This window comes from Lissotriton vulgaris, chromosome 12 (assembly GCF_964263255.1).
Source record: "Lissotriton vulgaris chromosome 12, aLisVul1.2, whole genome shotgun sequence".
NCBI classification, from domain to species: Eukaryota; Metazoa; Chordata; class Amphibia; order Caudata; family Salamandridae; genus Lissotriton; species Lissotriton vulgaris.
The window spans coordinates 126,433,645-126,555,540 of record NC_141700.1 but is presented as its reverse complement, the minus strand read 5'-3'; the positions used below and the strand labels follow the sequence as shown (position 1 = coordinate 126,555,540).

Sequence of the window (121,896 nt, the reverse complement as noted above, 5' to 3'; positions counted from 1 at the left end):
CAGAAATCCTTTATTTGAGCGGTAAGGGAGACTGGGACTTGGTGGAGGGAAAATGCCTTAAAGGTCTTCTTTCTCTCCCTCAATCATCTATGATACAAGCTATAAGAAGAGAAATAGGCACAAAGTCCTGGGAGATACAAATACAAATGGCAATAATCAGACTTTGGAAACGTTTTGAAGATCCAGATGGGCAAAAAGTTGCACAATGGTGTAGGAATGAAATCCAAAAGAGTGACCTAAAATGGGCAAAAGCATGTAGGGAAAGATTGACAGAAATTTGTAAAAGTTTAAAGATAGAGGTGTCCCAGGAAACCCAACAATTACTTTCTACTAGGAGCGAGCTGAAACTAAAGGGGAAGGAAACATCTGGAATGCGTGATATGAGTTACTTAGCAAAAAAGAATTCAGTAACACACATGATGAGCTCCTGGGCAAACGAAAATTGGTTTCCTTACCTAGACATCCTGCCCAACCGTGGTTTTAGGCAGGAGATTTTAAGGTTGCGGATTGGTCTCAACCCATGGCTAATAAATAAAGATCTGAAATCGAAAATGTTAGATCAGAAAGGGTGCTGCAGGTGTAACCTGGGATGTAAAGGAGACCTGTTACATATCCTTCTCGACTGCTTGACACTATTGGAACAACGGAAACGGTGGCTGCGCCCCGTGTTCCTAAAATATGATATAAGAACGAGGGCACAGGCAGCCGACCTATTAACTGAAATTCCCACCGTGGATATCGCCATTGCCCTTGGAAAATACATAAAAGTAGTACTGAGTGACTTAAGAAACCAGGAATAACTGTAGGACTGTATAAATCTTAATCTAATGAACTATTTTTAAACAAGGGAAAGTACCGGGTTTTAACTGTAAATGCAAAGTGTTATTTTAAAGGCAATTTTACTAGCGTGGGTAACAGTATAAAGGTATGTAAGTGCCTAAACTAAATCGGATCAATTTATAATGTTTTATCGTTTTATGGGAATATTTTAAATTTGCGATACTGTTCCTTGTACATGTTTAAAGACCATGGTCATAATAAACTTATACTTGACTTGACTGTGGATATGATTTAAGGTAATGTACAGTTCCCCCGGTGTTTTTAACATACAAGACCAGAAACCATTTGCCTTCATGCTCCAAGCCCAGTTTATTCTCCAGGCTCCCTCTTGCATGATCAAGTTTTTCTTTGGACATTGTCACTGCCGTTTAGCTTTTTCTGTTTGTTGAGGATGCATTTTGCCTCTTCGAATCCAGGTAGTTTTTTTTTTGGAGTGATTTATCAAAGACAAAATATATCACTTATCCTACCATTACAGCAGCCAAGAATCACTCTCCATACTCACAAATTGGCAAGTAAATCATTTTATGAATAGCAGCTTTATTTGTATATTTGTTTAAGTAAATCAAAGCCCAATGGAATGTTTTAAAAACAGCCTGGAGTAAACAGTCCTTTATTTCAGAGGTAAATAAAAAAAATAAAGACAAAATGTTCATATTCCAGTTTAGTATCAAAAATACCTAATTAGATTTCGATTCAAATCACATTGTTTCAGATCTTGCCACAAAAATACCTCCAGGCAAGAAGAACCTAGCTGATGGGCATGGAACCCCAATTGTTTATCAACTCTTTCACCTCGCTCAAAAAGGGGATTTTTTTTTTTAAATGGCCCAACCCATAAACCTTGGCAGCGATGTGCATTTCTGAGAAGGATCAGCCATAGGGTGTTTCAGACTGATCCTTAAACAAAAACAAAAAAAAAATTAATGTAAAACACTGCTCCAAATGCAAAATCTGGAAAATCATGAAACACCGGCCAGTTGGCATGGATGCTAATGTGGCTTGTGAATGGCAATAGAGGAGCAAAAGAGAGGGATGGGTAGTAAAGCAGCACTTGCCACTTAATATGCCAATATGCTGCAATGCAAAAAACGAAAAAAAAAAAAACAAAAAACAGACCAGTGTCCTAAGAGAAAACTGGCATTTATGTAATCAATAACAATCTCAACCAAAAAAGTGCGAAATTAGAGCAGAGGGGAGAATTTGTGCTTCTTGGACTTAGCTAGCTACATCATGGTAGCCGAGAAGTACTGCATGATTCACTTTATTTTCATAGGAGAATGTCCCCCCCCCCTGTACTTGCAAACGAGTAAGCCACACAAGATGCATACAATGGAAATACGTGCTCAATAAAAAGTGAAGCATTTTGGCAGGTTTTGGTAGCCTAGTAGGTGTTATTGTCATTTAACCACCCCCACCCCCTAACTAAATTAACAAATAAAGGTTTATATATTTTAATTATTGGCAAATACACCCATGAAAGATATGTCACCCGGATATAGCTGTAATAGCGCAAAGAGGGGGCAATGTTTTCTAGTGACCCAGGTTTCCCAAAGGGCAGTGTGAACAGGGTTTGTGTCAAATACGCAGCTCCTAGGCTGGCAGCCGGCGCTTGCAAGGTTTACATTATTTTTCCACAAATAATGACAGAATGTCAACGACATACATGCTTTTAAAACATTGTGTTTCATTCACGTCTGTTCTTCTTATTTCATTAGAGATGACCCATAAGATATCCCATGCCCAACTCTGCATCCTCCGACCTTGTGGCGGGGAAAAAGAATTGACAGGCAGAGAGTTTTGGCAACGTAAAAAGGCAACTTTGTAACCATTGGGTGGAAGGAGAGTTGGGCTGGGCGGCTCCCAAGGGCGTGGCGACGGGTGGGCTGTTTCTTTATAAGCTGTGCAGCTCGTGCAGGGTGTCGTCCAGCATCCGCTGCATCTTGCCGTTCTCCTCTTTGGTGGCTCTCAGCTTATCTAAGGGAGGCAATGACACAAGGGTTAGCAAGTAGCGTCATCAAGCAGGGACAAGATTCTACAGGCACATGCGTAGAGCATTCCCACTTCATCCTCCCGGACAGGCCTCGTGCACTTCTCACGCCTGTTTGGATGACGGGTGACATTCAGCCACAGTCACAACAAAAGTAACCCTGGGCGTAGTTTGCATAGTAGCGCTACGCATAGCTACGCGAAGTGCTCTTCGCGCTACGCGTAGCTACACGGACTGCATAGTGCGGTAGGGAAATGTTTTTCGCACTGATTGCACAGTGCCGGATGCTTGTCCGCACTGTGCAATCATTGCAAACGGCATCTTGCTCAGTGCAAGCGGTCATTTTCTGCCACTCAAGTAGGATTTGTACTAGAACGGCAGCTTTCTCAACGTGGACTGGTAGTTTTTCATCACGAGCACACGCGACCACTGGCAATGAGAAACCTGACCCCCCCCCCCCCGCATTGAGAATCTCCCCGGGAGGTTTATTTTCCACGCTCTCGATCAGCAACATCAAGTTGCCGATCACGAACGAGGGAAAAGTCTCGCCGGGATGTTGATTTTGCACGCTCGGTCACAAACTTCACATTGAGGACCGCGAGCAAGCAAAAAATGTCCGATACGCGTTTTTGCACTGTGCTACGTGCAATCCCCGTAGTAGCGCAAGCTCCATGCGCTCCGCGAGCTTAGCACTACGCCCAGGGTTAAACAAAAGCCAACTGTTCTAATGATTGCAGAGTAGAGGGTTTGGTGTGGCTCAAGAGTGGAAAACGATTCCCAGACGACTATTCTGGGAACTATTAAATCGGAACAGAACAGTCAACCAGCACATTTTGCCACATTCAAGTCTTTACCTCACAGAATGCATGGAATACAAAAAGCAGTCCTTGGTTAGTCTTCACTGCTTGACACACAGGTTCACATTTACGACAAAACATTCAAATTGCTATGGGAGCCAAAGGGTGGTTCCACATTAGTGGGAGGACCCTTTGGCATCCCTAGCCACGTCAGCCAGCAGGCAGGTGATCAGACTCAGCAGGTCCTGTCACCTGTGTGCTGCTGAAATACAATTAGGTGCCCCAATTTAACAGTCTTATTAGGTCTCGCGCTGGAGGCTACATGTGCGCTCCATTGCATGCATTAAATATTCATGGAGCCTAGTCTTTACTAGACTGCTGGCCTGACCACCTTTGTTGTCTATGATGCACTATTTTATCACAGGCCCACACTCTATACTGGTAGTAAGGCAATGCATTCACATAGCCCTTTGGTGCAGGGAAGGAAGCATCTTATTCAATCACCATGCATAAGATACAGGCTTGACAGGACAGTAGCCCTTCTCTCATCAACAGAAGTCGAGAAAAAGAGGGTATGTGTTGGTGCTTACCGAAACTCTGCAGGGTAGGAACACGTTTAATCAGTTGTTCTTAAGCTTTTTACTTATGTGAAACCCCCACTTAATCATTACTGGAATCCGGTGACCCCCAACTGTCATTTTACTGGAAGCTGGGGACCCTGGCGTAAGCAATTTAGATGTTTTGAATTGCAAAACATTACAAAAAAAATACAGAAATAAGCATTCATCGAACAAAAACGCAAATGATGAAATGTTTCAACAAAATTAATAATAAAAACTTTAAAAAACAAAATTAATTTTAATGGGACGTTTGGAGTGTTCTGAATTCAACTTCGGCCACCCATCACTCATAATATATTCTGTTTCATGCACTTTCAGTGCTCCTACAAAATCTAAGGATATCAACTTACTTTTAGCCTCCAATTTCAAATCTCTTCACATTCACTGAATGTTTAAAAATGTTACATTTTGCTTCTTCATTTATAAACACTTTAAAAATCTGGTAATACCAAATTTTCAAAGCTATCTCCCCCCCCCCCCCCCCCCCCCCCCCCCCCCGGGGTCCATGGACCACAGGTTAAGAAACTGTGCCTTATACACTGATTGATACACCTCACACACACAAGAGAACCTCCTATTCCCTACATGTTTTTGACATTTTAGCAAATAGTACAAGTGAAAAGGCGTTAAAGCAGTGATATGAAAAAGGGAGGAGCAGGAGCATTACCCTTCTCCATCACTAACTCACCTTCTCCTGAAGTTCAGAAGCTCAATGATGCTGCAAGGACTATTCTAACACTTGGTGGGCCAGAGAGTGGCTTTTAAGGCAAATAAGTCATGTAACTGGGTTTAAGAAACTCATTTAAACAAATAATGCTTCCGCAGAATGGGAGGAAGCCACGTGCTGCTGGAGAAACAGCTGTCCCACAATAGTCCTTTAGTTTTAAAGAACATCAATGGTGTGAATAATGCTACAGCTACTAACTGCTGTTGAAAAGGTTTCCTAGGTCACATGCAGCATCTAGCTCCCTTGGCCATAAAAAAGCGATCACACCCAAGACAGATATTAAATCATTCCACAACTCCCTTGTCCATGTCGCTCCATGCAAGGATTTCATCCCATGAGCATTACTGCCCCAAACCCCGAGGCTGATTCTTGTTTGGACACCACTATGGTCTTTGTCCTGTATTCTAACCTTCTGCTAAGATCATCAAGTGGAGGCGATGCCTTAATGTTTCAAGACCTTTCCCACCCTTATCTTCCAACAAAGGCTAGAACCAATACATAAGGTGCTCAGAGCAGCTTTGTGTGTCATAAACTACAGCATGTGTTAATCACAATACAAAGTATACAATCTTAACAAATTAAAAGGGGAATCCTCAGTAAATGAGAGTCTTAAACAGATTGAAATAAACCACTCGCAATGTAAGTTGTCAGGATTCACTTTGAGATTCAAAAGAACGTTGAAGATACTGAAAAGGTCCCCTACATGTCCTGATGAAGGGTCTGCAACATCCCAGACCAGATCAGAAACCTCATTATCCCCTGCTGAATTGTTTTTTAAAGTAATCTTTGAAATTAGAATTGGTTTCTGTTAGAACCTGTAAATTGCTACCGAATTAGTTTTATTATTGGGAAACGCAATCTTTAGCATTACATTTCACTGTATTTTCAAATATTAAAAACTACGTTTCTGAAACTTCCCATTGTAAAGGACATGAAATAGCGGGGGATCTGCAGAAACGTTGGTTGTGGCTAGGATTGTTAGACTAAACATTACTCCTCATTTAAGCAGAATCAAACTCTTAGCTTACGTGGCTTGCAAAGCAGGTGAAAGATGCTGATCACACACTATTGTGTAACAGCTGCAGATCATTCCTATCTTATGCCGAACATAAATAATAATCTCACAATCAGTTTCAGAAAATCCTTTATTGTTGGAGAAGCTGCCAGACATGTAGCACACAGTAACAGTGATCAGGAGCGAAAGAACAAATGACAGAGCGAGCATGCAATCAGAATCTGAACAGACTAAAGAGGGCGACATGCATTCACAACCCGTGTTCAAAAACTGCAGACCACCCAACAACCCAAGGGCGCAGTGCCCAACAACCTAACCTAGCAGTGTACTTCTTAAAGCCTAAGTGAATGCTCCACCGAAACCACCCTCGTCAAGCAACTACTAAAAGCTAAGGAAACAAATGCCATTGAGACTCCCAAAGTAGTACAGAAAAATTACCCTTAATCAGGCTTGAAACTTGTGCAAATTCCCTAAACCAAACTAGCCACAGGACAGCCTTGCAAGAGGTCAACCACAGCCAAGACAAGATCAATAACCTTGATTTCTACATTTTGCAAAGATCATTCCATTTGCACGGTTTCACCTAGATTCTCTTATGTCTCCTCTCTTCCATCCCTCTACATATTTTCCAACCACCACATCTAACACAGACATTGTAGCATTGCAAAAAGTTAACAAAGTTTAGTTAACATGCAACGATTTGGAAAATTTAAAAGCAAAAGCTGTAACTGAACCAAAGTAGCAACTCCACCAATTAAACCATGCAACCGCTAGAGACATTCAAGAAAAACTACAATTGTGAGATGCAAAGATCCAGTTGCAAACAAAACCATATCAGTCAAATCATACAACTACCATGGCCATGCAGAAACAAGACACCCATCACCAAGGGACGAAATCTACTCCAGCCCGAGATCGCACCATGGACAAAATTCCTCATCACTGACTGAGGCCTTTCAAAAGTATTCCACTGAGCTGCAACATTGACTGACATAGCTCTAAACAAAGCAAATCAGTCTCTGCTACTACCAGCAATGTACTAGAAGAAACAAAGCACTACTCTACAAAAGCAAAGTCGATGTCTCTACAGCCATCTATGGAAGAATTATAACTACTCAACTACCACTGCGCCTCCACTAGACATGCAGCGCTTTTTATCTGAACTCCAAGCTCGAATAAACAGTAACTGTGTTCATAAAGCTATGGACCTACACACACTGTCAAAATAAGCACTCACCAGTTCAATAGTGTCACAGAAAACATTTAAACAGCCAGGAACTCAACATATATTAACCATTCACTCATAGAACTGCAAAAAAACATGCGCTACAACATTGGTGAGAAGGGAAAGAAGACATGGAGCCTGAATACACAAGCATTCACTTGAGCATCGGGTTGAGACAGAGCACTTCGATCGTACATCGCCTAAAAACAGAAGTTCCACTTGGGCTGATCTGCACAACCAATTAGGACAGCCTGCACTACAAGAGAAGATGTAGACGCCAATCCAACAGTAACCATTCTACTTGTGCTGCAGCTCCTTCTGGAGAACATACATTCACACCACCGCAAGCCTTCCAGCCTCAACCTGTGCTGGAATCTCACAAGCAGTTACAAAGGACAAGCACTCCAACTTAGCCGTTGAACAACCACATTGTAAACTTTCAAAATAAAATAAATAAAATTGTGCTGCAACATACAAGACGAGTGCATCACAAAGCTGCTACTCAAAAGCTCAACTTAAACCCTCCATTCCATCTCAGTGGTTCACTGCCACACCTTGTGCACCACAATCAGAAATATCCATTTGCCCCCCCCATTTTTTTTCTTCACAGAACTGTATCTTGGGTTACAGACCTAAACAGAACTAAATATCACACCATTACAAACGCTCGGAGGACATCTACTGATACGCCAGCACTGCTTTGGAGGCAATGCCATTATTTGCCTGCACACATTGTAGAGTGGATAAGATTGGTTATGGATGATTTAAGATGCAGATATAGAAAGGGGGTCCAGGCTACCTTTAGACAGTCCTCCTGGTCAGTCTTAAATCTGAGAGAAGCCAAGCAGTCTTAAGTGTCAAAATGCCTTGTGTAGGCTACAAACATTACATGTAAAAGGAGTAAACCTGCTACAAAGGAAGAGCGGAATCATTAGGTACTTCCGATAAAACATTTTGATGAGATTGAGAGTAAACGAAAAAAAAGTAGAGGGAGATAAAAAGCAACTAAAAGGGTGAGCAAAAAAAGAATAATGCAGGACAGTTCAAAGGCATGATCAACGCACAGAGGGCATGTTTGCCAAGTACGGTCCTGGGATTTGCATATAATTTGCATGTCTGTATATCACACCACGCCTTTTTTTTTTTGAGCCAGTGCAAAAACAAAGTGTCAAATGTTGCAGGTATAGGACTAGTTAGGCCGAACTACATTGTCCTTCCTTGTTCCCCTTTACTGGGAGCAGAATTTAACCTTTGAGAAGCCTTATTTTAAGGATTAGGATTCAAAGAAGGAAAAATTTAAAATTATAGTGATCTCAGTACTCCTAATCCCTGCTCACCACTCTTTCACAACTTTTAGGACAGGCCGTAGAGAAGGAGTACACTCCATGCTTGAACATTTCCCTTCCCTGTGCATCTCTTATAGAGGTCTCCCCAAATGCCATCTCCATGGATACCTTCACAGCCCTTAATATCAGCCAGAGGATGATGAAAGTCTGGGAGGGTATCATACTGCTGATTCCTGGACTACCCTGCAACCTTCAATAGGGTTAACTAAGCCATCATACGGCTACATTTAACCAAGTTCGGAATTGCTAATAAAAGATCCTAGCCTTTTAACTTTTACTCTGTGATACCGTGTGTGTGTGTGTGTGTGTGTGTGTGTGTGTGTGTGTGTGCGTGTGCGGTGTGCGTGTGCGTGTGCGTGTGCGGGGGGGGGGGGGGAGGGTGTTTGTGTGTGTGTATAAAGCTGGGATTTGGCACGACAATATTGTAACAAAAAAAAATGCGGACGTATTAGGATGCATGCTTGCCATTTTGATGTTCAGTCTTTGCACAGAAGATGTGACTATAGATGTAGTCAGCTTCCAGCTGACACTGCCAGTGGTAGGCGATCATAATCGTCTAAATGACTTTATAACTAATCTGCATAAAACGGCTCTAAAAACCCTTTTAGTTGGAAATGCCCTAGTTAAGATTCTGGAGAATTGGATACATGCAATTATCTAAAAAAGCGAGAAAGGCTGGTTTTGAAGCGTGATTAAATGAACTTAAGTCAAAATCAGTCAACTTGCTACTATGATAGAGGTAAAATACCTGGGAGTCTTTTTGACTGACTCGGCGGGGGCTTCCTGGGACAGAAATATTGTGCCGGTGTGGACAAGTGTCCGTGATGAACTGTTCCGGGTCGATCGGCAATCTTTAAAATGGCATGGTTACCACGATTGCTATATCAACTACAAAACCACCCCAACCCAGGCTCTTCAGCGTGTTTCGTCAGGTCAATTCGGCCCTAAGCCAGTTCTTATGGATAGATAAGGCATCCAGAGTGGCGCTGAAGACTTGTTTCCAGTCAACATACAAAGGGGGGGGGGGGGGGCAGGAGGGGGGGATCTGGGGGTTAGCCGCCTCAGATATACAATCATATTACATGGCCTTGCATTTCCTGATATTGAACGACTGGTGGTATGGTGACTGAAGCAATCCCGCATATGCGGTGGAAAGACAATACATGGGAGAGGCGACCCTTCACACTATTCTGTATTCTGCCTCCCGTCGTAAAGCTTTACCGTCGGCTACGAGGGTAGTCTTTCAGGTGTGCAGGCAGGCTGGGAAAGTTGGGTTGGTGGGGCAGATTGACAAAGGAAAAAAAACATGTGGTCGAATGGGGGGTCTGCCTCAGTTGGCGGCCTTGCCTGGATTCTGAGGGTGGGACAACATGGGGATTTCCACCATGGGAGATGTGATGCGGGGTACAGTCCTGAAGTCTTTCTAAGATCTTCAACAAGAATACCAGATGTCAAAGACCCAGTTCTTTAGATACCCCCAATTTCAGCATGCCCTACTTCCTAGTGTTACAGGACTGGAATCCCTCCCTGAATTCAGCCCCATTGAAACAAAACTGTTCATGGGGGACTTACAAGACCGTAAAATTACCAAAATGTATCATTAGTAACAAATAGCCCCCACCATGCTCGATAAACTCAGGGTGGTGTGGGAGGGAGACCATGGCCCATTAGAAGGAGATGATAAATGATGCACTAGCATCCCCCTGGGGGGCTTAGATTGCAATGCTGCTCAGATTAATCTATTTTTACTATTTACATAGGGTGTACTTTACCAGAGTCTGGTTGTGGAGGGCAGGTCCAGTGGCATCTCTAACGTGTTTGCAATGCGGTCGGGAGGATGGCACCTTACTCCATACAGTGTGGCAGTGTACAGCGCTTGCTAGGTTTTGGCGGGGGGTATTGGCCTGTTTGACGGAGGTGCTGGAGTGGGGGCTCCCTTCCTCGCCTAGGTTCGTGCTTCTACAAATCATGGAAGGGATTGTTGAGAACATATATAAAAGTCATCTACTGGTATTGGGCCTAGTGCTAGCAAAAAGATATTGCGCCTACCTGGAAAGTTGAAGACCGCCTTCCTTATCGGCAAGGAAAAATGGCTTGGATTTTAAAATGGGGTTGGAGATACCCATCTGTAAAGCACAGGGCTGCCCACAAAAACACTCAACGATTTGGAAGCGGTGGGCAGAGTATAGAGGCATATATTTAGAGCCCACTTCCTCCCAGGGATGATGCGGTGTAGCAAAGATAGCATGGGACTAAGATGCATTAGGCACGTGGCTCAAAAGGAACTGCTTTACAGTGAATTAGAACGCAAGTGGTGCTGGAGACGCGGAATTATGACAGTGCAAGGGGATGGGGGGGGGGGGGGGGGGGAGTTAACTGGGGGACATGTAATTGTTATGCAATTGTTTTTTTTCTTATCTATGTTATAATAGGGAAAGCGTGCATATAAAATGTCAATGCCAATGTGGTGCTTAAATTGTAGCAGAAGACCTCTGGTTGGAGGGGCTCTGCATTGTATCTGCTCATTGACGCAATAAAACATGTTTATTAAAAAAAAAACAGTCAACTTGCAATAACTGATAATACTTTGGTTCAAAGTCGAACAGCAAGCCAGCTGAAATTTTAAACAAGTTCCTTTATTGACTGTAAGGTGCTATTACTTTGAGGCGTGTTACATGTCTGGTTAAGCTTTCAGGCAAATCCTTAATATGTGTTTTCAACTTACTAAAAGCTTGTACAGCGTAAAACTCGGGTTGAAACTACGTCTGACAGACAGGAGTCTTTTCTAGACCAATTTCACAGTAATTTATTTTTGTCTACTCCTTGCTGTGCGTGTTACTATTACATCTTTCATTTGTTCGTTAATAATACTCTTAACCATCTCCCTGACTTGTTTATCAGATGACGATTCCAAGACGGATCCAGACAGTATTCGTTCATGGATGCTTTTAAGAGTACCGTATAAATGAATATTTTTAGAGTTTCCCTATTTCAGTGACATGGTACAACCAGACACATGTCCTATATCGCACCACTTCAGTGGTATTCAATAGAGCCAATTAAATAAACAGTCTAAATCTTGATAGTTGAAAGCTAGTTTCATAAGCAGAATGGAGTTGTAGGGAGGTAAATATAACTTAATCCATCTGCCGCTGCTGTGACTCGCGTGGAACTAAGAAAGATTCACTTTACATTTGCTATGCAGTTGCCCAAGTTTGATTAATGAGCAAAAACAAGCACTGAAATATTGGTCTAAATCTCTAAAATCATAGGGATACTGCAGATGATTGACTACTGGTTTGAAGTTTACACAGAATACATCTGTTCTTTATAGTTTCAAACGTAAATATTAGAGCAACAGTACACACTACCCAGTATGAAGGCCCAGTACGAAGCTCGGTATGTATTTACACAACTTTCCACTTTATCTTCCCTTTGAAGATAGAAAGTAGTTTCCAGACACAGAGAATCGCCTGGCTCCAGAGGATAGCAAAGAACACAATTTCTGCATTTATTCCAATAGGTGGGAAAAAGTGACCAATTGTGGACACAGGTGATCCACAGGTGAAAGGTGGAGCAAAACTTCTGCCTCTATGGTTCTATCAGAAAGGTTTTTAAAACTTTTTCCGATTATGCATACTAGTGGATTTTGGCAGAGGGAAGAACAGAGTACCCATGTTTCAGCGAAACGTATATGAAAGTTACTGGGTGGAGGCAAAGGGGTGCATAGACAGAAGGGACACGAAGCACAGGGACTAACCTTTGTTTTAGTGGACAAAAGATACTGAAGACTCGCACAGGATGAGAACTGGTGGGAGACTGACGAATCAGATAGTCAGATGTGGTTTTCTAGATGAAACCAAGTGTTTTCAGCAAAATTAATTAACTAATAACTTAATTTTTGCAGAAAAGTACATTTCCTTTACTGGCCTTGCCTACGTTTTCCAGTGTTACTGTTCTGGTCGGTTTGTTAAAGCAGGGTTTGGGGGAGTGGCGGGATTAATACCAATAATAAGAATAGGAAAAGCAATCTTTTCTGTGATGGAGCAAACCAGTCTCACATTCAGAAACAAGCTGCACCATGGAGTACGCTTAATTCAACTAGTGATGCTATTTCTTGTGTAGTCTGTCTTCACAATTAAGCCTTCTGAGAAAAAACACTATATGCGGTCATAGAATGATGCACCATCATACAAAGGGGAAGAAAACAACTATTCGGATAGAGTTCCATACATGGGTCACATGAGCAGAGGGCAGCGGAGCTACTGAGCACTCAACCTGGATGGTAGGAGTCCATGTGAGACTGGAGTAGAAGAGCTCTGATTAAGAGTTTGGGTCACAAGACCTTTTGTGGAACTACGGACGTTCACATGAGCCTAGGTATCTATTGCCTTCACTTGGATACCTGCCATCAGCATTTCAATGGCACTAAACAAGTGTCCACGCCACACTTTTAGCAAATCATAAAAGCCTCGTTCAATATAAAGTGTGGTTATGGAGAACAGATTAAAATAACGCAGCCAAGAAAAAAAATAATCAAATGGAGCATTCGAAAACGAGAGGAAAGAAATAAAGCGAAAGAACTGGTTATGAAGGTGGAAATGGGAAGCGTGAGGAAACTAAATTGTTTATAGGTGATCTGATCAACAAGCATTGGAGCAGCAGGCCGCCTTCTCTGGCTGGGGAGGGGCAAGTCCAACGAGGTTTCACCGGTTCAAGGTGACAGTGGAGAGGATCTGTCTGGCTTGTTGAAGCCTGGAAGAGGACAGAGCAAATAACTGCCCGTGCCTTAACTGTGCAAAACATGCTGTCGAGGAGGAGGGCACATGCACGCATAAATGGCGGCCATTCCTAGTAGAGTTAACAGTCACTGAGATCCTGCAGCGTTAGCTTCAGCTTGCCAGAGAGGAGGTGCTTTCTCTCACGCTGGCTGTAGAGTTTCTCTGCAGCAGCCGGAGGGTGAGGAGCAGAAAGGGGAAGACAAGGGAAAAGGAGAGAGAGAGAGAGAGAAGAGAGAAAGGAGTTAGTAAAGTAGCAAGAGTTCGCCCAACCAGTCAAGTCTCCAATGAAGGGGAAAGGACAAGAGGAAACCCGCTCTATGCCGGACCCAACCACTAGATGGCGGAATTGTGCAACGCGTGTGCATCTAGAAGCGATTACATGCTGCAAAACCCTCTATCACGGGCCCTCATTCTGGTCCTCTTAAGTCCTTACAAAGAAATAGTCCAGCATCCACCACACTGAAGGAGCAAGAAGGGAGGACACCCGCCCAGGATCTTTTTGGGAGAGAAGAGGAGACGGAGACTCCTGCATTGCAACCAGCACACCTGCAGCACCACTTGTGTGGTAGGCAGGCTGCAAAGCTCCCCTCGCACATCTCAAGTAGCATACCTGCTGAACTAACCGGACCAGCAAAGGGACAACTGGGGTTCACACAGGCTTCTTTTCACAACGAATGTGCATGCTTACAGTAGCATGAAGTGTACACCTGGAGTGCACACACCTACACAGCACTATTAACCATGATCTCAAGGGGTGGGGGCGGAAAGGTACAGACAAGCCGGTCCAACAATGAACCAACGTACATGAATAGCACCCAAGGCGACTCTCTGCTGAGGGTGTTCAGGCACTGGCCCTCTAGAGTGTGTGCTTCGCCAAAGAAGGCCACATAGGCAGCTCAGCTTCTGTATTTAGAGCCCTGGTGGCTAGTGTAGCATCTGAGAGGACGCTGGCCTGCAATTGAGACCCAGAGCTCTCCATTTGACTTCTGTCCAGAAAAACTGAAAGGCTAAAGTCACACTTAACTGCATTTCGACAGTGCATGTCTCAATCACACTATGCACTTTAATGAGCCATGTGGCGCACTGGAGCCGGCGAGAGCCCGGTGACGGAGGAGCTGGACAGGACCTGCGCAGGCAGCAGTAGGAAATAGACTTGAGTGTGTGGGCAAACACAAGTGTGCTGGTGTCTGGCCCTAGAATACTGGGGGCAGACCTTTGCTTTTTTAGCCATGGCTTCATAGTGCACACACCTGGCAAACCTCTGACCTCTGCATGTTAGTGCCAATACCCGTTATGAGCAGCGCAGTGATCTCCCCTGCAGACGGGATCTGTGCTGGGTGTTTGTGTGTCGTGTGGGGAGGGGCGTGTCTGAGGATGGATGTCTTCCGACCCTTTGCTAAGTCAGAGTCGGCTGTGGAAGGAAGTGTACACCTTTCGCAGAGGTCACTTCTGCCTCTTCTGTGGGTTGGTGGAGGTTTGTGATGGTGGAGAGGGACAGTGGAAGTTGCTACTAGCCCTTGTGTATGCTCTATTATATGTAGGGTGAGCAGTAATGTGTAACTTGGTTATGATTGCCTAATCCTTCTGGGCAGTACCCTACTGGAACCCTTGCTTTCCTGTGCCCGTGCTCCTCTAGGCTCCTAAAGGCCCCTTTCCCCTCCCCCACCTCTGCTGCAGTAGGTCTAGTACATTTGTTTTGATGGTTCGCCCTATCGCCTTTTCTTATTCTTCTTCTAGACACCTCACCACACATGTTACTTTGTGATGGACCAGCAAGTGAGGTCTTACGTTGTGTTATATTTGTGTAGTGCTTACAACCATTCTTACAGCATCAAATCACATTTTCTGTTTGGGCCCTTCTTTAAGTCACCTGCAAATGTCAATCAATTGTGTATCTGTTGATAGCTTTTCGTGAGATCTTAATAGTTGGTTTAGAGGTGGTTTGTGTAGGCTATGGTGAAGATGAAATGGATTACATCTTTTTATACTGCCCTTTTGCGTTTTGATTCATGTCGAAAGATTTTACAAGTTTCCTTTGGAGTGGGTGTTTACTGTTCACAGCCCAGCCAGATTGAAGTACACCCTACATATACAGATCTATCAATTCGAATAGGTCATTAGGATGTCACCTTATGCAGGTGAGGGTATGGTACATTTATACTGCTTTTATTGCAGTGGCTTTCGAGTGACATGTGGTGAAAGATCCTATTAGTTAATTGGTTTGTATCTCATAACTTCTGCATGACGGCATAAGGTTGATCTAAGGAGCGGGTGACTAGCTGAAGGTGTGTCACGAACTATGGTGTGCGTTATGGGAGAGGTCAGTAGTATAGTTGATTAAACACAAATTTATTACGTGCAAGTGCAAATTATTATCTTTAAAGTAACGATTAGGAGAATATCTGGTGCTTCTTGGGTTTATGCACAATCTGCAGCTAAGATTAGCCGTTTGAGCAACCACGCCCTCCCAATGAGCAAATTGCTGTCCTTGGTATATATATATGGCAATACTGGCTCATTCATATCATAAAAGCACCCGCTATTAACAAAATGATGGCCCTGGCAGAGAAATGGCAATTTTTGGCGTACTGGCACACCCACGGTACGATTGGTTCGACTTCTGGCCAAAGGCTACCTTTGGCTCATTGTAGGATTTATAAGTCTTGGTCTTGACAGCACAGCAGTCAAAGAGACCCATTGCTAACAAAATAGAGTGGGCGCTGGGTCCGATCCTTACAACCACTGACTTTCTCCAACCCGCCTTTTTCAGTCACTGGCTTTAGACTATGTCAATCCAGTCTTGGCTCAGACCAGTGGAGTAATAACCTCTCACCTAATGTTAACTATACAAGCGTGTCCTTCCACAATCCACACCAGTGGATGCGTTGAACTGCATGCGGGACTATTTTAACTAAATACCCTGCTATTTTCCCTCTATGGGCCTCAATCAATGTGCTAATTCAGCCTGCATAAGAACATTTAACCTAGATCTATTAGCTTTGCCAAAGCTGGTCGTTCTACTGTGGGTACCCAAGGCATGAGATGGGGATACATGGGCAGTAGTACATGCAAGTACTTGGTAAGAAGAAGCATATTTACTATTTATTAAAATACCAAAAGGTGGCATTTCAGGACAGATGTATTTTTTTTAATGAAAAAATACGTTGGGGTTGGGGTGGGGGAAGGCACTGGTTTTCCAAAATTAAAACCTTTTATTTATGAGAAAACTAGGAGTATTTTCATAAATTGACAGGCTGTTAAGGGACAAATTAACTATTTCCAAAAGTATATTTAAAGCATATAACCGACGATTAGTACTGGTGTCTGAAACCCTAATCTTACAGATTAATGTAATCTGTGAGCTGTCTGAACCTGCAAGGTCTCTGTAACATGAGAGACTGAACAGTTGCATTAGCCTGTTAAATAGGTCTTCAATGGCTGTACAGCAGAAACTGCAAGATGTGTTTTTTTAAACTGGTCTCTGTGTGATTCTTTGTCATATTGTTTGAGAATATACTCGGAAAGGACACGCTGGAACAGTGAAGAAAAAAAACCTGAAAGAGCAAATAGACACTGCTACATATTTGGCAATTTGAAATTGTATTTTTTGATTGCATGCACCAGCAATTTTTCGATTTTTTTTCCTGGAAACTGCGTGGGAAAATGTATGACGTTGGTCATAAAAAAAATAGCTCAGGGTGGGCCCTTCTGCAACACTGCAGAGGAGGGTCAGGTTTAATATGCACGCCATGAAAGAGCTACGATATTTAATGAGTGCTCTTTCTGGGATGATGGCTTCTAAGCAAATCTGGGGACAAATGCAATATCTCACCCTGTTTTTTCAAACTATTGAGGACTTGATTTTATCTTCCACCCCAATGACCAATTCATGATAGGGGAGCTTACTTAAAGCAGTACACCAGGTTTTATGCCCCACCAATTTCAATTGTCACAGTTCATTTCTGTGTAGTAGGCCTCTAAAGGCAAGAGTCCAGAACATACCACTCCGTGCCTGCCACTACCATCAGCATGGCTGCGAAGGAAGGTAAAAGCATGGACATAGTGCGGAAGCACTCTAAGTCTTCAACAGTAAGTGCGAAGGAATACAAACTAATTTATCACCATTCCAAAAAGGCCACCGCATGCCTTAGTCTAGGTAGTGATGTACCACTTGCACGTTTGTAATTTACCATTTCAACAAGGACAGCCATTTATAGAACAATAAACTATATAAATCTATATTACATTACCTATTTATATGTTGGCAAGTGAGCAACAATACAAAAGAAGCCTGGGAGGCGGTAGCACTGTGCAGCTGTCGAACCCTCAGGAACAAAACTATGTTTAAAACGCCCTGGTAAAAGCAACAAGGCGAGCAGTCCGGGAGGTGTGCAGTTGCCAGGCCCACACGGAGTCAACACTGGGGTCGAGGGAATATATCAAGAAAAAGAAGGTCAGAAGAAGCAAGTGCAGCAATGCAAGAGCAGGGGTGGGAGAGGCAAGTGGTAGTGAGTGGATGACAGAGGAAAGAAATGAATTTCCTCAGAGTGCAGAAACTAACCAAAAAAAGCATTGGCAATGCCAGTAGGTCTCGCCTTTGGGACCTCCTGGCTTTGCCAAAGGTTATCATGCTGTGCAGCATGGCTAAAGAGAAACAAAAAAGCTTTCAAAAAAAGACGCTATGAGGTGGCTGTCTATTAGTTTCACAAGCATACAACATCCATGTGCATTGCTACAAAATGAGGCAAAATGTTTTTTATTGCAGTACAATGGGGTGAGGAATAGAGTTGTGCAGAATACGGGTGGGAAGCAGCACAGCAGGGTTGGGGAAGAAATGCAACAAGCAAGAGAAAAAGGGCGCAGATGGGGAAGCAACACAGATGGCAGGAAAAAGATTTTTCTGTCCTCTAGTCTTTAATAGAGAGTCGAAGTTCCAGGATTCAGTTTCAGAGTTTTGTCCAGGTGTAATCTAAAGCCCTGTTGCCAGGAGTCCCTTACTTATACTAAGAAAGGGGATTGGACATACTCTGGGGACCCACCTATGGGAGGGTCTAGAAAGAGGGGTGGCTACACCCATTTCCTTTGTCCAGTTTCGTGCCAGAGCAGGGGCTGGTAGCCCTGCAACCGGTTTGAACTGGACTATGCATAGGGACACCAAATGTGCCCCCAGTGCTGACTTCAAAGCACTCTCAGAGTGCACCCACCCAGCCCCAATACACTAAAGCCTGTCTGGGAGGTGGTTACACCGCCCTGTGACAGGAAACCTATTGTCCAGGCCTCCCCTGCCAGAGTTTCGGTCAGCAGCAGGAGGCCAGACTCGTGTCTGTGGCTGCAGCATCCAATTTTGTGATGCCAGAGCTCTTTTAAACTAATACCGGTTAGACCAGTGTGTACATGTGTCTCCCTCCAGAAGAGTGGAATTCTACCACTGCCACTAGGACAGGTGGGAGGGGGAGATGTAGGATTCCAAAGTATTTGACACCAAACACGACAGGTTTCCTTGCTGCCATTCTAAAGTTAGCATTTACCGCAAGGTTATAATGCACTAAAGAGTATATGGTCTTGCTGCATCACAGAACAGCCACAGAGAATAGGCTCTGAAAGCTGCAGAGGGGCATGGCTCATGCATGGGCACCCTTTCAAACAAAACCAAGCGCTCTGCCCTCAGGATTGATAAGGCCTGCCATAGGAGTGACTGATAGGTTTATATGTGTCAGTGATTAAAGGTAGATATAGGTAACCTATATCTTAGTAAGTGGTGCATGCACCTTACGCAGGCTGCAGTAGCGGTCCTGTAGTGTCATTTTGGGAGGCTTCCCAGAGGTAGCATAATACATGCTGCAGCCCCTGGTAGGCCTCTGGGGTACCTATGCCTTTAGTACCAAGTACTAGGGACTCACAAGGGCACCCCAGTAACCAAACTGGAGTGTACCTAAAGTACATGCAATTAATTTAGAGAGGAAGCAGCTAGGCTGGGGTCCTGGATAGCGGGGCCCCAGCCAGACTAAAGTCGAAAAACAGTGAAACACCAGCAAAAAGTGGGGGAACCATAGTAAGCAGATCCTACTCTCCTACAGCTTACATAAAAAGAAAGAAAGTAGATCCACCAGCATAAAGTGACAATGCCCCAAGGGAGGAACAAACACAAGACTGGCAAAAAATCCATTAAATAAGCAGGAAAATGAGTGACCGTAAACCAACCCAAGTAATCAATGGGGATGCTTTAAGTCAATTCAAGTAGGTTTAATTTATCTGTAAGCCTACAAAATGTATTAAAACAGGCACCGCCTGTACGGTCTAGTAGGCGTGACCTAAAACAGAGCGCCCTCATGTAAGCGGAGAAAAATATATACCAGTCTTTTCAATCAGAACTGAAGTAAAGAAACTGTGCTCCACTGATGGGACAGAGAGAAAACCTATTGAATAAGGAGCAGGGAAGGAGATGGACAAAATAGCCACCCAATCATGAGCAAGGGTTCGCCTTAAACCTCTCTCCATATAATATATTGTAGACCATATATGTGACACAGAACAGGTTTAGCGGTCTGTTGCAGAGATCAAAATACAGTGCAAACTAGATGGCATAAGAGTGCAGAGAATGTTCATTTAGAGCAGGGGTCTCTAAACCGGTCCTGGAGGGCCGGATCCATGCCAGATTTTTTGGATATCCCCATTGAGATGCATGTAATTTTAAAAATCTGGCATGGATCCGGCCCTCCAGGACCGTTTTGGAGACCCCTGATTTAGAGCATGCATGGCGCGCACATGCGGTTACGGTTACTTTTCCTATTTTAGCCCCACGTTCATCATTATCTGAATGAACTGCTGTGCCCCTGCACTTCCTGCGCCTAGAAATCCATCTTTTTTTTTTACACAGCTCTTGAAAACCTTTTAGCTTGTGCCTATTCACGGCCACCTTAGATGAAAGTTTAACTCTTTACTGCATTGTAAGAATAAATTGTGTCTTAATTGCACCCTTTTTTCCACTGGACCTCTTTCAACCCGTACACCACACTGGTTCTACTGGCAGTAAAATGTAAGCATAAAAAGATTAAAGCCATCCACCGAATCCAGTTTTCGGTCCTCCCTGCACATTCTATGGGGGGTGGGGACCTGCTTAGTGTTTCAGCAGGTTGTCATATCTTTAATTTCCTGGGCACCGAGGCAGGACAGCTAGAAATCGGTGTTGAAATGCATATATAGATTCACATATGGCTGCACAGCTTGGGAAAAGAACGAAGTGTCCCTACACGCCAGTCTGCTATGCTGCTGTTTGCAATCCACACATACCTCCAGGCCCCGGTCCTTACTCCAATCAACCTTTATCAGCAGTGCCAGTCTCAACAGCTCTTCAGGCCCTTCATTCTTGCCAGATGCATATTTTAGCAACCTTGGGGCCAGAAGACGTCATCAGCTGAACATTTCCCACAGCCATGCTGGAGGGGAATTCTAAATTCCAACCATCCAGGTGTCCAGAGAAATTCCAAGATGCAACGGATCTGCTCAGGAAGCAATATTTTCAAAACCAGATGGTCCTTAACTTAGAATCGGTGAGGATTTCGATCCAAGTAAAGCCTTTGTAGGCAGGGTCAATCTGCCACTAATATGGCTCTACAGACAACTGCTGACTTTCCCATCTCAGACGTGCCCTCGATGCAGCTTGTGAAGAGCTATCCATAATGCGCCAGAGACCGGTTCTGCTTGTGAAGAGCTATCCATAGTATAAATGCCCAAGCTCCTCTACTCGGGGAACGTGACAACTTTGAGTTGTGAAGGAATGTTTTATGTACATATGGGGAGATTGGCACCAAATCATTAACGCATCTTCAGGGGTGCTACGCATGCAGTTAGCCCAGCACAAGTGTAAGACAACTGATGGCAGACAGTGCTGTGGAGTGGCTTAATAACCAAATTATACAGCTACCAGAGAAGCTTAGTAACTAGGGCCCTATGTCGGAATTTTAAACAGGACGCCACAAGTGAGAAACTTCAGAAATACTTCAAACATTCAAGCGGCCGGAGGTTCAGCTGCATTGAAAAGGAAACGTGCTGTAAAGGTACTTGGACTGGCAAAAATTAACGTGCCCCTCGAAAAAAGAAAATGTCAACCACCACAACATAGATAAATATAGAATTCTGAATGTTTCAATTTGACAAACTTGCACAAGTAATTAATTCCATCCACTTCAGAGTATTTCCACTGCAAACCAGCGTGTAAGTCAGCTTGTGAAGATTCACTGGCAGAAGTGTGAATGGGTATGTTCACCTGGTCTGGAAAGGTCTCTACTTCAATGAATTGCGAATTAAGGTTTTTGACATTTACTGGGTGAGACGAGAGGGCTATACCAAATCCCTGCACTTCTAGGATGTACACACATGCCCGTCATACCTTCTTTCTGTATGTTTAAGAAACCACGTGGATGGGTCTGCTGCTGGGTGCTGTGATGGAAGTATATTTAGGAGATCTATCTGTCCTAATGTGCTAATTAGGTCAAGCCTGGACAGCACATACGCTGCTCTGCGAGGCATGCTGTATTCAGGTAGGGACTTGAAACTCCGCCCATATTTTTCACTGGTGTGTCATAGTCCACTGTAAACTGTGGCGGTTCATTTGTCAATAGGCTTAGTAGTCCCTCCTTAGTACCGCCTGGTCTCATTTTGTAGCCTCCCATTGCAACAACCTGTTATGTGTGTTACTCAATAGGCTTTAATTACAGCCTCTGAGCACTATTTTCTCAAATCGCTTTGTCCTGCCTGCTGTTGCAGGCAGGACACACACCAACTTCTTATTTTCTATTTTTAGAGAACAAAAGCATTTGCAATCCAATAGGTCTCGCATTTGCGAGAGTTTACGCTATCGGCATTGTAAATGACAATGATTTTTATATATCGGTTTAAAAAACACAAATTATAGGCATTGTCATTTACAACGCCAATAGCTCAAAATCTCTAAATTCGAGACCTATTGCATTGCAAATGCTTGTTTATAAGATAGTGTTTGGCGTGCGCTGGTGGCTAGTGCTGTTGTGAGCATAAAGTTCACTCTGAAGTGTACTAGGAGATGTGGCTTATAATCGGAGATCTGGGCTGGATGGTAGGGCAGTGCATCTTTCCAACATGTCCTCTGAAATCATACAAATGCCATGGTCTGGTCCACAACGCATGTGCAAGGCTCAGATTACCCAGAATATACCCCCAAGAAACAAGAGGAAACTGTGAGAGGGTCTCTTTCGACTCCAAGAAACCTGAAATTGTGTTATTTCTCCATCACAGCTCACGTGTTACATAAACATCCATTGGCTCGGCCTGCAATGGTTGTCTCCAAATTGTGTACATTACTGCATGCATCGAGCCTGGACAAGCACAAATCCTGTTGCGGAGTCAGGCAGGGCGTGCTGCATTCCACTCAAGAGGACTGGAAAGGCTCCACTGTACTGCACAGCGTCAAGTATGGACTTTTTCAGGAAATCACCTTGCATAGAGATGTACATTGCCATATTGCAAACGACAAAGATGTCAATGTTATCTATTTATTGTTTTACTACTAACATGTCACCGTTTATACCCAGTCTGAGGGAAGATTAAAGGCGGATCACTTTAGCCTGGTTGTAAATTTGACCACCACCCAGGTCTTTAAATCTCCTTGGCAGTTAGGAAGACTTCATTATCTTGTCATTCCATGCAGAGGAGTAGCTGTACCTTCAATTACAAGCATGTTATTAAACATCCTTTTTTACAAAGTGTCTGCTTTAGAGCACGAAAATCCCCATCAGTTGAGGTTGCAATTTCTATTATCCGAGTCAATGAGTTGCACTGCTTGGAAACACAAGGGCTTTTTAATGCAGGCAGGGTCCTGCATTTTGTGAACATTAACAGCACATGTGCATTACCAGTGACCGAGTAACATTTCCAAGTTACATCATACAAAACTGACTGCCATTTAATAGCGCTGTGGATTCTCAGTACTCGCTCCACATAACATTTAGAGTACCCTTCCTTCCTAATCTTTGAAGTACAATAAGATTCCACTTTGCACTCTGGAACATCCTGCGGTGCACACTATCTGCCCTGAATGAGTCTGTGCGCAGCACGCTGTTGTAGGATTGTAGGTCCTTTAGGCAGTAGTGGAGGCAGGGTGCAGAAAAGCAGCATCTGTTGCACTGCAATCCAGAGGGATTTTTCCATGTAGTACAAATCACCATAACCAAGCATTGAAAAAACGAACCTAGTTGAATGTGTACAAGATACGCCTTCCAACCTGATCTGGGGCACAATTTGCGAGCCACCACTACTAAGCAAGACAAGAAATCAGCATGGATACGTTTGTGCAATATTTCAGGGGGGTGGGGTTGTCATAAGGGTAACAATGCTGCAGTCAAGTCTAAGGGAAGCCAAAGAATAGGAGCATCTCAATCTGGTTATGGGCTTCCTCCTTAGGCTGAGACATGGTAGACACGAAACATCGAGGGCCTGACCGGGTGGCAAATTATAGGACTCCAAGGTGTTCTAATGAGCTAGTCTCACTACATGGTTTCAAAAGCTTCCTTCGACAACATCGGTGTCACCCCCAGCCAGCAAACACTAAGAACATTAGTAGACCTAAGTCATACTTTGTAAAGAATCATTACAAGCTGACCAGCCCCAGTTTCTTCTCCCTCCACATCCACCTGAACCGGTTTTCTTCTCCCACCCAGTTTCAGCTCCCCCTACCACCCCACTTTCTTCTTCTACCACACACCTGCTCCATCAGTCCCCCCCCCGCCCAACAGAAAAAAGGGGCGTGGTTTGATGCGGCCAGCATGACCGGTTTCTTGGTGCCTGCGTTTTTTTAACCTAGCTGCTCTCCACCCCACTTGCCCTCCCATTTACAATCCTACCTGGCCACCAATTCACTACCCCAACCAACTGAGAGCCAATAGACACATTGGCTTTACAAATACTTTGTAAACTGAGTTTTGGCAGAGAACAGGTCTTGTCTTCAGTGTGACATACACACACACACACACACACACACAGGCATGTGCAGTTGCTGTCAGCATGCCTTAGCACATTAACATGGCACATTTGTCAATATTAGTTTTTAAAGGAACAGTGTCCAACCCTTTACTGTAAACCAAATTATGAATCTGTCTTATTCGGATCCCAAACAGTGAAAGTGAGTGATCACCTCGTATTTCCAGTAATGGCCATAGATTCTAGATATTGCATTTATATCCTCAGAGATCATGCTGCTGATCTAAAGTTATCGAACTACACTCGTGTAGTGAAGCTTTGTCTTTAAATTATTTTTTAACCACAGAACCCGAACAGTTATACATCATGTTAAAGGTACAAGCTCCAATACGGATCTAGAGTCATCGCATGGAGTATAAGCAATGGAGTCTGGGGCTAAAGGGGCTCTCAGAGATGAACAAATACATTCATGTGAATCTAAACCTCGTACAGTTCAAAGACTGGAATCAGTTTCTCAAAATCTGCAACATTTATTTCTTATGTGGAATAATTGTATTCACCTTTTAAAAGAGGCTGACGTCTCTTCCAACTTAACTGGCTGCCCTCTGGTGCTTTGAGTGCGGTCTACAGACTGCAGGAAGAGGAGTCACTCTGGGCACCTGCACGAAACCAGTGGCTACAGCAAACGACTGGCCTCAATCAAGGGCCGAAAAAAACAGAACATTCACACTTGCCTTGCGCTTTCACCAAGCTCGCTTAAGGAAAGACCCACTTCCCCCACGAAGTGCAACATCTTGAAGACTTGGAGATCAAGAAAATGGTTTACATTTAGTCTACAGAGTGGAGGAGGTACTTTGAGGTATTCTTGTAATTCTGATTTTCTCACACTTAACATTTATTAATTCGCTCGGCTACAACTAGAGATCACCAGAGCAAATAAAAGGTTCCATCATTGAAAAATCCAAATCCCGTAGAACCACCAGCATACAGAGCAGGAAGACTGAAGACAAGGAATGCCCACAGCGAGATTTATAGGGCAAATAATTTGTAGGGCGGAACTAAAGGGTGAGATCAACAGTGATAGCTATCTTTTCACCCCGGAAGCAGTGAGTAATTCTGGGACAAGTATTTTATCTTTAAAAAGGACTGATTTGATAAGTGATAGGACCCGTTCAACCCTTTAAAGAAAGCTTCTCACTACTCTGTGAACTAACCCGGTAGGCAACATCCCTGGCTAGGGCATGGTGGTGGCATCCCTTCCACAGTACTGAAAGCCCGCTTGTATATTACGGGTTTATCACCAAGGCAAGACTAGGACAGGATAGTGCCTTGTCATGACAAAATCAATTGTTATATTAGCGGTCTTCATATAGCTTGCAATGGTTATTAGTACTGCATGACGATCGTCTAGCGCAATTACAAGTTAAACCCGGTATGTATGGCTTCAGAGGTGCCTGGTTGTAATGCACCAGTGATGTTCATTTGTTCTGAGACCTTTGATGACCATTTGGCTAATTCTTTCACTGTCCACGAAGTTCAACGCCTTAGGTGTTGTAAATGTAGAGGTACATGTATAGCGCACAACTACCCAGAGGCCTCTCGGCACTTGTACGAGTACCGGTGAGGAACCCTTCCTGGCCCCTGTGAAGTGCCCACTCCTGGGCACCCCCAAGGTGAAGCCAGGCATCCTAGCTTTGTTGGGGCCGTTGTGGAGATTAAGCAAGCTATTGCCCAGAGTTGCAGAGTGGGACTCCATGGTTGGAGTAGGCACCGAGGCGAGAATGATCATATCCGAGTAAATTGAGGCCAAGACCCACCGAGGCGGGAATTGAACCCTGGTCCCGGGCCAGACTTCTGCATCAGGGTCTGCCGCTCTAACCATTGAGCCACACTCCTCCACATGGTCATGAAGCATATAAAATCAACAGGCTATGAAATTATTAAACACTGTCAATATGTGTTTTTCTATTTTGACTCCCTGTAAGATTGAGTTTTTAATAATGCTAGTCAGAAAGCTCATACAGAGGGTGCATCCCAGAAACCATTCAGGAACCTTGCATCACTTGGGTCATTATTTTGAATCTGCCCCATCTGTGCTTTTCTTAAATGAACAGAAACTGTTTGAGGAGTCGATCATTTCTGCTTGGAGTATCTTCTAATGTCACAAGAAATGGGCAAATTAGTGCTGCAAGAAGTCAAAAACAATAAAAAACAAAATATAACCACAAGCAGATATCCTCAAAGTTTATAGGATGGTTTCAAACAGTCATGCCGAAACAAATCCCAGGACTTACACCGGTGCAGCCGATCTTTCGCCATGACTTACAATGATGTCACCATCGGCTGAGCCCTGCAGGCGCATTGCTGTTTAACTTGTATAGACAGTGTACCTTCATGACTCATCTCCGAGTTTGCTCAACTCACATTCGACTAATTAGAGAAGATCAAAGATAAAATATGTGCAGTTGGGAAATCATTCTAATGACCACTTAGTGTAGTTACGATTTCTGTTTTTATAAGCTGGATAATCAATACAGCTCTAACTGCCAACTCCGAAGGAGCAATGGGATAGCAAGAACCAAACTACATTGTACAGGGGTGTGATAGGGCTTCATATTTTAAATGTAGATACACAACTTAAATGTATCTACCTCTCTCCAGAGAGAAGTGAGCCAGATTGTACTGAAAATAGTACACATTTTACTGAAAGTGAAAATAAAGAGAAGTGCAGTGTTTTAGTTACTTGGATAAATCAATGCGATAGGATTACAATTTAATTATATAGGCTGACAAAAATGTGTACTCCACCAACGGAGAGTCAGTTTCTTTGTTGCCGACAGAAGGCGGCCCTGATGTGTGACAATTCCAGAGCCATCCCTCGCAAGCCTGCTCTGCCTGTAGGGCATTCAAGAGAACTGGAGCACTTCTCAAGATGGTCTAAAAGTAGTCGATCCTATTTTAACTGGTTTCAGATTCGAAAAAAGCAATACCGACAGACCAGTCTGGCAAAGAAACAGTACAGCACACAAACACAAAACCAAGGTTTTATACGGTTTTCCTACACCCACCCTTACTCAGGGGGCACAGAGGCAAGTTCCTACCTAGGTAACAGCGCTGCTGTTAATCGCGCCCGCATTCTCCTGCACTCCCCCGCCGCCGCACTTGCCACCGCGGGCGTTGAGAGGGGGGAGCGGCTACACTGGACTACACTTCCCAGCGTACCTTGCTGGACGCTGGAACGCCGCCTGCAGCGTCACCTTACCGCGCTTGGAGGCGCATAAAGAACAGACACTCCTCCCGCGTCGCGGGACGCGCGCGGGCGACGCCGGGCGGAGCCCGGGCAGAGGGCGGGCCGTCTGTGGCAGTCAGGGGCTGAAGGAGGCTGGGCTGGGCCCCCCCCCCTCTAACCTCCTGCAGTAAACATGGGCAAAAGGAAAAAAAGTATGTACCAAAGATGATGCTGGGTCAAAAGCTAAACACCCTAGACATTCCGAATCAATTATTTCATACTTAACCTCAGCAGTGGGGGCTTTGACTAAAGAAAATCGCACACGCTGAGAAAGAACTGGGCCTGAATGCAGAGGAAACTCACCCAGTCCGGAGATCTGACCACATTAGGGAGATACCTTTGGTCCCAACTGTTGTAATCACCAACCGGGATTCGAATCCACCTCCTATTGCACAACCAACTCCCCCAGATGCTTCGACTGTCCACTTACCTACATCCCCCACGCCCACCGCAACCCCACATAGGGCATATAAGAGGAGAAAACCATTAAGCTCTTTGGGAAGGCCTAAAAAAGACTTGTCAAATACCAATAGACTGGACTCTCGCCTGAAGAGCCAAATTGGGAAACTTATTGAGGACCTTTTCATCGAGCGCTTGGAACCTGTATTGGTATCTGTAGCTAAGGACATTGTGGAAACCCTAAATACCTGCGTAGCAGGGCTTCTCTCTAAATGCGAAAAGATTGATCAGCTGCTGAGACAACATAGTGGGGACAAGGGAGGCCCGACCCAGCCAGATGTTACAGCTAACAACTTGTCTACAGTTGATAATTCTAATCCCATACCCTGTCGGGTCCCTAGTGGGGTAGGGGCAACTAATATAGTAGGGAAGCCAAGCGCAAGGGGCTGGTCACCTAACCGAATAATTGAGGAAAATGCATCCCATACCCGGGATAAGGCCAATAGTAGACATCCCCGTCAGCCTGGTTACACCCTGGAGTTGCCACCGGATGCTGCACCTTTGGTGGCTATCTTCACAGGAGTTCCCCTGGTAAGGGGGGGTGTCTGGGAGACTACCGCTGACTTGATGAACCTAGCTAGTCAGTGGTGCGACCAGTTTAGCTCAGGCGAAGCTAATATAGCTAGTGCAATTACAATGGTAAGGAGGGTACGATGGGTGGGGCATCGACCAAAGAACATCCCCGGGGATTGTGTGGTGGTGAATTTCAAGAACAGGAATTGTGCAGAAAGATTTTGGGATGGCTCAGAGCTTGTAAATAAAGGCATTAGACCCCTCCCCCTGGGGTTTTTTTTTACCCACCACCCGGCGTCCATAGACCCGCAGCTCCACATTCCCGACAATACACAAGACCGAGCAATACAAGTATTTTAACATACCAGGCTAGGATGACTGCCCAGCGGTCCATAGCTCAGAGGCCAACCAGGGGTGGGGACATTGAATCGGTGAACATACTTCCAGCCTCCCCGATAAATGTGCAACCCAGGGGAGAGATACAGCTTAGTAACAGGTTCTCACCCCTATCTCAGATGGAATGCAATGATTGACTGGGCCATGTAACCGCAAGTAAGGGGAAGGAGAGAGACTGTCTTACTACCCCCACAGATTCACACTTAGTCCCATGCAAATTTTTAAGTTGGAACGTGGAGGGCATCAGATCTAAAAGCTCTGATCCCATCTGGCTGCAATTTATAAAACACTTCGATATTCTGGCGTTGCAGGAAACTTGGGATGCAGACTCTAGCTTTAATCTTGAAGGTTTTCAAAGCTTTGCCACTCCCGCGATTAGAGGGACTATGGGGAGATCTAAGGGCGGCTTACTTTTCCTTGTCTCCTTAGATCTTACTGGATCATTTAGAAAATGTCATGTCGAGTCAGATAACTTCCTCATTTTGGAATGGTCCTTGTCTAACAAGAAATGCCTTTTGATAAACTTGTATAATGCCATGGATGGTCTTGAACATTTCAATATATTAGAACAATTTTTGTCAGTATACAAAGTCAATCACTCTTTTTCAATAGAGATTTTCCTCATGGGGGATTTTAATACACACCCTTGCAAATGGGATTGTTATGGGGACGATTTAGATGGGCAGCTAAATAGTAAGGTACCCCATTTTGAACATGGTAAACTGGGAGGATTTGGAAGCATTGCTTTCCAATCTGAACCTATTAGAACCAGTTAGGGAAAGTGGTAATGAGAATGCACCTACCTTTACAGGGAGGGGGGGTTAACTCTGTTATCGATTACATTTTTGTGTCCCCCCCTTTGCTGACTATAACATTAGCCTAGAGCGTAGTGATATCACCATTTAGTGACCACAACCCTCTTGTATTAGAACTTGACATGGGTGCCAAGACTACCACTAGGGCCCCGGGAAGGGAAGCACCACGAGCCATTTCTACAAAAGATCAAGGCAGACGGATAAAGTGGGACAAAATAGTCCCAGAGGCCTTCTTCGAAGAACTGGTGGCCATGACTGAGTCCAATATGGGCATTTGCCTAGATGGCAACGCTGTGGGTGAGGGAACGATAACCTCCTTCTCAGCCATTTGCAAACAAATAGCTGATAATCTAAACAAGGGGAGAGGGTCACATTACAAGAAAGACCAAAGATGGTTTGATCGCTCTTGCTCTAAAGCCCATGAGGCCCTCCTGGAGGCCCTTAAAAGGAGCCCAAGAGATAGAATTTTGGTTTTCTCTCTCCGCAGGGAGTACAAACTGGCAATATCCCTGCGGAAACAGAAAATCAAAGAGGAAGCATGGGATAGCTTACAGGCTGCCGATGTATTAAGGGATAGCAGGAAGTTCTGGGCCATAATAAATCAGCCATTCTTCTCGGAAAGCGACAATCTAGACACGGACTGCGTAATTCCGGACGATGTTTGGCTCCGGCACTTTAAGAACATTTATGGGGACAAGGACACGCCTGACTTAACATCCGTACTCCCTACTATTAGCTGTCCCAGGACCCCCATCAAATTCGAACTAGAAGAAGTAGAAAGGGCTATTCGTGCTACTTCTAAAAATAAGGCCCCTGACCCTTATGGGGTGCCTGCAGACCTTTTCATTATGTATCCTAACTTCTGGGCAAAAATCCCAACAAATGTATTTAATGCCGCAGCACTGGTGGGTTTTCCCTCATCCTGGGGTTCTTCAATTATCGTGCCCATTTTCAAAAAGGGGAGCCGTGGGGACCCCGCCTGCTACAGGCCAACCTCCCAGTTAGACTCTTCCGTCAAGATCATGGGAAGAGTTATTCTTCAGAAACTGGGTGATTGGCTGAATGGCGGGGGAGTTCTCTCGAATCTCCAGTACGGTTTCAGGGAGCACAGGGGCACCATGGACCAATGCATTAATCTTTACCTCTTGATCAACAAGTACACGGTGGCAAAAGAAGGCTTCCTATATCTTGGGTTCATGGATTTATCATCAGCCTTCGATATGGTGAATCGTTCCAAATTATGGTGTATCTTGTTAGATATGGGCATAGATGCTTCCCTAGTTTATTTTCTTGCCTCGCTCCATCAGGACCTAGCAGCAGCTGTTAGGGTTACACAGGACGGTAGGTGCACGGACCAATTTAGTTCTAGACGGGGAGTCAGACAAGGCTGCATCCTGGCTCCCCTTCTTTTCAAGATCTACATAAATGGCCTGGAAAAATCTCTGGCCGGGGTCGGTGCGGACATCCCTAGTGCAGGAGGAACGGGTATCCCGGTCCTCCTGTTCGCGGATGACGCCGTACTCATTGCCTGTACAGGTCTGGGTTTACAGAGGCTGCTGGACAGCTTTGGAAAATGTATGGATGCCCTAGACCTTAAAATTAACAGTAAAAAATCTCATGTTATGATTGCAGGGGCTCGTAGGAAGCTCAGGAACGTTAAAACTTTTAGTTGCCTGGGTGCGGAAGTTTCAAGGGTCCCAGTTTTCACGTATTTGGGGGTCTTATTCGACGAGAAAGGCAACTGCGGTCCCCAGCAGAAGCACAAAAGCAACATAGTGGCTAGATCCACTACAGCGCTTCTTAATTTTGCCAAAAGATTGGGAGCCAAACCCTTGGAACCCATGCTTAAAATTTACACGGCTAAGTGCTGTGCGATTGCCTCTTATGGGGCATCGATATGGGGATATGGCCACGTGGGCAAAATTCAACTGGTCGAAAACAAGTTTTTTAGATCGCTGCTGGCGGTACCTCAGTCATCGTCGACCATGGCGGTACATTGTGAACTAGGTATGGGATATATCTCAGACTATCTTAAAGTAGCCCCGTTGATTTGTTGGGCAAAGACATGGCTCAATGAGGACATTACTCTTAATCATCTCATCCTCAAAGTTTGTCTGGCTCTCGACAAGGCACACAGCATCCCATGAATGGCATACGTTAGAGCGGCGTGTGTCAGGCTGGGACGCCCGGAACGGTTTACCACCCCAGAGGGAATTAAGAAAGGATCTGGGATGGATTAAACATAATTTCCGAATCATGGCAGAGGCAGATAGGGAGGAGGTAGAACTTAAACAAGCATTTGCAATGCAATGGTCTCGGCATCATTAAAGGTAGAGCTATTGGCATTGCTCATGACATTTTTTTTCTTTAAATCCAAAATAAAACTCTGCCCTCACCCACCACTCTGCCCTCACCCACCACTCTGCACCACTCACCCACCACTCTGCACCACTCACCACTCTGCACCACTCACCACTCTGCACCACTCACCACTCTGCACCACTCACCACTCTGCACCACTCACCACTCTGCACCACTCACCACTCTGCACCACTCACCACTCTGCACCACTCACCACTCTGCACCACTCACCACTCTGCACCACTCACCACTCTGCACCACTCACCACTCTGCACGGTCTCTGTGGAAGTTTGTACTCCCTCTCAGACAGCACACAGCGTAAACTTATAGACACTGTTGGCTGATAAATCGGCATGGTGTGTATCACTTTCACCTACCGAATTAAGTGATTTCTATGGTCTTTTCTCTTTCTGTTGCACGAACCGGTGATACTAAGTGTCATCTTTCAACCTTCCGTGAAGTGAGGGGCGCTAGTGATGGCCGCACTGTAGTGAGGCTCCCGCTGTACTCCGAGAAACACGCATCATAAACCCCATCCCGGCAGCAAAACTTGGACCCCCGACATCACCGATCGAAGCAGGATACTGGGCTGCATCTGTCCCCCGACATTGACGCCGATCAAAGATAGCGGAGGGAAGCGACGAGCAGCGGAGTCTGGTGGCGAGGGGAGGATTGACTGGAGCGCCCGCCTGGGAACATCACGCGAGCCCAAGGCGGTGTAGGCCGTGCCACGAGGCAACCTGCGGCCTGGTGTGCCCATCGGGTGAAGTCGGAGCTGCTTGCTGAGGTTGGTGTTTCTCCCCCCCACCCCCCCGTGGGGCACAGAGACCTACCCGCAAGCCCTGAAAGAACTGCCCAGGGTGCAGATTGCAAATTCGGCCCGAACTGGTAGATGGAGCACGAAGCTAACTGAGGCCTACTCTGCAAAGGAGGTGAGAAGTGGCGGCCGCTAGGCGTGTGGAGAGAGCCATAAAGCGAGGCAAGCTACCGCGAGTGGGTTGGGCATGGCGAGTGGTGGCACGAAATAAGGACCTGCTACAGGCCCCTGGGACCGGACATCAGCAGCGCAGCTTTGAACTCGCGGCCGCCCCGGAAGTCAGGCACGGTCGCCAGTGACGGGGCGGGGCCACGTACACACCGGAAGAGGAGGCAGGCGGAGTCGTAGCGTCTCGCGGCCCGGGGCTCCTGTGAGCGGTGTAGAGCCCCGGGGCCGCGCCAGCAGGAGGTTGGGCGCCGCGTGCTGAGGTAAGGTAAGTTCTGGAGCGCGATTGGTGCACTTTGTGTGTGTGTGTGTATGCTCGTGTGTATGCTCGTGTGTGTGTGTGTGTGTATGTGTGTGTATGTATGTATGTGTGCGACGGTGACGGAGGGGGGGGCCTCGGTGCACTTGTGTGTGTGTGTGTGTGTGTGTGCGCGCGTGTGTGTGTAGGAGTCAGGGGTGGTGTCTCTGTATGTATGTGCGTGCATGGGCGCGTGTGTGTATGCGCACGCGTGTGTGGTGCTTGCGCTTCCCAGGAGACAGCGCCTGGCCACAGCGCGCGTTCCAGTTACAAATCGCCTGGAAGGATGCGCGTGGCCAGGACTGTCTCCTGGGAATGATAGTCGCTGACAAAAGATCTCGGCGGAGACGCGCTTCCGCGCGTTGACGCCGAGACCTAAAAACTAGGAGTAAGAAGCATTTATGCTCTTCAGTCCTCGCCCCACATATAACCCTACCTTAAGATTGTCACAAAGCCATACCATCGCTTCTTGCTGATAAGGTTCAGATTTAACCTCATTCACCTTGTTCTGGGTGACTACCAACATTGGGGTAAGCCATCTGATTCTCCACCATGTTCTTGTGACACTTCGACACAAGACACTCTTCACCTAATTATGTTTTGTGATAAATTTTCGGAGGCATGAAATAAATTCTTGTTGCCCATATTACGAGAAGCGGGTTTCCTACAGGTGAGGCCTGCACTACTATATTTGCAATTACAGAACAGTGTGCGGGTCATCTTTAGCGTAGCAAGTTTTCTGGTGGCTGCAGCAAGAGTAAAGAATAAAAGAACACTACATATGAATTGAATCCCTTCCCCACAACCTTGGAACAGAAACGATCATACATTTTAACTGTTTTTAATAGTAGTTTTAAGCACATCTGGAGATATTTTGTATTAATTGTTTTCCCATGAACGATGTAATATATATTGTGTATATAAATGAATGCTTGTACATATATGCTTGTTTTTAATTATATATATATATATATATATATATATATATATATATATATATATATATATATTCTGTATGTATGTATTGTTGCTTTTTATGATTTTAATTAATCGAATAAAGAGTTTTGACTGACTGACCAGTCTGGCAAAGAAACAGTACAGCACACAAACACAAAACCAAGGTTTTATACGGTTTTCCTACGCCCACCCTTAAAAAATTCCCTACAGACCACTGCCAAAGAATCAATTTCTTTATTATGTGCACCCATAAGGCCTGCTATATATAAAGGCTCGCTTGGTACAGCAAAGCGGCCGGTGGGAATAATAGAGTTTGGAGGGGGATACAGAGCAGGGACCCTATACTGGTGCAGCATTATGCGGAGGAGAGAAATAAAATACTAAAATGAACTTCAAAAGAAAGACGAGACCAAGAAGCACTCCACGTAGCAGAGGGATACAGAGAAAGTTCAGAGAACCACTTAATGAACCAATAGACAGGAATCATGTCTGAAGCAAACAAGGAGACAAAATGCAAAATAGAAATAAAATACAAGAAACAGGTAGTTTCCAGTTGGTTGGAGTATTAATAAGATAGTTTGCTTTATTCTTTCTAAAAAATAAAAAATAAAGTTTCCAGGTATAAAGAAGACTCCAGGGAGCGAGCGAGAGAGAGAGAGAGAGAGAGAGTGAGACCGAGGCAGAGGACAATGGTAGCGTAACTTCAAATGTTTCAGATCAGGCTTGAAATCCCAGCGTTTATCTGCATAAAAAAGTAGAGAGCAAGAAAAACTAACTTGGAGAGCCAAAAATAGTCTGGCAGGTTAGCGAGAGGTTCACATCAAGAGGGTTAATGTGCATGCACATTCACCAATTCAGGCTGTATCAAATGCCAAGTCTCAGACCTCTGAAGCCCACCGTGCACCCAAATGTTGTTCCTCACAAACTAGAGAAGATGTAGAAGCAAAGGTTTGAAAGAGACTTGTACAGAAAAAAAAAATTTTAAAAACCTCAGGTATATTTCTTCAAACACTAAGCCATGCAGAAGGTTATCCAACTATTATGCAGGCCAGCACATTTCCATTAAAAAAAAATCTTTAGCAACCTAATGTCGCATATGACAAGAAGCAAACAGCTGGAGCAAGAGTTCCGCTGTATGGGGCAAACTAGGGCCAAGACTACACTGCACTACTCACAGCTCCCCGGGATTAAAGAATGAGTTATTATTAAGGCCCGTGGACGCCAACAAACCACAGCAGCAGGGCTACCATTTCTAAGCACACACCACAGCAAGTTTACACCAAACCTCTCCCCTACCCAGATTATCAGTCTAAAAGAAACACACGCCATGCATGTTTACATGGAAGTCATGTCATTCAGGGCATGGTCCAGCTCCTCGCTTATCGCTTTGTATTTCAATTTCTGGGCATAAAGTTCATCTGAAAGAAGAAAAAAAGGCAATGCAAGGAGCCCAGGTAGGAATTAGGTGGGAAGAGCAGACAGCAGGATCCAATAACCACAATAAAAGGGGCAAAGCAAAGCACAGTCGCAGCACAGGCAGAATCCATCGTTGGGTGGAGGCGCAGAGCAAGCAACATGCGAAAGGATTAAGTGGGATCAGGTCAGGAGGAACAGTAAAGAAGAGAGAAAGTAGCATGTTCGGATGTTTTAGGTGGCACAGAGATCATAGGCAGCATAAGAGATCAGAGATGGAAGGAAGCGCAGAACGACAAGAAGCATGGTCCAAAAGGATTAGCATGGGGCACCATAGTGTAGGTGTAGAAAGGCAGAGGGGGACGGGTGGCAACCGGTAATGGAGATCAGATTGTAGATAACAGGGTGGATTGCAGGGAAGTGAACAGAAGAAACACATGGTCCCAGCGTGGGAAGCAGCGTGCAGGACAGAAGGAAGGCAGCACGGTGAGAGGCGATAAGGAAGCAAGCACGGATAATGGTCATCAGTAAACCGATACTGCAGAGGCACATCTTACAGAGTATCCCCATGCCAATTGTCCTCCACTACTCAAATGGTAAGGCAACCTTGTGCAGCACCATAAATCCGGCTGCAGCCAGGGGCCCACACACCCGGGCCGTGCTCCACGACAATGAGGCAGAATCTGGAGCAAACACAGGTGGCGATTTGTGCCTCCCTCACTTGGGTGGGGACGGCTCGCACACAGGTAGTGTTTGGAAACGCCATAAGAAGCTTTGCCAAGACAGGGAGGCTGCCCTAGACACACAAGCTCCACCTTTCTTAACAAACCTGCACACACTTTGACCCTTGATATCGTAGGGCGCAGTGCCTGGCTGGCACCGCAGCTAAGGTGACCACAGATGCATGCACAGAAATCTGCAGCAGTCAATCTGAAGCTTCCTGTACACACACAGTTCTAGGACCTCAGACTGTCTTCCGAAAGGGATTCCCCAATGGAGGGCCTGAATCCCTGACTCTTGGTGCACTTAGGCAGACTTACAACAAGTTGGCAAATAATGGCAGCAGAGTTCCCCACTGTCAGCCTGACTACAGCTGATCCACTTTTTTTAGGGAAAGAAAAATGTGTACTATTTTTATATACTGCTGCATTCCCACGCTATACAGAAAGAATCCCAGATAATCATTGTTCTGAACCGTGTGTCTGCAAAACACACGAGTATGGTATCATGAACCTCCTACAGGATCGCCATCTTGAACAAGATACTTCAGAAATAAGCTCTCTGATCCCTTATTGCACATTGTGGTATTCTCATCACACCTACAAGATCTCAGATCAGCAACACACACATGTGAACATACATCTGTCCTCCACCTGTCACCTCAGAGTGTATAGTTGTGAGATTACTTATGGGTTCCATGACCAAACTACCCTTCCCCCTATCATGGTTACTGGTGGGTGCTGCTGCCAATTTGCACTTAGTAAACGGCAGCTTCTTAGCTGCCAACCAGGTCACAATCTGCACAATCCACAGGGACTATTTACAAAGTGTTTTCCCAGATCACATTCTTCAAGAAACAAAATCAACAAGGCCTGCTCGTCATGGGATTCCACCTGCTTGAAGATAGTAACATTTTCTAGGAGCCTCGGTTTAAATTCCCCACACAGTCTGTTCTCTGCTGTTTGCTACTTCTGCGTGGTAACAATTCCAGGAAGAGGTTTCCCCAGTTAGAAGCTGCACCCTGTGGCCAGACAGCCTGTCTGGCGTAAACTACGCCCATCATTTAGTTTAGAAGCGATTCAATGTAATATACTCAGTACTTTACCTTCTAAGTCATCAATGCTCTTCTCTAGTTTTGCCACTGATCTTTCAGCAAATTCAGCTCGGGTCTCAGCCTTTGGGAGAAGAAAAAGAAAAAGATACGAGGCAAGACAAGTCAGTGGCGAGACAGGAAAAAAATACAAACTCAAAGCCATAAGGCAAAATTTGTCAGCGGCCCATAAAGCAGAAACAAGCAATACCAGAATCACATATTTTAACATTGGTGAAGCACTTTGTTTCCGTATGTGTGTGTATAGAAAAATTCAGAAACAAGGAGAGAACATCTTTTGCCCAGGACCAGACCGTTTGTTCAAGTAGGAAATATTGGATTAGAACGTTGCAGCCCTACACATGGCAACTTTGCTACTAGACAGAATTTCCTCCCTCATTAGTCTAGCTCTTATTCTATTTCTTGGGTTCTATTTATAGTTGTGTTTTTTCCCCTCTTCTATTCCTCAGATTGCAGACTTCTGGTCAAGAGAATATTGGTCTTACTACTTACCACCACGAGTGTGGTTATGCGAAGATGAGACTTCTATTGGCTTGTTGGTGCTTCCGTCAATGTTTTTGGGTTCCTGGTTAGAATTCAGACCACACTGCGCTGCGTTTACTTTAGATTTTAGAATCCTTCATTTAATTAATATAAAAGGCGGTGTACATTCAGCCAGATGAACTTGGCAAGTGCATTTGGCCTCCCACATGATTTCACCACCATACTAATCCTCCATCTCCAGGTGGTGAGCCTTGGCTGGCTGTCCGACACAAGAAGTGGCAATCACAGTATTGCCTTGTGTCGAAGGAAAGCCTTACTAAAATGTTTATGCCCTCAGGCAATAGCTAAACTTCATATGCACCTAATCAATTGCCGCTTCATAGAAGTACAGGCCACAGTTTTACTTTACTGTCCTTTCTACATAGAGAAAACCGCATCTCTGTATTTGGTCTGGATTAAGGATAACAGCACTGGTGCTACACACTTTGTGTAGTGTGCAAAGATGTGGATGGTTAAAAGATTATATTTCAATGTGTCATGTGACTTTTTACGTGGAGCAGCCGGAGTGTGTCTTGAATGCTTTCATGATCTATGGTGTGCTCTGTGCAGAATCCTGGGGTATTTGGAAGAGCTGGTGGATGGTAAAGGGTATGGTATTTCTTTGTGTTGGACAGGTATGGTAGATTGTGGGAGTGTCAAGTAGTCTGACCAAATGAGTGTGTTTTTGGTGTTGTAGGTCTTGTTACAGAATGGAAAATTATGGAACATTGGAGAATATGTTCTACTGAGCTATGTGATGCAACGAAACGTAATAAGAATGAACTAACATGGTGTGGTTAGTTTGTTGAAGTTTGCATGCGACGTACTGTCTAGTCAGATAGGTTGAAAGATGTTGGCGGCGGTGTGTCTTGTAGGAAATGTATCATTTTTGCATAGTTTTAGAAGGTGTGAGGCTTTGGGGGTAATTATATGGTATAGTGTGGTGATGGGGCCTTTTCTGTTTTGTAGCTTAGTCAGCTCTATAACATGGTGTACTTTTTTATGCTTCATGGGGTACTGTTTGTTTTCGTGGGTGATGGTATATATTACTATGCGGGATAATAGACCGTGCTATGGGCAGTGCTAGTAGGATTATGTTGATTTGGTACTGTGCGATAGTTTATAGTGGGGCCTTGTAATAAAAAACCTGAAGGAGACCCACAGACTGGGAGTACATTTGGGCAGAGAATAGAAACTATTGCAAAACATCAGACTTACCTCCTTCAGCTTATCTGTCAGGATCTTGATTTCTTCCTCATATTTATCCTCCTTCTGGGAGTACTGAGGGCCAAAAAAAATTAGAAGTAAGAAATGAAGTTAGAAAAAAACATTCCCTTCCAAAGCATAACTAACCTATTATCAGTACCTAAAGCCGTTTGAAATCGTTAAGAGCACCCACCCAACAATGAATAGATGGAAAATGAAACAAATGCAAACCAGTATCACAAAATTATAACTTACAAACAAGCATGCATAAAGAATAAAGTCAGAGACCACACACCGATCTCAAAAACAAAAGCCATTGCGGAAAATAAAACAAAAAACAACCACCCTCAACAATGGGCAAAATAACCATCCTGATAGCAATCACTGAAAAATCCCACACAAAAGAAACTACCACACCACACAGTAGCAAACATGTCACAAAGAAACAAACATGCAATGCAAACCAAATAAGAAACCAAAAGTCACCAATAATTCCACACAAAAACATATGCACAAACAATACCCAAAGAAACTCAACGAGCAAAAAGCCAGTTAGAATCACCAAAAAGTACAAATCCCTATAGGCAACTACTCATTCCACCTCACAATTCTCGATTTCATGTGATCTAGATCTACAGGTTCAAGAACCGCCCCCACACAACCCAATAACATCCAAACAAATACCAACCACCACTGTTCTATCAAACAAGTATCAGAGGGAATTTAAGTAATGGATGAAACCTGCTCAAATTATCTAATTCGTCAACATATCCAAGGGGAAAATGATCATTTCATGCTTTACAAGTTCTACAACCCCATCAGATATAGTAATTAAGCCTCAAATGCACATCCAAAAATCAATTCAGATTTAGAAAAAATCCCTCACCACCCGCCCAAAAGGACAGACTGGAGTTAAGGCCTTCCAACTACTCAATAAAAGGTGATGGTTATTAATTAGCCTGGGAACAATGTACGTTGACCACAATTACCTACTCGAGGATTTAACAGATTTAGAAGACACATCCCCGGAGAAAAAAAAACAAAAGCTAACAGTCCAACTATTGCCCACCTAATGAACTGTCAAAAGTAACGAACTGAAGAACCACACAGATTATAAATTTAACTACCGGCAATAACCAAAGATATTTACAACAAAAAACAGCCAAAAAAATTAAATCGATGCATCAACAAAACCTCATCAAGGATGCACATAATACACAAGCATCTCTTTGCAGCATCAGCAGAAATTACAGAAAATCATGACTTCATTGCAACCCTTCGCTCTCGCACCATTTCCATAGTTTCTTTCCCTCCTTTTCTAGGTTGTTCCTTCTACAGTGCTGTGGTGCAGCCGCAAGGTGGAAGTAAGCATCAGACAGGTGGCTAATTGAAAAAGTAAGAGTTCTTACTCTGAAAGACATAACCTCTATGGTGCAAAACCTTTCAAGCAGCTGCCCCGAAGGCATCCCATTCCCCTTACAATGAAAATGTCCGGCAGCTGGCCCAGAGAGGAAAAAGGCTTAAATCATTTCCGTCATGGGAGTGAGAAAGTCCACTATAGCAGGAAATCTGTCAAATATTTGCCTTTAAACAAATCAGACATAACGATAATTCACCACGGACATTGGCTTCCGACAAAAATAGGTCAGTATAAACTAAGAAAAACACTTTCAAAGACAGATCTGGATATGTCACTAGGAACAAAAAGATCTTATCCTGCATACATTTAGAAAGCATATCTGGATCCCATTATAGATTCGCATCCCCTTTAATCTCCACTGCCATGTCAATCAGGATCTCTGGCACCTATAAGAACGGATTCCTCATCACCAAATTCTCAGCATTCTTTTACTGGGCTTGAAACAAGAATATACATAACTGCCAAAGAGAGGGCAAAATGATAGCTTCTGAAGGGGACTCCTCCCTGTATGGACCACCTGCTCCCCCAAACAATAACATTGTTCATGCAACGTGAAAAAACTACTTTAAGAGGAGATCAATCATTCACATCCTTGGGCGAGCAGCTTTAGTTTCAACTTTCAAAGATGGTCCCGAGCTGCTCGATTAGTGAGACACAGCACACTCTGTACTCCTATTAACACAATATTTCAATTTTAGAACCAAGCAAAAAAACATAAAACACAAACACCCATGTCCAACTAGTAGCCAACAAACTGAATGGAGCCGTTCTTCACAAGTCCTTCCCCGGCGTTAAAAAGTTCCAAAAGGGGTGATTCCCACGTTATGACTCAAATTGTCTGGGGCACACAGTGACTTTAGTAAGCTTCAGCCAGCACTTCACTAATGTAAATACTGCACTGCGGCAAAAATAATGAACATGCCAACCAGGTGAATCACAGGAAATTCCGCTCATGCTCAAGGGGACAAAACCATTCCCACTGCATTCAATGGTATTATTGGTGTCAAATCAACCCAGGATATTGTAAGAACTGCCTCCCTCCGCCCGGGTCCAACTGAAAACAGTTTCCCAACACCAAAAATACATGAACTAAACTGCAGCAATTCCGACAGGCAGCATCACATCCTTACAGATGACCGACGTTGGTGCAGTTTGTGTGCACAACATGCCAGATGGAGGAAAGGAAGTGCACTGGCAGGTTCTTGGACCTACCTTTTCCGCCTGGGCCTCCAGAGATTTGAGGTTGTTGGTAACATTCTTCAGCTCTTCCTCCAGCTCAGCGCATTTACTGGAGGGCGAAGCCATGTAGGCAGGGGAGAGATGGGTAGGAAGGGAAGGACATTAAGAAAGGGAGCAGAGGGAGGTAAGAAGATAGAAAGAAAAAAGGGGAGCAGAAAAGTCCAGACAGTAGGTCAATCATCAATAAATAGAAATGTATGTAGTTAAAAAGAAAGCCCTTCCTATCAAATGTAATTAAGCACCCAGTTGGAAGTGTGCAGCAGGGAGTGTGTGATCTTCAGATTAAATTCTTGATTAGATTGATGAGGTCTCAGCCCCAGAATCACACATTATACCATCCAGACCCTAATAGTGTGGCAAGGCAAAAGCATCAAACATCTCACCAGGGCATTGGTGATTGATCCAAGAATCCTATGCTCAAAAACCAGGAACATAATAGGGGTCTTGTTCTGCGTGTGCGATTCTGCAGCAGATCCTCTGGAAATTACAGGGTCCAATAAATATAGTGTTTGGTACGCACAACACCCCCCGCTTTGGCGACACTTTTGTGGGAGTGGGACCAGCACCTTGGCCTAGGGGATTCTAACTTCATAAAGGAATCAACAGCCAAGCAGTCTATAATCAAAAATGAAATGAGAAGGAAAGTAGGATTAATGAGCGAAAGGAGGACAGGTAGAGAAGGAGCAAGGGTGGGAAGGAGCTGAGAGAGGGCAGCCAATCCTCATTTTTGCACCCCACCACACGGGCAGTGGGCAAATGGTTAGTACCTTTTCATCGGAAGCATTGAGGCACTTCACGCTCTGGTCCAACAGCCTCATCTGCTCCTCCATCTGACGGGCACGGCTGTTAGTGATGATCGGCAGGGTGGCACCAGGGCAGGAAAGGAGAGGAGAGGCACATGGGAGGGAGGGAAGGCGGGTGGACAACAAGCAGCGCAGACAGGGAGAAGGAAAACAAAAGAAGAATTGTGGTCATGACATGCATGTCTGGGCAGGAAGCAATACCAAACGCATGCACGGATACTGGCTGTGCAAGGCCTGGAATCCATATGGAAGAGTGTGCTAAAGAGTGGCAGGAATCCATACATCCTAAGTTGTAGTTAATGGTATTGATCATCTCGATGGAGGAAGAAAAGCAAACCAACTGCTAAATCTTCCACCTGATTCTATATTGGGTGTAACAATGACAAACAAGGATACCCGGGCAAACAGGTGAATGTATACTAACTAGTTTATAGCTGTAACAAGTATACTATTGATATGGACTACAACCTTCCCAAACCAATGTCTAACATATTCAAGGAAAAAAATTGAATAAAAAGAATAAGTCGATGGTTAACTTTGTTAGTTCTCATTAGGTTAGTGTTCAGCCCCATGCAGACGAAACCTCATTCAGAGCTTCATGTCACCAGCATGCAATACAATAGTTTTAAAGAGGATGCCAAGACTTCGAGCGAAAGTATCAGGCTAGCAATATATTACAGTTCCTCTTCCGTCACGTTTGAACAAGGCTTATGATGAGCACTCTATGGACCACACAAAGGGGAACACCAGTACTCCTGACCACAAAGGAAATAAGCAAAGAACTAAACGAGACTGCTCTTCTTTCTTGGTGTGGTGCTAGAACTGACCACGGTTACACTGGTCAAACTGAAGTAGTGGACATTATCAGCCAGTCTTTCCAGTGTGAGACTCGTGTAGGCACTCCACCGAATCGGGTTCTATGGAGGAGATCCATTTTTCCAAAAACATTTAAGAATAGACATGGAAAGGAGAATGAATGGCCATGACCAGTCAAGCACAAGCCTGAAGAATGGAGCAGGTGAGAACGGCCATTATACCCATCCAGAAATAGAAAGTTATTTCTCAGCCGTAAAAAACTCGTGCCTTCATCAATGGCACAGCTTAGGAGAATTCCTGGACGACAGTCACAACACATTGAGAGTGCATTGCCAGATGCACTATCGCCAAAACACTGGTTTCAGGCCATTAAACGAGATCTATTTCTGATATCACCAGGCCCAGCGGGGATATACTTTGTGGACACAAAGAGAAAAGTCATGGTGCTCACGTATGGTTAAGGGGAAACTCAATCCTCACACTCAAGCAGCTGGAAAGAAGCCTAAATGAAGTAGTCTAGGTACCGGAGAGACGCTGGACTTGGCTTGGACTAAAACAACAAACATTTTCAAAGGACCTCAATATAGGCATGCTGGAACAAGTTCACATTTTTTTCGACTACTTTTTCCTAATGTCTGCACTACAATATTTATCACCAACCAGGGAGCCACATTTTAGTTTGAAGTTTTCTTTTTGCAGCGTTAGACTTTGGTTTTAGCTTTGCTAGCAAACAGTCCATTTTGTAGATATAGGATTTCTCACAGAGATTAGGGTACCAATAATCTTCTGGTGATACACATTACTTATCAGTACAGTGAAAATGTAGGATGATGTGAGATATTATGGTAAAGAATTTTAGAGAGCAATACAAACTCATGCTTTAACTAAAAGGTTCCCGACTCTCCTTTACGATCAAACAGAAGAAGCAAGGCGCACACGAAGTGGAGGTGCACTTTCGTCAAGCTTCTCAGCAAGGGAGATCACAGCCTTTTCACACTGTAAACCATGCCATGCGCACTGAAAAAGTCTATCTGCATAGACCAACAGAATTATCTTGCTACATTCTGGAACATTTCCCAAATGGGGAACAAAACAGTTCCGTCTCTTGGTGAGCACCGCCAACCTAACACAGGAGGCAATAAACAGGTCTAATTGTGGATATGAATGAAACCCAAGTTACACTAAAAATTCCCTCCCACTAAGATTCCAGGCCCTGCACCCCATAGTGGAGGTATGATTTTTATAAGATTCTATGCAGAACGGGTGTCGTGCAATAGAGGAAAAGGGAATGCAATACTCACGACTCGGAGATCTCAGCTCGCTCCTCTGTGCGTTCAAGATCCCCTTCAATTATGACCAATTTACGAGCAACCTACCAAAAATAAGACAGTAAGAGTGTGTTCTAGGAGACAGCAGTAAAAGAGTGGTCTGAAAGTGAGTGCACAAAAAAAAGCCACAAAAACAGACGAGAAAGGAGGAGTGTACAAAAAAAGCCACAAAAACAGACGAGAAAGGAGGGCAAGATCAAAACGTAAATGAACCAGATAGTGGGAGAAGGGAGACCCTACCTAGTCAGGAAGGTGTTAGAAATGAATACTAAGACATTAACAGGCATGTGAGCGAACAGCACAAGCTGGAGACTTGCACAGAGAAGTCGAGCGAGCTGTGTGAAACTGCTAATAATCTAAAGGACAGACAATGATGTGTAATAAGAGGTAAAGAGGAATAGCACACGCTGCATTCTCTCTCACTGCATGTGGTGCTGGAAAGGAAGTTACCTTTTTAAAGATTAATCGGATTAAAAGATAATTTTGTTAGCTCGGTAAGGAGCTCCTTAAATTATCCAAGCATTCAGTGTGGCCTTCATACATATAATGGGTTTTGTTGGTCATACTCATAAATTAAAAAAAGTGGACGTTTCTCAAAGTGTTTACATGGGAAAAGGCGAGAGATATAAATAAAATTATCCATTTTTTATAAGAGATTTAAAAAATGTGGAACTGGAAGAGCCAGGCACCAAATACAGTGCGCACAAACCTAACCAGAGTAACAGTTTCAAGGAGAATAAACGCAGTCAATTCCCCAGAAGCAGGTCGAGAGGGGAAGTCTGTGGAGATTGTGGAGTGTAGCATCAGACTGCACATAACCCGACAGAACAACAGTCATAGCTCCTAAACACATCTTCACGAGTGTAAAGCAGACACAGGCATCAAGGTAAATCAAACACTGGCAAGTCTGGAGAGCACGACTGATGGTTAGCAATGGCATGAATGGAAGCCTTTCCTGGCCTCAGTGACTCACTTCCTCGTACTTCCGGTCTGCCTCTTCAGCAATGTGCTTAGCTTCCTTTAATTGGATCTCCTGCAGTTCCATCTTCTCTTCATCCTTCAGAGCGCGATTCTCAATGACTTTCATCCCTCTGTATGGGAAAGAACACAAGTGAACAAAGATGTTACTTTGAAAAAAAATCGTGGAATAACGGAGTTATTTGGTAGGTATTTGAGCCCCGCAAACTGAACCAAACGAATTCCCGGATACTGATTTACAGCAGACGACAAACCGCAAGCTGCAGAATAGAAAAATACAGCGTAGAATCCCAAGAACTGCCCACTCTTGCAAGTTCTCCACCAAGTGAAGGAATGAAGCTGCAATATAGCTAAAATCGATCAAACGCAGTGGGGATTACACTCCGCCCTAAAATCCTAACACTAAAGAGCTTCCACAGTCTGATCCATCAAAAGTTCTCCGGATCACTCCATCTGCACAGCCTACAATAGAAACCATTTGTAGATGGGTCAAACTGTAGCCAATCACACAAAGCCTAGCACTTCTGATTACCGCCTCATGAGCGATGTTTAAAATGTAAAGAAGCGGGAAGACTGCAGCTTACCACCATATAACCCCAAGGGACAGGGCCTGAATACTAATCTGTGGCACACCCCGAGTTGCTGTGCCAGATTTCAGACAACAAAAGTGTTGGTTCGTCTTGAAAGTAATAAACTGCACAAAGAGAGAGCCGGACAAAGCCCCAATTCATGGAGGAACTCATAAAAACACTAGATGAAAACAGGACAGGCATCAATCCCAGAGGTGTCAGGAGGCGAATGCCTGGGAAGGGACTGAGCTTCCATATGAAAGTGCACTGGGTGTGCCCAAGATTTATTCACCACTTTCACCTATACCTAAATCTCACGCATCGTCAAAACTAGACTAAGAGGCGTTTTAGTGGTTGAACGTTTGTCACAGCAGTGCTTTGTTTCTGCATGTGGTTTAATCTCATAGCAAAATACAAACAATGGCCTTGTTTCTACTGGATTGCAATTTATGAGCTGCTCTAAAGCTTCAGAGAACAAGAAAATCTAAACACACTGGTTAATGGAAATAGCATAAACCATTTTGAAAACCCGAAATCTAAATTGCTCATTGGATTATTGCGTGAAATAAGCCAACATCTGAATTACGTAATAGTTCAGTGTTAATGAATGCTCGATCATACCTATTCTCAGTGAATATGATTTTAACTGTATAGTTCAAGTTCAAGCATTTGTAAAGCGCACTGCTCACCCAGAGGGTCTCAAGGCGCTTGGGGAAGGGGTTCATTATTTGACGAACAGCCAGGTTAAAAACTTTTCTGAAGGAGCTGTGGTTTTGGGTAAGGCGGAGGTGAGTGGGTAGTGAGTTCCAGGTCTTGGCGGCAAGGAAGGAGAAGGATCTGCCGCCCATGGTGGATTTACGGATGCGCGGGACAGCAGCAAGGGCTTGATTGGACGATCTTAGTTGGCGGGTGGGTTTGTAGAAGGACAGGCGAGTGTTGAGGCATTCGGGTCCTAGATTGTAGAGGGCCTTGTGTGCGTGGGTGAGAAGGCGGAATGTAATTCTTTTGTTGACGGGAAGCCAGTGGAGGTCTCTTAGGTGTTCGGTGATGTGATCCTGGCGAGGGAGGTCTAATATGAGTCTCGCTGATGCGTTCTGGATGCGTTGGGAGTTTTTTCTGTAATTTTGCTGTGGTTCCGGCGCATAGTGTGTTACCATAGTCCAGTCGACTCGTGACCAGTGCGTGTGTGACAGTCTTTCTGGTCTCGAGGGGGATCCAACGGAAGATCTTTTTGAGAATGCGAAGTACGTCGAAGCAATAGGATGAGACTGCGTTGACTTGTCTGGACATTGAGAGAGGAGTCTAGGATGAAGCCGAGGTTACGTGCATGGTCTGTGAGTGTGGGTGCTGTGCCCAGAGCGGAGGGCCACCAAGAGTCCTCCCAAGCAGAGGGGGAAGATCCTAGGATGAGCACTTCTGTTTTGTCCGAGTTGAGTTTTAGGCGGCTAGGTTTCATCCATTCGGCTACTTCTTTCATGCCTTCGTGAAGATTGGTTTTGGCGGTGTTAGGGTCTTTGGTGAGGGAGAGGATTAACTGGGTGTCGTCGACGTAAGAGATGATGTTAAGGTTGTGTTGACGCGCGATGGAGGCAAGTGGACTCATGTAAACGTCGAAGAGGGTGGGACTAAGTGAAGATCCTTGTGGTACGCCGCAGATTACTTCAGTGGCCTCAGAGTTGAATGGGGGAAGTCGGACTTTTTGAGTTCTCCCAGCGAGGAATGAGGTGATCCAGTTCAAGGCTTTTCCTTGTATTCCGATGTTGCTGAGGCGTTGTATAAGGGTACTGTGGCAGACTGTCGAAAGCGGCGGAGAGGTTGAGTAGAATGAGGGCTACTGTTTCACCGTTGTCCAGTAGTGTTCGGATGTCGTCAGTGGCTGCAATGAGGGCAGTTTCGGTGCTGTGTTTGGCCCCGAAACCCGGATTGAGATGGATCAAGGGAGTTGTTGGATTCGGTGAGCTGGCTGTTGACGGCTTTCTCAATGACTTTGGCCGGAAATGGGAGGAGGGATATGGGTCGGTAGTTTTTCAGTTCGGAGGGGTCTGCTGTGGGTTTCTTCAAAAGGGCGCCGAGTTCGGCGTGTTCCAGCTTTCTGGAAAGATGGCAGAGTTGAACGAGCAGTTGATGATATCACGGAGATGGGGTGCGATGATGGAGTCCGCTTTGTTGAAGATGTGGTGGGGGCAGGGGTCGGTTGGCGATCCAGAGTGGATTGAGTTCATTAGGCGGATGGTGTCTTCAGTGGTAATTGGCTTCCAGGCGTTAAGGATGTTAGTAGGCGGGGTAGGATCTGAGGGGGGTGGGGAGGGTTGAGCGCTGGGAGTGTTCAAGAAGCTGTTGTGGATGTCGGCAATTTTGTTGTAGAAGAAGGAGGATAACGCATCGCAGAGGTCTTGGGAGGGAGTGATGTCGTTGGATGCTGCGGTGGGGTTGGTGAATTCTTTGACGATGTTGAAAAGTTCCTTGCTGTTGTGAGTGTTGTTGTCGAGACGATCCTTGAATGCTGATTTCTTGGCGGATCGAATCAGTTGATGGTGTTTGCGGGTGGCTGCCTTGAGGGTGGACATGTCTGTGGTCGGGTTTTTTCTCCATGTTTTCTCCAGGGTGCGGCATAACTTTTTGGATTTTTTAAGGTCATCATTGAACCAGGGAGCCTTTTTGCTGCCTGATTTGATCTGGTGTTTTTTCAGGGGTGCTAATTCGTCAGCACTGTGGGTGATCCAATGCTTGAGATTGGTGGCCGCTTGGTTTGGGTCCAATGAGAGGGAGGGAGGGTTTTGGTCGAGTGATGTGATGAGTTGATCGGAAGTGATTTTGTTCCAGTTTCTCTGAGGGAGAGGTAGTGGGCGGTTGTGGGTCAAGGTTGTTTTGTAGCTGAAGTGAACACAGCTGTGGTCCGTCCAGTGGAGGGCTGTGGTGCGATCGAAGAAGATGTGCTTGCTGGAGATGAAGATAGGGTCGAGCATGTGTCCGGCTACATGGGTGGGGGTGTCAACAAGTTGTTTGAGACCGAGATAGGCCAGGTTGTCCAGAAGGGTGGTGATGTTGCTGTCGTGTATGAAGTGTTTTGCCAAATTTATGTTACTTTTATATATGAAAATCTCTTCTGAATAAAGTATTTGAAAGCGAAACCTGAATTAAAGGTCACTTCCTTCTAGATTTCATGATGTCCATAACAAGGATGAATGCAGGGAAGTGGTTAGTCGTGGGCTATTGCAACGGACATCTTGTAAAATGTACCAGTTCGAAAGTTATACTGGTCTTGGATTACTGGGATGGTCACTCAACCAAGATTGGTCGCCCACAACATTTTTGAAGGCTGCAACGTTGGAAACTGTTGTCGGCAGGTTAATATTTCCAACAGTTCAGCACAAATGGGAAACCTAGTGCCAAAAAACACTACCACCCAGTCAACTTCATTTAGGGGACACTTTCTTGGTACCCCGGAAAAAAGCGAATGGCAGAACAAGCACAGGAATGCAGTTGTGATTTGAACACCCTTGCTGGGTGCCATAGGTAAGTGGATAGAGAATCGCCCACATAAAAGTGTGCTGTGATTTAAATCTGGAAGAATGAAATTAAACCTGAACGACAACTACTCACTTGACTTGCACAAATATATGACGTAGGAAGAAGGATATAGGTTTCTAGTTTTTGAACTAAAAACAAGATTCATGCTCCTCACAGATTCAAGATCAGGCCAACTGTTTGAACTGAACTAATTTAAAAAGTTTCCACATGACACCTTTTAGAACTTTCGCCACCCTAGCCACTGCCATTCCGGTTTTTCAAAATATCTACAACTAGATGAATCCGTGAAGAGTTCTATACAAAGAATTATGCATCTTGGGAAAGATGAGAAAAAAAAAAGGAAGCATGCACTTTTAATAAAGTTCTATTGCTGCTCACAAACTTTGGAACAAATATAAACGATTTGGTTTCATTTCAAACGTGCTTAATCGCGTTTCACTTGTCCAAGCTACACGGTTTGAGAAATGTTGTCTTTTATATTCACCAAAAAACGTTACTGTAATGACAGAGAACACAACTCACCTTACAATTAGCTAACCATCCCAAAGAAGCCTCGGTCACTGATCGTACCCAAAAATAAATACATACATTTAAAAAATAAAAAAAAATAAAAAAGAGCATGCAAACCTTTCACTCTCGTCAGCAACTTTCTCTGCTTCCTCGAGCTTCTGAAGAGCAGTCGCTAGGCGTTCCTGAGCTCGGTCCAATTCCTCCTCCACCAACTGGATGCGACGGTTCAAGGAAGCAACCTCTGCCTCAGCCTGTGGAGAAGAAGAGTTAAAAATCAATTAAAGAACAAAAAGCAGGATGGATTTTTCAATCAAAGTACATGTGACGCCCTAACAGACTGAAAAGTAGAGACAAGCCATGACAGAACCCCTAAAAGCGAACACCACCAGCTTGAACATATGCTGTGTTAAAAAAAGTATCTCAAATAGAGGGGAAAAAAATGCATGGCCTGGTCTAATGGGTCCTTCTACCCAAGGTCCAAACTTTAAGATTTGGAACTCATTGGGCTATAAATCTAAAAACACAGCTTGTATGCTCACACATGCAATGGTTTCAAAAGCATAAGACCAACAAAACTGCAATATGTCCCTTTTATGATCAGGTTTGACAGCACAGCTGTCGCCAGACAATTATGTGAGCATCACTAGAGTGGGGCTTTGGCTCCACCCACATGTTGGGAGCCAGGAGCACATGTTTTGACTGGGCAGAAGCGGTGTGCTTCCACAGAAAGTGATTGCCCTTCAAACAGCGGTGATCATTTCATCAGCTGCATGAGTGCGTACGTTATGGGGCACAGCCATGACATTGTAATGCTTTAACAGTGCTTTCGATAACTAAATGATCTATGATATTTTTCTCTGGCATTAGCACACATTTGAGGAGGGCAGTCGTTGACCCACATGGATGCTTAGGCCTGGCTACTGAGCGCAGATTTCACCTGGCTTTTTAACATACCTCAATATTCTTCGGCAGATCTTTGGGTCCATGCAAACACAGATCCATTCCGATGCCGTCTACTTGTAATGCTTCACATTACCATATAACATTCCTTTAAAGCAATGCCAATGCTTTCTAACTGTTGCATATTCATACATGTAATGGTGTCAATTAGTTATGCATGAAGTAAACTTTAAAAAACTGAAGACTGGCTGTGTGCAGGCAAACACTCGACAGGATGCCTAATCACCAGAGAAAATAAGCAATGCAAGTATGCCAACATGATTTACAGCACAAATAGCCCGAGGAAGGCAATCATCTCCATAGACAACAAATACATAAACAGTATTAACATGTAAGAAACCGCCACATTAATATCCAGAGCCCGCTCCAAAAATAACCAAAAAATAAAAATGAAAAAAATAAAAAACGTATAAGTAAGATACAAACCACTCACAAAAACGGACTAATTGTGAAAGTATGCCACATGTAATCAACTTGAAGTGTTCTATAATCTGAATTATTGCTGGCATTCTGAGAGTTGGGTGTCTGTACCATGAAAATACCGCAGACACATTAGGAAGAAATCAAACGGACCCAAAATTCTTCAAATTAAATCAAACTACCTTGGGAAGAGCGACAATTTCCGCTGCACACCACCCCTCCTAAGACAGAGATGAGACAGCAGCAAGGCACACAGGTTCTTCCTAAACTGAATTGCTGTTGTATGCTGGATACTTTGTCATGAGACCTACTCTTCTCAGGTGGGGATGGAGTGATTTCTCCAGTCACTCACTTTGAGCTCTCCATACAAGGATGTGAACTCAAGTGCTGAACACTGTTATTCTTTAAGCTTTAACACTAAACCAAATTACAAATATACCATTTAAGTGCCGGGCAAGTTTTAGAATGCTGCTTGAACGAGAAAAATGACTTATTGTCAATATGACCTTAAATTTTTGTTCCGCAGGACACAAGGGACATCGTGGGATACCAAACAACAACACCCGTATGAAGACACCCCCATGATTTCGCTTACATTACTCCAACTAAGGACAGATGCATTTGTACAAGAATACATGTCTTGGTAGATTGCCTTTATTTTCAGACAAGGCGCAGCAATTTTTAGAACTGATCTTTTTTAGGTATTACAGAAGGCTGCTACGGTTTTCAATTGCATATGAAATTCCAGGATGTACCTTGTGCACGGGCGAGACTCGTAAATATGTTAAACAAGTTTGTAACCTGAACATGTACATTTATGGTTAAGTTTTAGGGTTTTAAACTATTATGCATTATCAGTTTCTTGACTGTCTTGTATGATGCCATTATAAAATGTTGTATTGCCTATGGTCTGGGGGTGGTTTGCTACTGTATAACGTCTATTTATTGTCTCACCGCTGTGTTAGTACACATGGTTTGTTTTACCAGCTAGTTTGGCTGACTGAGATGAATACTGCATTAGAGGTATCAATGGTTCTTAATCTGAAAAAACAAAAAAACACATCAGCCACATTTAAATCGTGACGGGAAACAGACCAGTGACCTCAGAGTGGGCGGCCGGGGAGTAGTTGAAACCACTAATGTATTTCGCCAAGAGAATAACGCTGACTAGCTATGCTGACAGACCAGGAGGATACACACAACCTAAATGTACCTGTTAAGAACAAACTCTTTAGCTTGCCAGTACAAAAGGAGGTGGTGATGGATGGAGCATCTGAATCAAACACTCACACCCAGTCAAAAGATCTGGGTTTAATCCATCACCGTTCTTCAGCCCACTCTGCCACCCCAGTTCAGACATGGCTATACGCAAATCAGTCTGACCCTGTGCCTCATGGGAACAGTCCAGCCCGAACTGCCAAGCCATGTCTTCCCTGGACCGGAAACAAGCTTCCGAGGACCGTTTTCTGGCATTCCAGCCGTCTTCAGCCCAGCTTGCTTGAATCCAGTGGCTAAGTGAGCAAGGGACTCACGTCTGAGCATACCCTGCCGCACTTATGGCGGCCAAAAGCGCTACAAAAGGGGGTGGTGATGGACGGAAGACATGGCTTGGCAGTTCGGGCTGGACTGTTCCCATGAGGCACAGGGTCAGACTGATTTGCATATAGCCATGTCTGAACTGGGGTGGCAGAGTGGGCTGAAGAACGGTGATGGATTAAACCCAGATCTTTTGACTGGGTGCGAGTGTTTGTTTCAGATGCTCCGTCCATCACCACCCCCTTTTGTACCGCTTTTAGCTTGCCGGCTGGTATTCCAACATGTACCATGGATCTGCCCTCCGCTGCCATTCCTGTTGAGGCAGTTGACAAGTACACAAGCTGGTAAAACTATTAGTATGTTCTTTAGCTAAATGAGGGGTCTGCTTGCCAATAACTAATTTTACAGGGACCTTTTTCCCCCTCTTCTCTATCAAAATGCTCTGGCTGGGCACTTCACGGGCAAAAGCTAAATTCCACAGATAGAGCTGCAGCAGACAAAAGAATGTTATGTTATCTCTGTTGAAAGTGAAAAACAAACTATGACGGCAGCCCGAGTTAGGAAACTCTCAGACAGGCCTGCACATGAATGTACGCAGGATGAGGGCAATTAGGGCAAAGGAATGAACTTCGCCCAGCCCACGACTGCTCCAAAGTCTGTTCAAGGCGGGTGCATTTAGGTGCGGCTCTTACAATCCTCCCGTTTTTCAAAAATCACAATGTAATATTATATACATACACACTACACAGATACATTTCAGCCTGGTATTTTCCTTCATTGATCTGCGGAGTTCATTCACATTTTACTTCCGCTCACTACATCATGAAACCGAGGGCCACGGGCCAGCAGCCTTCCTCAGCTAATAGCAGTATCCACGCGAGTGACTTGCTTGTTTTAATCCACCTAACAGTAGCCCACTTTAGCACCAGTGATGGTGGCTCGATTTATGGTTTTATATCAGGTTTTTGATTTCTGCATTTTGTTTATAAGGATTTTCTTTCGGGGGGCATATACGACACTGTTAGATTGCGGCATATTTTACTTTGCTTTACTGTTAATGTGTATTGTATGTTCACAAAATAAATAACTAAATTAAAAAAACACTGCAGGTGTGCCAATGCTTGTTTAGAGCGGGCTTTCAATGGAAAAAAAGCGATCCTTCCGAGATGCCCAAGGGGTGAAATTCAATGCTTCATTAAAAAGAAAACTACCAATATTTGCGAATAGAGACAAATTACGTCGGCAAAACTCCTTTTCCATAGCTTACTTTGAGGTACTTTATAAAAATACTGACAAGATTAGTTGGCGGAACTTTTCCTGTCGCTATCGCCCCGCTCGGTGTGCTGTGACACCACTGCAGCGACTTTCCCGCATACTTGTAGCGCCATCCAGAACACTGCCCATTACAAAACGCAGAACGTCAACACACCCTGGACACGTCAAATCTGGGTGAGATTCTTGAGAACCATAAAGGGGTGCGAAAGTGCACCCCAAACATTCTGTCAGTCAGTCAATCATTATTGACAACCCAGAAGCACGTGCGTCTCTAGACTAACCTTTAATTGTGGCCCAGCAAGGCAACGGACCAATCACTGCTCCTGGGGAGTAAACGAGATTGCGCTGCTTGAGAGTATCCACAGGTGAGCCCAAGGAAATAACATGCGTCGGCTCTCTCTAGTGCCTCCAAGGCAGTCGTCCTCAAACTTCTTAATGCTGCTGCACCCCGGAGAAAAAAATCCCCAGCCCTCTCAATTTGTTCAGTTATTCTGCTAAATGTGCAATGTTCAAATATGTCTAAACATATATAAACATTGCAGTTCTGATCGGTTACCTATTTTTACACATACTCCCAAGTCAGGAAATAAATGTCAAAAGTGGTTAGCGACGTGGGCCGTCTGCCGCTCATGCTTTTAACACGTGAAGCAAAACATGATGCTTCTCTTGGCCAGAGACTGGCGCCCACTCTGATATCACTCAAGCCACCCCAGGGGGTCCCGCCCCCCAGTTTGAAGACCTCTGCCCTACGGAGATGGCTCTACGGTAGTAACATCCTCTGGGCATCCTTAAGGAAACTACCACAGGAAGTAATGGGGCGTCAACAATGGTATCTAACGGGCCACAACATGTACGTTGGGATTAGGACCCCCTCTGGGATTCTACGTGAATTACAGTGACGTGTTACAAATCTCATCCACTTTGGACCAGGCCTAGCCATACTGCCACATTGGCTGCAGGCTGTGAGGCGGCCTTCAGAGCAGGACCCCGCTACCACTTAATGCTCGCACGCTAGTGGGCTGGTAGCAACACATTTTGCTGGGCTTATTCTGGCTTGCAGTTCAGCCCGGGTGGTCCCGTTAACGCTAATACCCCCTGTGCAGAACATCTTGACCACAATGGCTGCCTTGGCGCCAAAATTCCTTCAACAACCCACTGTGGCCGTGACAACGAAGGCCACAGGACAGGCGACAGTCGGTGACATGGTGTAACCATCCCCATGGCAACCGCCTCCAAGTTTGGACTGCTGCGGTACAATGATGTAATCACGAGGGAATGCCGCGGGCAAACTGGAAGGGTGAGGCGTGCCCGCTTGCAAAACTGCACCTAAAAGCTCTTATCTACTCTGCCAACATTTTCTCCGGACGCGGTTACTATAATTGCACTTTCACATTTCAAGTAGTTGCACCTAAATCCGCGGCCCTCGCACCACAGACGTCTCCTGGATGCCTTCTAGTTCTTTGCCCCTATAGGAAGCAAGGGGCAGCCTCCCTCCCCAGTAAGACACAGGCCTGTTTGTTTTAGGACGCGCAGCGGGGGTGGAATCCTCCGTGCTTCCCGTGCCAGAAACAGCATGTCGACCACTTCAGTTACACATCCATGCCGGGAGCCAGTATCCGCTGGAAAGTTCTGAACGTGTAGCCTCCTCCCCGTGAGCGCCAACGGGGTGCTCCAGAATCATTTGGCCACCGATCACAGAAGAACAATCGGGACAAAGTAGTGAACAGCAGCACTGTGTGGAGGGGAGATGCATGCCAAAGGCTCGATGTATTTATCCTGGGCATGTCAGGCCTCTCTACATCCATAGTCGGGCCGCCTTTAAGCAGAGGCCCACACATACATGCCCCACTACAGGTAAACACAGAAGGCTTGTGTAAGACAGCAGCCTTGCGCTACGGTTCAATTTTCAGCATGTGTGGTCCTTTTGCTATTTGTAAGGCATTGTAGCGCTTTATTAATCGGGTGCCCTTTTCGACAAGTTCGGCGATGTAATTGTCTGTGTGTTTTTTTTGTTAGCCTTGTGGAGTTCGAGTATAGTTAAAGGTCCGTTTTGTTTCGTTGTGTAGGTTAACGTTAAAGTAAAACGAGGTTCAGCCTACTCAAGATTTTTGCTCTAATACATTTTTTCATCCATATAGGGCTTCCCAACCTCTGCAAGACATGAGGCGCTTTAGGATGCTTGTGATTAGTTGGCGGGTGAGCGTATGTATGAGTTGTATGAGGGAACAGATCTGTTGGGTGCAACGCCAGGTTTGGCGATGGTGCGCCCCCCTCTGCTTGAAGTGTGTAGCTTTGGTAAAGAACAATTGTGGGAGGAATTGAAGCTATCTTTAATACTACCACACCAAGTATGGGGTCAGGATGGTCCACCGAGGCAAGCTGGAGGTGCAGCCCCGGGATTAACCACGACGAAGGTGATGTACCAGAGGCAAAGGCACCACACTGACACCGCTGTGGGATCTATGAGGATCCCCATGAAGCTGTGGGTGTCCGAGCCAAGAACAGTCACAGATACCGCAGGTCAGGGGTCACCACGCAGAAGCAATGAAGACAATCCAGACACCAGAGGGACGTCTCGAGGCCCACAGGGGAGCGGCCAAGGCACAAGTCGAGGATATTCAGACACGCGAGGGGCGGGGGTTGATGCACCAACCAGCGGGGAGGCCGCAACTCACCAAGGTAGGTGAGATTCCTGAAACAAACTGCACAGTACCCACCACAAGCCACCGACAGGCTTTAGTGACTTGCTTACGGTGGGCATAGAAGGGCTGCCCTTTCGACACTCCCACCCGAGGCATCATACCAAACTATTGCGTTATTCTTTGCCTACAGAGGGCTCATCTCCAGCGGGGACAGGCGGCAGCTCGTCGGAGGTCAGGCGTTTCCAGTGCTTCGAGAGTGACCACGAACGAGTCCTTCCGGTCTGCGTGCACGCGCGCATTCCGTCACCGTACACCAGGGGCGCCTGCGCAGAAGGGGCTCTGGAATGCAATTGCCTCTCACTGCCCAGGAACAGCTTCTACGTGTTTATAGGCACTCACTCTCGGGCAGTTCAACTAAGGAAAGGGGAACGAGACTGATTCTTCCCCCCCCCCCCCCCGTGTAAAAATGAAGACACCAAACTTCTTGGCCCCTCCTTGAAATTTGTGGAATCCCATATGCAAGGGAAATTCACCCAATGGCAAGTGAAGAGGAAATTCAAGAATAACCAGATGTTCAGGAAAGAGGAGCCTGCAAATTACCGGGCCCGTGGGAATAAGGAACAACATGTCCAGTAATAAGCTGGGCAAACACTAACTATGTACAGAGCTTGGTGTCAATCTCTCGGCTCGCAATGCTTCAAATAAAAGGAAACTGAAATTCAATGCTTCCTCGCAATAGTGCCAACATAAGTATACACAAGCACTGGCAATGTTAAAAGGTCTAATCATTTGCTGCCTACCTTTCAACTTTGCTTGGCATGGTTTTTGCACATCTTTGTTAGCAGAGGTGGGGAGAGGAGGATTGGTCTTAAAAGGCACAAATTGACATAGGAGTCACTGTCACTTAAGGGTCCTACTATATTGTTTCTTGTCAACAGGCTTAGCCAGTGGCCAAAGTGGGTGCTATAATGCAGTGGGAAGGAGAAAATTTAACAGACTAATGAATGAAAAGAATTGGCTGAAAGCCCCATAGCGTATTGTTCGTAAAATTCTAAAGGTCTCATGTCACACTCAAACGCCGCCCCCCACCAACAAAAAAACCTTCCTAGTTTTCTACTACCCAAAAATCCAACCGTGAGCGGATCTTTAAGTTTTTGCCACTAGTAACCTCGGAGCTGCTCTACTTCTTGGCGCTTTTGGTTGACGGTACATCACTAAAAAACACGTATTAAGAGACACTGCCTTTAGACTGAAACCCTTCCCCAAGATTAGGCTCGGTTAGCTACCTCTTTAAGACTAGACTTAATACATACACTATTACAAGTTACACCCCAACCCAGAACTTGTGAATTTTCCATGGGACGAAAAAATAAAATATTGGACTGCAAACAGGGCCAGGGCTCAACACCGTGGAACCTCACACAGCTCCCAAGACTTAAAGCAGAAGTCCTAGATTTGTGTATACATAAAGACATTCTTGGTTGTGCACAAGGTTCGTGGAAGATTACAAAATCTATGTTAATAGTGCCCAGACACCATTTTTTTCTTCTAAATATAGGACTTATTTCCGCTATCAGATCTAAAATCTGTTTTTTTTTTAGTTTATAGGAATATGTGTGCAGCTGCCTTCCTTATAACCGTTTCTCTTTTTAACTTGCACTAACACAACCCATTGATTCCTATTCTTACATAACGCTATGCCCCTTTTTGCTATGGCAAAGTCAACCCTTTGTGTTAAAAACACAATGAATGGACTTTAGGTCAGCCCCCTGTAGACCGCTGGCCTACACCAGTGATTTCCCATACCCACTGGTTTGAGGCATTTTAAATTACATCTCAGATGTACCTTGAGAAGAAGTTTATTAATCTCACCTTCATGTTATTGGCTGTATCTTATGCCTCTTAGGTAGTGCTTCCACTGGATTGCAAAAGGTACTATTTTATCTCTGAAAAGCACATTCAATCATCACACTTTTCACATTTATGTATCTAATGCACGCATTATTCAGGAAAAGCAAATCAGTTATTTTCTTCACTGCACAGTAGTTCGCTTTACAGCAAAACAGATGAATTGCTTGTTTGGATCTTGAATAAAGGAGTTCAAGTAAAATATCAGCAAAGACAGTAATGTCCATAAGCCACACAAGAAAAACCTGCCCTGTCTGGCAGAATAAGTAATTTTCCTAGGACTACAAGTACCTATAACATGCACTCTCAACAAGTTATTCCACAAACGATTGACACAGGAAATAACTGAAATCCCTGAACGGGCCTGGGCCAAGAAGCAACTGTAAGGCAATTTCAAATATACTATGCCTAAAGTCAATTACTGAAACGGAAGATAAAGGACAACAGGAAAAACGTATATTTATCTCAACCACCTAAGCGTCACTCTGTCAGGACAAAGCAAGACCCCCAACACCGTCTGAAACCCCAAAGTTGAGGACAGGATTTAACACCCCATGTGATCAACAGATATTTTTTCACCTCCGTTTTAAGTAATGCCATACACAACTCAAGTTGTGCACTAGTTATCTACTAGATGTCACTTAGATCCACAGGGTGAAAAACATTGCTTTCACAGTTACCCATCTCTACTGTATTGTAATTGCATTTATAAATCGGTTACTACCCCATGCAAGGCGTCAAATAGCTTTTTATGCTAGCACCACACTCCTCCAGAAGCCAAAAGGATTAGTGGTGAATATGCCATGGTACTGGATATTTATATTGCACACAATACTCATTTGACCTGTTGGTATTTGAACTGACAAGTTTGTGGTTGTGAATCACCCAACACAGATTCTCTACTAAAAGATTCTGTTCCCTCAACCAAATGGTATGATTACACTCACCACTGTGTCTATTATAGAGGGGTTGGATGGGATGTCTTGTAGAGCTCTAGGCCAGTGGTTCTTAACCTTTTGACTTCTGTGGACCCCCTTAATCATTACTTGTATACAGGGACCCCCGCTGAATCATTATTAGAATCCAGGGACCTCAGGCCAAGCAATCTTGATGATTTGAACCACAGAATAATACACAAAAATACATACACGATAGTCAAACAAACACAAATGGTTAAATATTTTATTGGATTCACAAGCATAAAGAACCCAAAAAGTCAATTTTAGCGGGAAGGTTGGAGCTTTTTTCTAAATTCTGTTGAGGCAGCCCATCGTGCAAACTACATTCTGTTTGATGCGTTTGCACTTCTTTCCCACGAACCAATCTTATGATACCAACTTCAATTTAGCTTCAAAATTAAACAGCAGCCCGAAAGTACCTCCAACTAACATCACGACAAAAAGCTACTTTTGCATCAAAATGGACCAACTTGTGTCTGACGATCTGTGTTCACACAACTATTATATTGTAATTTATTAAAATGTTTCCAAAAAAAGAAATCGCAGAGGATAAATACATGTCAGAACTAGGCAACAATGCTTTCCTTCGCTTTGAGAGAAAAAAATGACATCACAAGACTTGTACAACACTACAACAGATTACAGGAGAAGACAAATTACTGAGCACAATAAGGCTTGCTGAATCAGTGGCCCAGCACATATGAAAAGCTAACCTGATGGAACATAACGACTAGGAATATCCAACCAGCCAACTCAAATCATCTGCTAATAGTACAAACGACAAGACATGGAGCCAATACTCTGTAATGCGGAGCCCCATCAGGGCTCTCAAACCACCCACAAGAGTACAGCTACACTCTTCTGGAAATGTCCTAAGATTTAACAGTGCAAACAACTGAACAGCGGCCCTGTGGAGCAAGGACCCAGTAAACCCTGGAACAGCTGACTGCAGCATAAAACGAACCGTGTCCCAACTCGCCTGAAAGGACCCTTCACCATCAAAACAGACTTCACTAACTTTCATATTCTTAATCTACACATTAATGATAATAATGGCCCTTCGATAGGCTATCCAGAACCATAGATGTATCCCTCAGTGGCATCCATCCGCCACTGTCACTCATGCATCCAGCATAACATGGAAACCCCAAGAAAACGCCCAAGATGGAGAAAACTGAAACGGGTTTTACTACCATTCAATCAACTACAATATATCGGTGTTTTGACTACGTCCAATTTCAATAAATGAACAATTCACCATATGACATAGATTAATGGCGGTTGCATTAACACAGGAAATCACAGGGAATGAAAACTACCCATCCTAACGTGATGCCTGCCCCGCTCCACACGAGTCTATTCAAAGGTTGGCCCCATGCTTACTTGCTCAGAACATGTCTAAAGTCTTACTTCATGACGCCAGGGAGACAGAAAGGGGTGGGGGGGGGGGGGCAAATGCTCCTTTGTTATATCAAGGCCTCCACAATTAGTTTACAGGAGCCCCTAAAGCCTTGTACAAATTCAGAAAGCGCACTTCAAAAGCTCTAACCTTCTCAGTTTACCTTACTATTGATTCAATTAGGCATGCATTGCCGCATTCACACCCTGTGCTGATGCGGCCAGCTACGCCACTGCGATGGGTCACCACCCACCGGATGCTGGCCCAGAGGCCACTGATAAACCCCGGGCTGTCCTCTCTCTGTACTGTGTAGCTCTCAGCGACTAAGTGGAAGGCTCTTAAACGACACAACGCCCTGCTACTTTGTCTCGTAGAAAACAAGCAACAGTGTCCTAGTAAAGTAAGCAGAGTCGAACTGACGGGGAAGGCGGCCTATGCGGGTTGGAAGGGAACCCTGGGATTTATTTCTTTTTAGTCGTGCAGAAGCCTCGTAAAACTCAATTAAAAGCAGATTAGCTGTAATAAGTCGACAAAGGACTGATGGGGCGAAAGGGTTATTATGTGCATGGCATGCACGTCTCAAAGCAGTTAGATTAACCGTACAGGAATATAGTGGCTTACTAGAGCCACTAAAATACACAGACTCAGAAGGGCGCACACAAAAACATGTACAGCTTCTGTCAGGGGTACTACGGTAATGTATATTGTGCCCATGAATGCCATGACATCAGCCTGGCCCCGTTTCATTAAACTCTGTCGGAGGGGCATGGAGACAGTTATCCCCATATGCTCGCCTATTCCGTGGTTAAAAAGAAAGAACATGGGCGAGGCATTGTTTTCATAGGGCGCTGTCAAATACCAAATATGTGAAATCTTCAGTGCAACCCGTGCATCTCGTCCAATATCTTACACTTCCGTAGCTTAGATCACCCTTGCAGCTTATTTTTCCGCCCACACTTTCTCTGACGCCACAATCCTTTCCCTTGCACCCCCCCTCCATTTTCAGTCTCTTGCTCTCTGCGCGAAAGTCTGATCAAATATATATACGCCCCGGTTCCCCAACCCAGCTACTTTAATAAAGCTGTGCGCCATTCCCCAATCGCGTCCACCATAATGTAAGTGCATTCTTTCATTAATTCTGACCACACCATGGTATGTGCGTTTTTTTCCTCTACAATTGGTTTAATAGACAGGACTCGCAAGTTACTCTTAAGACACCCCCTGCTTATATGTAACATTTGGCGAGACATTAAATCACCTTTCTGTGCCACTGTTGATAACCAGCCAAAAGGGCTTACATGTCGGTAATGATCAGGCAGGTCACCTTTATGAGCGAATGGTAAACAGAAGGTGCTGCAATAAACAATGTAATACACACCACGTCCTAGTTTCAAGGCGTGTATTTTAGTGCATGCTTACCAGCACCGCGGCTCACAGGGGTCAGCCTAGTCTCTAGTTAATCCGAAGTCTATCAGTGGCAAGTTGCCTACTTGCCCACAGAAGAGACTTCCGGCTAAACTACAATCACATTGGCGAGTCTAGGTAGAAAGAGGCCTAAAGGGCCTTACTTGTGCCTCTAAATGCAGCTTATGTGGCCGGGGGCTGGACTCAACGTTCCTTTCAGAGCCCACGAATCGTTACTCCTTCCAACCATTGAATCCTCTGACGATTACCAAGACATGCTTAATTTTTCCAGAGCACGACCTTTGCAATATAGACCAGTGAATCAATATAAAATCACACAGTGGACTTATTTCAGAAGTAGATGTGCAGTGGCTGGCAATATCTGCACAGGCTGGAAGTTCAGCAAGTTTAATGAGGGCCCTTATAGCGACACCAGCAATACCCCTAGAGGATGCCGAGACATGCATCACGTCAAACATTTGAGAAAAGTTTCAGTTCCTTTTCTTAAATGTTATATGGCTGATCTTTGACCACAGGATTCGAAATCAAGGTGTTTCCGTTCTGGCTCCACCCAAAATACGATGAAACAAAAACAATATAAGCTTACAACAGACGTCCACGGGCGACTGACGCCCCCTTGACCATCAGTGGAAGAAGTGTCTTTCTATGCAATTATCCATTCATAAAACACAACTTTACTCTCCAGCTGTTCTAGCAGATTCCAATGCTATCCCTTAATTGCCGCCACACAAAAAAACTTTAATAAACGTTCATATAAATCCCAGCAGGTTCGAAGGAACGCACAATGAACCACACAACCTAAGCACCTTTTGAGTCTGGTACCCTACTGTGAGGGGTAATAGCCCTCTCTTTAGCTGCTTCTCGATCTACAAGGCTATACACCGGAACTCGTTCCACGTCTGCTGCACGCCAGTCTCGTTTGTCTGGCTGACGTACAAGGAAACAGTCACTTCTCACAGAGTCGTGCTGTACCGTCTATTACACCAGTCTTAAGATCACCCCATGCTTTGTGCAGCCTTCTTCCACCTACACACATCTTCCTGCCTTACACCAGTATAATATACATCAGCTGCTTACTGCTGTACTAGACTGCAACAACAGACATGCCATGGGGGGGGGGATGTCGGACCGGTTACCCAGCATCGTTTTCCGCAGGACATATGTTTGTAACACGTAATCGCAATTATGCTGCTGAAGCTTGGGGAGCGACTAAAGCCGTTCACTTTGTGCTTGCAGCAATGAATGGTAACCGTTACCGTAACACCCACCCTAATGGACTGGACACCACCTACCACGGAGGCTGGTATCCTGCAACCCATCGCCACCCTTAACGTGGCTCATTGTGCAGTTCTGATGCCACCCACAGAGGTTACGAGGTAAAACCATGCTTCCTTCCTCCCTCCCTCTAAGCCCCGTTAGAGCTCAGGGCTCTGCAGTAGCAAGGGAGGCAGCGGAAGCGTAGACAGGAAGGGCAGAGACCTCATGTCCCGCCAGCCTGGCCGCGCCCTTGCGCTGCCGGGTTTTAGGGGGGGGGGGGGGGGGGATCTACTCGGCGTCCTCACCTAGATGCCAGATCCTCACGTGCCACCCCTCTCCATAGCCCGTGGGGGCATGACCCCTCCCTCTCTTTAACCATGACGTGTTAACATTGCACAGATAAAATCACACTTCTTCGTGATTCCATCTGTTATCACATGCAGTTCTTCATGATTGTAAAATCTTTTATGCCACGGTCCGGTGTTCACCTAATTTCCGGTTCGTCGGGCAAACCCCACCGAATGCCTGACGTTCCCTGTTGAGTGTCAAGGGCACTGCACATCGCTCGCCTGCCTGGACCGTGACAGCCCGCCTTCGACTCCTTACCATTCATTCATTCACTCACTTACTTAAAGGAATCCACTGACTCGCATGCAATCCTGGCCACCAAAATGTATAAATCTCTTCACCATTCCCCAGTGTCATCTCCATGCAGCCACACCCCTGACTCGCTGGCCCGGTACCCCCGGCTCCAACCTCCATCAGCCCCAAAATCAGTTCATACTGTGTTCCCTCTCGGGCCGCCCTACTCATTCCCACCGACTTTTACCTGGCAGCGCTTTGACAACTCTTGCCCGCTTCCCCTGCAGTGCCATGTTCAGCCCCCCGGTTCTCACCTGCTCGCGGGCCCGTCGCTCCTCCTCGGTCTCCCGCTGAAGTCGTTCAGCCCGCTCCTCTGCCTCATCCGCCTGCTGTTGCAGCACTTGGATTTTGCGCTTTACCGCCTCGATACTGGTTACTCCCGCCATGGCCAAGTCCTCGAGCTCTGTCCCGCTTTTTCTCCGCCCGGCCTCACCCTCTCTCTCTCTCTAGAGCACCGCTTCCCTCTCCCGCTCCCTGCTTCCGACTGCACCGCCCTGTTACTCCGGAAGTGAGATCAGACCCAACAACGCCCTAACACGCCTGAAGGAAAGACTACAATGTCCTCCGTTGTGAACCAGACACACTTTAGTCGTTATGACCTAGGCTAAGAAGTCTTTCTTCTGCGAGTATGACATTCCAGTATGCGTTTCAAGCCTCGTGTTAAATACGGCCCACGCTTCCTACCAATCAATAGTCTCAAAATGGTGTCTAACTTGTTAGACGTCGGCTTTGAAAATGGACCGAAAAGGAGGACTACAAAAGCACGCGCCACCTACTGGCCAAATACCCTGTGCAGTTTGCTTTGAGGTTCGCAGCTCTCAGGGCACTTTGTGATAAAGTGACACTTAAGGTTTGAAGTAGAAGTATCCGTTTGATATACTTCACCCTTTATCCTTTCGAGAAATTATGCTCCGTTGTGCATGACACGTATTAGTCCTACCATTTCATGCATACAAGCCAACACTTCAGATTAAGGCAGCGGGCTCATTATTTTACAATATATAGCTTAATTTAATTTTGCCCGCTGAAAACTTTCCTGCTGTGCAGCTTAATGAGGAAATTCCATTCATTGTATTTGTAAATTACATTTCTCTTCTCAAATGTTGACAGTTCTTAAATACCCGCGTAGTCATTTCTGCTTCTAGTTGCAGTTTTATGTGTTAAAAGGGTAAACAATAGTTTAGCAGATTTTTCTAGAGATTGTACTGGCCATAGTTTACAATATCAGAAATGCCGGTAAAATGCAGGTCAGGTTGCAACCCTAGTAACTTTGTATCATCACCCAAACACCATCAATAGGATTTACAGGTCATCTCCATAAATTCTGTGCAGATTGTTACAAATATTACGTTGTCTCAACAAAATCTAACTCTGATATAAAGGGAGCGAAATTTGGTGAGGAGCCCTTTAGTGATCCTGCCCTTCATGACATTCATGCATATTTTGCATTTGAGGACATTTAACAGACCTGTTTCTCTGTCCCGCTCCGTGATCCTCAAATTAATTCCTATTCATCTCCTGTTTCACGTGTGAGGCCTTTTTTGGAGGTACTGGAGCAGTCAATGGTTTCTAGACAGTATCCTGTAAATGTAGTCTCATTTATCACTGGTGTTCTAGTGCCATAATTATTATTGCACTCCAAATGACAGCAAGGTATATTTATTTATCTACTTTTCCTACAGCATGGACTGTAACCTACTGGTTTCAGAGTGCTGTAGGACGTACAAGAAGCACTGATTGCAACTCTTGGAATTGTAACATGAACATACTGAGTAAATACTTTCAGAGTAGGGCTTAACATGTCAACAAATATGTACATGGAGCTAGAAAAATAACATCAAGGAGAATTGTATAACTATTAGTTAAGCATAGATTAACACCTATAAACGTCATATGTAAATAAGTATAGGTCTTCAGAGAAAGTGGTTTCTCTCCAACCTATGAAAAATCCTTATTTATAAAATCTATTTAGAGTTAAACATTAACAATGGCAAGGTGGGCTAGAGTAGGGCATCAATGTATTGACTAAATACACTTTTTATTTATTTTATTTATTTATTTGATACGATTTTATATAGCGCGAACATTACCCAAAGATGTCAGAACGCTTTACAAAAGAACCAGTTGCGTTACATAAGGACTTTGGATTACACGAGTTATTGGACAATTAAATATTACATATTTACAGAGTGAATGGAGAAATAAAACATCAAAAGGGGTAGAGAGAGGTGGGGGGGGAGAGTCGGAGGCTGAGATTGGCGAGAGGGGGACCTGAGGGGGAGAAAGAGATAAGGCAGCCCAGCAAAAGAGAAGCAGGTCAGTTAAGGCATGCAATCAAAATTTAATAGAGAGCTCGAAGTGAGCATTTAATATGTCACAAAGTCATACAGAGCGAGAAGATCAGGGCGTGATAAACATAGAAAGTTGTCATGGCAAGTCAGTCCATTGTTATGTGAAGAACAAGAAACCAGAATTGAATCAACAGGACATAGCCAAGAGCACACGAGGGGTATTCAACAAGACAAATTCAGGATAGAGTTTGAGAGTAACATTATTAGAACATTAAGCTAAGCATCACATATGAGCAGTAAGCTATACAGAAGTTTTTTTAGCCACATTTGTTTGGAAGTTATAGAAATAGCCCTCTATGGGAAGAATAGCTAATTTGTACCCTTTGCTTTTGATTTCTTAGTTGAATTAGGGAAAACTGTTTTTTGTGAGTTACCAGGTTCTTTCAGGTGTACAGACAAAGGCTCTTTTGAGGCAGAGAGTTGTGGAGAACAATTTCTTTTTACAAATGTATCAATCTATTTATATAATGGGGCTTTAGCTGCACCTAGGAACATTTTACAAGAACAGAAATAGTTTTCAATGGTGTTAGCCACAACAGAACACTTGGCACGAACAATCGTTTGCCATGAGTACAATAACTTGTTGAACTGGGATCTCACGAGGGGGATGACTGTTCTTGTGTGGGCTAGACCTCCTGAAGCGCAAAGTGCTTTTAGAAACTCAGAAGCCTCCTACCCTCTGAATACCAGCGAGTTCTAGGACACACAAGCACACTCTTTGCCTCGTTTCCTACTAATGGAACATTTCATACAGATCTTAGAACTGCCACCCTGTAAATAAAATGTCACTGTGTGAAGAGGGAGGGGGGGGGGCAAAGCTTCATGGCGAGATCTCCTTAAGAGACAATTTGCCCTGCACCAACCCCACCACCTCTAACCACACACAAAAAAGAAGAAAAAAAAGCAGCCAGGACTGCCATAGGTATTAAAGTAAAGCAGGGTCAAATGCTGCCAGCCACAGGAGTCTGACTTCTAAACGGCTGATCATAACCCATGCCCTCTCCTCAGTCCTGGGTATGCTTACAGAGCCGCAGAATAACAGACACTGTTAGTCTCTGTGCAAAGTGCATTACCAGCACACTAATTCAAGCAAGTACTGGCGCTGTGAATTGCATGACAAAATATTTTGAGGGAATGGGATAACAATACCAAATGTGCATTAGTTTAAGCCCTGAGCGACCCTTGACAGGGCTGCAGTTTTACCGCGTGCACTTACCTCCATATCCTGCTCCACTCACGGACCCTTGACATGCTGAACTAGCTTATTGCACAAAGCAGCCATGTGTCTCCCCCGCAGCGCCAGTGAGGAAAGAAGACAATGATCTAAAGAGCAGCGTCCATGAAGCGGGCACCGTGTTCTTAAGTGGGCGCCATGTTAAAATAAAATCCCTGCGGTGTCCATAAGTATATAAACTATCAGGTCCCCCCACTCCGGTATCGACAATTTTCCCCCCAGCCCTGCAACGTTCCAGGACCCAATCAAAGAAGAGCTGTGGGATCCCTGGTCAACGGGAGATTCCGGGAGTGAGTTGGGGGGAAAAAATAGACTCCCTCGACAAACACATTTTGTACAATTTAAACAGCAACCCGAGCGGAAACTCAGGAAGCTGTAAAAATGTATTAGGAGAAGAGGGCATGGCCAACCAAGATTGCCGTGTAGACATGATCCACAAGGTCTCTGTGGCATTTGTTTGAATAAAGCTGGAAATACACTATTGGTGGGAGTGCAGAAGTCGGAACAGAAGGGTGAAGACTCCGTACTGGTGCAGAGTGGAGAATGAGCGGAGGAGGACTCCCCTTTGGGCAGCGCTGAGACCAAAGGACACGAGTGGCGGGGCCTGTAGAGCCGCCTATGCGAAGTCCGATGAGCCTGGCCTAGCTTCTGCCGAGAGGTGTAGCAGACGTGGGAGACTTACTGAGTGCCAAGTTAAAGCAGCAGACCCGGAGTGGAGGCGGCCCTGGACCCCGCTGCCACGCCTTGAGCTAATGGTGAGTGCGGGGCTGAACGCGTGTACCGGAGGCCGTTTAGCACGGATAGATTGAAGGCGTATAGACCACAGCCGCCCCTCGACTCCATGATGGCAGCCACCAAGGACATTGGACGCGCTGGGGGCTACAAGAAGGTCTGAGAGAGGACTACCCTTCGTAATATAAACAAGCATGAGGGGGTTGTGTGCGGGCGCGAGTAAAATGCATTTGGTGCTGTAATAGCGGAAAGAAGAACTTCGGTGCGCGTTACGGGCCGTGGAGCCCACGGCGGAGGGGGGAGGGAAAGCGAAAGTAACTGCATGAGGCTTGCAAGGGAGACAGGAGATGGGCACAGCGCGTAACTGTACGTTGTGAACGCATGCGTGCCCCAGTCCGGCCTGCAGCCTGCGCGTGCCCATCTCCTGTCTCCCTTGCAAGGCCTTGAAAGCTTAGCTGACGACTATAGGTCTCGCTGCCGACAGCGCTTCGCGCTGTATCGCAAGGTGCGAGACCTAAAAATGAAAACGTAAGACTGTGTACCTATTAAGAAAAACGATTAAAAAAGGGGGTGGTGATGAACAGAGTGTCTGAATTAAGCAGACCACTCTTACCCAGTCCAAAGATCAGGGCTTGATCCATCACCGTTATTTAGCTCACTGCACCATCCCAGCTCAGAACTTAAGAAAAAGACACAGTCATTGAGGCACCGAGCCTCGGGATTGATGGTTCCTAAAAAAAAGTGACAGAAGGTCGAGACCTAATGAATTTGGCTTGGTGTAATGTAATCGGTGCCCACGTAAAGTGCTCCAATACCTTCAGGTCATGTTTCCGCTATATAAAAACTGCAGAAAATGCACAAAGAAGGGAAAACAAAGTGTTTACATAAAAAAATACAAATAGATACCTATTAAGTGGCTGATTTGTACAAAGCGACACCAGACAACCAGGATAAATCACAGCATACCACTTAAATTGTGTGATTTTAGGCAAATGTTTTCTTTCAGCAAAACTCCTTTTGCTTCATTATTGCATAATAAAGCATTTTTAAGTATGTGAGTTCTGAATAGCAGTTGTTCAGATCCAATTGTGTTTGATTTACTAGACTGTAATTGTGATCTTTAATAATCAAGGCCATGTACAGGGTTTACATGACAAATGTCTTGCCTCTTAGTTCACTAATGGTTCAAGATAAAGGCGTATCATATTTTACGTGATGTATCTTATATGGTTTACATTGAAAAAAGGTTCAGGTCTCGGCTTGTGAACAGGCTCGGCTGTCCCCATTAATTTGTTAGCTCAGCTACCTCTAGGTTATTTCACCAAATGTAAGTGCAAGTAGAAAAATTCGTTCTTCATGGGAGGAGTTAATTATTTTCAGGTTTATTAGGACAATCGCTTCAGTGCAGTGTTTTATTAGAATACTGGAATTGGGTTATCTGCATTGAAAAATAGTATTTGTTCTAAGTAAAAAAATGCAGTATGTTTTGGGTGTCAGATTTTTTGAGAGAGGATCACTTCGTAATGCTTCTTTTTGGAATTTCCAGCAAAAGGGCTGGGTTGTGTTCTAAGTTGATTTCTCTGTGAATGTATGTAATGTGGTAGAATCGATTACCTATACTTAATTTGCTATCAATAATCAATAAGAATAACTCAGAAAAATAAGAGGCAAAATCCGGGATATTGAGGTTAACTCAAAAGGGTTTTATTCCTGTAAAAGGAATTGGGTTATTGGCTCGAGCCAAGGTGGCATAACCATTCCATCACCACACAGGGTTCAGGAAGGGAAGACAGACAACATATTGTTTACAGAAATACAGATATATAGTCAATGCATTACAATGTATGAGCATGTAGTAGGCGTAACAGTAGGCGTAACAGCTGGAAAAGAAGAGATAAAACATGGAAACGTCACAAAACGTCATTAAAAAGGCGGTATAATAGGCGTGCATAAAGGCGTACACTAGAAACGTCATTGATCATGAGGTCACAAAATGGGTGGATACATAAGAGAATCTTGCAATGTCAGCAGAAATATATGGCAGAGATGCGCGCGCAGCTGCTTGACGTGTGTCTGACGTATAACCAGAAGGTGAAAGGACTTGACATTTCGCACTACAAGTGTAGACATAAGTGTAGACATAAGTCTGGGATGTCAGATCAACCTAATCCCAAATCGTATCTGGTATCATATGTTTAAGGAACAGTAGTGTCTGGAAGGGAAAAGGTCTCTCGGGCAGGGACTACTCTATACTGTCTGCATGTATGCGTCTACGTGTTGGCATGCGGGGTGAGGGGGCATGGTCCTACCATGGCAACGGAGTCTATGAATTACTTGCACGGAGACAGAAGAACCGGGCCCTCTGCTCCTGCAGCTGGGAGGATGTTTACTTGAACTACGAGACAGGAATGTGTTTTCGAGGAGTGGAACAGATAATTCGAAGGTTGAAGACGGTCTTGGCAGGCAGAGGTTAGGCTATGCGCCGGAGCCGCGCAGGGAAGTAAGGTGGGGGCCACTGGCACAGAGGTAGCCTGGGCTGAGGCCCTTGGAGTCAGGAAGCAGGAGAGAACTCGAAAAAGGCTCAATGGCATATTCTGGGCCTACTTCGCCAGAGCTGAAAAACGTGTAAAGTGTACCACAAAAAGACGGTGGCACGACATATATAGGAACTGAATATTCAAACCGTTCATGGCGGATCTGAAAGAGGACAAGCTAAAGATGGACGCAAATGTATTTGCGTCTTCATGGCTGGCACAGGAGGGAAATAACATGCACTGCAAGCTAGTACATGGAGACGGTGGGGTACTCGCTGGGGAACACTACTTGATCAAAAATTATATTTCCACATTCCCTCCTTGTTCCCCACGGACCCTTCATGAAACATCGATTCTCATTAATTGATCGACTTGTTCACTTAACATCATTTGCTCTTCTTTCTTTAGGCGCTTTGAATGAGACCTGGAACGTGGAACACATGAAGTGGCACACAGGCCGCAAATTGCCGGTCCACATTGGATACACAGGCAACAACTGAATACTACAAGAAAACCAATACCTAGGAGGGATAGGATCTTCCACCCCCAGGCAGACAACGTTGTCCAGAACCAACCGGACCAAGTCCAGGTGCCTGGAGTCTGATGAATTAAACTTGCGATCTTATGGAGACGTGTAATAGCTTTGTACACGGATGGTGCGTTATTAGGGATGAAAATACAGCAGCTTGACCCGATGACCTTACAAGCTCCACCCCTATCTGCCAAGATGACGTCAATAACAAGACGATTTTGAAGAACAACAACCCGCATAGCGGACTGCTCCTCCGTTAAGTTACCTAGAGCTGAAGCGGTCTCAAGTACCACTGCTTCGAGGGTTCTGGTCAATCTACGGATTAGTTTACTATTTGAAACAGTACCTAGGTAGGGGAAGAAACCTTTATTGAAATCTGTATATTGTTCCCATGTAGTTTCTTTATAATTGACAAGCGGGAGATCTCTCTTGTATCTATGCTTAACCAGATTGGTGTTTCTATGATAGTCGGGAGGGGCTAGAAAAACAGGTGGCAGAAGGAATGCAATATAACAAGTGCCATCCCAGTCTAAAGGCAAACGGACATATGCGGTGCGACCACAAACAAAATAGGAATGACGTAGAGCCCTAAACGTGGATCTACCATGATCAGTAAATTCAACTACAGTGGTACATTTACTATGACCTACGTGTACAGAACCATTCTTGCGAACACATAGTTCACCAGTAACAGGCAAGACTGCCATAGCAGGTAGAACAGGAGCAGCTTCGGATTCGACAGATAAAATCATGAAAGTGACTGTGTAATTTCCTAACCCATATACTTCGTTTTCTAGATCAGTTCCAGTATCAACGGGGAGTCCCTCCTTGTCAGGGTAGCATACCTTAAGCAGGACTAAGTTCAGGTCACCCCAAACCCAGTTACCGTCATAAATAGCAGCAGTAGAAACTAGGGAATTGAGCATTTTAAACCACGCGGCACATGTGCCATTGTGAGTGAACGGGTACGGGAAAAGGGGCAAAACACCCTTGTTTTCTTGGTAAGGAGGGAGACGACCACATATCCAGCAATTAGTAGCATTAGTAGCCTGATGGGAGTGATGTAACATACTGATGAAAGTGTTGTTGCGCAGCGCAAGTCTATATGATAATTCATGAGGCGGTAATTCACTAAAAGAATGTTCAGTAGTAGCATTATAAGTAGCACGCTTGAATATAGGGTAGTATATATGCAGAAGAATACCAGCAGTGATAACCAGCAAACATAGGAAAAACATAACAAGTAATGTCACTATACAGCGACTACGAAGTGATTTGCAATACGCCTTTTTCTTATGTTGTCTTTGTCTATCTGTCTCTCTATCTTGATCTAGGGGATACATGTCAGAAACTAATTTAACCGATTCACCTAGGGGAGGACTTAAACAATTAAACTGTCTGACTTGCTAGATCGTAACTTTTGTCTGTAAATTTCTGAAGCAGTTTTCTCAACCAAAGGGAGTTTCGTGTCAGTTTGTGGAGGAGGGCAGGGCTTAGTGTCCAAGTCCGAAGGAAGTCCAAAGTATTTCTTTACGTGGCTGGAATGCAGCCACCCTTTCCTGCCCTCGATTTTTACAGCGGTCCTCGTCGTAAGCAGAACCAACTTCGGCGACTGCCAGCGGGGCTCCAGCGGGCTCTTCCGATCGAAATTTCGGACATATACAAAGTCACCAGGTACCACTTCATGGGGCTTCGTCTCAGTGTTGTCGGGAAAGGCTGCAGCTACCTGTGAACGACAAGATTGTAGTGCAGACATCAAGGAGGCAAGGTAATCTGTCAGCATAAGACAATCAACATCAGTTATTTTACGCGGGATGGGCGTCCCCCACATATTCGGTGGCCTACCGAAGACCACTTCATACGGGGATAGTCCAGAACGGGAATGGGCCACCATCCTCATATAGAAGAGGGCGACCGGCAAGGCAACTATCCAGTCTATACCTTTATCTCTACAGATCTTGGAAAGTCGGATTTTCAATGTTTGATTATGACGCTCCACGAGACCTGCTGCCTCGGGATGCCGGACACAATGGAACTTCCACTTGTAACCTAACAGAAGTGTAACGTGTTCCATTAGCTTGGATGAGAATGGCTGGCCATTATCTGAGTACACGATACGGGGCAAACCATACCGCGGGAAGTATTCACGAACCAACTGCTTGGCAGTGGTCGGAGCAGTGTAGTCGGGAACTGGGTATGCCTCTATCCATCGGGAAAGAACACACACGACTACGAGAACATACTTGAATCCTCGACACCGTTCCATCTGGATATAATCCATCTGGAGGACTTCAAAAGGGTGATCGGGAGGCTGAAATCCACCTTGTTCTACGGGGATGCTTTTACCTGGATTGAACTGACCACAAATCATGCAAGTACGTACTTTCTGTTTGGCTGCTGCCCGTAAGTTTTTATTGGACCATATGTGTTGAATACTGTCTAGCATTGCTTTCTCACCAAGGTGTGCAGGACTATGTATTGTATTAATGATGACTTGTACCATAGAGTCGGGGAGAAACCATGTAGATTTTCCCTTCGTCATCCATCCCTGGTCTGTTTGGACCCCTCCTAGTCTAGTCCATTCCTTAATTTCATCTGGTGTTGCATGTGACTGTATGTCGATCACATCATGTGCGGGATCCCTAACTGTCATGCAGTGTGCTGGTACCCCTATTTGTGTCTGATCAGTTACATGAGTTCGATTCTGAGCGGTCTGCTTTGCTGTTCGGTCTGCCAGGTCGTTACCCTGGGAAATGACATCAGTAATCTTAGTGTGTGCCTTGCATTTCATGATAGAGATTGCAGTAGGTAGATGTATTGCATCTAACAGAGCTTGAATGAGGGGACCATGCTGGATGTTGGCACCGTGAGAAGTTAAATAACCTCTCTCTCGCCAGAGGACTCCAAAGTCGTGAACGACTCCGAATGCATAACGTGAATCAGTATATATGTTAACTCTCTTATTTCGGGCTTGAATACATGCTTGTGTCAGAGCAATAAGCTCTGCTGCTTGGGCTGACAAAGTGTCAATACAATTGGTTTCAATGACTTCCGTGTCTGTCGTGACGGCGTAAGCTGCCACTAATTCACCTGTCTTTGTTCTCATACATGAACCATCCACATAAAGTGTCAGGTCTGGATCTGGTAACGGGACATCTGTCAAGTCTTGTCTGGGTTTTGTTGTGATAGTAATAACTTCAATGCAATCATGTGCCAATGGATCTACCCCATTTACTGGCAATAACGTGGCAGGATTCAATGTGCTGCAGCGTCGGATTTCGATGTGTGGCTGAAACAATGTCAATTCATAACCTGTCAGTCTTGCTATGGTTAGGTGTTGGGTCTGAGTTCGATTCAAGAGGACTTCTACAGAATGTGGAACCTGTACTGTCAATGGATGTCCTAACACAATAGAATCACTCTGTCTGATTGCTAAAGCTGTAGCTGCAACTGATTTCAAACATGCTGGAAGGGCTTGTGCGACTGGGTCTAATGTACTGGAAAAATAAGCACAAGGCTTATGTGAACCTGCTTGTTCCTGGGTGAGGACTGACAATGCAGTACCTTCACGTTCTGTAACAAAAAGTGTAAAAGGCTTACTGTAACATGGTGTCGCTAAAACAGGTGCTTGACATAAGGCTTTCTTTAAGTCCTCAAAAGCTTGTGTATGTTCCTGAGTCCAAGGGAGGACAGACGAAGTCGCTGCCTCCTGCGTTGTTAACTGAATGAGTGGCTTTGCTAGAAATGCATATTGGGGAATCCATTGTCTACAGTATGAGGTGAGGCCTATAAAGGCCCGTACCTCCTTTTGTGTTCTGGGTGGTGACATGTTTACAATTAACTGAATGCGATCAGGTGTGAGCTGTCTCCCCACTTTGGACAGCAAGTGACCCAGGTACACAACTTGCTGAACACAGAATTGTAGCTTCGAAGGAGACACCTTGTGTCCCTTGTCAGCCAGGAAATTCAAAACAATCAGAGATGCATTTTCACATTCGGGTTCGCTTCGAGCGGTGATCAGCAGATCATCGACATACTGAAGCAGAGCAGTGTGAACTGGCATGTGGATACTGTCTAGTTGTTTTTTCAATGCTTGGCTATAGATGCTGGGGCTTTCTGTGAACCCTTGAGGTGCACGGGCAAATTTAAAAGATCGTCCATTTAAACTGAATCCGAACAAATATTGGCTTTCCGGATCAATGGGAACACTGAAGAAAGCATTCTTGAGATCGATTACAGTAAAGAACGCTGCTTCGGAATCAATGGCTGTCAGCAACGAAGAGATATCTGGGACCACAGGGTACTGCGGTACAATGCATTTGTTCAATTCGCGCAGATCAATAACCAATCGATAAACAGGTGGGGAATTCTGGTCAGTACGTTTGAGAACAGGAATGATAGGGGAATTACACACATTAGAGTCGGTTTCCACAACCACACCTTGTGCGATTAGCTCGTCAATGATTCTCAGTAAAGCCACTACAGCATCTGGAGGTAACTTGTATTGTCGAATTCGTGGTAATACCACTCCTGCTTTAAGTGTGACACGATACGGAGTAATGTGCATGCAACCTACATCAGTGGGGCCCTGCGCCCACAGGTGGGCAGGGACGTTCTGTAATCGGGGATCCATGTCTCTCAATACATAATGGCCTTTGAAATCTCGCAAAAATAATCGTACTCCCTCGGGAGAACAACAAATAATAGCCCCTAGAGCTTTCAGTGTTTTAATGCCCAATAGATTTTCTGGACAGGATTTCGTGAGCAATAAGTCTGTAGTCCGTGTCAGAGGACCTACTGCAAGAGGGAGGGGTTGTGATACTTCGTTGATAATCGGTTTTCCTGAAAATCCGAGGGACACGTTCTGTGAGCCTGAGAGGGGTGCCCCTGGTACTTCACTGTGACTTATCGTGGTTCTGCTTGCCCCTGTATCAATGAGAAACTTTCTGTCTTTCCCTAAAACTTGACTATGTACATAAGGACCATTCTGATCTACAGGAACTTCAATAAGGGGCAAGCGGAATTCACTCTCTAGGCTGTTTCATGTGTATCGTTGGTAGTCAGGGTAATCGTTCTGTGCATACTGATACATTTGCTGTGTCGTGGTTTGCGTTGCAGTAATGGGCTGTTGCTGAGGTATCGCTACTGTCTGTGAAGGAGCTGGCATGGGTGCGATCTGCTGTGTATTCTGGGGTACTTGTTGTGAAGTCTGATCTTGTCTAGGAGGACGCGGTCTTTCTTTAGTCTTGCCCGTGGCAATATTATGCTTCAAAACGGCACATTCATTTATATAATGACCTGGCTGCTTGCAATAATTACATACACCTTTTACGGGAGCTGACGAATTACTAGATTGGTTCGCACCCTTTTTCTGACCATCAGCAGGAACTGACTGAGCAACTAACATTTTCATTTTCGTATCTTTCATACGTCTCTGTTCATGTTCTTGTTCTTCTCTAAGCCTATTCTGGTGATACTGTAGCATTTGTAACATTTGCGAAGGAGTATTAGCTTGCCAAGTGCTTTCTACTTTCAGTACTCTATTCTTAACCTGGGGTAGGGAATTCTCGACTAATTTCGTTACAAAAAGATGTGGATATGACTCGCTACTTGCTTTCAGACCGCTGTTAATACCAAAACATTTCTCAAATCGTGTATAAAAATCACTAGTGTCTTCATCAGGTTTCTGTTTGCATGCTGAAATTGCACCCCAATCCTCCTTTTTCGTACTCAATAAACGTGGCAACACTTGTACTAATAAACCTGGTAACGCTTTAACTTTATCCCCAAGCCCTAGGCCTGGCACTCGGGTATTCTCTTCATCTTGTAATGCAGCCCAATCAATCTTCGCATCACCCACCTCCCACTCTTTTTCTCTGAGTTTCTCGTATATGCCTGGAGGTAGTAACACTTTCAGTATTTTCATAAGGTCGGGATATGTGTAATCGCCCATCAATAACATATCCTTTATTTCACGGTGAAAACCTGCAGGGTCTTTATCGTGACTGGGTACTAATTTCTTCATTTCCAATAATTCCATTTTAGTTACAGGAGTATACACAAATACGCGTCTAAGCGTGTGGTCTGCATTCTGTACGGGGTGCACTTCTCGCAACGGATTCTGTCTATCCATGTAATACATGGTCTTTCGTTCCATAGCGGGTGCTGCGTTAATCTGTGGACATAAGAATGTACTATACTTGTGGCGGTGTTCTAGAATTACTTTAATTAGATCAGTACTTAAACCTGTCCATCTATTCGTGACCAGTTCTATTAGTATATCACGCAGGGGACCTGGATCAGAATGCTGGCTTTTATATAACAAGAGCAGATGCTGTATCATGTACATGCCAGCTAAACGCTGCTCACTCGGTGTCAAGTTCAGGAACGTATGCGCTAGCACATCATCACCATATTTCTCGGAGTTGTCAGCCCATTGCACGGCTGACCTGGCTAATTCTTGTTCATCCATAGAGTCAAGTGCATGATACCCCATGCGCTCTTGAAGTACTCGGTCGGTGGCTTGGAATAAGTGTTCGGGTGTTTTAGGATTACACATGGCTTCCTGATATATTCTTTTACATTCCGGGCGCACTAGACGCACTGGATCTTTAAACGGTCTTCCTTTACCTACATACGCGACCATCTCTCTGACTGGCGCCTGTGCTTGTGCTAGTGTCTCTGGTTCTTCCTCTGGCTCCTCCTCTGTGGATTCATGTTTATCTGCATCTGCTTCTAGAGCAGCCTTTCTTTTCTCGTGCATCTTAGTTATTGAAGTTCTGATTCTTCGGTACATGTTATCTATACTGGCTTCTTTGTCATGCTGACCATCGGATATATGTCGGCCCCACTTGTGGAGTGCTTTCAAATCATCCGGGTTCGCACCCGGCCTATCTGCTTCTCGAATAAAACAGTTTATAAGAAACCGTAATAGCTTGGCTTTAGTATCCACTTTCTGATGCTCCATGGCCTCTTTAATGCTTTCAGGCCCTACTCCTGTCTGCACAAACTTATATATTCGATCCATATGTTCTGTCATTTCAGGTAGTGACATTAGGAAGTTCGTGACTCGCCGTAAACGTACTGATGCAAGTAACATGTCTACATCATTCTTTTTACCAGGTACCGGATCATATCTACAATCTGCAAGGCGATCTCCATAAAATGTAATATCTGTTCTAGGTGTACGCTGTTGCGCTATTTCTCTAAGACTCAGGCGATGATTTGGTGGCGGAGTCTGGTAACCAGCCCCTCCGGACGCGCCTCCTGAGGCACCGTCACCGAAAGGGTTAGTCGGATCTGTATCAAGAGAAGTAGGAGGATTCTGGGGAGGAGTAGCTTGCGGGGGAGGAAGAGCATAAGGGTTCAGACCGTTAGGCACAGGCCCTGGCGCAGGCAAGGGCGCAGGCAATGGGGTATTAACATAGGTGGGAGCAACATCATCTAAGTAGGAAGAAAGGAAAACGTCCTTTGCTGTCCTCGGGTGTGTCTTAGTCGGGAGCAATGGGGGTGGTAGGTCCTTCGGTATTTCTGGAGAGGCCTTAGGCAGGCCTTTTGACAGGATGGGGAACATGCCATTCATAAGCGTATTTCGCTGTCTGTCTACTTGCTCTAATTTTACTCTGATACCTTCCTCTACTAATGCGTCTTCTCGGACCTTGTCGGGTTCTTCCTTACTCTTTTCTTCTAGTCTGTGAGCTTTTTCTGTGCGTCTATGCGACTCTTTACGCCATAACTCGATGGCATCTTTCTGTGACTGTCTGGCTTTCTTTTTCCATAATGCTTCTTCTACTCTCATGATGCAATCTGCATCCCATGTCCCAGCAGCGGGCCATCTCTGATTCTCGGACAGTTCTTTAGTGTAGTCTACCCACAAGTCGAGAAATAAAACAGCATCTAAGCCATGTTTATGGTACATAAAGTACCCTGGAGTGTCCCTAGGTGGAATGGGAACAGCTTCCTCTAAAACCCCCTTACGGGTTTTTATTTGTCTTAATTTAGAGAACAACGGCATTCTGAAATCTGGCTACTTGATTCTTACTCAGATATGAACACACTATACGTAAGACACGTCGAAGCACAACAATGAAAATCGAACATTCACTCATACCACGACATTTGAATGACACATTAAAACATTTCAAGAACGAACCACATTAATTGAGTACAATAACAAGTGCAACAGGATGTACCGCTAAACGGCACGGATACACCTTATACAGGTGCAGACTAGATGTACTGCTATACAGTACAGATACACTGCTAAACAGTGCAGACCAGGCTCGTGCACCCGAACCTGTCTTGACCGGCACAAACTAATGCGCACGTCAGGATGCGTCCCTAGCAACGGTACTCACCAGGAAGCACGGAAACGGAAGGCCTCGGAAACTCTGGACTGGACTCAACACGGACTGGATTCGGACTCGACTCGCGACGTGGATACTTCGGAACTTCGGAACCTGGCGGGCCTCGGTATACCACGGATCTTGCTCTCTCAGCTAGGCTCGGGTTGGGATCCTCCGCACTCCTCACCGCCTCGTCTGGGTGTCGATCGCAGCCTCAGTCACCTCCGTTGGCCTGAGGGAGATACAGGAAATCCTGCGGATACGCGTAGTTGTCCGTCCGGCTGTGGCAGGGGGCTAGGCCTGCAACGCACCGCCGGCGCGTGGGGTGGGGGAGGGGTCCCTATTCGGGCGCCAGAACTGTGGTAAAATCGATTACCTATACTTAATTTGCTATCAATAATCAATAAGAATAACTCAGAAAAATAAGAGGCAAAATCCGGGATATTGAGGTTAACTCAAAAGGGTTTTATTCCTGTAAAAGGAATTGGGTTATTGGCTCGAGCCAAGGTGGCATAACCATTCCATCACCACACAGGGTTCAGGAAGGGAAGACAGACAACATATTGTTTACAGAAATACAGATATATAGTCAATGCATTACAATGTATGAGCATGTAGTAGGCGTAACAGTAGGCGTAACAGCTGGAAAAGAAGAGATAAAACATGGAAACGTCACAAAACGTCATTAAAAAGGCGGTATAATAGGCGTGCATAAAGGCGTACACTAGAAACGTCATTGATCATGAGGTCACAAAATGGGTGGATACATAAGAGAATCTTGCAATGTCAGCAGAAATATATGGCAGAGATGCGCGCGCAGCTGCTTGACGTGTGTCTGACGTATAACCAGAAGGTGAAAGGACTTGACATTTCGCACTACAAGTGTAGACATAAGTGTAGACATAAGTCTGGGATGTCAGATCAACCTAATCCCAAATCGTATCTGGTATCATATGTTTAAGGAACAGTAGTGTCTGGAAGGGAAAAGGTCTCTCGGGCAGGGACTACTCTATACTGTCTGCATGTATGCGTCTACGTGTTGGCATGCGGGGTGAGGGGGCATGGTCCTACCATGGCAACGGAGTCTATGAATTACTTGCACGGAGACAGAAGAACCGGGCCCTCTGCTCCTGCAGCTGGGAGGATGTTTACTTGAACTACGAGACAGGAATGTGTTTTCGAGGAGTGGAACAGATAATTCGAAGGTTGAAGACGGTCTTGGCAGGCAGAGGTTAGGCTATGCGCCGGAGCCGCGCAGGGAAGTAAGGTGGGGGCCACTGGCACAGAGGTAGCCTGGGCTGAGGCCCTTGGAGTCAGGAAGCAGGAGAGAACTCGAAAAAGGCTCAATGGCATATTCTGGGCCTACTTCGCCAGAGCTGAAAAACGTGTAAAGTGTACCACAAAAAGACGGTGGCACGACATATATAGGAACTGAATATTCAAACCGTTCATGGCGGATCTGAAAGAGGACAAGCTAAAGATGGACGCAAATGTATTTGCGTCTTCATGGCTGGCACAGGAGGGAAATAACATGCACTGCAAGCTAGTACATGGAGACGGTGGGGTACTCGCTGGGGAACACTACTTGATCAAAAATTATATTTCCACAGTAATCTTGTGGTAGAATAAGTTGGCAATATTAGATGCAGTGGTGCTGAGCTAGGAGTGCATGGTTTCTCAATGGTAACAGTGCAGCATTTGATCATTCGGAGCCCTTTGGCTCAATTCTCAACTTTATTGATCTGTTTTCTAAATTACTTGGCATTAGTGGGGAGAATGTCTTTCTTTGTGAATTTGTCTTTGCAATTTCAGAGCCATTACTGTCGCTGGAGTTTTACGTTTTCACCTGATCTTTATACCTTTCCGGGGAAGGGCGTGAAATCACCATTCCACAACCTCTGTGCTCAGAGAGGTATCAATGGTTAGTGACCACAACTGTGTTCTCGTGCTATTGATCAGATGTCAACACCTCTCCATTGCTCACCTTCCCCTTTGGCAATATTGAGAGTGGCCTCAAAGGGAAACGTTTTATTTTTAAAGCAGTAAGGCAGCACCAGTTCCTCTAATGAACAAGGGTTGCTTAAAAAAAAATCTGGTTTGGGAATGCGGAGAAAAGATGGAGGTCTGCTGTCCTTCGCAGCCCGCATCCCTGCATTTACACCCAATCGCAGACAATCGCGAATTGTTACCTGCCCAATTAATATAAATTTGGTAAGTCTTTTTGCAACCCCCGTGAATGTATCGTTTGTGATATGACATATTAGTGCATTCCCACTCTCAAACAAAGGTGCCAATTGTGCATCCTTAGTTTGCAAATGGGAGCAGTACACCATGCCCATTATTCGCTGGAGAGCGCTCTTCCCAGTTCTATTTGTAAGTAGCTCATCCTTGCCATGTTGTTGCCTTGCACCCTGAGATTTATAGTCCTGTAATAAAATCATGATTGCCCAATCCAGAGGTCAAAGGAAAAAACTTGATGTATGGGCTTCTCAAACACAGAAGGGAACTTGAGCGCGCTGTCGCTGGGAAGTAGTGCTGGTGGCTTTATCTACATATATCCAATGCCATAGTACTTTTTACCATTTACCCAGGACATCACATGTCCATTGTGAAAGAAAGGTACTTTTCTGTCAGCCAGTTAGAATCAAATATGATTAAACATACTTGTGGGCTATTGTGAAATCTGCACACCCCACAAACAGATGACTCTGTCCCCTAGACAAATTGTTTCCAGTGCTTGGCTTGAATTTAACAAGTCATTGCATTATGGTAAATGTAGTCTTTTTTCAGATTAATGAAACCAATTGAGCACAAACACCTGAAAATAAGAATTTGTTGACAGATGATCCATGAATGACAAAGTTGAATCCCGGTGACATGGAGCCGCCTGATTTATCTAATTGAGGAGAGTGGTGTGGTGAGGGTGCAAAGGGCCCTCATGCAAACAAGGGAAATGAGCCTCCCTTGCCACAGTCCAGCAGTGAAATACACCCGTAATTCTCTCCCAGAAGGCTCCCCACACATCTGGGTTCTGGTGTCACTGCACCTGCTGCACTAGCAATAGCTGCGCCCCTAACTGGGGAGACGTGACCAGTCGCAGTAAGCGTCAAAGTAGGCAGGGTCTCCAAGATCACGTTCACTGGAGAGGCTCCCTCCTTCCCCTGGTATTTACAGACCAATTCGGCAGCAGTGTGCTTGCTACGTGGTGTGTTTCGAGAGGGGAAGTGGTTTTGTGGTGAGATACAGAATAGCATATGTGACTCATGCCTGACTGTAGAAAGAGGGAGGCCTGCTCCGCCACGCTGGAGAGAGGGCGTGTGCACAAGCCTCCGACTACAGGGGCAGCATTAAAAGGCACCTTGTTGTCAGTCCTGGACATTCGCCTTGTAAGCCAGTCCGCGTCTCTGCTTTGTTTCCCTGTGGTGCCCAGGGCCAGACTAGCCCTGGTAATTCTATCGACCCTGCCTGCTGCAGGGTGCTGGTGAGGAGCACTGCTGCTGCTATTGTGACAGGGGCCAATATTGCAGCACTGCCGAAAAACCGACCCCCAGAAACAAAAACAGCGCCCACCGCTCCAAAACCGGGCCCCACCCTCCCAGCCCACCGGGAAAATGCCTGGTGCCCACTATGGCCAGTCCAGCCCTGGTGGTGCCCATGTATCATGGTAAAGTCTCCCCTCCCACAGGAGAGGATCCAAACGGTGTACTATACATTCATCCTTTAGACAGACCGACCGAATCTTTTGGAGAGCTGATTTCACATGATGTCCTGGGTGAATGGTAAGAATTGCAGCATAAGAAATATAAAGGATAAAGTACCCCCTGCCATACATTATAAGGATTTTGAAAGTCATGACTAGTTCCATAACCTTACTGAGGAACAAGGTCGAAGGCTGAGTTCCTTTATAAGGGTATGGAACTCCGAGGTGACTTGCAGTATCCTTATCATGTACGCCAGGGGGTACTTTATCGCATATAATACAAGGTTACACCATCACCTTACCCACAAACCACTTAAACCTTGGTGCGTAGCTCTTTCACATGAAAGAGAGAGCATGTTTGCAAGCATGAAGATTGAAAATAAAACCTCTAGTGCAAAATTAAACACATCAAAAATCGTTCAGATATTTGCTGCAAACAGATATTAGAATCAGACCAATACAAGTCAGATGTTTAAAAAACAAAAAACTACAGTATCTCGAAATGTGTACAAACATGCAGAAAGATTCTAGCTTTTCCCTATCCAAGGAGTGCAAAAAAAGAAACCAATTCTCTCTCCTTGTCATTGTAAGCTATTTAAATAAAGCAGAAGAAGGAAAAGCAACATTTTGTTTCCGTTGCTTTTTACAGCTGCTTCAGTTATGCTCCGTGACTTGACCTGCCAGCTGAGCCGGCCGCTGGCTCTGACATCACGCATTGTGACATCAGAATTCAACCGCAATAACTTATAATAGTCGAGTTCTGATGTCATTTCTTTATAATTGGCGACTAGATGTGTTGCAAGCCGCCAACTTATAAAGGAATTAGAGACTGACATTTATACAGGGATTTCATAATTGTACATAAAGCTTGCTATCCCCAGTGGGAATGCAATTTGTGATATGACCTATATAACAATGGATCACATCACAAATTGTACATTCATGTGGGTGGTAGGTCGCAAAATGAACTGCCTAATGAATATATGAAGGAGAGAGGCTGTGGCACAGCGGCTAACGCTGCTGACTCAGGAGCTGGGGATCCGGGTTTGAGTCTCGATGTTTGCTCAATATCCTGCGATTCTGGGCAAGTCACTCATTCTCCCTGTACCCATGGACAGCGCCTGAATACCCTCACGGATGATAAGCTCGGCTATGTAAATCTACACATTTATTTATTGATAATATATGAATGAATAATTAGGCAGATCACAATTTGCAAAGCTCTTTGATTGGCTGTAAATGCAGTGATACAGGCTGCAATGGACAGCATACCTCCATCCCTGTCTTGTGGTCCCAAATGAGAGATCCACAGGCCAGATAACTTTTCTCTTACCTACAAGGGAGTGATCCGTCACTGCAGACTCCTTGACTTATCCATGGGCTTGGTAGACTCTGTGGGGTCGATTCACAAAGGGCCTTCACACTTGCGGCGCAGGCCCCGCAGTCGTGGCGGAGGGCCTGCAATCATGGCAGGAGCTCCGCAAAGGGTAACTGCAGTACGGAGGACCTGCCATGAGTGCGGGACGCCTGCCACGTCCACGAAGCTCCACCTTGAGTGTGGAGGTCCTTTGTGAATTGGACCCTTTGTGCGGCAACCATCTTAGCAACTTTCATTTAAATTTGCATTAAAAATATACAGCACAGAAACATCATAACTAGGCAGGTAAGTATGTAAGTAGGAAGGCCCCTCAGCGTATTTTTAAATAAAAATATAAATAAAATTTGCTAAGATGGTTGCTGCACACAAGGTCCAATTCACTAAGGGCTTTGGGACTCGAGGCAGAGGCTCCGTAGTCGTTGCGGGCGGGGGGCGCACTCATGACCGGTGCTCCGCAATGGGTAACTACAGTACGGTGGACCTGCCATAAGTGCGGGTCCACCGCCACGTCTACAAGGCTACTGCCTCGAGTGCGGAGGTCCTCTATGAATTGGACCCTTTGTGCGACAACCATTTTAGCAACTTTTATTTATAATTTTATGAATAAATAAGGCAGAGAAACATCATAACCAAGTAGGTAAGTATGTAAGAAGGAACCCCACTCAACCTTTTATTTAATAAAAATATAAATAAAAGTTGCTAAGATGGTTGCTGCACAAAGGGTCCAATTCACAAAGGACCTCCGCACTCGAGGCGGAGGCCCCGTAGTTGTGGCGGAGGGGGGGGGGGGGGGCGCACTCATGGCGGAAGCTCCGCAATGGGTAACTGCAGTACGGAGGACCTGTCATGAGTGCAGGACCCCTGCCATGACCCTTAGTGCGACAACCATCTTAGCAACTTTTATTTATATTTTTATTAAAAAAATACAGCAGAGCAGAGAAACATCATAACCAAGTAGGTAAGTATGTAAGTAGGAACCCTACTCAGCGGGTCCGTGCGACAGGCAGCAGCAGGCATCTTTTAATGACCATCATTGTAGTGGGATATGCAGTTTGCCAGGAAATTTCCTGTCTCCAGGGTAGATGGGTCTTAATAACAGAGTGTTTTTTGTTTTTTGAGTGACAGATCTCCGCGGGCTGCAGAAACATAGCAACATTGGTCTTCTTGCCCAGGACCAACAAAGTAAGGCAAAAAACAGTCTGCATCTCTGCTTGCTCAAGTGGCTGCTCCGGACTGCAAAAGCTGGATGTAGTTGGGTAAGACTGTCCTAGGTAACAGTCCCTGATAGATTTCACCAAGAATCTTGCCTGCCCACCTGGTCCGAACCTCTCCTAACCCCCAAAGAGGTACTGCAGCAAACTTTGAAATCCACGGTCCTGAAGTTAGGCCCTCCCCAGTGTGCAAACAAGCACGCAGCAGAAAAAGAACAACTCTGATTTAGATTGCAGTGGTAATGGAAAATCCTGTAGTTGTGGATGACGTGCTCAGAGATGTGGTATTTGTATAGCGTAAAACTAGCCAATAGGCAGCAGAAGTAATAAATCTTTTGATGGGAGATTCTCTACTAGCTAACAATTCTCTGGCAGAATTACTTCTGCCACTACATCTCTATTGTGCAGGTATTTCAGCTGGTGGATTGCTCAGAGGAAGGTCTGTGCAGCTCCACCACAACAGTCTGTGATGAGCAGAGAAGGCGTGTTTTTCTTTTTTGCAGTTTTATATAGCACAAACTCCACCCGCATACACCACCAACTGATCCGGACTGCCAAGAAAGCCGCTTTCAAAGACCGTCTAGATAACAACGCCCACAACAGCAAGGAATTATTCAACATCGTCAAGGAATTTACCAACCCCTCAGCCAACTCCAACGACATCACCCCCTCTCAAGCCCTCTGCGACTCCCTAGCCTCATTCTTCCACAGCAAAATTGCGGACATCCACAACAGCTTCGACAACCAACCCGGAGACCAACCCACCCAATCCCCTGCTGGACCCCCACGCCCCCTGAACATCCTCAATGACTGGAAGCCAATCTCCACTGAGGACACCATCCGTCTGATGAACTCTATCCACTCAGGTTCCCCCACAGACCCTTGCCCTCACCACATCTTTAACAAAGCAGACTCCATTATTGCACCGCACCTCCGAGACGTCATCAACTGCTCCCTCAACTCCGCCACCTTCCCGGAAAGCTGGAAACACGCAGAACTCAGCGCCCTCCTGAAGAAACCCACAGCTGACCCCACCGAACTCAAAAACTACCGCCCCATCTCGCTCCTTCCCTTCCCGGCCAAAGTCATTGAGAAAGAGATCAACAACCAGCTCGCCGCTTTCCTCGAAACCAACAAATCACTTGACTCCTCACAATCCGGCTTCCGAGCCAAACACAGCACTGAAACCGCCCTCATCGCAGCAACAGACGACATTCGAACTCTACTGGACAATGGAGACACAGTCGCCATCATCCTCCTCGACCTCTCCGCAGCCTTCAACACAGTCTGTCATAGCACCCTTCTACAACGCCTCAGAAACGTTGGAATCCAAGGAAAAGCACTGGAATGGATCACCTCGTTCCTCTCAGGAAGAACCCAGAGAGTCCGCCTTCCACCATTCAAGTCAGAGGCCACTGAAGTCATCTGCGGCGTACCACAAGGATCATCACTCAGCCCCACCCTCTTCAACGTATACATGAGCCCCCTTGCGGCCATCGCTCGCCAACACAATCTCAACATCATCTCCTACGCGGATGACACTCAACTGATCCTATCACTCACCAGAGACCCTAACACGGCCAAAACCAACCTGCACGAAGGAATGAAAGAAGTAGCCGATTGGATGAAGCACAGCCGTCTGAAACTGAACTCAGACAAAACAGAAGTCCTCATCCTAGGCACCTCCCCCTACGCCTGGGATGACTCTTGGTGGCCAGAGGCCCTTGGAAAAGCACCCATCCCGACGGACCACGCACGGAACCTGGGCGTCATCCTGGATTCTTCACTCTCGATGAACAGACAAGTCAACGCCGTTTCTTCATCTTGCTTCAACATTCTTCGCATGCTCAAAAAAACATTTCGTTGGATCCCCACCAAAACTAGAAAAACGGTCACCCACGCTCTGGTCACGAGCCGACTGGACTACGGAAACACCCTCTACGCCGGTACCACCGCAAAACTCCAGAAAAAACTCCAACGCATCCAGAACGCTTCAGCCAGACTCATACTAGACATCCCGCGTAAAGAACACATCTCTGGTCACCTGAAAAACCTCCACTGGCTCCCCGTCAATAAGAGGATTACTTTCCGGCTCCTAACCCACGCACACAAAGCACTATACGAAATCGGACCCGAATGCCTCAACACACGACTATCCTTCTACACCCCCTCCCGCCAGCTACGATCCTCCAACCAAGCCCTGGCCACTGTACCTCGCATCAACAAAACCACCATGGGAGGTAGATCCTTCTCCTACCTAGCAGCTAAAACTTGGAACTCACTTCCCACTCACCTTCGCCTTACTCAGAACCACCCAGCATTCAGAAAGCAACTCAAAACGTGGATATTTGACAAGTAATTCCCCCACCCTTCTTCAAGCGCCTTGAGACCCTCTGGGTATGTAGCGCGCTATATAAATCTATTGACTTGACTTGACTTGAGCACTTTACATGAGCACCAGTTACATTACACAAAGACACATTCATTTCTTGGTAGGCACGGGGAGATTACGTGTTTGCCCAGAATCACAGGAAGCTGAGCCAACGCCGAGGCTCAAACCTGGTTCTCCTGCTCCAATGTCGGCTACTCTGGCCATATGGCCAAAACCTCTCAACCTCTGGTTGAGGCGCTCACCTGAACCATGGGCACAGGATGAAGAAATGTTGTCTTTCAGCGCATGTTCTTATAAGTGAACTATGGAAGGAGTGTTTGATGGTAGAAATGATGGCACCTGAAGTGGATAAGGAATTTAATTCCATATATGGTGCATCTGAAGGTGGCAGCTGGTTTGTTGTGTTGCATTATCCCTGCGCTGCCTGCATTATTAAAGGAAAGTCCGGATAGCACAGTTACAGCTTTCAAGGAGTAGTCCTGGAAAACGTAGGAAAAGATGTGGCCTAGTGGCTGAGCTGCCATCGTTTCTACCGGATACCTGGTCTCCAATCCTGGCTCCAGCCCTTCACTGACATCGTGTTAATCTCTGCAATTCACATAATCTCACAGAGCCTCAAAAGTGTAAATATGCGAAGTGTTGTGCAATTGAAAAAGTGTGAAATGTAAAAGATTTGTAATTCCAGTATGAAAAATCCACAATCGATGTACACAATTTGGAACAATTGTTTCATAAGCCACACAGTTCATTTTCAGCACTCCCCTACTTCCCAGCTATTCTGCGGAATATCAGAACTAATACATTCGAATCAGAAGGATGGCCCAGCTGTATGAGGCAGGGAAGCGTTAAAAAGTCACCCTAATGCTAGGTTCGAACCCGGGCTAGGATTCAGTCAGCCTTTCATCTTTCCGAGGTCGATAAATGATGTCCCAACTTTAGTGGGTAATGACAACTGTGGATACCTGAAATACGTAGAAACCTGCATTAAGGTACAACGCGCTATATAAATAAATGGCAATGTTTTATATTTAGGGTGAGGCTAACCCAATTTCAGGTATTAGAAGAGCTGGTGTGCAGAACTGTGTTCTTTTGACACCTAAAACGAACAATTTTGGGTGATACGAGGGAGTGTGTAAGATGCGATTTTGAAATGCAGCGTGGTCCCCTGACAACTTTCCTTCTGCTAAGTGTATGGTAGTTTGTGTTAAAATGGGGCTGGTGAAGGAAAAGTTTCCCCCCCATATCTGGTGAGAGTCTAAGGACCATATTACATTGAAAGGATTAAGCCCTTTGATTTACATCTGAATTGATATTATTTGACCAAGATTTATGGAGCGCGACAAATTCCTGAAGGCCTCAAGATGCTGTAGTTACGCTAGAGGCGGGTGGGCGCACACTGCCTCACATCCCAGCACTCAGTTTGCCCCGATGCATCATAGTAATTGCAGTGCATGATAACACTTAATTCGGTGTCAAGCTTTAGTTTTTCACCCTTGTTAGTGCAGCCAGTGCTGTGTATCTTTAGACACGTGTTTCAGGATAGTTGTCCTTCTTCAGTAGAGAGCAACACATTCTTTTTGGGGGTGCTGGAAATGCTGCCCAAAGTCTTCTCAGGTTTCTGTACCACTCGCTGGGATGTGAGGCAGTGTGCACCCACCCTCCTCCTGGCTGCACCAAAAAGGGTGAAAAACTAAAGCCTGACACCGAATTAAGTGTTATCTTGCAATGCATTTACCAGATGATTGGGGCAAACTGAGTGCTGGAGTGTGAGGCAGTGTGCGCCCACCCTCCCCCTGTTTGAAAAGGCTCCCTTGAGCTAACGAGCTGACGAGCTCTGGTTGATGCATCTGCGCCCTGTGAGAGGTTCAGAGACCTGAGAAGACTTTGGGCAGAATCTCCAGCACCCCCAAAAAGAATGTGTTGCTCTCTACTGAAGAAGGACAACTATTCTGAAACACGTGTCTAGAGATACACAGCACTAGCTGCAATAACAAGGGTGAAAAACTGAAGCCTGACACCGAATTAAGTGTTATCATGCACTGCATTTATTATGATGCATCGGGGAAAACTGAGTGCTGGGATGTGAGGCAGTGTATTAAAAACACGGCACGTCTGGGCACACATGCCCCTTACATAGCTTCTCTTTTGAACAACTACAGCGCTAACTTCACAATGTCTAGCCTCTTTCAAACAGGAATTGGGCAGCGTCTACCTTCCTTCTGCATTTTGTAGGATTAAAGGAGTTTTTGAAAAAAATATTGATTTGAATGATGCTGATGTGGCAGGTGACTATTTAAATGAGCTTGGGGTGTGCCTGAAAAAGTTAAATATTATTGGCTCGAGTCACAAATTCCTCGCTGGGCCTTGACATCTTGGAAACAGTCAGAGATTTACTCCTAGCAAGGTCTGGAATTAATCCCCTTTTTGGGCTTGTAGGGAACTAGACACCTCCAAAATCCGATCCCGGAATACGCTAAATATTTTCCCAGTGAAGAAGTAAAAAGAAGTTAGCAAGTGCATTTTCACATCAGACTTTTCCCCCTCAAGTAAAAATTAATGGATGGATGGAATTTTCAGAACTTTTCCAAAATTACTCCAGGAAAGCTGCACCTAGGAAAGGTTTGCCAGTGTGCTGTGCAAAACTTTAGAGAATACAAAAAAAGTAATAAATCTGCACCTATGGGAGGTAGTGTATCCATGGGTTCTGATTAACAGTTTTGTGAACTAGCCTCTCTCTGCTGACATTGACCAAGGAGAGAAAAAGAAAGGAGATTAAGTAATAGCCATAATAAGTCTCACCAACCGCTTGGGCATTTGGTCTCCAGTCTACCGAATACACTCAAGATCTTGTTATGGTGATGTGAAAAACCTGGAAATTGTAACCCTCATTGTGAGCGGTCCAGAAAATGGGCTGGTATTTCCCCATCTTTGGAGGTACCAATACTGGGACTACGGGTAACTCCGGTGGCAGGATAAATCCAGCCTATTACAAGTCTGACCCTGAGAGCCAACTAAGAGATGGGGAATTGGGTATCAGCAAGCACAGTGTGCATTTCACTATTCAAACCCTCCCCTTCAATAAACCCACCCTATCAGTTTGGCCCATCTGTCAAATGTATTAGTTTGGGCTTCACTGGAGAGTCTTTGGAATACTGGAAGTGTTACAACCATCCCATCTTCTAACCCCTGTATGGAAGTCCCTTCACTCGTCGGTCATGAAAGACGGTGGGAACCGCGTTTGGCTGCTTGTCATAACCCCCATCACATGGCAAAATGGTCATAATGCCACTGGGGAAGTTGTATAGCTGACAGGGTAGATTGCTGAGAGGAACACTCGCTGCTGACCCATGTGGTGATCTGAGGGTCACAAGTGTGAATCCCGGCAAAGGCAGAATCGGCGTCCATCTTTTCAAGGTAGTATATTGAGAACCATAAATTGGGTAAAAGTAACATCTGTTATTCAAGTAACTTTGAAGTCCAGTATGAAGTGTTCCATAAAAACAAGCAGTTATTGATATTACATTATATCATATTATATTATAATATATTATATTATACTATATTATATTATACTATATTATTTTATATTATACTATACTATACAATAATATACTATACTATACAATATTATACTATACTATACAATATTATATTATATTATATATCATATTATATTTCACCCAAAAGTCCCAATTGACGAATATTTGGTATTATTTTAAGAAAAAAAGACTCATCATTTTTTGCCATGTAGTGGACTTTTGGCTAACTTCCCTACAGACATAGGCAAAGAGTGTCACAGCCAATAATATTTGCTTGATCAATAAATAGTGGTAGACAATAGATAGTAAAAGACTGAGTTTGAGCAAACATTGTCCTCATAGGTTTAAGGTGCTCAGTTCTTACTATTTGTCTCGACTCCACTACACTTAAATATTGTGTCCTAAATGTCATTCACAAAAATATTGTCCCATAATGATTCATAATAATAGAAAATCTACACTCAATAGGAGAATAACTTTTAAAAAGATGTTTAGGACAAAATGTTTGTCACATAATGTTTTTGTGTATGATATTTTGATATACAACCACTGGCAGTATTGTCTTCCAGTCCCACTAGCAAAGGAATAACTAGCACTCAGTGCTTCTTCTTGACTCACAGGTTGGCCACACTGTCCGTTCTAACTATGGAACATATAAAGCTTGTGATGTAAAAGACTCCCCAATAGAGCAGATTTGCATAGACCATGCTGGTCACCACTCAAATATTTGATTTTTTTAAATAGCTGGCTGGGTCCTGTTTGATTAGAGCCATATTTTTTGTTCATGTATATGAATTTACATCCTAGATAAGGTATGCCCCCACCACTAAAAGGCTTCAGATTCCTTTTCTAGGCAGAAAGAACAGAGAGATAAAGAAAATAATTTTTTCTTTTTATATAACCATCATCCACTTTATAGTGGCATGCTTCATCAATGGGTCTACCCCAGCCCCTAAAAGCCAGGGCGGGCTCAACCGTATCTCAAGGAGCACTTGAACATAACCTGCTAGGGGACTTTAAAGATAAAAATACCTCACTCTGATGAAAAGTATCCCTTTATTCGCAATCACGGTGGGTACAGGTTAAAAAACTATTAGAGGGGATCATTAGGATATTATGGTCCTAAGACCCTTACTTAGCCGTTGACATGTTTCAGTCTCTATTTATGGCCTACAAGGGTCCGGGCTTTCATCAGGACATGTATGGGATGTTGGCTCTGATGCCAACGCACATTCACTTTCAGTAAACACATGCAAACACAGTCAATCGCATGCGAAGCGCATCTAAATTTGAATTACTCCTTGGTTGGGTAGGGCCGTGGTACCCATTTTTGGGTTACCACTCTGCCTCTCAAGAGGGCGGGGAAGCGTGCCCCTGTAGTCGCACAGTCGTCAAGGGTAGCATGCCTCTAAGCCACATCAGATTTGTGATTGTTATGGATGCAGGCTCATAAAATGATTAGCCAATCAAATCCTGAGATTTTGCAAGGGTGTTGTGAAGGACGTCCAATCTGGTGTTGTGTTAAACAATATCTGCGGGCGCTGAGCTCGGAACGTGAAATATGCACTTTAAGTCCCGCGACCACCTGTCCTGTTGCCAGGAAGCCTTTCAGAGTAACCTCATCCATCCAGCTGCTGAGAAACACAGTCTACACAATGGCTGATGGATGCATGGTTTCCATTCTTTTCTGTCAAATAATAATAGAAACGCTGTCACTATTCCCAGTTGCCACCTCGAATGGGCACATCCGATGGCTTGGTAGTAGGGGAGTCAGGTTCCAGGCCAGGTACCCAGATCACGGTTGCCTCTCAGCCAGGAGGCTGGACTGGGATCGCAAAATGTCTCTGGCAATTGATTTGGACTGGCCGCGGTCAGAGGGGGGTGCGTGTGGAAAACACTGCAACACTGCAGCTGCTTTTGTTACAAGGGGCCGATATTGCCGATATTGCAGCTATGCTGCAAAACTGGCCCCCGGTAACAAAAAAACGGCCCCCAGGGGTCCAAAACCAGTCCCCACCCTGACTGCCAACCGGGGAAAAAACGGTCCCCGCTTTCAAGTACAGCCCTGCCTTCAGAGCAAGAAAGAACTGGCTTTCCTTGACATGAGAATTTTATGCAGCCTTTAAGAAGAAGAAATGGAGGAGGTAACAGGGCTTTATAGTTGCACAGAGGAATAAAAGAAAAGACACAAAAAAAGAAGGAACGTGGAAAGAAAGAAAGTTAGGGAAAGAGAAACCGAAACAATGAAAAACACAGAAAGATAAAGCAGATTTAGAAAGAAAGATGAAAACAAGTGAAGCAAAATGAATAGAAGAGACAGTATAAACCAAGATGACAATAAAGAGAATGAAAACAAAAATGAAATAAATCAGTATAAACCAATAAAAAAAAAACTGAAAAAAGACACATACAAGAAGGAAAGAATAGATAATAAAGCAGGGAATAACATGGCAGAAAAAGAACACGAGAACTAGAGAGAACAGAGGAAGAAGGGTAAGACAGACACAACTAAAAAGAGGGGTCGGGGTATAGTGGGTAAGGAGAGTGATATTACAAAAATAGATAAAAATAAGAAGCAAACTGGTTTGAATATGTTAGAAAAATGGCACAAGCATAATAAATTAAATGCAACAATGGTTCAGAAAAAAATAGAAAGAAAGAAGAAAACATAAAGCAAAACTGTAACATATGGGCATAGTATAAACAGGAGAAATGTGTTTAAATAAACTGAAATAGGCAGAAACAGATCAAGGACCATTATACCAAAGAGTGGGGAGGAACAATTTGGCTGCAGGCCAAAGATAAGTTTTGTTCTCTCTGTATAGTATTTCTTCCCCACTAGAGCACCTGCTAAACGGTCCATTTAATCAGAATGTGTCAAAAGTGTACCTCCTTCCAACTGTGTGCCTGCAAGCCCTCTGCTAGCCAGCCTGCGAAATCCATGTGGAGTAGACAGTAATCACCTCCCTGCCCCTTGTATCTCTTCATTACTCAATCTCTGGATCACAGTGTGAGCATCCCTTTTTTGACTGGGGTGCAGAGAGCTTCCTGAACCCTGCCAGAAGAAGCTGGAACATCTTATGCCAAGGTCTTCACATTCAAACTGGGCGAGTCAGTGGGGTGACAACACACTCGTCAAAGTGTTTGCCCTCCCCTGCTCTGATTTTACCTCCTGCATCACCACCTCTTGGGTGGTCCCTCTCCACCCAACCTGACCCACCTCAAGCCCTGTCTTAGCCACACGTCCCTTCGCATTCTCCCCAGAACTCCTCCCTTGTTGCCAGGGCCGGCGTTAGCGCCGGTGGCACCTGGTGCGACAATACATTTTGGTGCCCCTTCAGCCAAGGACCGCCTCATTGGATTCTCTCACTACCACCAGGCAAAAGTGCCCCTCATCTCTCCAATCATACATTATTGCTAAACACAGCTCCCCCCCCTGAGGTCAGCGCCCAGTGTGGCTGCACCGGTCGCACTGCCCCAAAGGCGGCTCTGCTTGTTGCTACTGTTTCTCGGTCTGTTTGATGGAGGTCAGTAGCATGGCCATCATAATGGTCTCCACCCGAATCAAGTCATCATCACGTAAAGAGGGGCCTGCCAGAAGAAGAACTCTTGTTAGTTTCCTTGTTTCAACCAATTTGGAAGACACTGTGCACCGTAGAGAGGAAGATGCATATATCCTCTCAGACACTAGTGTGCACCAGCTCGGACCAGCAGTGCAGACGGTTGTATGTCAGTACAATGCATGCTTTTACCCGCATGCCATTACAACGTGGGGATTACAACGCAAGTCGTTACAACGACTTGCGTTGGGGGGGGCGCTGGATAGTGGAATAGTTTAATTTTCTATTCCAACTCCAGTCCCCGTGGATAGCAGGGAAGGTGTTGGATAGAAAATTAAACTATTCCCTATCCAACAGCGCCCTCCAGCGAAAGTCGTTGTAACGACTTTTGTTGTAATCCCCGCGTTGTAATGGTAGTGCGGGGTAATAGTTGCGTCGTAAAGGATGTTCCCCGTGCAGACAGCTGACACCCTCTGATCGGGTACTCAGTGCAAAGACTATGATCCCGTTCCTGGTGGGGGAGGGAGCTATGTCACCAGCCTCGTACTACTGCTGCTGCTCCTAATCTGTTCTCCTTCACCCGGAATCACCCCATGCAAGGCAGTTGCTTGGATAGCACTCTCTGGTGCCGGTTTCGACGATTAGTTACTTCATTTTGACTCTCCCTATGTGCTGTTGTAATGTTCTGCGCTGCCTTGGGTTCAAGTGAGGCAGTTACGAAGATCAAACGCACACAGCATCAGGCCTCTCCTGCCACCATCTTGAAAGCAGGGCCGGACTGGGAACGCAAACTGGCCCAGGCAATTGAGTCGAACCTACCGCGGGTGGGGGTTGGGGGGTTGGCGGGGGGCATGTGAAAAACACTGCAGCTGCTTTTGTTACAGGGGGCCGGTAAAAATGCCCCCCAGGTGACAAAAAATGGCCCCCACCCTGGCGGCCCACCGGGGAAACACCCGGTGCCCGCTAAGGCCAGTCCGGCCCTGCTTGAAAGCCCAATGAACACAAAGGAGATAATGAGGCAACGTCACTGCGTTTTGGGGTCAGTGCTGGAGGGGCGGGGTCAATCCTCAGAGGGCTCAGCTAGAACTCATACTGTGTCCTAAAACTTTTGTGTATCCCAGAAACTGAAGGTGCTGCACAGCAAACAGCACTGATGACTGTCCTGGTGTGTTGATGACCTTATCTCTGCTCAAAATATATCTATGCATTGTTTATCAGCCTCTTTCCTTCATTATATCCCCATTCTCTGTCTGAAATGGAGGACACAAATTCAGATTATGAAAAGGCAGCCTGACCAGGTGTTAGATATACTATTTACTACTTGCAAAATGCCGGTCACAATTTGCAACAAGTATTTTTTGCAACCAGTAAAGAATTTTAAGAGTCAGCCTTTTGTAATCATAGGTTGGTTTTTTAAATTCCAAATTGTAGTTGGTTCACAAAAATCTGAATTGTTTGTAGTGGATTGCAGTTCGATCTATCTCATGAATATTAGTGAGGTAGCTCAAAAATTGTGACTCACTGTGATTGGAGGCCTTCACAGGGATGGTGGCTGGCTGCGGCCAGCAGACCATCATATATGTGATTACTTTTCAACGAAACACGTTTTTTAAAAGAAGCCCATTGTCCTTATTGGAAACTGGTCTATATTAAAAATATATATATATTTTTTTTTTATGTTGTTTATAAACAATTGCAGTGATCCCTTGGTCAACTGCCTGCTAGAGGTGTCAGTAAAATGTCAATGTTTTTGCTACTGGATTTTGATTGAAAAACATTGATACATATAATACCTATTTAGTATTTGGAAGGAACGCACGCATACAACTCTCCCCTTCTAGATACCGGATCTTTATCCATTCGTAATACCATTTTAAGTGCGTTTAAAGGGTCGCAGACGCTAAAGTGGAGCATTTGCGACTGTTAAAATGCTTAGTACCGTATTTTCCGGCGTATAGGACGACCCGGCGTATAAGACGACCCCCTACTTTTCATGATGAAATGTAGGTTTCGTCCTATACTTGCCGTATAAGACGACCCCCACTTCCAACACTTCCAAACATTATGTTCCGGTACTGTATTGCCGGCTGGAACCTTCTGCAGTCCCCTTTCCATGTCCATGAACTGAGTAGATGACGTGTTCTAGTGACGCTCCTCTACTTCCGATGAACGTGAGGATTATGGCGCCAGATCAGCGCATATACCGCTGTGTCTCTAGGCTGAAGACGCAGTAAGAAAATACCGAAATGCCCCGTGGACCCTCTCCCATCGGCACTACAGCACTACGGGACTGTACCGGTAAGTAACTGTGCACTAAATCATGTGCAATTTTAGATTAATGTACCGGTAAACGTGGGAGTGTGAACGCGCGAGTAGAGCCCAGGTCATATTGGAGGGTTCCAAGTCGGTGGAGCGTTGCTTCCACTCATAAAAATTTGGTGTCCGGCGTATAAGACGACCCCCGACTTTTGAAAACATTTTAAGGGGTTAAAAAGTCGTCTTATACGCCGGAAAATACGGTACATCTGGTCCTGAATTACGAGGACAGTGAAGATGGTGGCTCTTGAGAGAAATGTGTGGAAGGACAGCTGTTTATGGTCAAGAGAATGCATGCTGCCTGCAAGTTTGCGAGCATTTATATACAATAGGATGTGGGTAGGGTGTATGAAGTATTTATTTTATTTATTTATTTATGACATTTTTATTGCGCATACAAATACCCGAAGGTGTCTCGGCGCATGTGGGGGCCAGAGGGACCGAACAGCAAGCTCACTGGTTGAACAACCATGTCTTTAGGAGCCTACGGAAGCTCATCACATTGGGGGCATTTTTGATAGTAAGTGGCAGAAGGTTCCAAAGCTTGGGCGTAGCAACCAGAAAACGTCTGTCTCCCCAAGTTGCTGTTCTTGTGCGAGGTACCGGTAGGTTTCAGGTGTTGGCAGATCTCAGCTGCCTTTTAGGGGTGTACAACTGAAATGCTTCAGTCAGAAACTTGGGTCCGACGCCATGCACTGCCTTATAGGCGATGCAGAGGGCCTTGAATTTAATTCGGCCCTCTACTCTTAGCCAATGAAGCTGACGAATGGCGGGAGTAGTAGGCTGGCGGCGGGGGATGTCTAAAAGAATTCTAGCAGCCGCGTTCTGTATGGACTGCAGCTTAGACAAAATGAGTTTCTGAGAGTTAAGAAAGAGGGCATTTCCGTAGTCAATTTTGGAAAACACTAGAGTAGTAACTAGGGTCTTCCCAGCTGAGATAGGGAGGTAAGGCAGCAATTTCTTGATTTTCTTTAAGATAAAGAAGGCAGATGACACAACCTTGTTGACATGAAGGTTAAATGACAGCTTGCTGTCAAAAATAACTCCCAGGTTTCTTGCATTTTCAACTGGGACAGGTGGAGAGCCCAGCTGGTAGTACAGGTGTTTCCTTTACAGATTACAGAGCAAAGTGGAGAAGCAGAAGCATAACAAGGGAAGATGCTCATGGCCGATTTTGCTCATGTGCAAATTGCCTTTTTACAAGTGTAAAACCTCTTTTTCAATTCGCAAAAGCTGTTTTTTTTACTCCTAAAAGATTGACTCACTCAAAGATTTCCTGTGAGTTATTTACTTAGGAGTGTGAGTGAGGGGTTGAAGGATGGAAATGCTCTGGATGTTTATGGATGGCGATGACAAAAATGTGAGTGTTCTCAAGGATTTTTCTTTTTACGTATTCCGCCTCTTCGAAAGAATCAGAAATTTAGTTCTCTCTACAACAAATGTAAATTTTCTTGCCTGTGGGAATGGAACACCTCCCAAATTAGTTGGTGTTTAGGGAAAGGCATTTTGCATTGGGTAACAATATTGTCTGTGCTGAAAAAAAATACAAAAAAATGGTTTACAAGGGCATTTGCACTTCCTCAGTCACCTTCGCATATGTATATATAAATATTTATATTTACGCATTCTAAAAAAGAATTCTCCAACAGATTTTAGAACTATTTGGAGTGTCTAGGTGCTCTTTTGGGAACCTTTGTGAATTCCTAAAATCGGAAATGCCTACCCATGTGAAGTAGTAAATCTGTGAGTGCAGATTTCTCAATTATTTTAAGAACCCAATCGACACTGAGATCCTGTGTGTTGTATGTGTTGCCATGCACAAAAGGATTTTGTGCAAACACTCTGCAATCCCCAGTATGCAGGAAGTAGCAGGCCTTTTTAGGGGTGCTTGAAAGGAACCAGAGGTATGATAACCTCTGATTAAGGCACTGGTACTGAAAATACAGTGGTTGAAGAGGATACGGGTAAGAGGTCTACTCTATAAAATTGCACCTCTGTTATCAATGGATGTGGTGTAGCCAAAAGGGGCACATATGTAAATATGTTGGCGTGTCAATGTGGGTTCCAAAAGATATACTCTCTTTTTAAGTTCCTGTCACTATCTGTTCCAGTCTGGATCTAGCTATTGCAGCATCTACTTGATCCGCAGAACTACAAACTCCTTTTATGCGTAGTAATATCAGGACGTCGCACCTCTGAGCATGGCGGTACCCACTCCAGTACAGTTTCTAACTAGGTTGGGCAGTGTCTTCTGCCCCCACTGGGCTAAAATCTCTTTCTAGTGTATCTGGCTGTTCCACAGGTCTGGGTGCTCGCTACCCAAAGCTTTATATACTATTGTATGGTTCCTTGGTGCTGTGGTCTTTATTTATTTATTTCTTGATATTTATTTATTTATTTAAGCACAAGAATGTATGTGGGCTACGTAAAGCAAAAATATTGGTCTGGTCATAGCAGCTTTATCTAGGTCTAATGGGGCTCTAAGATCCATCCACCAGTAACAGGGCTCCAGAAAATACAGCTTGAATCACCCTACTATTTAAAGATGGGTGTCCCTGGTCATAGCGGTTTTCACGAGGTCCCATGAGGTTATCATCGCTACAGCTGTAGCGGTATCGCGGTTCCACAATGGTATAATCTTAATTTAGGCATGAAAATATTTTATTTTATTTATTTATTTGTTAGATTTATATTGCGCATGGCTGCCCCAGCGACGGGGCGTCCCAGCGCAGACCAACAACTCCCAGACAAGAAACCGAGGCAAATAGCATTACCAAATACCAAATTGTCCCCAGGACTTTAGGTTGTAGGCAGACTATATCTGTCTGTTCCCTGAGGAGATCTTTAGCCAATCCTGCCAGGTTGTTATTTTTAGGTATGGGTATTAGATTTTAATTAAATATATATAATATACATACTTACAACGGATTTCAGTCAGCTCTCATCATCCAGTTTTAGATCAGTCTGTTGTTCACATTTTGTGTTCCGCCCAGCACAGCATACAGCAGGGGTCACGGGGTCAACTCACCTCAGCCTTTGGCCTAGCTCGCTTTGAGTGACGCGATCTGTTCTTGCTCGTGCGCACTCATACACATAAAGTTGTCCACTTGAGCAGTTTTACGACACATAAATATTGGCAAAGCTAAATGTTGGCAGCCAATTCCAGACCTATTGGCTTTGCCAATGATTGTTATTAATAGGTGCGAAGGTGGTCAAACATAGGAAGGGCAGATACATTGGTTGCATAGCGCTGATCTTTAGAAATGCTTACGCGCCACTATAGAAAGGTTCATCTATAGTCGTCAATTGATTCTTAGATGTACTTGGCAACGTGATGAAAATGAACAGGAAGAGGCGAGAGAAGCAAAGGAGTGAAGCCAGGTGCAAGGGAAGTGGCATCTGTAAGGGGTGCTCGTCTGCTGACGCAAGCGGTTTTGAGTGGGAGGAATCTGGCCATGTCCAGTGGGCGCGATGACAGTGGACTGCGGTCAGTGGAGTGGAGAGAGCGAACGCCCACTTGTTTGAGGAGGGTGATGGACTCTGCGGGGAGCAGGGTGCCAGCACTGCTGACTCCTCTGAGAAGGAGGGAGGTGGGTGCACTGCTGGCTTGAAGGAATGCTCACACCTGAGCGTAGGACGACCACAGACCTCTGTAGGAGGACTGTACATTGCTTTGAGTAGGAGTGGTATGTTGACAGTGCAGTTAGCAGGATGGAGGGACCATGTTGTGAGGAGGAACTGTAGTACACTGCTGTGGGGAGGAGGAGGGTGCAGGGCTGTGAGTAAGAGCAGGAGCAATGGTTGTACTCAAAAGCAGAACGAATCTATAAAGCTTTGAGTAGAAGGAATGTGTGCACACTGCGGTGAGTGAGATGAATGCACACTGTTGTTGGGGGGAGTCGGGTCTGTTAACTGCTCTGAGTAGGCTGAATGTACACCCATTTGAGTGGAAAGTGTGTGTGTGCACAGTCCTTTGAGTAGGACTAGTTAACACGTGTGAACATTGTAAATGTTTGTACATGACTGTGAGTAAGATGCATACACCCTGATGGGCGGATAATGAATGTGGCATGCTGCAGTCAGGAGGGTGAATGTAGGTGGCATTCAGAGGGAGAAATGTGTGCACACTGAATGTGTGCACACTCTGGTGAGTGAGATGAAAGTACATGGCTTTCAGAGGGAGAAGTGTGTGCACACTGAATGTGTGCACACTCTGGTGAGTGAGATAAAAGTACATGGCTTTTAGAGGGAGAAGTGTGTGCACACTGGTGAGTGAGATGAATGTACACGGCTTTCAGAGGGAGACGTGTGTGCACACTGGTGAGTGAGATCAATGTACACGGCTTTCAGAGGGAGACGTGTGTGCACACTGGTGAGTGAGATGAATGTACACGGCTTTCAGAGGGAGAAGTGTGTGCACACTGGTGAGTGCGATGAATGGACACGGCTTTCAGAGGGAGAAGTGTGTGCACACTGGTGAGTGAGATGAATGTACACAGCTTTCAGAGGGAGACGTGTGTGCACACTGGTGAGTGAGATGAATGTACACGGCTTTCAGAGGGAGACGTGTGTGCACACTGGTGAGTGAGATGAATGTACACGGCTTTCAGAGGGAGAAGTGTGTGCACACTGGTGAGTGCGATGAATGGACACGGCTTTCAGAGGGAGAAGTGTGTGCACACTGGTGAGTGAGATGAATGTACATGGCAGACGTGTGTGCACACTGGTGAGTGAGATGAATGTACATGGCTTTCAAAGGGAGAATTGTGTGTACACTGGTGAGTGAGATGAATGTACACAGCTTTCAGAGGGAGAAGTGTGTGCACACTAGTGAGTGAGATGAATGTACACGGCTTTCAGAGGGAGACGTGTGTGCACACTGGTGAGTGAGATGAATGTACATGGCTTTCAGAGGGAGACGTGTGTGCACACTGGTGAGTGAGATGAATGTACACGGCTTTCAGAGGGAGACGTGTGTGCACACTGGTGAGTGAGATGAATGTACATGGCTTTCAGAGGGAGAAGTGTGTGCACACTGGTGAGTGAGATGAATGTACATGGCTTTTAGAGGGAGAGGCGTGTGCACACTGGTGAGTGAGATGAATGTACACGGCTTTCAGAGGGAGACGTGTGTGCACACTGGTGAGTGAGATGAATGTACACAGCTTTCAGAGGGAGACGTGTGTGCACACTGGTGAGTGAGATGAATGTACACAGCTTTCAGAGGGAGACGTGTGTGCACACTGGTGAGTGAGATGAATGTACATGGCTTTCAGAGGGAGACGTGTGTGCCCACTGGTGAGTGAGATGAATGTACACAGCTTTCAGAGGGAGACGTGTGTGCACACTGGTGAGTGAGATGAATGTACACGGCTTTCAGAGGGAGACGTGTGTGCACACTGGTGAGTGAGATGAATGTACACAGCTTTCAGAGGGAGACGTGTGTGCACACTGGTGAGTGAGATGAATGTACACGGCTTTCAGAGGGAGACGTGTGTGCACACTGGTGAGTGAGATGAATGTACATGGCTTTCAGAGGGAGACGTGTGTGCACACTGGTGAGTGAGATGAATGTACACGGCTTTCAGAGGGAGACGTGTGTGCACACTGGTGAGTGAGATGAATGTACACGGCTTTCAGAGGGAGACGTGTGTGCACACTGGTGAGTGAGATGAATGTACATGGCTTTCAGAGGGAGAAGTGTGTGCACACTGGTGAGTGAGATGAATGTACACAGCTTTCAGAGGGAGAAGTGTGTGCACACTGGTGAGTGAGATGAATGTACACAGCTTTCAGAGGGAGACGTGTGTGCACACTGGTGAGTGAGATGAATGTACACAGCTTTCAGAGGGAGACGTGTGTGCACACTGGTGAGTGAGATGAATGTACATGGCTTTCAGAGGGAGACGTGTGTGCACACTGGTGAGTGAGATGAATGTACACGGCTTTCAGAGGGAGACGTGTGTGCACACACTTGTGAGTGAGATGAATGTACATGGCTTTCAGAGGGAGACGTGTGTGCACACTGGTGAGTGAGATGAATGTACATGGCTTTCAGAGGGAGACGTGTGTGCACACTGGTGAGTGAGATGAATGTACACAGCTTTCAGAGGGAGACGTGTGTGCACACTGGTGAGTGAGATGAATGTACATGGCTTTCAGAGGGAGACGTGTGTGCACACTGGTGAGTGAGATGAATGTACAGGGCTTTAAGATGGAGAACTGTGTGCACACTGGTGAGTGAGATGAATGTGCACGGCTTTCAGAGGGAGACGTGTGTGCACACTGGTGAGTGAGATGAATGTACGTTGCTTTCAGAGGGAGACGTGTGTGCACACTGGTGAGTGAGATGAATGTACACAGCTTTCAGAGGGAGACGTGTGTGCACACTGGTGAGTGAGATGAATGTACACAGCTTTCAGAGGGAGACGTGTGTGCACACTGGTGAGTGAGATGAATGTACATGGCTTTCAGAGGGAGACGTGTGTGCACACTGGTGAGTGAGATGAATGTACACGGCTTTCAGAGGGAGACGTGTGTGCACACTGGTGAGTGAGATGAATGTACATGGCTTTCAGAGGGAGAAGTGTGTGCACACTGGTGAGTGAGATGAATGTACACAGCTTTCAGAGGGAGACGTGTGTGCACACTGGTGAGTGAGATGAATGTACATGGCTTTCAGAGGGAGACGTGTGTGCACACTGGTGAGTGAGATGAATGTACACAGCTTTCAGAGGGAGACGTGTGTGCACACTGGTGAGTGAGATGAATGTACATGGCTTTCAGAGGGAGACGTGTGTGCACACTGGTGAGTGAGATGAATGTACACGGCTTTCAGAGGGAGACGTGTGTGCACACTGGTGAGTGAGATGAATGTACATGGCTTTCAGAGGGAGAAGTGTGTGCACACTGGTGAGTGAGATGAATGTACATGGCTTTTAGAGGGAGAGGCGTGTGCACACTGGTGAGTGAGATGAATGTACACGGCTTTCAGAGGGAGACGTGTGTGCACACTGGTGAGTGAGATGAATGTACACAGCTTTCAGAGGGAGACGTGTGTGCACACTGGTGAGTGAGATGAATGTACACAGCTTTCAGAGGGAGACGTGTGTGCACACTGGTGAGTGAGATGAATGTACATGGCTTTCAGAGGGAGAAGTGTGTGCACACTGGTGAGTGAGATGAATGTACACAGCTTTCAGAGGGAGACGTGTGTGCACACTGGTGAGTGAGATGAATGTACATGGCTTTCAGAGGGAGACGTGTGTGCACACTGGTGAGTGAGATGAATGTACATGGCTTTCAGAGGGAGAAGTGTGTGCACACTGGTGAGTGAGATGAATGTACACAGCTTTCAGAGGGAGACGTGTGTGCACACTGGTGAGTGAGATGAATGTACACAGCTTTCAGAGGGAGACGTGTGTGCACACTGGTGAGTGAGATGAATGTACACAGCTTTCAGAGGGAGACGTGTGTGCACACTGGTGAGTGAGATGAATGTACACGGCTTTCAGAGGGAGACGTGTGTGCACACTGGTGAGTGAGATGAATGTACACAGCTTTCAGAGGGAGACGTGTGTGCACACTGGTGAGTGAGATGAATGTACATGGCTTTCAGAGGGAGACGTGTGTGCACACTGGTGAGTGAGATGAATGGACACGGCTTTCAGAGGGAGACGTGTGTGCACACTGGTGAGTGAGATGAATGGACACGGCTTTCAGAGGGAGACGTGTGTGCACACTGGTGAGTGAGATGAATGTACATGGCAGACGTGTGTGCACACTGGTGAGTGAGATGAATGTACGTTGCTTTCAGAGGGAGACGTGTGTGCACACCGTGGTGGACATGATGAATCTGCCCTGCCAATGGTGAAATGGGAGGAGGCTGCTACTGCTAGGAGGAATGTTTGCACATGATTGCGGCTCGGCTCAAGGTAGACAGGTTGGAGTGAGTGGAATGACTGATACAGATGCAGCATCAAAGCACACGGCTATGAGCAGGGTCCGCCCGTCGATGGACACGGACACCGTCCCAGTGAGCATGCACGGCGGTGTTTCTTGGCGAGTGAAGTCTGGATGTGAGCTTACGCAGAGTACGTACATCAGCTGCCTTCTTCTCCGCCACCTCCAGCTTCTCCTGGGCATCCTTCAGGGCCTCCGAATACTTGTCCAGCTCATCCTCCGTCCCCTTCAGCTTCTTCTGCATGGACGCCAACTCATCCTCCAGCTGCAAACACAAGGGACAGAGAAGAGGGTGAAGATGGGGCAGCAAATGACATGGAAAGATGAGCAGCAACAAAATACAAAAGGCAGGAAGAGATTCCACCAGGAACACAGAGGATGAAATAAGGAAACCTCTCAATCAAAGTGCCCAGAAGGGAATGAGGAGATTGTATGAGCAAAGTAACAGATGATAGGGGTGACTTCTAACCACTAAAGTAGCCCTAGGAAAGATAGGGGTGACTTCTAACCACTAAAGTAGCCCTAGGAAAGATAGGGGTGACTTCTAACCACTAAAGTAGCCCTAGGAAAGATAAGGGTGACTTCTAACCACTAAAGTAGCCCTAGGAAAGATAGGGGTGACTTCTAACCACTAAAGTAGTCATAGGAAAGATAGGGGTGACTTCTAACCACTAAAGTAGCCCTATGAAAGATAGGGGTGACTTCTAACCACTAAAGTAGCCCTAGGAAAGATAAGGGTGACTTCTAACCACTAAAGTAGCCCTAGGAAAGATAAGGGTGACTTCTAACCACTAAAGTAGCCCTAGGAAAGATAGGGGTGACTTCTAACCACTAAAGTAGTCATAGGAAAGATAGGGGTGACTTCTAACCACTAAAGTAGCCCTATGAAAGATAGGGGTGACTTCTAACCACTAAAGTAGCCCTAGGAAAGATAAGGGTGACTTCTAACCACTAAAGTAGCCCTAGGAAAGATAAGGGTGACTTCTAACCACTAAAGTAGTCATAGGAAAGATAGGGGTGACTTCTAACCACTAAAGTAGCCCTATGAAAGATAGGGGTGACTTCTAACCACTAAAGTAGCCCTAGGAAAGATAAGGGTGACTTCTAACCACTAAAGTAGTCATAGGAAAGATAGGGGTGACTTCTAACCACTAAAGTAGCCCTAGGAAAGATAGGGGTGACTTCTAACCACTAAAGTAGCCCTAGGAAAGATAAGGGTGACGTCTAACCACTAAAGTAGCCCTAGGAAAGATAAGGGTGACTTCTAACCACTAAAGTAGCCCTAGGAAAGATAAGGGTGACTTCTAACCACTAAAGTAGTCATAGGAAAGATAGGGGTGACTTCTAACCACTAAAGTAGCCCTAGGAAAGATAGGGGTGACTTCTAACCACTAAAGTAGCCCTAGGAAAGATAGGGGTGACTTCTAACCACTAAAGTAACCCTAGGAAAGATAAGGGTGACTTCTAACCACTAAAGTAGCCCTAGGAAAGATAGGGGTGACTTCTAACCACTAAAGTAGTCATAGGAAAGATAGGGGTGACTTCTAACCACTAAAGTAGCCCTATGAAAGATAGGGGTGACTTCTAACCACTAAAGTAGCCCTAGGAAAGATAAGGGTGACTTCTAACCACTAAAGTAGCCCTAGGAAAGATAAGGGTGACTTCTAACCACTAAAGTAGTCATAGGAAAGATAGGGGTGACTTCTAACCACTAAAGTAGCCCTATGAAAGATAGGGGTGACTTCTAACCACTAAAGTAGCCCTAGGAAAGATAAGGGTGACTTCTAACCACTAAAGTAGTCATAGGAAAGATAGGGGTGACTTCTAACCACTAAAGTAGCCCTAGGAAAGATAGGGGTGACTTCTAACCACTAAAGTAGCCCTAGGAAAGATAAGGGTGACTTCTAACCACTAAAGTAGCCCTAGGAAAGATAGGGGTGACTTCTAACCACTAAAGTAGCCCTAGGAAAGATAAGGGTGACTTCTAACCACTAAAGTAGTCATAGGAAAGATAGGGGTGACTTCTAACCACTAAAGTAGCCCTATGAAAGATAGGGGTGACTTCTAACCACTAAAGTAGCCCTAGGAAAGATAAGGGTGACTTCTAACCACTAAAGTAGCCCTAGGAAAGATAGGGGTGACTTCTAACCACTAAAGTAGTCATAGGAAAGATAGGGGTGACTTCTAACCACTAAAGTAGCCCTATGAAAGATAGGGGTGACTTCTAACCACTAAAGTAGCCCTAGGAAAGATAAGGGTGACTTCTAACCACTAAAGTAGCCCTAGGAAAGATAGGGGTGACTTCTTACCACTAAAGTAGCCCTAGGAAAGATAAGGGTGACTTCTAACCACTAAAGTAGCCCTGGGAAAGATAGGGGTGACTTCTAACCACTAAAGTAGTCATAGGAAAGATAGGGGTGACTTCTAACCACTAAAGTAGTCATAGGAAAGATAGGGGTGACTTCTAACCACTAAAGTAATCCTGTGAAAGATAGAGGTGACTTCTAACCACTAAAGTACTCCCAGGAAAGAGGATGGCACCTTAAAAAATCAGTAGGAAGGATTACAGCGTACACACAAATGCTCAAAGGAAAGTAAGACTTTTCTCCAGCAAATACAGAGTGTACAGAAAAACTTCTTACCAGAAAAAAAACTGCAAATAGAAAGAATACATCTCAACTAGAGGAAAAATACAGTTGAAACTGGGTATATGCTATAAGCAAAAGGGCAGACGAAAGACAGGCAGTGAGTCAGTGGAAGGGCGACATACCACTGCAGAACAATCCGAGGGTAAAAAGACATCTCCCCAGCAGTTTGCCAGATGAATTAAAGGCTTACAACAACAAAATAGAGACAGTAGAAGAGCCACACCAAACAAAATGCAAAGATATGGAGAGGTCCTCTCACCTGAAAAACACTAGTATCAGAGGGCGTATCCAAAGAGCAAAATACCAATGAAAGGAAGAAACACCAATATCAAAATTCAAAAAGAAAAGGGACACGTTCCACCAACGATATACCAGAGGATGGAAGGACATACCACCTGAAAAGTACTTTGTGCAAATGTCACCAACATAATACAGTAGGAAATGAGAACATCCCAGCAGCAAAATACCAGGTAAACAAATCACATGGTACTAGCAAACTAGTATAGGTGGAGTCTAAATGACATCTTATCAAGAAAACGTGGGGCAGTGAGAACATCCAACCAGTAAAATACATGAGGAAAAAGATAACAACAAGAGTTAACCATCAAAAAACAGAGAAACAACAGAGTGGTTTGTTGTGGAATGACTCAGCAAAATACCAGAGTGCTGGAGGACATCTCCCCAGTAAATTCCACAGGTAAGGAAGACCCTTCACCATGAAAAGACAAAAGAGAACAGAGAACTCCTAACAAGCAATACCCAACGAGGAAACAAAGACAAAGTACCCTATTAATAAAATCACCCTACTAACAATATACCAATGGGAAGGGAGGCCAGTCCGCTAGTAAAAGACAGAGTAAAAAGGAGACCATCTCACTAATAAAACCCCAAAGAGAAAGAGACATAGCACTACCAAGGTATATGGAATGAATAGGACATCTGACAAAACAGAAAGTGGTAAGAAGATAATTATTACAACAAAATATACATAGCAACAGGATGTGCGTCAGGATATCAACAACAAAAATATTGTCCACAGAAAAAATAGGAGGTATTTATTCCACCTGTAAAATATCGGAAAATTTAGAACAAGCTACCACCAAATATCTAAAAGGAAATCAAAATATGAATCAATCATGAAATGTGTAAAGCACCTTCTGCTGCAGGTCTATCAGAAACAAAACAGAGCAATTGAAGGAGAAAACCTCACTGACCAAATACCTAAGCAAATGAAGTTATACTATCAGCAAATTATCAGAAGGCCAAATACTTTCAAATAGCAAAATACCAGGACAAAGAAACACACCCCTTCTACAAAATACCAGAAGAAAGGGAGAAACCCACCAGTTTAATAGAACAAGCATTTGCAATGGAATAGGTCTCGCATTAGGAAAGTTTGAGCTATTAGTAATGTAAATGACAATTTTTTTTATTTATGTGTTGGTTTTGAAAATAGCGAAATTAATAGCTTTGTCATTTACAATGCCAATAGTTATAACTTTCGCAAATGTGACACCTATAGCATTTGTAATGCAATATGTGTTGTATTTACGTAACTTAGATGTATTGATATTACAAATAACAATGGCTTTTAATTTTTTTTATATAGATATAGGGAGGGCGATAGAGTGAGGGAGAGCGATAGAGAGTGAGGGAGGGCGATAGTGAGTGAGTGAGGGCTATAGTGAGGGAGGGCTATAGTGAGTGAGGAAGGGCGATAGTGAGGGAGGGCGATTGAGTGCGGGAGGGAGGGCGATTGATTGAGTGAGGGTGTTGTGGGGGGTGTGTGTGTTGTGGGGGGTGTGTGTGTTGTGGGTGGGGGGGGTGTTGTGGGTGGGGGTGTGTGTGTTGTGGGTGGGGGTGTGTGTGTTGTGGGGGGGTGTGTTGTGGGTGGGGGGTGTGTGTGGAGTGTTGTGTATGTGTTTGGTTGTGTGTGCGACACGGCTCAGCAAGATCTAACCAGTGCTTGTTGTATTTATGTTGAACCTTGGGTATGAATGTACAATAAGGATGTTTACAGGTTATAACCAAGTCTAATTACACTTTTACCCCCCCCCCAAAAAAGAAAGGAGTTAGCTTGATCTTATTGTTTTGATTTTGTATTTTGATGTACAACATATTTCTCTATCAATCAATACTGTTGCTACCAGGTGTTATCTGCTGCGGGCGCCTGTAGCCTGCCGTTGGTGGCCCAAATGACTGGAGGTCTGTCTGACTTGGTAGTTGTGGGACCCACAGGGAAGTCAGACTGCAGTACACTGCTGCGAGTTGGGAACTCTTGGCCATCACACAGTGGCTGGCTTATTAGAGAAGGACTAAGAGACGTCCGTGTGTGGCACCGACTGAACGTATAACCTTGTGCCTTTTGATCATGACATATTCCTGTACTTCTTGTGAGGATGCCAAGCCTGAGCATCGCTAATGCTACAATCTCCATGCAGCCCTCTCATTCAGGCTCTTCCGTCTTGGCTTCATCATTGTCTGTGGGCATCACGCAAGGTAGTATTCTAATACCTACTCTCTTCTTATTGTTTCTTCTAGCACAATTTTTCCTGCCTCACTCAACGGTCGCTGTTGTTTACCATAACGCTTATTACTCTTATAACTCGTATTCTCTCTTTTAAATGTTTAAGTTCCGAGAGGCACCTTTAAGCAGAATCAGTTAAGGACAAATATCACACAAAAATGAGCTATTCATGTCAGATTCTGTTTTACCGTCCCTCTATTTGCCTTAAAAGAAAGCTTTACGTTGGGTTTGCAGTTCTGCTGCCCACGTGTCAAAATAAAGATTTTATTGGGTGGAAAGAGAATTAACAAATTAGAGTTGGTGTTGGAAGTTCTCGCCGGTGCCAGGAAAATGAACCAAGAGAACTGTCATTCGCTCGGCCCTGTAGGGGAACGAGACCCTTTGATTTACAGCGACTGTGGTCGGTAACGGCAGTGAGATGCCGGATAACTTTTAACTGCTGTCAAGTGCAGATAAATCTATCAGGAACAAGCCATGGTCTTGAGCGTCCAAAAAAAGCCTTGAAGTAAGAATGTACCTATTTATCTGGAGGAATAAATATTTCAGCTCCGTTCGTGTGAAGCGTTCTGTGTGAGCGTGTGTGAAGCCAGACCAAGGCGCTATTTTGAGACTCTATGCAGTTCTTCTGTGCTTTAAAAATAGAATTACTGGCGCTGGTTCGTGCGTTTGCTTCTGTATTGTATTATCATCGCATTTCTATAACGGCTAGTACCCCTTACGAGGCATTGAAGCACGCTGCTCCGGAACCCAGGTTAGTTGTCAATCCAGTGGCTGTTGGTTATTGGGATTAGTCGTGTGCTGTCGAGGACACCACTCCACCATGCATTAGAAACGGATACTGGGAACCGTCGCCGTCTTTCTGTAAACAAGGTTTACAATCCCGGGCGGAAGTCAGGCAGGCCGGGGGCGGGTCGTGAAGACACACCGGAAGCCCGGGCGGGCTCCCGTGAGGTGAGAGAGCCTCGCACGCACAGAAGGAAGAGACCGCCGCCGCCTGCAACGAGCCCTCGCCTGGAGACGAGTACCGGTGAGTGGGGGCCTTTACTGAGCTGCGAGGGCGGGGGGCATGTGTGTGTGCGTGGGGCGGCGGGAGGCTCTGTATGTGTGTGAGCGTGCGTGCGTGTGTGTATGTGTCTTGGAGTCTGTGTGTATGCGTGCGTGTGTGTATGCGTGTGTGATGACTGCGGGGGGGAGGGAGAGAGTGTGTGCGAGCGAGTGTCTGTGTGTGTGTATGCGCATGCATGTGTGTATGTGTGGGGATGTGCACGGCCGGGAATTCCTGTGAATGTGGACGGAGCCGACGTGCGCGTGCACGAGGTCAAATCCACAAGTTAAAGCGCGTGGCACCCTCTTGTCCTCCTAATCCCCCCGAAGTCAATCACTATAGTTGTCGAGCTGGACTGGAGCATCCTACGGATGCTTACTCCAGCTCGACCTAAAAAGAAAAGGAAGCCTCCCAATAGCAAGATACACTGGGCAAAAAAGAGCAACACTGCAGTAAATTAAAGAGAGGTAAAGGAAAACATCAAACCAGCAAAAAAACGAAGAAAAATGAACATCCAAGCAGCAAAAATCTGAAGGTAAAAAGCATACGGTGGCAGAAAACCATCAGAGGAAGAAAGATGTCACTTTGAAAATTCCTGATCATTTAGGATCATCCCTGCAACAAAATCCCATGACAAAAAAGGGCCTCTTAGTAGAAAGTAGAGTTAAGATGGTCTGTGCTCCATGATCTGCTCCCTGATAGCACCTCTTTGGGGTGTGGGAGGTTCCAATGGCTCGCACTCCATGACCTTCTCTCCGATGGAACCCCGTGGGGTCCTAGGGTGTATAGTTCAAGGACTGGTCTCGGATAAGGCCTTTCTAAGGTTCCTATCTGGGACTGTGAGAGGTCTAAAGATCTGTACTCCATTATCTGTTCTCTGATAGGACACAGCTGGTGATCTCAGAGCAACCACACCTGATGGCCAGCTCTCGGGTGACACCATTGCAATGTTCCGTACTCCACCCTGTCTGTCGGCTCCTCCATCTCCGATCTCTGAGGTGCCACCTGACAGTGTGAGGTGTGAATCGATATAATCTATATAACCCTTCCAAGCAACCTTGGCTGATTCTTGGTGGAGCTGCCATATGCAGCTATGGAGGAGTCTGGCCCTGGTTTCACCCCCTCGGCCATCACCTACCCAGTCGGTCATCTGACATAGCTGTCCTCGTTTCCCCGTTGTGTTTCCTTCCCTCCTCCTCCCTCATTGATTCTTTGATTTAATTGATGTAACTATGTAACCTGTAACTCACTGATCCTCATGTAAAGCGCTTTGATACGTCCGGGTCTAGCCAGCGCTATATAAAACTTTTCAAATAAATAGATAAATCCATTCGGTCTCTCAAGCTTGGTTTGTATGTTCTTGGAGATAGCTCTGCTGTAAAGTGTTGCTTTTTTCACATTGAGGGCTACCTGCGGTGTCTGATATCGAGTTTTGCCTTCGGATGGATTGCTCACCTGCCTAAAGCTTGGTAGGTTTGTTCCATCATAAGTCTGAAAAATAGTACTACCGTCTTAGTTTTATTCTGTGAGCAATATAGCTCTGTTATCCCAGACCAGGATTTTATGTTGTGATGAAGATCTCATCTGTCCAAGGTGCAAGGTTTATGATGTTTTGATTTGAGGGGTAGCTCAGCTTTGAAAACCCAGAATGTTCTATTCCAGCAATAGCTCTGCTACCGAAGGCCTTCATTTTATGTTCTGAGGTGCCTCCCAGCTGATGATCTGACGGAGAGCTTAAATAACCCAATATCCGGTGTGTAGATTTTGAGGCTCTGCTTCCACTCCTTGGGCTAAGACTGGAGTAAATGTGGGCGAGTTAGTGCTGCAGGTTTGTGCACATGTGGCACAGCCCAATATACATCTACGCTGTTTATCATCTGTGTTGGATACTCCGAAAGATAGCTTGGCTGTCTTTCATTGCTTTGTACTTTCTGAGGGATGACTCTGTCGGCTAAGGGCCCAATTCACAGAATGAACTTAAGACTCAATCCTAAACTTACTACTATTTTGGTATTCACAGAATGCACTTACTACTTTTGGCATTCACAGAATGAACTTACTACTTTTGGTATTCACAGAAGTTAGGATTTTGTCTTAAGTCTGTCTTAAATCTGTCTTAAGAAACTTAAGACAAACTTAAGTCAAAATCCTAACTTAAGTCTGTCTTAAATTTGTCTTAAGTCTGTCTTAAGTTTGTCTTAAGACAAATTTAAGACAAAATCCTAACTTCTGTGAATACCAAAAGTAGTAAGTGCATTCTGTGAATGCCAAAAGTAGTAAGCGCATTCTGTGAATACCAAAATGGTAGTAAGTTTAGGATTGAGTCTTAAATTCATTCTGTGAATCGGGCCCTAAGACTTGAGCTGCATGCTGTGGGTAAAAGGATGGCTTTGCTGTTCGAGGCCCCCTGCCCACGGCCTAGGCTCTACGTTGTGAAAGGTGAATGGCGTCTCATGCCCTCTGGGACGCACACTCCATCAAGGTCAGGGCGGCCTTCCAGGCCTCGCCGCAGGGTGCCGCCAAGGCACGCGCGCAGCTCTAATAAGAGGATTTGCTCTGATCCATCAGGTTTCCCAATAAGGCCACGAAATGCTGTATAAATCCCACATTAGGGTAATTAGGCTCAGCTGTCTGTGCAAGAGGGACCCGAGGGCGAGGGCACGTACCCTTAACCCTTCCTTCTCTCCTCCTCTGCTCTCCTCGTTGCCCACACTGCCCGCCTTCCGTTTGGCATCGCGTCTTGCTCTCTCGTGCCTTTGTATCGCTTGCCCCTCATGCCATGCACCCTTTGAGGCTTTCCTCGTCCCTTCTCACCTCGAGCCATGTCCCCCCTGTGTTTTCTTCATCTCTTGCACACTCTGTCGTTCCTCTCTCTGTCCTTTCCAAAAGTCACTCGTTGCACGTTTGGGCCCCGTCTCTCTCCATTCATTCCTCACCTCGCCTTTCCTCTCCCCTGCTGTTCTTTGACATTCTCCGTCATTCCTGGCCTAGTCTCCTGCCCTTTCTCCCCACCTCTCTCCGTCCCTTCATCACTTCACATCTTGCCCGCTCAGTCGCTGCCACTCGCCCTCCCGTCCTTACCTGACATATTTTCCCTTCTGTTCCTTTCCGCCTGGCCTCACCTCTTCCCCTCTCGGTCCCGACTTCAGTGCTCTGTTTATCCCTCCCCCCACCCCTCCTTCACCTCAGCTCTTGCCCCTTCCATCCCTTCTGCTCTCGCCTCTTCCTCGCCTCAGTCCCTGCCCCCTCTCCTTGCTTCTTAGCATCACAGCCTCACCTCTCAGCACGCGCCCTGGGCCACCACCTGGGACTTTCCTCTCCTCCTGAGGCTTGCCACATCAGTTACCTTAGTTCAACCCTATCCTTTCTTACCCTCTTCTCCTGTCGTGCCCTTTGTCTCCCAGGCGTCACTGTTGTGTTCTAGCACCCCCGTTCTTGCCTCCCATTGGGTACCCTCTTCTCACCCCCCTAATCTCGTTACTCAATTAATGCCCACGTGACTTGTCCTTCAGATTTTCCACCCTCGTGTCCATCCCTGTCTGCCTGCCTCTGCTACTCATTTCTTGTTCTTTGTTTCTGGTATCCCATAACCCCTCACTAATCCCACCATCTCATATACGACCTTCACCCTATGCTAACCTCTCATATATTCCCACATGCAGTATCGTTTTGGCTACTTGGCATGCCTGTCCTACACTTGTGTAGCAACCAGATACAAGCTAGCCTGACTGATGAGGGGTGTACCCCTGAAACCGGTCCCAGGATGCTTGTTTCTGGGCCAGAGAATTCCTGGCCAGGCAGTTCAGGCTGGACTATTTCCATGGGGAACAGGGTCAAGACTAATTTGCATATGGCCAGGTCTAAACTGGAATGGTGTGGCGTGCAAAAAAAGATGTATTTAACCCAGATCTGTGACTGGGGGGTGAATGTTTGATTAATTCAACATTCCATCCATCATCTGTTCTTTTTGCATTTGTCCGACACCTGTGTGTCCTTATGTGTGTTCTCCCTTGCCCCTCACACCTAGATTCCATGGTCTCTCCTTAAACCCGGCCTCCCTTGTCCCTTTGTGTTCCTGTTCTCGGTTGGCCTCTCTTGGTCCCCTCAAACACAGCCTGTCCTTGCCTCCTCCCCTTCCCACCTGCTTGGACTTCTCCTCAACGCCCTTCTGCTCCGCCTCGGCCTGCTCAGCCCGGTCCAGCGCGTTCTCCTTGTCCAGCTTCAACATCTGCATCTTCTTCTTGATGGCCTCCATGGTTGGGTCTTGGGTTGGCGCTCGGTGGTAGGGTCGTAGGCCTGGAGGGTTGCTGGGTGAGCTGGGTGCTTGGCTCACGAGTCACTGCAAGGTGCTTGCAGGTTGGATTGCTCACTGGTGGGGACAATGACCAGGCCCTGCGTGAGTTGTCGCTGCTCTCTTCGGCAGGATCCACGTGGAGGCGTCAGCCCTTCCCTCCTCCTGGGCTGGAGAGAACAGTAGATAGCACTCGCGCAGCCTTCAGCCCTTGGCAGCCGGTCACTTATACCCCCTCATCAGCTGACCAGGTGCACCTGCCCATTGTGGGCCGGTCCATGCCACCCCCCTCTCTCTGGGCCCCCACCCATCCATTGTTCACCCTCTGGCAATGGAGGACGCCAACTGCCACTTTCAGTGACAGTGCCATATTTGGGCTCTCGGGGGACAACTGGCAGCTGGTTATAAAAAGCAATGTCCCCGGATTGCTGAGGTGCTGCTGGCTGTGGGGCCTTGGCGCGCGGCCATTTTATTCTTGTTGAGCTTTTGTTTCAGTGAGGGCTCATCTTCCAGCCCCCGCTCTCCTCACGCCCTTTAAATAAACCATTTACAGGAGGCGCGAGGTACGAAGCAACGGGATCTCGCAGTGAAGAGCGATTTAAGAGCAGGATGATGAGAGCTCCCTCTGAATCTGCGTCACGTCAGCCATTTTACCTCAGAGAGGGAGCAATAAAGTTCATACCTAACAGTATAAAGTAGTTATATAAATGGCTCACAACTGGTCAGTTCACCGCTGTAGGTTTCATGCAAAGGTGAATAAGGTATGGGTAGTGCGACCAGATTTTGAAAAACAAAAAAACAGGACTTTGCACAAACATAGAAGTAGGACTAACATTTTGTCAAGACCAAGGGACCAAGAAATGACTTAATTGACTGCGCTCACCAACATAGAAAATGCAGCCAGTGGGGCACTATGAGGAATTAACTGCAATTATTTGCACTTACTTTCTGCTATGGGCTGTTAACTGATTCTGCACCGGAATACATGGGGACTTGCCCCCATTGTGTTCATTCGCCCTCTACAAAACCTGTGACACATGCTAAATTGACTGCAATTAACCGGGATAGATGGTAAAAACCGGGACAGTCCCTGAAAATCTACCCTAGACATGGATTTCTATGCCAGGAGGCCGAACATGCGACATAGCATGCTCTTTGACACTCACTAAGATATCACAGGGATGCCGCGTGGTACCACAGGCTGCCCCATCACAAACCTCCTGTTTACAGAAAGTTAACATGTTTGTTAGAGCGTTGTTTATCCTCTGGTCTGGGACATTTTAAGGATTTTGGGGGCCCTGGGCCAAACGTATTTTGGGGGCCCCATCAGAACAGCTGTGAATTTATGATTCAATTTCAGCTCTTTCATGTCCTGTTTGGCCAAGATACTGACAGTGCATAGACACACTGGTCCAATGTGTCTACATCTAATACTCAGGGACAGTGATGTGTGTTTTCAATACCGTAAAACAGCAGCAGCTCACCAATATTACTGCAAATAATCTCTGTGACATCCTCCCATTTCGAATATGTGAGGTTCTGTTTTGATCTAAAATAAACTTTTTTTATTTAAATGTTACATGAAACAAAAACACTACATTTGTCTGCAAAATGTCTGTAATAGACTCTCAAATATCACCCATATTAAAAATAAAATTAAAGGAAAAAGGTTATTTAAAAAAATCTGTTTAAGGATCTTTCAAGGCCATCAGGCCAAGACTCTGCAGAACAGAGCTGGTTCTAAGTGGGCCCCCTGGAAGGTCGGGGCCCTGGGCCGGAGCCCACTTTGCCCATGGCTTAACTCGTTCCACGATGAGGCACAGTGGAGCTGTGCTCATGACAAGCTGAGCTTGTCATAACCACCGCGGAATGCCCACGCAGGGATAATTCCCCTCCTGTGCGGGGCGTTCCATTGAGTGGTCGGAAGCGTGACGAGCTCAGCTCGTCATGCTGCACAGTGGAGTCGTCACAAGCACTGCGCTCGCACCGCGGGGGAATTAGCCCAGCGGGGAAGGGGTTAAAACGTCTGTGCTGGTCCTACTGGATCCTCACAACCACGGAGTCCCAGGGAAGCAAAACCTAGGCCCGAGTAGTGACTACTGCCCCTGGCTGCCCGTAGTTGAAGCCAAATTCAGTGCTTAATTTGAGCCGGTGGTTTCAGGTGGTGGACACTGGCACTCATTTTTGGAGCTGGCACTTAGTTTTTCTCACCAGACCTTAACTGAGAGCCAGAACGCGAAAAAACAAAATATTGAAAGAAGGAGGAAGAGAAAGATGAAACAATGGTGACAAAGAGAGAAAGCTGGAATGAAAAGGGACCTGCATGAGTGAGCTTAAGGGCCAGAGAGCGGCGATCAAAAGAGACATGAGGTGGAATCCAGAGTATTCATTCTTGGTATTCAGCACCCCGGATATTGGAAGAGGAGGCTGCGGGCTTCTGACCAAATCTGTGGGCCCGGCACTTACAGTTTTACAAGTGAAGGCCTGCTGTGGGTCCTAACCCACAAGGTAGAGGAGTGACAGCGAGCAGCAGCAGTCCGTGCAGGTAAGAGCGATGGGTCGGTGGGGCCGGGTGAAAAGGGGGGGGGGGGGGGTTCGAGAGACTACAACTAGGGAAAATTAATTAGTAATTACATTTTCCCTCATGGTTGTCTGTCGAATCAACCCCAACCCGGCCCCACCGCCCACCACTCTTACCTGCATGGGCCACTCCTGACAGCGAGCCAGCTATAGCGAGAGGGGCAGCAACCTCAGCAAAAAGATAGGCTCAGAAAGGAATGTGGTGGTTTATTATCCAGCTTGTTTTTTCTAGGTTTTAGATCTTGCCTATGAGACAGTTTTCCATGTCCCATCAGGATATATATAAAAAAACAGATACACAACATATAGAAAGGGAGACACTTGACCAGCAGGCTTGACCCATTGGCCTATTAACACCTTAGCTGCTTTGGAACGTCCAGCTCCAGTGCTGAACATTCCATTGCGCAGGTGCAGTTGGAACGTCCAACGGCCGACGGCAGCACTCCAGAGGTAGTGGTGCCGTCAGCCGCTGGACGGGCGCAGCGCTTAAGGGGTTAATTGTCATTCACATTTTGCCTCTGCACACAACAACATACTGCCTGGAGCAAATAGTCATCTCACTCTACCAATTGGCCCCCTTTACTCTGAGTGGCTGCATCAAGCCTGTGCTCATAGTTCACATCTACCTAAAATAGTTCCTTTCTCTTTAGTGACAAAGAAGGCTCAAAGTGTACTTCCTAAATGTATTACATTTTTTATATTGACTTCAAATACTGGTTATTTATTATGCTTGTACTCCGGATGCCCATTTAGATGGCAATTTATTCTCTACCTTTATTGCCTACTTTTTTTTAGTCAGGGGTAAGCCCAGACCCTTTTGATATTAGTGAAAATTAAATATAATATTCATATTTAAAGGTGCTTTCAGCCAGCCATTGTCATCCATTGATCTGGTGTTGTGTCATTCACAATTTTTTCTTAAGCCCACTACGATATATAGCATAGAGCAATGTGCCAGCTCACTTCAGCCATTCGCTAAATTCAGTGAGTGTTGTCAATTTGTTCCTTTCACCGCAAGGAATATTATGACAATGCATGCTTTTATAGACAAAAAATATTTTGTACTTTTTTTTGTATTAGTATTAGTAACGGCCTGGCAGCTCCCACAGTAATGTTTAATAAAATTCATAGCAAAAGAGCTGCTGGCTTTGTCAGTGCCTGTTAATAACATTAAAGTAGGTAAAGGGTGAACTCTTAGAGGGATTGACAAGCATTTGACATACATAGTTGTGTGTCTCCACACTGCATTGTCATTCTGTTCGTGTCTACATGCAAATGCTACTGAGGGCAGGAAGCGAAGGGCATTTGTGTGGTTGAGTGGGGGCACAGTTGGGTCTGAGGTGCCTGGCCTGGGAGAGGGTATGTGGCTTGGGTTTTCTTTATATTAGTTGTTTTGAGTGTCACAAACAAGCGCACCTCCATGCATGTGCTACCAGCTACAAGCTACTTGCACCATCTGCTTATTTCAGCTCAGACCAAACACAAGGAGATGATAAACGGAGCACTGAAACTTCCACTCACCCCCAGTCACAGATCTGGGTTATATCCATCAATATCATTCTTAAGCTCACTTCACCAACCCAGTTAATATACAGCTATATGCAAATAAGTCTTGACCCTGTGCCTCATGGGAACAGTCCAGCCTGAACTGCCAAGCCATATCTTCTCTGGCCTGGAACCAAGCCTCCTGAGATCAGTTTCAGGGTAACACCACTCATCAGCCAGGCTAGCTTGAATCCAGTGGCAAAATGAGCAAGGGACTCACGTCTGGGCCTACCCTGCCAACTTAGGGTGAACAAAGCGAACACAGGGAGATGATGAACGGAGCACTGAAACTTTTCAGACACTCACCCCCAGTCACAAATCGGGGTTGAATCCATCATCCTTCTTTAGCTCACTTCGCCACCCCAGTTCAGATACAGCTATATGCAAATCAGTCTTGACCCTGTGCTTCATGGGACCAGTGCAGCCCGAACTGCCAAGTATTGTCTTCCCTGGACTGGAAACAAGCATCCTGGGACTGGTTTTGGGGTAACACCCCTCATCAGCCAGGCTAGCTTGAATCC

At 45.3% G+C, this 121,896-nt stretch overlaps 1 protein-coding gene across 12 annotated transcripts; it reads right to left on the bottom strand.

The window, feature by feature from the left end:
- Positions 1–1,363: 1,363 nt before the first annotated feature.
- On the bottom strand, positions 1,364–117,453 carry TPM3 (tropomyosin 3). Of its 12 annotated transcripts, none has more exons than XM_086947524.1 (10): positions 117,101–117,453; positions 106,879–107,004; positions 50,648–50,781; positions 45,916–46,033; positions 44,916–44,986; positions 41,969–42,044; positions 39,349–39,411; positions 37,603–37,672; positions 35,704–35,782; positions 34,581–35,106 (listed from the first exon to the last, which is right to left on the bottom strand). In XM_086947524.1, the coding sequence occupies exons 1-10, from the start codon at positions 117,212–117,214 to the stop codon at positions 35,103–35,105; spliced, it is 855 nt and encodes a 284-aa protein (XP_086803650.1). In that variant the 5' UTR covers positions 117,215–117,453; the 3' UTR covers positions 34,581–35,102. The 12 variants fall into 12 exon arrangements, with proteins under 12 accessions (XP_086803647.1, XP_086803649.1, XP_086803653.1 ...); XM_086947522.1 differs by lacking the exon at positions 41,969–42,044 and adding an exon at positions 42,763–42,838 and having other exon boundaries at positions 35,000–35,106; positions 117,101–117,354; XM_086947521.1 differs by lacking the exons at positions 34,581–35,106; positions 35,704–35,782; positions 41,969–42,044 and adding exons at positions 1,364–2,817; positions 42,763–42,838 and having other exon boundaries at positions 117,101–117,354.
- Between the last annotated feature and the right edge of the window lie 4,443 nt (positions 117,454–121,896).

Coding starts and splice junctions, on each gene's coding strand:
- TPM3 (XM_086947524.1), bottom strand. CDS start 117,214: ATGGAGGCCATCAAGAAGAAGATGCAGATGTTGAAGCTGGACAAGGAG. Junction 107,005..117,100: donor TTGAGGAGAAGTCCAAGCAG/GTGGGAAGGGGA, acceptor TTGTGTTTGCAG/CTGGAGGATGAGTTGGCGTC. Junction 46,034..50,647: donor GTTGCTGACGAGAGTGAAAG/GTTTGCATGCTC, acceptor TTTCCCATACAG/AGGGATGAAAGTCATTGAGA.